Raw genomic sequence first — 121896 nt, forward strand, 5'->3', positions numbered from 1 at the left:
TTAAAACCAGGCTGGAAATGGGCAAAATCCCTCTAAAACCAGGCTGATCAACCTTAAGCTGGACTATTCAGCACTCTCCTGCCACGTCACTTGCATCCACATCTGCATTCTTGTTTGCAATCGTCCTGAGACCTGCAGAATGAAGATTAGTTCCCCAAGTCAATCAAGAATCATTGCTGTAAGTCTATAATGTGTATCTGTTAGTTGTAATCCTACAACTCCTTGAAATGTTTAAAATAAAACTACAATTAAAATTTGCTTTTAGTCTGGTATTTTTTCATAACTGTGGAAGAATACGTTGAGTGTGTATTTAGAGCTGATAGTTTATATAATTAATAAGCTTTGCTGGTATAAATGTTTAAAGTAGCCTGCTTTGATAAATTTACATTAAAGCATTATAACCATATGATCAATACACAAACCGATCTGTCACGGTATACAACTACTTAGAGTTATTTGACAATGTCGGTTTCTTTTGCTTTATTTGTGTCGATTGTAAGTGGCGTGACAGGTGCAGGTGTCTTTGTAAATGATGTCACTTGCATAGGAAGCGTGGGGGCCTGAGAGTGCAAGCCTGAAGATGCAAGTGCAACTCTGCAGCCAGTCCCGTCTTCAATATACACATATTAAAGTAAAAATAATCAGGCAAAAGAAACACAATCAGCACAGCAGACACTGGGATTATGCCAAGCTTTTAACATTCACATCAAACTAAATCAACTTATTCTCTGACACACAGTGATACTATGAATGATATAAAGAACAGTAAACAAAGCTAATATATATATATATATATATAAAGCATGCATAATATCTCTGTAAGCTGCAAATTATTCTCTTTCCACTTCAGCTGCAGAGTTCATTTCCATGAGTTCTGATGTCTAGGCTGAATATCTGCAATTGAAAATAGGAAGAGGTACTGTAATGTATTTATATGCTGCTGGGATGACACTCATATATATATATATATATATATATATATATATATATATATATATATATATATATATATATATATATATATATATGAGTGTGATATCCATCTCTGTCCATCATAGAGTATACTGAAGAGTATTGAATAATCCTCCATTTGACATGATCATACTCACAGTAGAGTCATGGTCCTCTTCTTCTTATATCTGAAAAACAGATTACCAACATGTATGAGCAAACATTCAAAGCACTCTGACCTGATCTGAACTGCACAGCTGAGTCACATGGAGAAATACTGCAGTCATTTATAATGTTCTGGACCATACCGTAGTAAAACACTTGATTTTTGATGATTCTGTTGTGGTGATTGTACAGTTGCTATGGTAACACAACAACTCCACTAAATTAAACAAATGACCCAATATTGTAGGGTATGCTCTACTACAAAACAGCACAGTTTACTGTAGTAAAAACTAAAGTACACTACAGTATTTAGTACAGTTATCAGTTTACTATAGTTTGATTTACAGTATGCTGGTACCTTTACTAGCAAAGAGATGTAGATACTCAAATACTAGAGTATGTATATAGTAGGCTGCAATACACTTCACTATAGCATATCCCTAGTAGCAAAGAATTCTGGCCCAGATTTGGCAAGAAGCTGGCACAGCAGGCATTCATCCGGCACTGGCATACAGCATATGGGCCAAACTTGGCCCGGGTTTGGCAGAGGTGGCACCGTCTTTAAGGCGGCACACAAGATCTGGGCCAGATGAAAAACGTAGTGTTTGGCCCAGATTTAAAAATTTGATAAGTGGGCCATGTGAGTTTGGCCAGTCTTGACCCACATTTAAAATACACTAAAATCATTTTTGAGTAAAGAAAAAAAATTCTACCAATCAGGTCACTTTGAGAAAAAGCGTGCCCATAGTGTGCCTAAAGCGCATCACTCCATGGGTTTATCAATTTCATTGCAATCGTGACACACCAACCTATCTGGCCCAGTTCAGGCCCAGTTATGAGTTATTAACTTGGCTGAGACTTGGCCCAGATATGGTCTGTGTTTGGCCCTTGTCTGGAAGCCAGATTTGGTCCAGTCATGTACCGTAATTCACTGCGGCATGTGGGCCAAGCAAAACCTGATTGTGTGGGCCAGAGCTGGGCCAGAGAAATTTTGCTATGTGGGATGGTTTATTAGAAATGTACAGTAAACACTAGATAGAAGCATAATTATTATATTGCAGCTCTAGAAAACAGATGTTTAGCTTTCAGAAATAAGTGAAGTGTCTGGAGAGCATTTCTGCTGAATATGAGGATCATCTCAAACTGTAGTCTTTAGTTTCAGGCCTTTGTTGACGTCACATTTCTCTGCTATAAGGAGAGTTTGTGTTGTGTAATATTAATAATGCTGAAACTCACCAGCTAATCTGTTGTGAATCAGCCAGACAATAAGAGCAGAAAACAGAAGAGCAAACACAGCGACGACAGCAACAATCACACTCACTGCTGAGAGAAAGAGGAGTTAAACACACACACACACACACACACACACACACACACACACACACACACACACACACACACACACACATTTACACTGTTACTGACATTTCAGCACACACACGAGTTCATATTCCCAGAGCAACATCAATACAATTACTGACAACAAAACAACTGTCAAGTATCTTGGGGTTTTGTTCACGAGTGAGGGAAGGATGGAGCGTGAGATTGGCAAGCGGATTGGTGCAGTGGCAGCAGTAATGTGGTAGATGTACCGGTCTGTTGTGGGGAAGAAGGAGCTGAGCTGAAAGCCAAAGCTCTTGAATTTCTGCTCAATCAACGTTCCTACTCTCACCTATAGTCAAGAGCTTTGGGTCATAACTGAAAGAATAAGATCAAGCGGCTGAAATGAGTTTCCTTCAAAGGGTAGCAGGGCGCACCCTTATAGACAGGGTGAGAAGCTCAGTCACCTGGGAGGAACTTGGAGTAGAAACGCTGCTTCTACCAAATCCAGAGGAGTCAGCTGACGTGGCTTGGGCATCTGTTTCAAGGTGTTTCAAGCATGTCATGCCGAGAAAAGGCCTCAGGGAAGACCCAGGACACACTGAAGGGACTATGCCTCTTGGCTGGCCTGGGAATGCTTCGGGATCCCCCCCTGAGGAGCTGGAGGAAGTGTCTGGGGAAAGGGAATGATGGAGTTCTCTCTTAAGACTGCTAACCCCGAGACCCGGTCCCGTAAAAGCAGATAAAAATGTCATGACAACTGTCAAACATGATCAGAGCTCTGAGGATTTATGTTCAGAAACCTTCCTAGCAGGGTGCCGCTCAGGGGGCGGATAGTGGGTGGATCAGTTTGGATGATTCTAAGGGCCCACACGATTTTGGGGACCCTAGAGATACTATAAGGGGCCCATCAGATCCCAGTATTTACCTTTGTCCATCCGCGATACACCCCCAACCACCACAACACTAACCCAACAACCCACCCACCCTTAATCAATGCCGGCAGCTAGCTCTCTGCAACTCTCACATGGTCACCCACTGAAGCGAAGCAGGGCTGCGCCCGATTAGTACCTGGATGGGTGACCACATGGGAAAGCTAGGTTGCTGCCGGAAGTGGTGTTAGAGAGACCAGCAGGGGATGCCCAACCTGTGGTCTGTGTGGGTCCGAATGCCCCAGTATAGTGAAGGGGACTCTATACTGCTCAGTGAGCGCCGCCTTTCAGATGAGATGTTAAACAGAGGTCCTGACTCTCTGTGGTTGTTAAAAATCCCAGGATGTCCTTCAAAAAAAGAGTAGGGGTTAATCCTGGCCACATTTGCCCACTGGCCTCCGCCCATTATGGCCTCCTAACCATCCCCATATCTTAATTGGCTTCATCACTCTGTCTCCTCTCCTGTGGCGCAATATAACTGCCATCGCATCATCCAGGTGGACGCTGCACACTGGTGGTGGATGAAAAGATTCTCTCCAATGTGTAAAGCGCTTTGAGTGTCCAGAAAAGAGCTATATAATTATTAGGAAATATAATTCTTAATATTTCATTCGAGATACACACCAAATCACCCCACAACACCCTCACAAATCCCGTCCCCTTTACTTTCATTCGATAGAACCCTGCCTGTGATAGGACTGTATTTAAAAAACACAGAAAACACTGATGATCAACCTGCTGAATAAGATACTGAAGTGTTTGTGTTGTAAACTGGAGTCACTGCTGTAAAAGATGGAGGTTCAGGTGAATAACACTGTTGAACAACCTGGCTGAACTAGTTACTGAACTCTGTAAATCAGTGATGTGAGATGAACACTGCTCCACCTTTAGTTGTGTCTGCTGCTGGTTCAGTCTGTGGTGTCGGCTCTGCTTTAGCTGTGAGATCTGGAGCTGTAAGAGATGATGGAGATGATCATTCAGCTCAACCACACTCCACAAAACTGTCATGACTTGACCATTTGGGAAAAAAAAAGAGGAATAAAGGATGATTCTCTGACCTGAATAGTGGACAGTAAACGTGTCTGAGGTCTTCAGTTCATTTCTCTGATAGATTCCACATCTCCACTGTTTATTATTATCTTCTCTAACAAGTGTTGTAGACAGCCTGGTGATACACTGTTCAGGGTAGGAGATCACGTCAAATCTGGAGTCTGTGTTCAGAATAACACCAGCCTGATCCAACCAGGACAGACGAAAATCCTTACATGTGGCCAAACTTTCACAGTGAAATTCAAAATATGAGAAGAGCTGACAGTAGAGCGTCAAAGAGAGACCCGGACTAATATCAGATGATGATTGAGAGACTGAAAGTGAACAGAAGACAAAATCACTAATCATGAGCTGAAACACAGAATTCAGCCTGATTAAACTGAACACATGAGGAGGAAATTACCAGCAACAACATGCAGATAAACATGTGCATCGGGTCCATATTGCTGGTCTTCACTCCACTGTTGGCAGGTGTAACGTCCAGCCATTTCTACTATGACTCTACTGAGGGTCAGAGAGCAGTCAGAGCCCAGATACATACTGACTTTGGTTGCCATTTCTTTTACCCCTAAAACAATAATCTTAGTTGTCTGTGAGTAAGTCTGTCTGAACGTGTACATCCATGTAGTTCCTGCTGGTCTGCATTGCTGAACAGTATTTCTACAGGGCAGATGAACAGTTTCTCCAGAACTGCTGAACACATGAGTGTCTCCTGCTCCAATCAGACCTAAAACACACAACATTTAGCTATAAATCAATAATGACAGGGTTCTCACACCTTTAACAAGGTCAAATGTAAGCATTTTTTAAGCTCATTCCAGATGCATTTTCGTCATTTCACAAGTGTGGCAAATTACATGCACAAATTCAACCCTTATCACATTATGGTAGATGCTGTTTATTATAATATAGTACAGTATTCCAAGGAAAGGTTTTGATGGCATGTTTGCCCTGAGCTCAACATGAATTGTTGTTATTTGCTTTCTTGAATATAATTCATTCACATCTTAAATGTGTCTTTAACCCTTGAGTATTGTTCATATTTACTTCTCTTTATGCTTGTGGCTGTAACTACACATTTTGGCTCTTCCCAACAGCGAAAACCAGCAACAATCAAGAATGCATGATTATGTGCTGTCATGGCTTTGCAAACCAAAAATGTGGTTATAATGGACGTCAATGTGGCAAAACGGCCACCAAGAGTGTGATGTTGAAAACTCTCAAAGCATTTTCCCAAACGTAATTCCATTTGCTGAAACAGAGAAAGTTGAGGCCAAATTTAGACTAATATTTGTTTTTGTTTTAAAAGGAGCAGGTAAAATTAAAAGACAGATCACGCTGCCGATACATGCTGAGACTCCAGTCTCCAATTTTTAGTAAGAATTTTTTTTTTGAAATGAAACGCCAAGTTAAAATTCAATAATTTTTCAGCTCCATATGACAATAAATTACAACACAAAACTTTCTAGAACAGAAAACATTAGAAGCGTCCAACCCAGGCTCATTCTGGAAACGTAGACCCGCGGACATTTCTGGAGACCCGAAATACGTCCCAGGAGGTATGTATTTGAGCAGTTTTTGTTTTTCGCGAATCCGCAAGCTGAAGAGGTTTGATAGAGTTAGCTGGGAGCCCAGATAGTAGAGAGTTGCGATAGTCCAGTCTGGAGAGAACAAGAGCTTGAACAAGGAGTTGAGATGCATGTTCAGATCACCTTCCACCTTCTTGGAAGTTTCTAGTATACCTACACATTTCAGTATAGAAGACCATAGGTCGAGGTGGACACCCATGACAAGGCTCGATTCTGGCACCTCTGCTGTTCAACCTTTATATGCTTCCCCTGAGCCAAACAATGAGAAAACTCCAAATCTCCTACCACAGCTCTGCTGATGACACTCTGATCTACCTAGCCTTACTGCCTAAAGACTACAGCCCCATTGACACCCTCTGCCAATGCATTGATGAAATGAACAGTTGGATGTGCCGAAACTGTCTTCAGTTAAACAAAGAGAAAACTGAAGTCCAACATTTTCTACATTTCACATGTGTTCATTTCCACAAAAATAACAACTATGATGACAACAATAGAACAAACATCAATAGATCCATACTTATTTGACTTTACCAAAGACTGTAGAATATACAAGACAGGTCACTCGTATAACCTGTGTTTAATTCGTCAGCCAGAGCGCATTGGCACATCTGAAGAAACACAATAAATGTCCAGCACCTATTAGTCAAACTTTATATTCTCTAATCTGAATGATACCCCGTGGGTTTGTTGGACCCTTAAACAGAGGTCTGTCAGAATTCTGAAAGAAATCATATGTGTGTGTGAGTGAGTGTGTATTGCAGCACATTTCACACAGCCACACAACATTCATATCATTTGTTAGACCTTCTCATACTGAAGAGCTTTGCTTCAAGATCCAGTGCTGTCGACCAAATAGTTTGCTAAATAAAAGTTTCATTTCACATATGAATTATTATTAAAGCTTCTTTTGCGAAATAGTCCTGTGTTTTCACCCAACCTCAGTAAACCCACTGCAGCATGACTCTCTATATTGATAATGATCACAATAAGCCTGATTTCTGGGAAGCTGCAGCAGAGTTATTATGAAATCTTTGCTGTGAGGATGTAACAGTTCTGAAGAAGCATGACACCTTTTAACAAGATCAAAGCAAAGATATAGGTCACACTATAAGTATGTGCCAAAACATTAGAATATCAAGGGGAAGTCCATTTATGTCAATACTGTTTCATTTTTATATTAGTTCACTACACATAAAGTGTTATATTTCCAGCCTTTACTGGTTTCAATTTGAATGATTATGGCTAAAAGATAAAACAAATCTAGTATTTCTTCAAAACTAGAATATCATGACAAAGTTCAGCATTGTCGACTCCCCGTGTCCGTGTCAGTATAGTCAGCTAATTAATGCAAAATACCTGCAAAAGTTTCCTCAGCCTCAACACTGTCTCAGTCTGGCTTGGTAGGTGTCATGATCACCAGCAGTCTAGTTGCTGCAGATCACTAAAAGACTACAAATCCACCATTTATGGACTAAAACACCCAGGCTGCGTCCGAAACTACTTACTTACATACTATATAGTACGCTGAAATCAGTATGCAAGCCGAGTAGTATGTCCGAAATCATAGAATACGAAAATAAGTACGCGAGAACTACCCAGATGACTTCTGGCAAGATTCTGTAGTGCGCATCCAATGCATGCTGCGCTATCCCATGATGCCCCGCGAACAAATTCATGAATGGGAGCAAAGCGACGCAACAGACGCAGGTATGTCACGTGACCATGACAAAATGGTGGATGTAGTACGTCTGAATTCTATTCATACTTTTCACATTCATACTGTATAGAACGTACTTCAGCTAGCTCTCTGCAACTCTCACATGGTTGCCCACTGAAGCTAAGCAGGGCTGCGCCTGGTCAGTACCTGGATGGGAGACCACATGGGAAAGCTAGGTTGCTGCCGGAAGTTGTGTTAAGGAGGCCAGCAGGGGGCGCTCAAACTGTGGTCTGTGTGGGTCCAAATGCCCCAGTATAGTGACGGGGACTCGATATTGCTCAGTGAGCGCCGTCTTTCGGATGAAACATTAAACCAAGGTCATTAAAAATCCCAGGATGTCCTTCGAAAAAGAGTAAGGGTTCCACCCCGGCATCCTGGCCAAATCTGCCCACTGGCCTCTGTCCATCATGGCCTCCTAACCCTCCCCATATCATGATTGTCTTCATCACTGTCTCCTCTCTGCCAGTCAGCTGGTGTGTGGTGTGCGGTCTGGTGCAAAATGGCTGCCATCATGTCATCCAGGTAGATGAGGAGATTCCCCCCCCATGTGTAAAGTGCTTTGAGTGCCCATAAAAGTGCTATATAAATGTTAGGAATTATTATTATTATTATTATTATTTTATAACAGCAGAGTAGTATGTTTAAATTCAAATGCAGTACCTACTGAGTAGTAGGCAGTTTTGGACGCAGCCCCAGTCATGCAACCGGTTCCTGATCTTGACTGATTGCAAACACACAGCTGCTGCAGCTCCAGTACTGATTACACACACCACACGGCTCACTTTGACACACTCATTGCTGATTCTTGTTATCTGTTTACTGACATTACGTTCATTTTCCTTGCCTCGTCTTCCATGTTTTGAACCTTTGCTTTGTTTTTTTGTTTGATCATTCCTGTGTGCTGCCTGCCCTCTGACCATTTGCCTGCTTCTTTGACTACGACTCTGGATTGCCCTCATGCATTTGTTTGCCCCTGTGTTGACCATTGCCTGCCTGCCCAGCTGAAAAATCCAGCTTAAACCAGCCTAGGCTGGCTGGCTGGTTTTAGCTGGTTGACCAGCCTGGTTTTAGAGGGGTTTTGGCCATTTCCAGGCTGGTTTCCAGCCATTTCCAGCCTAGTCTTAGCTGGTCAGGCTGGAAAATGACCAGCCAAATCCAGCTAAAACCAGCTTGACCAGCCTGTTTTATGCTGGATATAGCTGGTTTTGGCTAGGCTGGTCAAGCTGGTTTTACCTGGATTAAGCTGGTCATTTTCCAGCCTGACCAGCTAAGACCAGGCTGGAAATGGCTGGAAACCAGCCTGGAAATGGCCAAAACCCCTCTAAAACCAGCCTGGTTGACCAGCTAAAACCAGCCAACCAGCCTAGGCTGGTTTAAGCTGGATTTTTCAGCAGGGTGACCATTTTAATAAACCTGCATTTGGATCCACACCCTTGTTGTCAGCGTCACATTCCCTGGTTAGGAAGGCTTCAGAATCATGGGAAAGACCGCTGACTTAATGGTTGTGCAGAAGACCATCCTTGACCCCCTTCACAAGAAGGAACAGTTTCAATAGGCAATGGCAGAAGAAGCTGGATGCTCACAGAGCGCAGTATCTAAGTATATAGACGATACATTTACAAGTATATGAGTTTACTTTACAATTACAATGATGATGCAAGAGTAATGGTTGTACCAGTGGCATTCTATTTAATTCCTTTCATATGGAAATATGACTTTTTCAATAAAAAGATACCATATAAAAACTGCAGATTTTATATTACAAAAACAATTCACAGTAGGGCTAGTAATGTTGACTTCAACTGTATATAAAGGGATTTGATGTTTCTCTGACCTGAATGCTGGACAGTGGCTGAGGTCATCAGGTCATTTCCCTGATAGACTCCACATCTCCACTGTTTATCTTCATCTTCACTGATGAGTGTTGTAGACAGACTGATGATACAGCCTGTAGAAGAGATCTGATATCTGGAGTCTCTGTGCAGTTTAACACCAGCCTCATCCAACCAGGACAGATGAAGATCCTTATTTGTGACCAAATATTCACACCTAAACCCAGAATATGAGAAGAGCTGACAGGAGAGAGTCAGAGAGGGACCTGGACGAATATCAGATGAAGATGATGATGAAGACACTGAAACTGAACAGAAGACACAAATCACTGATCATGAGCTGAATAACAGAATTCAGCCCTGATTAAACTGAACACATGAGGAGGAAATTACCATCAAGAACATGCAGATACACATGTGGAACATCTACATATTTTGGGGCTTCATCCAGGCACATGTAATATCCAGCATCTTCTGTAGTGACTCTGCTGATGATCAGAGAGCAGTCAGAGCTCAGATTCAGTCTCTCATGTTTCTCTGTGCTTTCTACATTTACCCCTAATTTTGTCAGTGTGAATGTCGTTGTCCCTGTTTGGTATGTCCATGTAAGTCTTTTGCATTGCAGATCAACATTTATACAGCGCAGACGAGCAGTTTCTCCAGAACTGCTGAACACATGAATATCTTTTGCTCCAATTACACCTGAAACACACAACATTTAGCTATAAATCAATAATGACAGGGTTCTCACACCTTTAACAAAGTCAAATGTAAGCATTTTTCACAACCCAAGCTCATTCTGAAAATGTAGTCCCGCGGACGTTTCTGGAGACTGCGGAATACGTCCCGGGAGATACGTACTGCTGCATAAATTTTTTTTCAAGCGAACGCTGCGGGGCGGTGTGGCGCTGTTCCCCTTTCGCGCTCGCCGGCTGACCGCTTACCTCCTTGTGGAGGGCTTTCCTGCTGCAATCCGTTTGTCCACTCAGCTCACCGTGTAACGTCGGCAGGCTCGAGACGCGGAGAGGAGGAGTCAACCACGACGATCGGTTTCGAGTCAGGGGGAGAGCAGTTCCAGCAATCAGGTAAGACAAAAACAGAATCCCAAAAATTAAGTGAACGAGTTTCGTAACAGGGCGAGAACGGGGCGAAATCCGAAAACGCGGTAGAAAAAAAAAACAGGGCTTTTATTTTTTTGGACGGCTTTTGTAAACCGTTGCTCGGGTTCAGGGAAGCGAGCGGGTGGGCGGGTCAATCGGTAAAATTGGTTGGGTTGAGGGAAAGAGGAGGGCGGTCAGCAGATTGGCTGGTCGCGCAGTCAATCATCCGGTCAGTCGGACAGCGGCCTCTGGTGGGTTGACGCGAGAACAGCGCGGGCTAAAACCACGCTCGCGAGAGACGTTCGAGATAAGAAAAAGCGCACAACGGTGGCCTCTCGCGGATTCGCTAAAACAGAAACTGCAGCCGTACGTACCCGCCGGGACGTATTTCGCGGTCTCCAGAAATGTCCGCGGGACTAAGTTTCCACAATGAGCCCGGGTTGATTTTTCAAGCTCATTCCTGATGTATTTTCAAAGTTTTCTGGCATTTCACAAGTGTGGCAAATTACATATCCACATGTTCAACCTTTATCACATCATGGTAGATGCTGTTTATTATACTATAGTATAGTATTCTAAGAAAAGGTTTGATGAGTGCATGCTGGAGTGACGTCACTGTCGATGTTACACATGCCTCGCTGTGTGTGTTTGGAGAACTGTCGCGTTGATTCGCAATTTACATTTTAATCATAAAATACCTCCTCATTCGCTAAGTATTTGTCTCTCCTACTTAGGGTTAACATACCCTTATACATTTATACAAACAAATCTACTTTAAAACGTTTTGTCTCTCAAGCATCCGCCTGTTGTTTGTAGCTTTAGCCTGCTAGCATCGCTAGTCAGCTAAAGCTAACGACTTCTTTCATTCACAAAATTTCTCACTCATTAACTTTGCTCTTCACCCTGTACAATGTCGCTTGTGTGTCTGTCCTTGAGTGCAGGAGAAGCATCGATGGAAGCATTGGAGCTGGAATTGGAAGCAGAGATTTGCGATCTCGAGATGAAGTGAGCACGGCTCGCTCATCTGACGTCAGTGTGCGATACAATCATACCACTCTGTCAACCTCAAGCCCACATGCTTCCCTGTCCAAGCCCAACGCACTAAGGACATGGTTTGCATAGGCGTTGTTCACAATGGCACCGCCACAGTCCCTGGGTGCAGGTGCCTACCAGGTCCCGGGACAGAACGCCTCCTCCTCCCATGTTCAAGATCTCCACGGAGAACCGATTCGCCACTCTCTGCAAGAGGGGTTGCAATATGGCTATCATCGGTGAATCCGTCGTTCGTCACGTCCGCACTACTTCCACTACAGATAACAACGTATGCACCACTGCTTTCCTGGTGCTTGTGTTAAGAATATTTCTGCCCAGGTACCCAATACCCTGAGTGCTGGTGAGAGTATCGGAGCTGTCATCCTCCACTTGGGGATGAACGACACCGGGCTGCAGCAGATGGAGATCCTGAAGAAGGACTTCAGGAGCCTGATCAAGACGGTTTGACGCACCTCCCTCGCCATGCAGATTGTCGTTTCTGGACCGCTTCCTACCTACCACCGAGGAATTGAAGGTTCAGTAGACTTTTTGCTCTGAATGAATGTCTATTAACATGGAGTAAAGAGCAGAAATTGTTCTTTGTCAATAACTGGAATCTTTTCTGGGAGCGTCCTAGGCTTTTCTGTGCTGACGGCCTGCACCTCAGTCGAGCTTGAGCTGAACTCTTGTCAGACAACATCTCCAGGAAGCTTTGTTCTGTGTGACTATTAAGTGAAAATTCACTACATTCACATTTTAGCCATATAGACTCTTGTTTGTCCCACTTAAACATCAGTAATGCATATCTGGCTAACCCCATAGAGACTGTGTCTGTTCCTCGTATTATTAGATCAAGAAATAGACGTACTGTGTGCTCCAGAAATAATCTATTAAGAATCAAACCAGAAAAAACTGTAAAAAGTGAAAATATAAATTTGGTAAAGCTTGGTCTCCTAAACATCATGTCACTAGCACCTAAAGCACTTATCATAAATGAAATAATAACAGAAAACAATCTTAATGCACTCTATCTCACTGAAACCTGGCTCAAACAAAATCACTATATTAGCTTAAATGAAGCAACTCCTCCAGGATTCTTATATAAACATGAGACTTGTCAAACTGGTCGTGGTGGTGGAGTTGCATCAATCTTTAGTGATTTCCTTAATGTTAATCAGAGAAACAGACTTATGTTTAGCTCATTTGAAGTATTAGCGCTTAACGTTCAGCTTCCAGATACTATGCAAAAACCTATGTTATCTCTCACTTTAATCACCATTCATTACAGTTCTGACTTAATAACTCTCAATTCAGACTTTATAACTCGCAATTAGGACTTTATAACTTACAATTCTGACTTAATAACTCGCAATTAGGACTTTATAACTTACAATTCAGACTTAACTCGCAATTCTGACTTTATAACTCGCAATTCTGACTTAATAACTCGCAATTCAGACTTAATAACTCGCAATTCAGACTTAACTCGCAATTAAGACTTAATAACTCACAATTGCCACTTAGTAACTCGCAATTCAGACCTAATAACTCTCAATTCAGACTTTATAACTCGCAATTAAGACTTTATAACTCACAATTCAGACTTAACTCTCAATTCAGACTTTATAACTCGCAATTAAGACTTTATAACTCTCAATTCAGACTTTATAACTCGCAATTAAGACTTTATAACTCACAATTCAGACTTAACTCGCAATTCTGACTTTATAACTCGCAATTCTGACTTAATAACTTACAATTCAGACTTAACTCGCAATTCAGACTTAATAACTCACAATTCAGACTTAACTCTCAATTCAGACTTTATAACTCGCAATTAGGACTTTATAACTCACAATTCAGACTTTATAACTCGCAATTCAGACTTAATAACTCGCAATTCAGACTTAACTCGCAATTCTGACTTAACTCGCAATTCTGACTTAATAACTTACAATTCAGACTCAACTCGCAATTTAGACTTAATAACCCACAATTCTGACTCAATATCTCGCAATTCAGACTTAACTCGCAATTCTGACTTAATAACTCACAATTCAGACTTAATAACTCGCAATTCAGACTTAACTCGCAATTCAGACTTTATAACTCGCAATTCAGACTTAATAACTCGCAATTCAGACTTAATAACTCGCAATTCAGACTTAATAACTCGCAATTCAGACTTAACTCGCAATTCTGACTTAATAACTCACAATTCAGACTTAATAACTCGCAATTCAGACTTAATAACTCGCAATTCAGACTTAATAACCCACAATTCTGACTCAATATCTCGCAATTCTGACTTAATAACTCGCAATTCAGACTTAATAACTCGCAATTCAGACTCAATAACTTGCAATTCTGACTCAAAAACTCACAATTCTGACTTTATAATTTTGTTTTTACATTGTATTTATTTGTTTATTTTTTATTGATTATTGAGCGACCAGAATCATTAACTATTTCGTAAGAAAAAAAAATGTTTAAAATGAAAGCAACCATTATATTTTCAGGCAGTTTCAACCACTTTATCTTAATATGTGAGAACTTTTTAAACCTTGAAAACACTAAATTAAAAATCCAGCATTTCCATTAATTTCCAGCACATATGAAGCCTGTAATAATGAAATGATCAAGCATTGGAGAGCAGAAATCATCACACTGAATCTGAGGTTTCTCCTCTCCAAATGCAGCAGCAGAATGAAGCTTCTCCTGCATCAGAGAGCTGTTCACATCTCTCTCTCTCTCTCTCTCTCTCTCTCTCTCACACACACACACACACACACACACACACTTGACAGTAACCTGTTCTGCATTATATTGAGGCACACTGTTTAGTTTGAGTGCAGTCAGGAATAATAAAGGATGTGCTGTACACTATCAATAATAAAGGACTTGATCAATACAGATCAACACTTGCTCTTAATCAATAAAGCAGATTAAAGTCTGTACTAAAGAAAGGCAGTGTGCAGTGTCCAGACTAAGAGTGAATGTAAATGTCCATCAGAGTAAATGCAGCAGTGTTTACCTGTGCTGAGTGTCCAGAAGATGAGCAGCAGAAACAGAGGACTCCTATCAGCCATTCTGTGTGTCTGACACTCGTCTTCTGCTTTATATATATATATATATATATATATATATGTTGAGCTCTTGTTTAAACAGCAGCAGCTCTTCCTGTGCTTCTGCAGCTTCCTCTCAGATCAGCCTCACTCTTTGTCTTCCTGACACTACACCAGTTTATAGTGGACAACTCAACACACTTCAGCCAATCAGCAGCGAGGCATTTGTCTACAGAATCCAAAGGGGGTGTGGTCTGTTGGTTGTGGGCGTGTTTGTTTTGGTGCTTTCAAATGTCAAATAGTTCAAATGTTTCTTACTCTCAGTGTCTTTCAGGGTCAAATATTTGCTTTGATTGATTGATTGATTGATTGATTGATTGATTGACTGATTGGTTTTTCAGGAAGCTGTCTCTGATGTATAAAGGCCTGTCAATCAGCCCTTCTCTAAATGATTGTTGTGAATGTGTCGGTGAATGTGGGTTTGAGCTGATGCAGTGTGAGTGTTTATTATGTTCAGAAACTGTCTTAATGATGTCTAAAATGAGACCTGATCTGTCCACATGGAACACATCTAGACATATCTAGATCATTTAGATATACATTAGACGTACATATATTGGTGATAAACATTATTTCATACTTCATTTTTCATTGTATTTTCACTAAAGTATCATCTGAAACTATTTTTATTATTCTTTTTAAAGAGTCGTTTATATGAATTGTCTTGCATACAAATCTTTTGCCTGTATCAGCGTCGACACAAAACAGTACTAGTTATGAGGTGCCGGATCTGGTAAAATGTGAACAGCAGCTCTAATCTCTCCACAGCAGTGCATTATGGAGCTGCTGCATGTCACATTATCAACCTGATGCGTCACCATGGAAATCTAAAAAGTGTTGCAATAAATAACGGTTGCATTAAAACTCCCTCAGGCGATCATCTGAAGTGTTAAAACATGCAAGTGTTAGATTATGGATGAACATAAGTATGGTCAACTTTACTTTACAACCGAAAACAGACTTCTGTGGCGCTGTTCTCCTTCAGGTGCCATCTTGGGTGACTCTAATAGACTGCTCTAGCTCTCACCGCTATCAATGGTCATATAAGGAGTTCTGCTCTTCATGATGCCATGCTAGAGCCATGTTTGCAAAAAAAAACCAGAAACACAATCACAGAAACGATTTTTGATATACATTGTAATAAGTTTGCATGGTGATCTAACTCTTTAACACTGTCAATAACACTAAACACCCCCTTGAAAAATATGCATGTTCTCCCTGCGTTCGCGTAGGTTTCCTTCGAGTGCTCCAGTTTCCCCCACAGTCTAAACACATGTGCTATTGGTGAATTAGACAGGCCAAATTGTCCGTAGTGTATGAGTGTGGATGAATGCGTATGGATGTTTCCCAAGGATGGGTTGCAGCTGGAAGGGCATCCACTGTGTAAAAAACATGTGCTGGGTAAGTTGATGGTTCGTTTTGGTGTGGAGACCCCAGATTAATAATGGGACTAAGCCAAAAAGAAAATGAGTGAATGAACACTTGTGGCCTAACAGTTTCATGTGCTCAGAAACAAATGTTTGTAGAGAGAGTATATTAATAATAATAACAACATAATAATAATAATAATAATATAAACAATATTAATAATAATAATCCCTGTACACCAACGCCTGCACTGTAAAAGACCCCTCCACCAAGCTCTTGAAGTTTGCGGACGACACTACTGTTATCGGCCTCATCCAGAACGGTAATGAGTCTGCATACAGACAGGAGGTGGAGCGGCTGGCGTTATGGTGCAGATACAACAACCTGGAGCTGAACATGTTCAAAACAGTGGAGATGATAGTGGACTTCAGGAGAAACTCCCCTGCACTCCCCCCACTCACCATCATGAACAGCACTGCGGCTGCAGTAGAGTCATTCAGGTTCCTGGGCACCACCATCTCTCAGGATCTGAAGTGGGACATTCACATAGACTCTATTCTGAAGAAAGCCCACCAGAGACTGAACTTCCTTCGTCAGCTGAGGATGTTTAACCTGCCACAGAAGCTGCTCGTGCAGTTCTTCTCAGCTGTCATCCAATCCATCCTCTGCACTTCAATCACCGTCTGGTTCGGCTCAGCTGCCAAAACAGACCTCCGTAAACTACAACGAATAGTCTGCACTGCTGAACGCATCACTGGCACTACCCTTCCTACACTTCAATAACTGTACTCTTCCAGAGTGAGTAAAAGGGCTCGCAAAACCACTCTGGACACCTCACACCCAGCACACTACCTGTTCCAACTGTTGACGTCTGGTCGGCGCTTCAAAGCACAAAGCTCAAAAACAGCCAGACACAGGAAAAGTTTCTCTCCTCAGGCCATCTACATCATGAACAGTTGAATATCCCCCAACTGTGCAATAAACATGTGCAATACTTCCTCATATGCTCTTGTACACAGCACCTTATATAAATATACAATGCAATACTTTCTACATTCGCATGAGTACACAGCACTGTATAACCTGTATATCTATAACAAATCTGTACAGACAACTCAACGTCCAGGTTACATTACTAACTGCATCTCTGTTTAATGTTCATCATCTTTTTTTCATATTTATTTAGTGTTGTCACTTTATGTACACTGGAAGCTTCTGTAGCCAAAACAAATTCCTTGTGTGTGTGAAGCAATAAAACTGATAATAATGTAAACAATACAGCAGTCCAATGTTTCACAAAATGACTAATGCAGACGTTTAAATTGTGTTAACTTGTGTCAGAGTCTAAAAGTGCATGCCAGGAACTTGGTGCTGCTCAAGTGCTCAACAGACACACCGTTGATGGTCAGAGGAGCATGCAGAGTGTGCAACAGGTGGGGGCGACACCCTGGATTAGAGAGATGTTGAAAATGTCTGTGACGACATCAGTGATCTCCCAGAACGCGACCTGAAATGGTGTCAGGACCCAGAGCTTTTCATGCATTGATCCTTTTGAGGGATCTCCTCACACTATCTGAAGTCTTCACCTGGTTACCAGGAGGAGGTGGTATCTTCAGCGCAGTGGTGCTGTTCTGTCCCTCAAATCGACATTATTTATCATGAAATCTGTATCATGAAGGATATTCTTCAGAACTCAGTTAAGCTTCCATTATTGCCGTTGTTTAATAAATCCTTGTTTTGAATGACACCTTGTGTTTCTAGTCCTCAGTGTGTCATGACAGTAGGACCAACCGAAGACAAATATTGGGATGAATTGCAGACACACGACACCCCCACCACCGGATGCCCCCACAGAGTTAGTCAACACACTCAAAGCTTCACTTCAACCCTGCACTACAAACTCCAGCAACTGTCTCTGCCTCAGTATCAGTAAGTCCCATGGCATTACCACAATGTTACTCTGGTAAAGCAGCTGAGTGTAGCGGTTTTCTACTGCAAGCCAACCTGTATATTGAAAGGCATGCAGGCCAAATCCTCACTAACGCTCCAAGGTAGCCTTTCTCATTTCTGTGGTCTGGCAGAGCACGTCTGTGGGCCGCGATATGGAACGCCAGTAGTGCCATAATTATCACTTATTCACAAACCACTTCTCTTAAGTTTTCAATGTGGCCACTGAAGCTCTTTCAACATCCGACCAGCTCTTCAATTTTCGACAGGATAACTCCTCCATCTCCGATTACACCCTACAATTCTGGACTCTGGCGGCGGCTAGTGGTTGGAATGAAACAGTGCTTATTTGAGCATATCTGAAATCTTCACCTCAGATTAGCAATGGTATTATTATAGATTGCCATCGGTCTGGAAAATATCCTGCAGTGTACCACCCATATTAAACAACACCTAGCTGCCTGCCACACCTCTGAAACAGCTCACCAGCTAGATCCCAATGATGCCTGCCCTCCAGTACAAGAACCCATGCAAGTTGATTCCTCTCGCCTCTCCAAATCTGAACTGTACTGCAGAAACACTGGCCATTTCATCAGGGAATGCCCCGTAATTCTCCCTCGTCCAGTGGTGAGTACCATTCAAGTTCATGATGAAGTGTCTCAGCTAACACCTACGCCTGCCATATTGGTCACTCCAGACTTTTCTCGATCTGTCTCAGCTCTCCTAGACTCTGGATCATCTGGCAACTTCATCTCCCAGCCGTTACTCGAACAACTGCAACTGCCTTGCCTTCTCCAATACTCCATTGAAAACATCCAGGAAAGGCCATTTCCCTGCCGTCTTTCGGATGAGACGTTAAACCGAGGTCCTGACTCTCTGTGGTCATTAAAATCCCATGGCACTTCTCGTAAAGAGTAGGGGTGTAACCCCAGTGTCCTGGCCAAAGTCCCTCTATCGGCCCCTACGATCATGGCCTCCCAATCATCCCCATACACCGAATTGGCTCTATCACTGTCTCTCCACTCCACCAATAGCTGGTCTCTGGTGAAGCACTGGCGCCGTTGTCCTGTGGCTGCCGTCACATCATCCAAGTGGATGCTGCACACTGGTGGTGGAGTGGAGAACCCCCCCTTCATGATTGTGAAGCGCTTTGGTTGTATGGCCATACACAATAAATGCTCTATATAAATACACATTACATTACATTACTTGGATGAGGGAAAATCAGATATCCCTTCCCCGTGGTAACGCTTCAGATTTGTTACCACAAAGAGGAGATCAGCTTTCTGGTACTGGAGGAACCCATTGTTGATATCATCCTGGAATGTCCTGTGTTGGAGTAACAAGTGTATGGAGAACTGCATCATACCTGTAAAACCACCAGTTTCCTTGTCTCTGTCTCTCCCTGTGGCTGCCACCAGCATAGAGAGCCCAGTGGTCCACTCCCTCCAGAAAGTCCCACCTGAATACTTGATGTTCCAAGATGTATTCAGCAAGCAGGCAGCCACCAAACAACCACCTCATCGGCCATGGGACTGTGCTATGCTCATCCAATTTCATAGAAATTGAGGGTAAAATCTTAGAAGAGATCATGCAAGTTATGAAAGCATCAAGCTGCAGTCTTGACACGCTCCTGTCATATCCGTCAGTGACCCCCTGAGGGCGCTGTAGTGCACTAGAACTTTGTAGGCACTACAGCGTCCCCGCAAAAGAACTACATTTTCATACATGCCCCGCGCACACACCGGAACACCTACACTGACCTGTCATCACATCTATTTTGTGTTGCCGTTGATTATCTGGACTATTTATACAACCATTCCACCACAGTTTGTCATTGCGTCGATTGTCTACTTTGTCTTCCTTGTCATTCTTGTCCCCAGTTCTAGTAAGTCTTGCTACCGAGTTTCTTGATCTTGTTCTTGTATTTTTTGCTAAAGTCTAGTTTGTAGAGTTATTGTTTCTGAGCCTTGTCTCTGTTTTAGTTTCTAGTTTGGTTGTTTGTTTGTTACCTTGTATTTTGATCACCTTGTTTGTTGCACTGTAAATAAATATCTGCACTTGGATCCGCACCTTTTTGTTTTTGTTCTGTTTTGATCACGCTAAAATGTAACAGCTCCCTGCATCGTTCTTCAAAATGGTGTTTACCTGTTTAGAAATGGATCTTCTAAAAGTGGTAAATGCTTCACTTCTCTCCAGGACTTTCACAAACTCACTTAAAACTGCAGTTGTTAAACTCCTCTTGAATCAGGTTAACAAGTTCTTAAACTTAAAGGGGTGTTTAGACGATTGTCAATCTGGTTTCAGAGCACATCACAGTACTGAATGATACCCTGTGGGTTTGTTGGACACATAAACAGAGGTCTGTCAGAATTCTGGATGAAATCCTGTGTGTAAGTGTGTGTATTGCACCACATTTCACACAGACACACAACATTCATATCATTTGATAGACCTCCTCATACTGAAGAGCTTTGCTTAAGATCCAGTGCTGTCGACCAAATAGTTTGCTAAATAAAAGTTTCATTTCACATATGAATTATTATTAAAGCTTCTTTTGCGAAATAGTCCTGTGTTTTCACCCAACCTCAGTAAACCCCCTGCAGCATGACTCTCTATATTGATAATGATCACAATAAGCCTGATTTCTGGGAAGCTGCAGCAGAGTTATTATGAAATCTTTGGTGTGAGGATGTAACACAGTTCTGAAGAAGCATGACACCTTTTAACAAGATCAAAGCAAAGATATAGGTCACACTATAACTGTTATAAAGGATAAAAATCTGCACCTAAAATGTCTACATTTGTTAATATTTTTGTACTGTAATAAGTTTCAAACTTAGTTTCTCCATCTCGCAAACTCACTGCACTTGATTCGAACAGTGCCACTAATACACTCTGCTCCACACTAGCATCATGTCTAGACCGATTATGTCCTCTTGCATCCAGGCCAGCCCGTGCCAGTCCTCCTGCACCCTGGCTCTCGGATGCTCTCCGTGAGCATCGCTCAAAACTTCGGGCTGCAGAGAGAATTTGGCGGAAAACTAAAAATCCTGCACAGCTCTTAACATACCAAACTCTTCTGTCCTCTTTCTCAGCTGAGGTTACTTCTGCAAAGCAGACGTATTACCGTCTGAAAATCAACAATGCCACTAATCCTCGCCTACTTTTTAAAACATTTTCCTCCCTCCTCTATCCTCCTCCTCCACCCGCATCCTCCACACTTACTACTGATGACTTTGCTACATTCTTCTGCACCAAAACTGCAAAAATCAGTGCTCAATTTGCTGCACCTACAACAAACACGCAAGATACAACACCAACACCACACACACTCACCTCTTTTTCTCAGCTCTCTGAGTCTGAGGTGTCCAAACTTGTGCTATCTAGCCATGCAACCACCTGTCCACTCGATCCCATTCCCTCTCATCTCTTGCAAGCCATCTCTCCTGCAGTCATACCAACACTGACTCACATAATTAACACATCTCTTGACTCTGGTTTATTCCCCACTACATTTAAGCAGGCTAGGGTAACCCCACTGCTAAAGAAACCCAACCTGGACCATACGCTACTTGAAAACTACAGACCAGTATCCCTGCTTCCATTCATGGCCAAGATTCTGGAGAAAGTAGTGTTCAATCAAGTCCTGGACTTTCTTACTCAAAACAATCTCATGGACAACAAGCAATCCGGCTTTAAGAAAGGCCACTCAACTGAGACTGCCCTGCTCTCGGTCGTGGAGGATCTCAGACTGGCTAAAGCAGACTCTAAATCATCAGTCCTCATTTTGCTGGACTTGTCAGCTGCTTTTGACACTGTCAACCACCAGATCCTGCTATCTACGCTTGAGTCACTGGGCGTTGCGGGCACTGTTATACAATGGTTTAGATCTTACCTCTCTGACAGGTCATTCAGGGTGTCTTGGAGGGGAGAGGTGTCCAACCTACACCATCTAAACACTGGGGTACCTCAAGGCTCTGTTCTTGGGCCACTTCTCTTCTCCATCTACACATCATCTCTAGGACCAGTCATCCAGAGACATGGATTCTCCTACCACTGCTATGCTGATGACACCCAGCTATATCTCTCTTTTCATCCTGATGATCCCTCGGTTCCAGCTCGTATCTCAGCCTGCCTGTTGGATATTTCACACTGGATGAAAGATCATCATCTTCAGCTGAACCTCGCAAAAACGGAAATGCTTGTAGTTTCTGCCAACCCGACTCTACACCATAACTTTTCAATCCAGATGGATGGGGCAACCATTACTGCATCCAAAATGGTGAAAAGCCTTGGAGTAACGATTGATGACCAACTAAACTTCTCTGACCACATTTCTAGAACTGCTCGATCGTGCAGATTTGCACTCTATAACATCAGAAAGATCCGACCCTTCTTATCTGAACATGCAGCTCAACTCCTTGTTCAAGCTCTTGTTCTCTCCAAACTGGATTACTGCAACTCTCTACTAGCTGGGCTTCCAGCTAACTCTATCAAGCCTCTTCAACTGCTCCAGAATGCAGCAGCACGAGTTGTCTTCAATGAACCTAAACGAGCACATGTCACTCCGCTGCTAGTCCGTTTGCACTGGCTGCCAGTTGCTGCTCGCATCAAATTCAAAACTCTGATGTTTGCCTACAAAGTGACTTCTGGCCTAGCACCTTCTTATCTGCACTCACTTCTGCAGATCTATGTGCCCTCCAGAAACTTGCGTTCTGTGAATGAACGTCGCCTCGTGGTTCCATCCCAAAGAGGGAAAAAATCACTTTCGCGAACGCTCACGCTCAATCTGCCCAGTTGGTGGAATGAACTCCCTAACTGCATCAGAACAGCAGAGTCACTCGCTATTTTCAAGAAACGACTAAAAACTCAACTATTTAGTCTCCACTTCACTTCCTAAGCTGCAATTGCCTCTTTGAATATCACACTAATTGTACAAAAAAAAAAAAAAAAAAAAAAAAAAAACTACTAACACTTCCCTTCTTAGACTTTACAGACCTGAAACTTGCCTTTAGTACTTATTCATTGTTGCTCTTGGTTGTGTAAATTGCTTCCTTGTCCTCATTTGTAAGTCGCTTTGGATAAAAGCGTCTGCTAAATGACTAAATGTAAATGTAAATGTAGTTTAAGGTAAGGTGAAGGCAGAACCCAGCAAATGTTAAAAATAATTCATGAAATATTATTTCTTGATTTTTTCAGCACAAGAGAGTTACAGAAAAATAACGATAATGGCAGAAATAAGAGGATTATGCTGTGTTTGTTTTAATCAGGTTATTATTTTTATTAACCTTTTTAATTTAACCTAATTGTTATTATCAGGTTATTATTGATGTAAGTTTATTTCAACCCGGGCTCATTGTGGAAATGTAGCCCCGTGGATGTTTCTGCGGACCGGGAGGTACGTATTCGAGCGGTTTTTGTTTTCGCGGATCCGCAAGAGGCCGCTTTGCGCGCTTTTTCGCGTCTCGGGCGCCTCTCGGGAGCGCGCGCCGTTCGCGCCCGCGCCGTTCTTGCGTGAAAAGCCGCCGGATCGGCCGACTCGGCCGCCCTCCTCTTCCTCCTCCTCCTCCTCCTTCCCTAAACCCGAGCGACGGTTCGCAAAAGCCGTCCAGAAAAAAAAAAATAAGCAAAAGCCCTCGTCTTCGACTTCGATCAGGTTTTCGGATCCCGCCACGTTCTCGCCCTTATTTTTCGGATTCCGTTTTTCGTCTTACCTGATTTTCGGAACCGCTGTTCCCCGGACTCGATCCTGGTCGGCGTCCCCGCGGCCGGCTCCTCCTCCGGGGTCTCCGCTCCGCCGACGCAACGCTGTGAGCTAAGCGGACAAACTGGTTGCATCGGGAAAGCCCTCCACTCGGAGGCAAGCCGTCGGCCGCCGAGCGCGAAGAGGAGGGGCGGAGCGGCACCACACCGCCCCGCAGCGTTCGCTCGAAAAAAACGCGGCCTTACATACCTTCGGCCACGTAAATTGCGGTCTCCAGAAACGTCCGCGGGGCTACGTTTCCAGAATGAGCTTGGGTTGGTTTATTTCTGCCTTTAACCTTTTTTGCTAAGACTAGGGCAGTAATTATATAGTCAGTATTCAATAAGAAGTTTGGACGCCAGTTTTCTGTGAAAGGAGGGTCTCTATTGGACTTGGGTATTAGAGTTATTAGTCCCTGACATAAAGTCAGGAACTCTCGCATTCAATCTGCCCATGCAGTTGGTGGAATGAACTCCCTAACTGCATCAGAACGGCAGAGTCACTCGCTGTCTTCAAGAAACGATAAAAAACTCAACTATTTAGTCTCCACTTCCCTTCCTAATCTGAAATTGCCTCTCTGGCTATACCAACTGTATTACAAAAAAAAAATGTTTTGCTTGTTACACTTTACATATATGAAACTTGCCTACACTCTCAGAAAAAAAGGTACACGGTGGTACAAATAATGTTCCTTAAAGGCCAGTTTTGTACCTTTGTAAAAGTTGTACCTTATATGGTACAGAAAAGACCTCTAATGATACTGTTCTGTGCCTTTTATGGCACAATTCAAATAAAGGTACAGAATTGTTCTCATAAAAAGGTAGACTCTCAGAAATAAAGGTACAGGAGCTGTCTCTGGGGCGGTACTTTTTCAAACGGTACATATTTGCACCTGAAAGGTCCATAATGGTACTTCAGAGGTACTTTTTAGGTACATTTGGGTCCTAATATGTATCTTTTGAAAAGGTACTGCCCCAGTGACAGCTCCTGTACCTTTATTTCTAAGTGTTGGACAACTCCTTCTTTGTTACAATATCTATGGAAATAAATATTATTGGAAAGGGAAAGTGATTTATGAATAATTTGCATATTAAAACATGAATCATCATTTAAAAGCAGATGTTTAAAGAAACTCATAAACAATAATTATTAAGTTCTATAATGCAATAATACAAAACAACTAGTAAAACATTTGTATCTTTGATGAAGGTACATTTTGGTTCCCCTTCGGGGGGAACTTCAGCACTATAAGTGGATTTGATTGTAAAATCCACGCATTGGGAGGTTCGGTTCAGAAGCTACTCGTCTGAAAGAGTATTGAACGGGCCAATTAAGAATGAATTGGCAGCGCAAGCCTGCGCAGGTGAGCGGCATAAGCAATCAACTGAGTATATAAGCTCACCTGGCGCCAGCAGACGCCATCCTTTTCGCTTCAGAGACTTTCTGATCGAGTCGATGAGGGTTCCTCCTGCTGTGACCAGCGATTCTGAGCGAACGAGAGCATTCTCCCGGTCCAGAGTGTGTACACGCAGTGGCAGACGGTCGAGCTGGGTTTCTCCCTTGCCTGGCGTTCTTTGGGTCCGGTCCTCCAGAGCGGTGCGTATAAAGTTGCAAACTTCACAGAAAGAGCAACACAGTCGTGCAGCACGTCCTTATCAGGACGGCGCTCCGACTGTGCGTTTCTGGATGCGGTGGTTTCCTGTCCTCGGATGATGGGCGCGGGCACTGTGTTACATGTCTGGGGGTCCAGCATGTTAATGCGCTGCTCGCGGGCAGTTCATGTCGTCATTGCGATGCCATGACTGTTGCGCAAGATCGCGGTTAGCCTTTGCAAAAGGGCGAACCACCCCAGTTGTCCCCTGCTCTGCAGCGGGCACTCGGGCAGATCTGAGGGTTTCAGCGAGAGATAATCCGTCGCCCACGGGCCCGCGGACCTCCCGCTCCTCTAAGCGCTCCATCCAAGCTTCGGGCGGGGGAAGCGATCCGTCTAACAGATGGTAGCCCTTACGCCCGATGACACCGGAGACCAGATGTCCACCGCGGCATCGGAGGGTGGGCTTTCATTGTCCGATGATCCAGACCCGCTCGCCCCCTTCGGGCTGGTGAGCGCTGTCACTACGGATCCTGAAACGGACATGTTAGCCGTGCTTTCCCGGGCTGCTTCGGCCGTGGGTTGGAGATGGTTTATCCCCCAGCTCCGCGGCCGGACCGACTAGAGGGGCGTTCCCTTCTTCCCGGAGGTGCACAGTAGGCTCACGCGGTCTTGTAAAGCACTTTTTTCTGCTCGTGCTGCGTGTTCCTCCACCCTAACCACTTTTGACGGTGAAACAGCCAGGGGGTATGTGGCGATTCCTCAGGTTGAGTGCGCGATGGCGGTAAATCCGCGCGGCGCCTCTTCTTGGCGGGTTCGCCTCGTCTCCCATCCAAAGCCTGTAAGTTATCTACCTCCCTCGGAGCTAGAGCTTACATAGCTGCGGGCCAGGCTGCTTCCGCCTTGCATGCGATAGCCACCTACCAGCGCTACCAAGCGCAGGCGCTGGCCGAGCTGCACGAGGGTGGGTCCAACCCAGGCTTACGAGCTTCGCACCGCCGCCGACTTAGCTCTTCGGACTACTGAGTCCGCTGCGTGTGCGTTGGGGAGGACGATGTCCACATTAGTGGTCCAGGAGCGCCACCCCTGGCTGATATGCGCAAAGTCGACAAAGTCCGCTTTCTTGACTTCCCCATATCCCCAGCCAGGTTCGACGACACTGTCTGTGAATTCACCCAGGAATTCAAGGCGGTGAGAGAGCAGTTGGTGGGTGATGTCTTATCGGCGGTCCGTAGCCCGCTCCGCCCGCCGTGCCATTCATACCTGCTCCTCGCCGAAGGCGCCCGCCTACGAGAGCTGCTCCGCCCCCGCACACGCCTCAGGCGAAGCGAGCGCGTCGGGCACCTCGGAAGCAGGCAGCCCCCCTGCCCAGAACGCCGCTAAGTCCGGCAACGGACCGCGAAGCGCCCCTGGGACAGGCCATCTGGAGAAGAGGGAACTTGCTCTTTCCCCGCTGGAGGGCGGGGCCCCATTTCCAACGGCACTTTTTACTGCCATGAAAACATTATGAAAGGGCACTTTTCACTTCCCCAGATGTGACAGCCCGAAATCTGCCAGTCTGGGACGCTATGCTTTCTAGCTTGCAGATTCGGTGCGTTTCGCCAGTGGCTCACGAGCGCTGGGAGGACGGTCTCCTTTCTCCCACCCCTCGAGCCTCCCCTCCGGAGCTCGGGTTTGGAGTGAGAGCAAATATCTCACCTCCAGCTTTTCCGTGGGACCCGCGAGCTTCCCGGATCAGCACACCCACTCCGCGCTGCCCCACTGCTGGTACGTCAGCGATTGTAGCGATGAGTCCATTAGCGAGAGCTCTGCCTGCCTGGTTAGCGCGGGCCAGCTCTTCGCGGTGGCTCATACGCACAATCAGACTCGGCTATGCGATTCAGTTCGCGAAACGGCCCCCCAAGTCACGGGTGTGTATTCACCAGGGTCAGCCCCCTGTCCGCCCCTGTCTTGCGAGAGGAGATTGCTGTCCTCCTGGCGAAGGATGCAATCGAGCCGCTCCCTCCAGCCGAGATGGAGAGCGGGTTTTACAGCCCACACTTCATCGTGCCCAAAAAGAGCGGTGGGTCACGGCCAATCCTAGATCTGCGCGTTTTGAACCGCTGCCTGCACAAGCTGCCGTTCAGAATGCTCACGCAGAAGCGCATCCTCCGGTGCGTTCGTCCTCTGGGTTGGTCTGCAGCATTAGACCTGATGGACGCGTATTTCCATGTCTCCACTCTTCCTCGCCACCGACAGTTTCTGCGGTTTGCGTTTGAAGGTCGAGCTTGGCAATACAAAGCCCTCCCCTTCGGGCTCTCTCTGTCTCCGCGGGTCCTCACCAAGCCCGCGGAGGGTGCCTCAGCGCCCCTTCGGCTCGCGGGCATCTGCATACTCAATTTCTTTACGACTGGCTGAATTTGCCCTCTCTTTTGATTATGCACAGAGTTGATTATGCACAGAGACAAAGTGCTCTGGCACTTCCACCTGTGGGGGTTTCAGGTCAACCGAGAAAAGAGCAAACTCGCCACCGTGCAGAGGATCTCTTCTCTCGGGCTGGAGCTGGACTCGGTCACCATGGCAGCGCGCCTCTCCGGAGAGCGCGCTCAGCTGATGCTGTACTGTCTGAGAGAGCTCGACAGTAAAATAGTGGTCCCACTGAAACTATTTCAGAGGCTCCTGGGGCATATGGCATCCGCAGCCGCTTCATGCCGCTCGGATTATTCTATATGAGACCACTTCAGCACTGGCTTCACGATCGAGTCCCCAGACGCGCATGGCACGCGCGCGCACACCGAGTCTCTGTTACTGCGCTGTGACGCCGCGCCCTCAGCCCTTGGAGAGACCCCTCGTTCCTACAGGCCTGGGTGTCTCTAGAACAGGCGTCCAGTCTTGTTGTCGTTTCAGCAGACGCTTCCAACACGGGCTGGGGGGCTGTGCGTTGCGGGCATGCGGCTGCGGACCTGTGGAAAGGTAACCAGTTGCATTGGCATATCGCCTGGAGCTGTTGGCAGTGTTCCTCGCTCTCCACCGTTTTTTTCCGGTGTTGGAGCGGCAACACGTGCTGGTCAGGACGGACAGTACGGCGGCGGTGGCGTATATCAGCCGTATAGGGGGTATGCGCTCTCGCCGCATGTCTCAGCTCGCCCGCCGTCTGCTCCTCTGGAGTCATCCGCGGCTGAAATCGCTGCACGCCATTCATATTCAGGCAAGCTCAACCGTGCAGCCGATGCGCTCTCACGGCAGCCTTACGTCCTGGAGAATGGAGACTCCACCCCGAGTCTGTTCAGCTGATATGGGCGCGATTCGGGGAAGCCCAGATCGATCTGTTGCTTCCCCCGAGATCGCTCATTGCCAGTTGTTCTTTCCCTGACCGAGTGCTCTCGGCACGGATGCACTGGCTTACAGCTGGCCTCGGGGCACGCGCAATACGCGTTTCCCCCAGTGAGCCTGCTCGCGCAGTTACTGTGCATGGTCAGGGAGGACGAGGAACAGGTTGCTGGTTGCGCCCCTCTGGCTCAACCGGACCTGGATGTCAGAGCTCTCCCTCGCGATAGCCCTCCCCTGGCAGTCCCTTCGAGAGAGCACCTACTCTCTCAGGGACAGGGCACCACCTGGCACCCTCGCCGATCTTTGGAGATTTTTAGACGCGAGGAAGACTTAGGTAACCTCCGATTGCGGTGGCTAATACCGTCACTCGGGCTAGAGCCCCCTCCCCGAGCGCGCCTATGCCCTGACGTGAAGTCTATTCACTGAATGGTGTGTCTCTCGCTGAGAAGACCCCCGTAATTTGCCAGATCAGCGTTGTGCTTTCTTTACGCCGAGAGAAGTTGGAGAGCAGGCTGTCGCCCTCCACACTCAAGGTTACGTGGCTGCCATCTCCGCTCTCATAACGCGGTGGCTGGCAGCACCGTGGGAACGCATAACCTCATCATCCGGTTCCTCAGGGGCGTTAAGCGAATTAATCCACCCCGCCCCCTCTCATGCCCTCTTAGCAAGCCGCGTCAGATCCCTTCGATCCTCGACTCAGTATATTTCTGTCCCTGAAGACAGCTCTGCTGGTCGCGTTGATATCGATTAGAGGGTCGGGGACCCGGAGGCATTTTTCGGTCAGTGACTCGTGCCTGTAATTGGGCTGGCTTCTCTCACGTATGAGACCCCGCCCGCGATATGTGCCCAAGGTTCCTACCACTCCGTTTTAATACGAGGTAGTGAGCCTGCAAGCGCTGCCCTCGGAGGAGGCAGACCCAGCCCTTATTTATTGTCCAGTTCGCGTTTTGCGTATTATCCGGACCGCACTCAGAGTTTAGATCATCTGAGCAGCTCTTCGTCTGTTATAGCGGTCGGCAGCAGGGAAGTGCCGTACCGAAATAAGTTCCCACTAGATTGTGGATGCCTTTCTTTCACTATCAGAGCTGAGATGAGCCGCGTCCCCCGAGAGCGCGTGCGCACTCCACTCGGAGCTTCGCATCCTCTCGAGCGCGCGCACGCGGCGCCCCTCTAACAGACATCTGTAGAGCTGCGGGCTGGGTGACACCCAACACATTTGCAAGGTTTTACAATCTGCGAGTGGAGCCGGTTTCCTCAAGGGTATTAGGTAACCCTTGGTGATTGAGGAAACAATTCGGTAGGGTGTTGAAACACGCTTGCTGCGCCATTTTCCCTAACACGGAGATACGTGCGCCTTTTTATCTGTCAGTAAAGTTCCCCGTCAGGTGAGCCCTGCAGATTCCTCCGTGGCCCCCAGCTCTGACTCAGCGGAGGAGTCACTTGCTGGCCCACTACGTTGTAGGTCTGCCCGCTGGTCAGCCCGCGTTTTGGGTAAAGGTGCCTGCTATGCGTGGTCCCCACTAGGCGATCCCATATGCTTATTCAGCCACGGTTAAGTCCCCCCCCCCTGGGCGGACCCGTGTCTTCCCTCCCCGCTAACCACTCTTTTGCTATGCGTACTCCCCCTTTTAGGGCTAGTCCATATGTAAATTCTGCCATCTATCCCCCCTTGGGTAACGGATGGCCTCCGCAGCGTCCTCCCTATCGGGATTGCACGCTTCCCAACGTACTGTCGTATTTTCCTAGAATTATCTAGATGCTCACGACTTCCCAAAAATATATATAAATCCGTAAAACTTCTGTTGAAGTAGGATAAATTAGGGCCAGGGACACGTTGGAGGACCGCGCCCCCCATGATGTGGGTGCGTCACGCTTGCTTGATTATCTCCTCATCGGGGGTGTTGGTAAGGTGCAGTCATTATGGCGCTTTCAATGGGCTCCCAATGCGTGGATTTTACAATCAAATCCACTTATAGTGCTGAAGTTCCCCCCGAAGGGGAACGTTCGAGGTTACTAAAGTAACCCTTCGTTCCCCGAGGAGGGGAACGGAAGCACTATACTCCGTCGCCATAATGACTGTCCCTTAGCTGTTGAAAGTCTCTTCAGCTTAAAAAGGATAGCGTCTGCTGGCGCCAGGTGAGCTTATATACTCAGTTGATTGCTTATGCCGCTCACCTGCGCAGGCTTGCGCTGCCAATTCATTCTTAATTGGCCCGTTCAATACTCTTTCAGACGAGTAGCTTCTGAACCGAACCTCCCAATGCGTGGATTTTACAATCAAATCCACTTATAGTGCTTCCGTTCCCCTCCTCGGGGAACGAAGGGTTACTTTAGTAACCTCGAACGTTTCCCATGGTATAAATCATGTTCTTAAAGGTACAAACTGCAATGGCACAAATTTGTTTCTTTGTTTTAAGGTACAATTCTGTTCCATAAAAAAGGTGCTGCCCCAGTGACAAGGGTTTGTACCTTCTTTGGTACAACATTGTACCATTTTTTCTGAGAGTGTACAGCACTTCTTCATTTAGTTGTGTAAATTGCCTCCTTGTCCTCATTTGTAAGTCGCTTTGGATAAAAGTGTCTGCTAAAGGACTAAATGTAAATGTAAATGTAAGTAGGAGGGAGCAATAAATTCTCAATACTTTCTAAAAACATTCTGTGTAAAAAAGGAGCCAGTATTTTTAAAGTAATTAATAAATATCTGCAGACAACCCATCAGTTCCAGGGGATTTATCCTTAAACTGCGGAAGAATCTGTTGGCACACGTCAATACTCTCCTGACGGACACTTTCTATATCCTTCTCAGGAATTCTGTGGATCCTCAGATAGTGTAGGTTTCCAAATGCACCAGGCGTTGTTCTCATTCAGTGGAATTAACTTCTTCTTTGTGCGCTAGTCAGTAAAATCAACTCTTTCTTTCAGATCTTTAACCTCGCTGCAGATGAAGTCAATAGTTTCCAACTGTTACGATAACCAGCGATTGCTCTCCGGAGATCACTGGTTTCCACTATCATGGTGAACTTCACTTCCGCATTTCCCAGGACTACATATTCATACATGCACTTCTTTCAAACACGCACGCCTGCTCATTCATCTCGCTTGATTACACTCACCAGCTGAACCTTGTCAAAGACTGATAACACACCATACTTAAGCCATTTATGAACCCATCCAGTTTGCCGAGTCTTGTTTACTGTTAAGTGACATTACAACACGTTTTTCCCTGTCTTGTTTCGCCGTGTTTGAACCTAGCTTTGTATCCTTGTTATCCTGTTTAGCCGCCAGCCTTTCGACCTATTGCCTGTACCTTGATTACGACTCTGGATTTGCCCGCACATTCCTGTTCGTACCTGATTTGACCATTGCTTGCCTGACAAAGAATAAACCTGCATATTGGATCCCACCTTCTGTTGTGAGTGTCACTCCCCGGCGTTACACCAACACATCAGAGATTTTTTCAGTGTTCTTGCCGACCTCTTCCTTCATGTCTCTGATTATCAGGGAGTTTTCAACTATCAGTGTTTGTAATTCGTTTGATCTATTTGTCTCCAGCTGAAATAATTCAGAGTTGTGTGGAGACACTTGTCGCATCACTTTTGTCCGTTTTCCTTATTTTGACACGGGAGAATTGCACGGAGTGTCGGGTAGCGGCGGGATTACTTCCTCCAAGAGCAAAAGCTCAGAATCATCATTTTGCTCAACATAATCGTGCATGTTATGCTTCAATCCCCCGACTGCAGAAGCAGAGTCACATCCTTGCGATTCAAGCGAGTTACAGACCGTGTTCTAGAATTAGCAGCTGTGCTGGACACCGTTTTCCCAGACTTTTTTGCACTTTTTCTCTTTTTAGAACCACCCATTATTGTGATTGAGAAGCTTTAGGTAATAAAAAAAACATTGAACCATCAAAATAATGTTCTCACAATTCAGTAGAATCGCCAAATTAAGGTTTGGGATCGGGAGCCTCTCAAACAAGCGTGTGATCAGAGTGCCATCTAAAAATCTCTAACCATCATGCATCGTTTTATGACAGATTTCGATTGGTCTGCGCAGCACTGCATGCAGTTGAACACACCCTCTAATAAAGCAGTGAATAAGCCGAATTTGCCGAAAACAGTTTGTAAATGAGTGAGATTTAAAACGAGATAATGTCAGAAACATTTCACTAAAACTGTGAAAATGTGTATTTTCATTTAATGCATTTCCAGTGATTATATGACTTTAACTTTACTAAACTCTGCAAACATGTGCAGATGAATGAGATTTATTGGTACATTCAGAAAATACAAACATGTTAAAAATTGCAATTTTGCATTGACTATACTGTATAACAGTGGCTCTCAAACTTTTTTCATCAAGTACCCCCTCAGAAAAAAATTGTCTCTCCAAGTACCACTAAAATACAACCACAAAAAAAAGGTATGGTAAGTTGGTTAACTGACTATATCACTAATAGACCACAGTATGTTAGGATGCATAACTGTGTGTCACAAGTTATAATGAGCAGTACTGGTGTTCCTCAAGGAACGGTTTTAGCTCCATATTTATTTACATTTTATACATCTGATTTTCAATACAGCTCCAAAAATTATCATTTACAGAAGTTTTCTGATGACTCTGCAATTGTAGGTTATATAAGGAATCATGATGAGAGTGAGTATAGGTTGCTTTTAAAAAGTTTTGCTGACTGGTGTGATATGAATTGTCTTAATTTAAACACTAGTAAGACCAAAGAAATGATTGTTGATTTTAGTAGACATCCATCACAAGCGGTGCCTGTAATTATACAAGAGTCAGAAATTGAGATTGTTTCGTCATATAGGTACCTGGGTGTATATTTGAACAACAAGCTCGATTGGTCTGAAAACACAATCCAGGTGTATAAGAAGGGTCAGAGCCGCATTCATTTATTAAGATGACTGAGGTCCTTTGGTGTGTGTCGACACTGTTAAAAACTTTTTATGACTCTGTGGTGTCTTCTGTGATTCTGTATGCTGTAACCTGCTGGGGAGGGGGACTGTTGGAGAAGGAGAAAAACAAATTAAATAATTAAAAAGGGCAGGTTCTGTTGTGGGGGGTGCACTACCTACCATAGAAGAGATTGCACAGGATCGAATGCTGGACAAATTTGTCAGTATAATGAACCACGATAGTCATCCCCTTTATGATACCGTCCAAGCGTGTGCAAGCTCTTTTAGTACAAGATTAATTCAACCCCGGTGCTACAGAGAAAGATACAGGAAGTCTTTTTTACCAACAGTGATCAGATTGTATAACCAAAGTCATACCAGATGAATTGTGCTGAACTTGAATTAGATATTGGATATGTACAAGTGTTTACTCGTTGTTTTTGGAACCAAGGTGTGCAGTATGAAATGTAATCTTATTATTGTTTTTATATGTATGTAACTTATTTATCTATTTTTAGTATGGAGAGCTCTGCTGTGACATGTGAATTTCCCTCCGGGGATTAATAAAGTCAAACTAAACTAAACTAAACTAAAAATAAGCAGCATTGAAATACAGTAGCATAGTAGGCCCAGTAAAGCAGCTACAACTCTGCACAGTTAAAAAACGTGGTATATTACCTCAGAAATATAGGCTATGTGTCATACATGGCATATTATATACATAATTTTTGATCAATTTAGAAATGTGTGTAGCATGTACATGACATATTTCATTCCTCCGTGTACCACTAGAAGGAAGCCCGCGTACCACTAGTGGTACACGTACCACAGTTTGAGAACCACTGCTGTATAATATTATTTGTAATGATATTTTTCAAATGTATATCATATTCAGAATAGTTACATTGTCTCATTTTACATAAATATACTGCATCTATTTGTCACGATCACAAGCGATAGTAACCTTCAGAGAGTGCTGGATCTCACACTGCAACACTATGGACTACAATTCCGCCATTTCTGGACTACAACTTCACCCACACACACCTGCTTCCTCATTTAGACTGACTACACTCGCACCACCTGAGGATTACACACACTATATAAGCAGCACACTCACTCACTCAGATTGCAGAGTCTTGTTCATCTGTACAATGTGTTTCCTTGTCTTGTTTTCCTGTGTTTAGACCTGAGCCTTGTTAGCCGTTTGTCCTAGTCTGCCGCCTGTCTTACGACCTCCCGCCTGTTATTTGACTACGATTCTGGACTTCCTCTATACATCTGTTTACACCTGTGTTGACCATTGCTTGCCTGACCACTGAATAAACCTGCACATGGATCCTACTTCAGTTGTCTGTGTCACTCCCCGTGTTACACTATTAGTGATCATGAACTTTATTTCACTCTTAGTTTGACATTTTATTTTCACAAAAGCTTAATCTGAAACGTTTATACAGACACATAACATCCCTTTAGTACTTTTAATTTGATGTGAAAGCTAAAAAGGTTTTTTCTACAACACATAAACATGAATATGATGTTAGTAAGAAGACATTAATAATACATTTCTATAAAGCAAACCATTACAAAACTATTAATATAATGAGCTGAACAGAGAGATTAATATTGCAGATTTCCTCAGTGTGTTAGTAATTCTCTGTCAAATAGAAACATAGTTTAGTTTATTGTAAGCTTTTATAAAAGGTGTAAAGAGTTTCCAGTTTTAGAGCGAGTTAATTTCACTGAAGACTCAAGAGCTTTAGTTTCTTTAGTTTCTTTAGTTTCTTTAGTTTCTTTCTTTCTCTCTTTCTTTCTTTCTTTCTTTCTCTCTTTCTCTTTCTTTCTTTCTTTCTCTCTTTCTTTCTTTCTTTCTTTCTTTCTCTCTCTCTCTCTCTCTCTCTCCTTCTCTCTTTCTTTCTCTCTTTCTCTCTTTCTTTCTTTCTTTCTTTCTTTCTTTCTTTCTTTCTCTCCTTCAGAACAGCTGCTTTGTCCTCTTTCCAGTGCAGTAATATTCCAGCTGTGTTTGTTCTGCTCTAAATCTCTCCAATTCTCCACACTAAAGTCCTGAATCTGCGCATTTGAGGGAAACTTGTGCTCCTGAAATGCTGCAGTGATGCTGCTGTGATTTCTGCCTGTTTGTGTTGATCTTTATTCCTGAAGGCTCTTTTTCTTCTTCTGCACACATTAAGCTCTTCTGCTGACGGCGGCGTAAGTCACTGAGTCATTACCATCATCATCCTGAGAAACAGATTCAGCTCATCATCATCATCATCATCATCACACACACACACACACACACACACACACACTCTGATTGTGCTGAATCTACTCACACTGGCTGATTTCTCCGGCTTTTTCCCAGCACAAGTGACCTCAGAATAAGTGACTGAATCCTCCGTCTGCTCCTAAACACAATGCAGAAGAGCAGAATCAAGCTGAATCCACTCAATCCGCCTGAAGATGTGGAGAAATCACTGATTTGGGCCACTCACATGGGCTCTGGCAGCAGGATTAATGGACATGTAGATTGTTTGATAGTGGACTTGATTCTCATCTTTGACCTTTACACAACAAACACTGCATGAGGGACACTTTACTGAGCTTTAAACACACTAAATCAATCAGTCCATCTAAATGACTGGCGTTACTGAACTCACCGCTGATTCACCGCTCGCTCTTTGATGAGCTGCTGAGGATTGAGGAGAAAACACTGACTGTTAAAGCACCTTATAAGTGTTGTGTAAAGGAACGGCAACATTACAAAGTGCTCAATGCTGCACTGATACAACTTATAGGGGGTTGCAAGAATTAAAATTAAAGTAGATGCGTTTATTTTTTAATAAAATAATAAATAAAAAATTAAATAAATAAATAAAAACCACGAGGAACACATTAAATAATGTGCTGTTGTATTGTCTGCAGTCAAAGTAAATGTGGAAATCACTTCTTTATTAGTGTTTGTAATTGGAGTAAATGTGAGACTCACCAGCTCTTCTTCTGCGCTGGATCAAACACAGAACAGCAGCGATGAAAACAGCCAAAGCAGCAGCAGAAAGCAGAACTGAAAGCACTGAACAACAGAAGCACTCAGTCAGATAAAGAGCATTCAGGACTACAACACACTAACTTAACACTGAAGACTGAAGATGATGATGATGATGATGATGCTCTGACTCTAAACTTATTATTCACACTGGGAGGATGAATATGATGATGATGATGATGATGATGAACACTGCATTCAGTAGCAAAGTGGGTCTTATTGGTGGGTTTTTCTGCTTGTGGCCAGCAGATGTCCTCAGTGCAGCATTTATAGTCAACACACAATCTAGTCAACACACACACACACACACACACACACACACACACACACACACACACACACACACACACACACACACACACACACACACACACTCTCTCTCTCTCTCTCTCTCTCTCTCTCTCTCTCTCTCTCTCTCTCTCTCTCTCTCTCTCTGTTCATCTCATTCTGAATGTTAAGCAGTATCTTCATCTATATTGTTATATGCTTGCTGTGAACGACTCCTAATGCACATATTTTGGTTAAAAGCAGACAAAATTATTATTGTAGTGACATCATCAATTACATCAATGACATCATCTTCATCATCATCATCATCATCATCATCATCCTGTATCTGTTATATGATCTGGTTTTGTAGTTGTCAATAATGTTACAGAATCAGGTTGTGAGAGTCGTTCATAGTTTAATTAGTAAAAATATTTCTGATATCTCATGAATACTCAATAAATAATAAACTCATAATACAGCACTGGCGTCTGTGAGAGTGTTCAGACCTGCTGATGAAGATCCTGCTGCTTGTGTTGTTGTGTTTGTGTTGTGGTCTGGAGTCACTGCTGCTGCTGCTGTTTGAGCTTCAGCTGTAAAAGATGAGCGTTAATATGAATCATAGCAGAACATCAGTTTAATAACTCATCAACACACACTATAACCTTTAGGTGTCTCTGCTGATGTTTCTGTTTGTGGTTTCAGCTCTGCTTTAGTTTTAGAATCTGGAGCTGTAAGAGAAAACAAAACACACAGAGTAGAGAGGTCCTGCTAAATAATATTAAGTGGTGGAGGTTTATGAATAAAGGTCAATCATAGATTAATCAGTCAGAAACACTCCAGATAACTCAACAATACTCATAATAATGCGAAATAAGTCATAATAAAGCACTGATGTCTGTTCAGACCTGGTGAAGAAGCTCTGGGGTTTTTTGATTTCTTGTTTTTGTTGTGGTCTGGAGTCTTTGTTGTTGTTGTTGTTGTTGCTGCTGCTGCTGCTGCTGTTGTTGTTGTTGTTGTTGTTGTTGTTTTTGTTTTAGCTTCAGCTGTAGAAGATGAAGGTGAATATGAATCATACAGTATCAGAACATCAGTTTAATAACTCATCAACACTCCAATAGTATCTGGATGCAGCCTTTATGATGTAAGCTGAGATTGCATCCCTCAGAGATGCAGTGTCAGACACAATACACGCAATGGAGCGAGTGACGTCACTGTGAGGGGTGGGGTTAGGGGTGGGGTTCTGTGAGCCCATTCACAAGCATTGCATCTCCAACACACACTATAACTCTAGCATTGTGCAGTGAACTTTTACTTTTACTGAATATCAAGATCAATATGAAGGCTATTATAGAGTATAAAGATTCTGTATTTATATTAAACATGTAGAATATCAGCAGTTATGAACAGACTCAGCGCTGGACAGTAAGTATGTCTGGATGAGCCGGGTCAGTGTGAGAGATGCTCAGACAGCAGAAAGGATTGTCAGTGCTGGATCATCACTACAGGTTATAGTTTAACCTGAACATTTATCAGTATGTGTGTAAATGAGATCTTACAATCAAGAAGCAGCACGACTGACACAGATAACAGTGTTTGAGTGAGGAAAAGGAAGCAGCCGAAAACATACAGAGAGTGAGAATGAGAGGATGATCATGTGATGTGTGACGTCACTGTGAGGGTTAGAGTTAGTGTCAGGTGTTCACATTACACGTGTGCATATTTGAGTGTGCATGTGCCAGAGACAGACCCTTTTCTATTGACCCATTTCCACTGAGTGGTACGGTATGGTTTGGCTTGGTACGCTTTTATGGCCATTTCCACTGTCAATAAGCATCCCGAACTGAACCGTACCAATTTTTAGGCACCCTTTCAAAAGGGTACCAAACAATAGAAAGGGTACCAAAAGGCGGAGCTAGACGCACAGCTGAACACTATTGGTTTACAGAGATGCATCATTCACTCACGCAACAACCCAGAATGAAAACAAAAACATGCCATGCTTAAAATACACAGCGAGAGATTACAGTAGAATTATATATACAGTTGAAGCCAGAATTATTAGCCATCCTGAATTATTAGCGTCCCTGAATTGTTAGCGCCCGTTTATTTTTTCCCCAATTTCTGTTAAATGGAGGGCAGATTGTTTCAGCACATTTCTAATCATAATAGTGTTAATAACTCATCTCTAATAACTGATTTATTTTCTCTTTGTCATGATGACAGTAAATAATATTAGACTAGATATTCTTCAAGACACTTCTATACAGCTTAAAGTGATATTAAAAGGCTTCATTAGGGTAATTAGGGTAATTAGGCAGGTTCGGGTAATTAGGCAAGTTATTGTATAATGATGGTTTGTTCTGTAGACTATCGGGGAAAAAATAGCTTAAAGGGGCTACTAATTTTGTCCCAAAAATGTTTTTTAAAAACCTAAAAACTGCTTTTATTCTTGCCAAAATTAAACAAATAAGACTTTTTCCAGAAGAACAAATATTATCAGACACACTGTGAACATTTCCTTGCTCTGTTAAAAATCATTTGGGAAATATTTAAAAAAGAAAAAAAAATCAAAAGTGGTGAATAATTCTGACTTCAACTGTACATATAATGACAAGCCATGGTCGAGCCGGGCTCAAACACACCTTGTTGTCGTCTTGATGAACAGCCACAAAGCAATGGAATAAAGCAGAATTACCCTGAGCCCCGTAGTTCTTTTACGAGCCAGTCTGAAGCACGAGCGGTTTTGCTTCCTTATTTGCGCTCGCTGCGCGTCTATATCTGAAATAACAAACTTCTTGAGCTGATGATGATGATAACGTGCGCTTGATTATTGACGTGCTTTTGAAACTCGATCCTGTCAGACACTGACAAACACGAGAGTGAAGCGCGGGAAAACAAAGGAGAAGCTGGAGCACATTATTTCTTCAGCAAACATGAACAAACCGTCTTGTTTAACATTTATCATCACCTTTTGGACTGATATAATATGAACTCAGAATGAGGGAATGACTCTCTAACAGAGGCTACACGTGCTGCTGAAGAGTAAAGACGCAGATGAGAGGTCTGCTCTGACCGGCCTATATTACCTGTTGCTTTTGAACCTAGGCAAGGCAAGGCAAGTTTATTTATATAGCACATTTCATACACAATGGCAATTCAAAGTGCTTTACATAAAGAAGAATAAAAGAAACAAGTAAAATAAAAATAAAAACAAATAATAAAAATGCATAAAAACAAAACAAAACATAAAAACAGGTAAAATGTGATATAAAAGAATGAAGAAGAAGAGAAAAACATGATAGTGCAATCTGTCGGACGCAGCACAGTGCTCATTCAGTAAAGGCACAGCTAAACAGATGTGTTTTCAGTCTTGATTTGAATGTGCCTAATGTTGGAGCACATCTGATCATTTCTGGAAGCTGATTCCAGCAGCGAGGGGCATAGTGGCTAAAAGCTGATTCACCCTGCTTTGACTGAACTCTTGGAACTTCTAGTTTATATGATCCTAATGATCTGAGTGATCTGTTAGGTCTGTATTCAGTGAGCATATCTGTGATGTATTTAGGTCCTAGGCCATTTAGTGATTTATAGACCAGTAATAATACTTTAAAATCTATTCTGAATGTAACTGGCAGCCAGTGTAAAGACCTGAGGACAGGTGTGATGTGCTCTGATTTTCTGGTTCTGGTTAGAATTCTGGCTGCAGCGTTCTGGATGAGCTGTAACTGTCTGACTGTCTTTTTAGGAAGACCAGTGAGGAGTCCATTACAGTAATCCACCCTGCTGCTGATAAAAGCATGAACAAGTTTTTCTAAATCTTCACTAGAAACAAAGCATCTGATTCTTGCTATGTTTTTGAGATGATAGTATGCTGATTTACTGACTGCTTTGACATGACTGTTGAAACTCAGATCTGACTCCAGAGTCACACCAAGATTCTTGACCTTATTTTTTGTCATTTGACCTTTAGTGCCAAGGTACGCATTTACCTTGAGAACCTCATCTTTGTTTCCAAACACAATAATTTCAGTTTTCTCTTTGTTTAACTGAAGAAAGTTTTGGCACATCCAATTGCTCACTTTATCGATGCATTGGCAGAGGGTGTCAATGGGGCTGTAGTCATTAGGCTGTAAGGCTAGGTAGATCTGAGTGTCATCAGCATAGCTGTGGTAGGAGATTTGGTTCTTTCTCATTATTTGGCTCAGAGGGAGCATGTAAAGGTTGAACAGGAGAGGTGCCAGAATCGAGCCTTGTGGGACTCCACACGTCATGGGTGTCCACCTCGACCTATGGTCACCTATACTGACATGGTAACCTCTACCTTCTAGGTAAGATCTAAACCATTTGAGGACCGTGCCAGATAGCCCAACCCAGTTTTCCAGCCTATCCAGAAGTATGCTGTGATCGACAGTGTCAAATGCAGCACTGAGATCCAACAATACCAGCACTGTTATTTTACCTGAATCTGTATTTAGGCGTATATCATTGATTATCTTTATAAGAGCGCTCTCTGTACTGTGATGTGCTCTGAACCCCGATTGAAAATTGTCTAAACACCCCCTGAAGTTTAAGAACTTGTTGACCTGGTTAAAAACAACTTTTTCAATGATTTTGCCAATGAAAGGGAGATTTGAGATTGGCCTGTAATTGCTCAGTAGGGTGTTATCCAGGTTGCTCTTCTTCAAGAGGGGTTTAACAACTGCAGTTTTAAGTGAGGTTGGAAAAATCCCTGATAGAAGTGAAGCATTTACCACTTTTAGAAGATCCATTTCTAAACATGTAAACACCGTTTTGAAGAATGATGTCGGGAGCGTGTCAAGACTGCAGGTTGATGTTTTCATAACTTGCACAATCTCTTCTAAGATTTTGCTGTTAATTGCCATGAAATCAGACATAATGTCTGATTTCTTAAGTTGTGGTTGAGCTTGTTTGATATCGACACAACTTGACTGATTGGATGAGCTGATTGCCTTTCTGATATTATTGATCTTATCAGTGAAGAAATGAGCAAACTCATTACATTTGCTTTTAGAGAGGAGCTCACTTGGAATCTGACTGGGGGGGTTTGTGAGTCTCTCTATCGTTGCAAAGAGTGTACGAGCATTATTTAAGTTGCTGTTTATAAGGCTTGAAAAGAAAGTCTGTCTAGCAGTGTTTAGTTCCATATTAAAGGCATGAAGACTGTCTTTATAGATATTATAATGGACTACTAGTTTCGTCTTTCTCCACATACGCTCAGCTTTTCTGCACTGTCTTTTCATCATTTGTACTCTCGGTGATCTTGTCCAAGATCCCTTTTGCCTGCCAGTCATCTTCTTGACTTTAACAGGAGCGATGTCATTTATGACATTCTCAATTTTAGAATTGAACAAATCAAGGAGAGCATCAACAGAATCTGCAGATATACTTGGTGCTAGCGATATGGCCTTCATAAACTGCTCACTAGTGTTCTCATTTATGCATCTCTTTCTGACAGAGACAGATCTGTCTTTAATAGCTGGAGTGATCAATATATCAAAAAAGATACAGAAATGATCAGATAGTGCCACATCCTTAACAACAGTTGATGAAATGTGTAAACCCTTAGTTATAAGTAGATCAAGAGTGTGTCCACGATTGTGTGTGGGTCCTTGAACATGCTGAGTCAGATCAAAAGTGTTAAAAACAGTCATCAGTTCTTTTACAGCATTGATTTCTGGATTATCAATGTGAATATTAAAATCCCCAGCAATACTAAAATAATCAAATTCAGAGGTTACTATTGATAACAGCTCTGTAAAATCCTCAATAAAAGCTGGAGAATATTTTGGAGGTCTGTAGATAATGATCAGTAAGATGCGTGGAGCACCTTTTAGTGCTATACTCAGATATTCAAAAGACAGATAGTCACCAAATGACACTTGTTTACATTCATACACATCTTTAAACAGGGCAGCGATGCCTCCACCTCTCCTATTAGCTCTGCAAACACTCAAAAAGTCAAAGTTTAAAGGAGCTGCTTCATTCAGAACTGCTGCGCTACAACTGTCATCTAGCCAAGTTTCAGTTAAAAGCATAAAATCAAGGCAATTTGTGTTGATAAAATCATTGACTAAAAGTGACTTATTATTGAGTGATCTGATGTTTAAAAGCGCTAACTTAACAGTTTTAGCTGTTTTTTCTATAGAAGTTTCAGATCTACATTTAATAGACACCAGATTTGAATGATTTGCTAAACGGCCTGATGAAGTCTTTGGTTTTCTGTCACTTAACACAACACATATCTGCTTAGAGAAAGCTACAGAAACACTGGGTTCCTGCTTGTTCTGAAAACATTTGATAAAGACACTGTTATCTAAGCAGGTCCCCGACACACATCACAGAGAGCTCTTGTGTTCACCAGCTGAAGATGGGGCGTTGTTGTTTGGGCCCTGGCGGTGTGATCGGAGGGCTCTTCCAGGTGGGCTCATAGGTGGTTGTGGAGCAGGCCGCTTTTTGGTTGGTAACTGGGGGCTTGCGGCAATGGAGTGTGAAAGTTTAGTTCCAGCACACACCAGTTCCTCCATCTTTTTTGAAAAACCCAAGAGTGGTGAACATTGTGACAATGAGAACGTGTCTGGTGACAGAGGCTGTGCATCTGGAGATTCTGTCTGCAGAAATATGTATGTATATATATGAACCTAAATAATGTCTGCTGTGTGTAGTTTTACTGGAACTGGTTACATAAAAAAGGGTTCTTGGTAGTGGAAACACAAGCCTGATAAAGGAGACCCGTACCGACCCGAACCGTACCGTACTGTACCAGTCAGTGGAAATGAGCCACAATATTATCCCCCATAACTAATACATGATCATGATGAATTAAGACAATACTTGTGGTTCAGTGATGTTAATGTGAGTTAAAGTGACTGATGTTCTGACCTGAATAGTGGACAGTAAACGTGTCTGAGGTCTTCAGTTGATTTCTCTGATAGACTCCACATCTCCACTGTTTATCTTCATCTTCACTGATGAGTGTTGTAGACAGACTGATGATACAGCCTGTAGAAGAGATCTGATATCTGGAGTCTGTGTTCAGATCAACACCAGCCTCATTCACCCAGGACAGATGAAGATCCTCAGAACTGAACAAACCATCACAGGAGAATCCAGAATACAAGACCAGCCGACAGGAGAGAGTCAGAGAGAGACCCGGACCAATATCAGATGAAGATGATGATGAAGATGATGATGATGGAGAGACTGAAAGTGAACAGAAGACACAAATCACTAATCATGAGCTGAAACACAGAATTCAGCCCTGATTAAACTGAACACATGAGGAGGAAATTACCAGCAACAACAAGCAGAAACACACGTGAATCAGCTCCATACTGGTGTCCTCCTCGTCCACTCCACTGCTGGCAGATGTAAATTCCAGCATCTTCTGTTGTGACTCTACTGATGATCAGAGAGCAGTCAGAGCCCAGATTCAGTCTCTCTGAGTTTCTCTTCTTTTCCCCTAAAGTAAACATTGCAACTGTTGCTGTCTGTCTGTCTCTGCTGTAGGTCCATGTAGTTCCTGATGTTCTGCAGTGTTGATCAGTGTTTCTACAGGGCAGATAAACAGTTTCTCCAGAACTGCTGAACACATGAGTCTCTCCAAACACACCTGAAACACACATACTATTAAATGTCATAATTTACTGCACGCTAACAATCAAAAACAGCAAATAAAAATGTTATTTAATCTTAAATTACATTCAGTAAACATCTTAGTGCTTATCATATTTCTCCAAAGTGTATATACTGTACTGTTAGACATATATCATCATATAAGCAGATGTAAATATTGTAAATATAAACACTGTAAAAATGTAATTTTTAAAATTGGTTTGTTTAATTCACTTTCTAAATCTCTTAAAATGAGCAGAACATTGCATCTGAGTTTAAAAGACATTTGTGTCATAAGAGTCTAATTTAGTTTTTTAAAGCAATGTAATTATATATACAACCATGACGGATTTTACATCATCTGAAAGCTGAATAATTTTTTCATTCAACTTCCCATTAATCTACACTTTATTATAATACGACAACATTTGTCCAAGAAACAACTGATTAAAAATCTGCAGAATAATGAGCTGAAGTGCTGAGTTTATAATCTTGTAGATGATGAACAGCAGTGTTTACCTGTGCTGAGTGTCCAGAAGATGAGCAGCAGAAACAGAGGACTCCTATCAGCCATTCTGTGTGTCTGACACTCGTCTTCTGCTTTATATATATATATATATGTTGAGCTCTTGTTTAAACAGCAGCAGCTCTTCCTGTGCTTCTGCAGCTTCCTCTCAGATCAGCCTCACTCTTTGTCTTCCTGACACTACACCAGTTTATAGTGGACAACTCAACACACTTCAGCCAATCAGCTCAGCAGCAGTGTTTGAGTTCAAGTCCAGGATTAATCTTGACATGAAGAATGCAGAAATCAACTCTTGACTGTTTTGAACTCTTCTGATGGGACTCAACATGTACAGAGACACAAACACAATCATCAGATTCATTTAGAAGAGTTTCAACACTTCATCCACTGTTGGTAAAGATGTGCTTATTTCTGGAGAGATGTTCTCCTCAATATTAATCTCTCTGCCTACTGAAGATAGATCTGTGTGTGTCAGAAAGAGACGTCTAATGGAGAACAGTGTGTGTGATTGATCAAGATCTGCAAACTCGGATCATTTCCTCCTTCATTTCACTCTAAAGTTAATAATGTCATTGTGGAGCGCTGTTCAAATCAGGAGGAGAACTGCAGACAGGGACGCACACAGACATTATTGAGGAGCTCGAGTGGGAAAACAGTGGACAAAACATTCATATATTAATATAATAACACAACTCCAACTCCAATACCAGATTATCTTAATAGAGTTAACTTGTTAATAAAGGTTCAGCGGGGGAACCACGCCTCACTTTCTCTCCTTAACCAATCACCTACTCCCTTAAACTTATTTAAGGAAGACCATCGCTCTAACACTGTTCTTATAACCCTCCCTCCCTCCATTTCCCTGCTTCCCATTCTCAATCCTTTAACCCTCTTCATGTAGGTTAAATCAGGGGGTCACTAATAATATCTGAAGAATGAACCCATAAAGCTCATTAAAGCACAGTGTGCTCCTTCTCTATGCTAGTTTCAGCTCTGTGTTTAGAGTAAATGATGACGAGTGAGCTGACTGACACTGTTTATATGTGCTTTTACAGTCTTTTAAGACTCTTTTCAGACACTTAATCTGATTTTAATGTTTATTCTTTGCTGTTTTAATAGTTTAATACATATTTTGTGATTATTAAGCACATTTACCTGATATTGTGCATTAAATGTGCATTAGATTTTCAGAGCTGTGATCTCACTCTTGTGGTTTACTCCTGTTGTTTTTGCGTGTCTACACTCAGTTATTTTTACCACACTGGTTTCACACATATTTACTCACACGCTCCAGCAAACCAGACTACATATGTGTTAAAGTCTTCTCAATATAAACTCCTGGCGTGGGGTTTTCTGAGAACACAAAGCAGAAACACAGAAAGAGGAAGAACAAGCAGCATTAAACTAACACTGTGTCTCAGAGCTGATGCTAGACTTCTAGGGGCCCTAAGTAGAGAGTGTGGACCACTGTCAGTGCTTTAATAATCACCACAAAGCTCTTCATCTGCCATTTTACAGCAGATTCATCAAACTACACTGAGCTGAAGCGATCAGCAACACAAGTATTCTTCTTCTCTGGTGGACTTAAAAAGGGTCTAAAATCAGTGATGATCTTTAATGATCTTTAATGGATCAATGATTCTCCAACTCTACACAGCAGCTCTGAGTCTCTGTTCATCTTTCAGAAAGCTCTGCTTCATCAACACTTCAACAACAGCTCTCACTATTCTACTGTACATCTGTCTGTATATCTGCTTGTTCTTCATCTGTCTTTAGTTTGTTATTATGAAATAAATGCTGAACTGATCTAGACTGAAATGCAGAGAGGTCATTTTGAGCACAGGTATTGATGTCTGTAACTGTGGGACGCTGAATGACAGAGTTGAGGATCCACGTGCAGTTTATTACACAAGAGTAGTCAGGCAGGCAATGGTCAAACGGGTACAAACAGTGTCAAGGGTAATCCAGAAGTGTAGTCAAGAACAAGTGAACGGTCAGGACAGGCGGCGAAAACAACAGAAACAAAACAAGGAAAAGGGTCAAAAGGCACAGAAAGACTAGACGAGGATAACACTTTGTAATGTTACAGGTAATCAGTGAACAAGACTCTACCAGAAGTGTGTGCGTGTAATCCATCAATAAGCAGCTCCCTTTGTTGTAATCAACGAAAAACCAGAACAGGTGTGTGTGAGGTGCATGACAGCATTTGTAGTCCATATGGTGACAGGATTGCAGTTCTCCAGTGAGAACTCTATGGACTAGATCGCTGATGATTGGGACAGAGTCCCCCTATAAAGGTGGCTTCCAGATGCTTCAAACACAAGCCCAGGATGGAGATGGAGCAGAGGCAGAACAGGTGAAGGGACGGAGGGCTAGGATCATGCAGTGGAGGAGTGCCTGAAGCATGGAGCTGCGAAGGGCCTGGAGCACTGAAAGACTGGAGCACAAAGATTCAGATCAGCACACATTGACCATTCATATGACCCCAGTTAGTCAGGAGGCACTGGTAGTTCATATAACCCCAGTGGGTCAGGAGACACTGGTGGTTCACGCAGCTCTGGCGACATTGGATCGTCACACAGCTCTGGCAACACTGGATGGTCACACAGCTCCAGCGGCTCTGGGAAGTCACATGGATGTGACAGCCATTCGTGGGAATCAGGTGGAGGCTCTGGTCGTTCTGGGAATTCAGGAGGATCTGGTGCACATAATTCAGGGGATTTAGCAGGATTTGGCACCCGCCATTCTGAGAATTTAAGAGGATCTGGCACCCCCCCCCCACCCCCATACAGAAAACATTTGACCTCTGTCATTGCCAGCAAAAGGTATATAACAAAGTATTGAGGTGAAAATTTGTTGTGGACCAAATACTTAGTTTTCCCCATAATTAGCAAATAAATTCTTTAGATTTTATTTTTCTTATTTTATTATATTTTTAATTTTTTCATAGTTGAGGTTTACCTGTGGTGTAAATTACAGGCCTTTCTCATCTTTTAAAGTGGAAGAACTTGCACAATTAGTTGCTGACTAAATGCCATTTTGCCCCACTGTAAGTGTTATTACTGGTATATAAATTAGGGATGCACTGATATGGATTTTTTAGCCGATACCGATAACCGATAATACTTCAGACTTGGAGGCCGATAGCCGATATGTATAGGCCAATAATTATAAATATTTTAAATTGTTATGTTTTTATACAGCAAACTTCATAAACGATTGAACTGCTCTTATGAACTGAATAGTCTATACTCAAAGCAAAAGCAAAGCTATAACTTTAAAATTGCAAGGTGATTATAGACCTATATTATTCACGATTTCACATAAATCAGCATGCAAAAAATTATTTCCTTTTCTTCATCGCAAATTAAAATGCAAGTTGATTGTTGCATAAAAATAATAGTTTAAATAACAAAATGGTATTTAATTAACAAGCAAGATAAATATATTTAAATAAGATGAAAATGAAAGCTAAGGACTGAAACCAGCTCAAATGGTCATGAATAAAACATGTTACAGTGATGTACACATGTACAAATACGTCATGTCCGATAAAGCCTTTATCAGAGGTGTTTTGACCAAGTGTGCCGCAAGCCTGCGTTTGAGTGAAGGTCTCGGCCGTTAGATCGCCCCCTGGGGGCTGGCTGCAGTACAAGTCATAAAGCCCGCCTCCTCCGTGTTAATGAAGGAGACTTGAGCCCAAATAAAAAAAAATATTACACTTGCAATAAAATGTCCTGAAAGATGGTTCAGGTGGATTAAGGCACTGATTATTGTGCTGAAATAGGTGCAGATCTTCATTTGTGTAAACAGTTTGTTTTTAGCAGTAATTTAATGCTGGGCGTGTCATCGTGATTGACAGCTGTGATTGACAGTTTCTCAAAGCAGCGCGTCTGAGCTTCGGCAGGAGACTGAAGTGTTATTATTCGATTTCTGTGTTATTTTACCATGACAAAATGAGTTCAGCAGTAAACTACAGTTTCTGACATACATGATCTGGTGGAACACTGTTTATTCGCTAAGGTCAGGGCTTTTTTCGGGCTTTATTAGTTTGCTGATACACGTCTAACCACCCAGATGGCAAAATACACTCGGGCCAGTTCCGGCTAGATTCTCGCCTGCCGGATACTTACCCCTCAGAGCTCAGACTGACTACCTCGTCTGGACCTACTCCGGATGCCTGGACTCACTGCCCGATTCCAGCCCGAGTCAATCGAGCCAGATGCGGCGGCCGAGCGAGCCGGCACTGCCGCATGCGAGCCGGAAGTAGCCGGCGACGCCGTGAGTAGGTTATGCGCTGCGGCCCGGAGCTGCTGCGATTAAATATATATAACACTCATATTTGTTAACGTTATCACATCCATTTGTGTTGATATGACAGCAAACGCATGCTGAGAAGTTGGGGGGGCGTGGTTGATTTTACATAAAGCGTTTGGTTGGAAGCTCGACTCCGCTCATTTTCGCGGCTCCTCCTCTGGCTCCATCAGACAGTCCTTCTGCGCATGTCAAGGCTCCAATTTCAGCAGTCTTTTGCGACAGTTTGTGCCCGTCAAGCAGGCGTTTTGCCCTCAAGGCGTTCAATGGGAAAAGGGGCTGTCGCGTCGTCCATATTTTTTACAGTCATTGGTTTTGACAGTTCAGAGCCACCGTACAAGCCAACAGCTAAATACAGAGAGTACGTTTAGAAAATGCGGCACAGATTCATCCTATTTGGCGTTTTGACATGTCACATGTAGCTGCTGCTTGTCAATCAGACTGTCTGCGCTCGTTCTTGCCGTCAATCGCAGGAAAATGATCGATGAAAAGTTCATAATAAACCACTGACAGTTTTACTCAACTGTAGAGGCAGAGTCGCCATCAGAGTCTGATTTACATACAAAACCTGCATTGAGCTGACTTCATGACAAACACAGAGCAGAATATAAAGACAGAATCAGCGGCTAGTTAAGAGCCCCTTTGACTGGATTCACCTCTCGCCTCTCCCCCGTGCTACAATGTGTGTGTGTGTGTGTGTGTGTGTGTGTGTGTGCGCAGTGACAGCTCGCGCGCTCGTTGTAATCAAAATGAATATTCAGATCAAACTGAATACAATCTTACATCAACAACACATGACCAGCAACGCGTTGATAATAACAAATAATCATATTACAAACAACCGTTATGTTTATAGGTGTTGTAAAATGTGCGGATGTGCGCAATGAGACCAGTTTCTGTGATGTTCCCTCTTTGGTGACTTGGGGTTGTACCACACAGAAAGTAATAAATATTTTGGACCAAGTTACATGTGTCCTCTTTCATTCACCAGCTGCAATGAAAAGAGTTCACCCCGAAACTAATATTATTCGGCCCTGGAGTAATAAGTGAATCTCCCCTGATATATCTAACACAACAAAGAGACAGGGCAGGAAAGGTTTACTCATGTAATATTTTTCCTGAGGCGATTTAAAGCAAAATACACAATGACTCTCAATTAAACACATCTACAATGATGAGGAACGTGGTTACTTACTGAGTTATTAACTCACAGCAATGCCACGCGAAGAAAGAACTGACTGTGAAGGAATTAACAGTGTGAGGAGAGCTCCATAGAGCTCCAACAGGTCTGTACAATTACGTACTTTATCGGCCTAATTATGACATCGGATCGATAACGATAATCTTAAAAATAGCGTTTATCGGCCGATAACGATATGGGCGCCGATATATCATGCATCCCTAATATAAATCTCCAATAAGCTCAGTATTCTGCTCACAGATATACACAGATCAGTCAGATGATCAGGATAGTTTCCTCACAGCAGGTGAATCTGCTTCAGAGATGATCAGATGTGCTCCAACATGAGGAATCAAGACTGAAGACACTGTTTCTGTGTGTCTGTGCATTTACTGCATGAGTAACAGCTGACTGACACACTGTTCATATGTGCTTATATATTCCTTTTAAAACTATTTTCATACACTTATTTATAATCTGAATTTAATGTTTATTCTTTGCTATTTGAATTGTTTTATCCATACTTTGTGATTATTAAAAACATTTTCTTATGTGAAGCACATTAACCTGATATTGTGCATTAAATGTGCATTAGATTTTCAGAGCTGTGATCTCACTCTTGTGGTTTACTCCTGTTGTTTTTAGGTGTTGACACCAGTTATTTTTACCACACTGGTTTCACACACATTTACTCACACGCTCCAGCAAACCAGACTACATATGTGTTAAAGTCTTCTCAATATAAACTCCTGGCGTAGGGTTCTTCAGAAAGCTCTGCTTCATCAACACTTCAACAACAGCTCTCACTATTCTACTGTAAATCTGTCTGTATATCTGCTTGTTCTTCATCTGTCTTTAGTTTGTTATTTTAAAATAAATGATAAACTGAACAAAATGCAGAGAGGTTATTTTAAGGTGTGAATAACGTCAGTCCTATATCAGCAGTGTTCAGTCACCTATAGACCAGTTTAGCTGATGGAGTGAATCATTCTGGCTCAGTTCCTCTTCATATTGTTAATGGCTGCTGGACTTCATTTAGCACTTTATGATACACATCATGTCAGGGTCACTTTAAAGGAAATTGTCTGGCCATAAAATCTTAATGTCTATTCATTAGTGCTTTAAAATAATAAAGGTTGAGTGAATGGTAGTTATGATTAAGTTATATTTGAACAATGATATTTGATAACGATTGAACAGATATGACAACAACAGCCTTCATTGTTTTGTTTTGAAACAACTGCACGACTTCTGTCCTGTTTACATAGTTAAACTTGAACCACTCCCCTGATCATGTAAACATGAGAGAAACACATGCATCTGTATGTTCTGAGATCAGTTCCAGGCCTCATTCATGTACAGAAATAAATTGGATACAAATTCAACATGTGCCAAAATGACTGTAATGTAAAGCAGCAGATCAGGTTATCATCATTTTCTAGGATGTGTTTCCCCAACAACCACTTAACTCACAATACTACAATTATATGAGGCATCATTTGGAAAATGAAGTGACAAGTTATTTCAAAACTGTAGTTCCTCTTCATGGGAACATGTGTCTTCACCCTTTGTGAGTTTGCCAATGAGTGTTTTTGTTTGAAAGAAAACGGGCCAATAAATGCCAATGAGTTGTCAGAGCTTGGCTCCGCAGGTGCCGGTGATTAATCATTAGAGTATATAACCAGCGCATGCAGAGTGAGCAGTTTGAGTTTTCACTTCAGAGCCTCACAGCAGCTGAAGAGGTAACATCTGCTAAGCTGAATCCAGTGAGATCAAGCTTCATGTATCCAGTGTGGGGAATAATGCAAGCAGCGGCGATCGAGCTGAGTGATTCTCTTGTCCCTGGGTGTTTTGCTAGGCATTTCTAAAAGAGCAGTCAAGACGCTGTTCTTATTTCCAGATGATGGGCACAGGTACCGCATCACAGGTCTGTGGGTCCAGCATGTTGATCTGTGCTTGCAGACAGCTCATGCTCTCACTGTAAGGGAATGTCTGTTGCGCAGCTGAGATTGTGGCTTGCAAGCCGCCCCCGTTACTCCCCATGAAAGCGGTTAACATGCGGAGAGATCTGAGGAACACAGTAGAGATTTATCTATCATCTCTGGTGCCCCCCCACTTCTCCACTGCGAGCCCCATTCAAGCTTTGAGCAATTGTGTCGTTTCATCCCCTGGGATACCCGCATCCCTGACTGATCAATCCAGAGATCAGACACCAATCGTGACATTGTAGAGCAAGCTGTCATGTTCAGATGACAGACCGGGCTCGCTACCACCTCATTGGGTGCAATGCTTGCTTACAGTTCTTGAGTCGGACATGATGGCTGCACTTCCCAGGCTGCTTCGGTGGGGTTGGAGATGGCTAGAGGGATGCGACGTGCAGGCTGATATAAGACTAATCTTCCTAGCCCCTGTTTTCTTCACCTGGTCCTCGTGCACTTCTACCCTCACCTCCCTTGATGGCAGTGTAAGCAGTAGCCACTGTAAGCAGAGGATATAAAGCTATTTCTTATTCCTGGTGGGGGCTGAGACCCTCGTCCAAGGCAGGCGAGTTATCTGGAGGATGCTTACTCCATGTCTTGCTCTTTCCCTCCTCATACTGTTTTTCCAGTGTGCATTCGGGGCCAAGCATGACAGTACAGGATCCTCCCCTTCAGGCTCTCCCTGTTTCCATGCGTGGAGGTTGCGCGGTGCCACTTCAGGCATCTGCATTGTTGACTATTTACAGATTGCCTTACTTTTATGGTCTTTAAACTAATCAAAAATATGCACAGGGACAGACCGGGCTCGCTACCACCTCATTGGGTGCAATGCTTGCTTACAGTTCTTGAGTCGGACATGATGATGATTCCTACCGCACTTTATTTAAAAGGCAATGAACCTGCATGCACTGCCTGGGAAGGAGGCAGACCCTTTCATTGCTGTGTCTGCGCACATTGTGACCGTATGTAGAGCATGCGTCTCTGAGCACCTCCTTTTCTATTATGATCGGCAGGAGGGAAGTGCTGTATCAAAGCAGAGGTTGGCCCACTTGATATTAGATGCCGTCACCCTCGCTTCACTGTTCCAGGGCAAGCTGTGTCCCCCAGGAGTGAAAGCACAACTTAAAGAGCAGTGCCTCATTTTGATCATGAGTATGCAGCACCTCTCAAACAGATTCTGTAGAACCCTAACCCAGAAATATGTACGCCTATTCTTCTATGCTAAATAGAGTTTAGCGAACCCTAGAGACTTCCTCTGAGGCCCCCAGCACCCGACTCAGTGGAGAAGCCAGGTGCCTGGCCCTGTATGATATCTGGTATGCTTGGTCTACCATTATTCTAGGGTTTGGTGCCAGCTATGCACGGTTTCTGTTCCCATATGCGTATTCAGCCACAGAGTGTTCCCCCATCTCAGACAGACACGTGTCTTCCCTATCCGCTAACCAGCTTATCATATGTAGCACTGCCCCTGGTTAGGGCTAGCCCATATGTCTGTATTGCCATCAGGTCTCCCCATTTTGGGTAGCAGGTGACCTCAGCAGCTTTCTCCCCCTTCGGGAATTGGCACGCTTCTCAATGTTCTATCATAATTAAATATTCTTAGACTATAATTAGCTAGGTAAAAGCACTTTTATGACCCCAATCTAATCCTTTCTAAGTAATTTCCTTATAACAGTAATTAAAGAGCCTAGAGGACTTGGGGATGCTTTTGCACTGACATCGAAGACACACATTGAAATTCCCCTGAAAGGGAACGTCCTGGTTATTAATGTAACCCTTGCTCCCCAAAGTAGGAAATGGAAATGTGCGTCTCAGCTAGCACAGCAGCTGTGTCTCCAGCTAATAGCTGAGTGTTCAGCTCTTCAACAGCTAAAACTGTAACTGCTCACTCCGCATACGCTGGTTATATACTCTACTAATGATTAATCACCGGCACCTGCAGAACCGAGTTTTGATCAGTTTTGGACAATTTTCTTACTCTTTATAGTGATTGGTTGTCTGGCAACTCCCAAAGTGTGAAGACACACGTCTCCGATTCCTACTTCGGGGAACGTTGGTTACATTAGTAATCAGGGCATTTCTCTACATTGTTTGAACCACATTAGTTATAATGTAAAGCATCCATAACGCTGCTATAAACTGGCCATAATAACAACTTCTTTAGAGGAAATCTGCAGTAAATTGTGCTTTTGTTTTCTGTAAGTTATATTGTTTGATTTTAATCCAACATTAGTTTTGGCAAAACATGCATTAGTCTTCCATCTGAATGTAAACGACACATATAGGGCCTACATTTCATTTACAAACATTATGGAGAATATTCAATATCCGATTATAAAGCATTAAAGCACTTACAGTAGCTAACATTCAGGCTAGTCTCAAATAGCCTATAAATCAGATATGTGCTCAAATAACAATGTGAAAACTACTTTAATGTGTTTGTTGTCACAATAACATTTAGATTCAGAAATTGTTACTATTATTAATATTATTAAGTAGGCTATTTTTATTATTGTTGTTTTATTATGACAACTTCTGCCCTGCAGAATATATATATATATATATATATATATATATATATATATATATATATATATATATATATAGAGAGAGAGAGAGAGAGAGAGAGAGAGAGAGAGAGAGAGAGAGAGAGAGAGAGAGAGAGTACAGGTAAATAAGCAACTATAAATTAAGCTTTTTTTTTTTTTTTTGCAAGCTTTGGACATTTCTCTATAGGTCACCTATAGCTTTTGATATGAGCCACGGCTGTGGCATAAAAGAATTTGGAGTCCACTACGAAGGGAGTGCAATTCTCCCTGTGATGTTTGCTGTTAAGAAAAACTAATTTTGAAAGGAAATTATGCAAGTGTGTATGAACCCACAAAGGACCTAGAAAATCAGCTCTATATACATTAATTAGTGTTGTTTTACTTCATGTTTAATAAAACTAAAAATAATAAACAACAAAAAAAAAAACAGAGCATTGAATAAGACTTTAGTCTATTTAGGAACATTAAACACAAGATGGAACAATCACTGTTATATTCAACTTTAATTTACACACATTACCACACGCCATTTACACTGGTTCCACTCCACCATCACTGCTGTTGCCTATTTCTGTCAGTATTAAAGGATTTGATTAAATATTAGCACATTTAGTCAGAGTTACAGAAAAATAATGACAATCAAACAAAACACAGTCTTTAAAGTTAAAAAGTGTTATTTAATGATGTTAGTTTATTTCCACAACCAGTGCTACAGCAGTGAAGACATTAGAAACACACACACACACACACACACACACACACACACACACACACACACACACACACTCACAAACACACACACACACACACAAATGAGGGAGAAAGTTAAAAAATCTGTCATAATCTACAGGCGATATTCTCCATGTGTGTGATATCTCTGTACAGTGCAGGTGAGAAGAGCAGAGGAGTGTGTAGACTGAGCTGAAGCTGCTGCTGGTGTTGTGAAGAGCGCTGGAGTCACTGCTGTTTAATCACACAGAATGTCTCTGCTTCAGCTTTAGCTGTAAAACATCAACATTAGCTCTGATAAATCACACTGGACAACATGACAATCACAGTAGAACTAGTCAACACACAAGACAACTCCAGTATTGCCCACTATAAAGCACAGAAGTGATCAACACACAGATCAGACCTGCTGTAGAAGATCCTGCTGGGTTTGGACTTTGTGGATCTTCACAGTTTGTGTTGGGAACTGGACTCACTGCTGGAGCTCTGATACCTTTAGCTGTAAAGGAGGGTTTTTATGTGTTTAATGCAAACAAATACAGAAGACATTGCAATAAGAACATTCTCTCCTAAAAACATCACTGATAATCCTTCACCATTCAACACAATACATCAAGGAATAAGTGCTGCCAGTGAATATGATTCTGTCTGAATGATCAAACACTCATCAAATGGGTAAATATAGCAGTGTTTTGGAGAAGAATGAGGTTAAACGTTGGTCCTTGAGTGATTTTGAAGGGGTCACACACCAGAAGCGGCACTCGGCGACACATCTCACCACACAGCACCATGCATTTCAGAATTCTGAACATGAATATTATCAGGATACACACGACGGTACCTCAAATCAGCGGCTGCAGCGCCCAGCCACGATACAGAACACTGTTCATATTTCCACCACGCCACAGAGCGCCATCTGAATAGTTTCATATTAAATAACATGTGAGTGTGTGCGCCTGGTGTGTGATATTGAGCTGCACATACAGTGTGTGTGACCCGCTTTTACTGTAAATATGGCAGAAAAAGAGGATCATAAAGGATGACTCTGTTTAATTAAAGTGACTGATGATTCTCTGACCTGAATAGTGGACAGTAAACGTGTCTGAGGTCTTCAGTTGATTTCTCTGATAGACTCCACATCTCCACTGTTTATCTTCATCTTCACTGATGAGTGTTGTAGACAGACTGATGATACAGCCTGTAGAAGAGATCTGATATCTGGAGTCTGTGTTCAGATCAACACCAGCCTCATTCACCCAGGACAGATGAAGATCCAGTAATCTGAACAAACCATCACAGGAGAATCCAGAATCTGAATACAGCCGACAGGAGAGAGTCAGAGAGAGACCCGGACCAATATCAGATGATGATGATGATGATGATGATGATGATGATGATGGAGAGACTGAAAGTGAACAGAAATCACTAATCATGAGCTGAAACACAGAATTCAGCCCTGATTAAACTGAACACATGAGGAGGAAATTACCAGCAACAACATGCAGAAACACACGTGCATCACGTCCTTGTTGTTGTTCTCCTCTCCACTGTCGTCGGCAGATGTAATATCCAGCATCTTCTGTTGTGACTCTACTGATGATCAGAGAGCAGTCAGAGCCCAGATTCAGTCTCTCGTGTTTCTCTGGGTTTTCCTTCTTTCTCCCAAAACGAATCAGCTCTACTGTCTCAGTGTCTCTGCTGTAGGTCCATGTAGTTCCTGATGTGTTGCAGTGCTGATCAGTGTTTCTACAGGGCAGATGAACAGTTTCTCCAGAACTGCTGAACACATCAGTCTCTCCTGCTCCAAACACACCTGAAACACAACATCTGAGAGATCACTGTTCTATATATTATTAACAGATTAAATAATAAATAATTCAACAAATCTGTACACCTTTTACAAAGTCAAATTTAAGCCCTTTTCCAGCACTTTCCAGGTCCATTATCAAAGTTTTCCAGTACTTCACCAGTGTGGCAAATATCTAAACTTCACCACATTATATCAGATTCGTTTGTGAATTTCCCTTTGGGGATTAATAAAGGCAAGGCAAGGCAAGTTTATTTATATAGCACATTTCATACACAGTGGCAATTCAGCCCAACATAAACAGGAATAAAAGAAACAAGTAAAAATAATAATAATAAAAATAATAAAAGTGATTAAAAATCATAAAAACAGGTAAAATGTGATATAAAAGAATGAAGAAGAAGAAGAGAAAAAACATGATAGTGCAATCTGTCGGACGCAGCACAGTGCTCATTCAGTAAAGGCACAGCTAAACAGATGTGTGTTCAGTCGTTGGAGCACATCTGATCATTTCTGGAAGCTGATTCCAGCAGCGAGGGGCGTAGTGGCTGAAGGCAGATTCACCCTGCTTTGACTGAACTCTTGGAACTTCTAGTTTATATGATCCTAATGATCTGAGTGATCTGTTAGGTTTGTATTCAGTGAGCATATCTGTGATGTATTGAGCTCCTAGGCCATTTAGTGATTTATAGACCAGTAATAATACTTTAAACTCTATTCTGAATGTAACGGAGCCAGTGTAGAGACCTGAGGACAGGTGTGATGTGCTCTGATTTCCTGGTTCTGGTTAGAATTCTGGCTGCAGCGTTCTGGATGAGCTGCAAGTGTCTGACTGTCTTTTTAGGAAGACCAGTGAGGAGTCCATTACAGTAATCCACCCTGCTGCTGATAAAAGCATGAACAAGTTTCTCTAAATCTTCACTAGAAACAAAGCATCTGATTCTTGCTATGTTTTTGAGATGATAGTGTGCTGATTTACTGACAGATAAAGTCAAACCTAAAGATGCTCTTTCATATATGATTCTATTGTATAGTATATTATATGTGTTGATGGCATGTTTGCCGAGTCCAACATGAACTGCTGTTATTTACTTTCATATATATTTCACTCACATCCTAAATGTGTCTTTAACCCTTGTGCACTGTTCAACATTTGCTCTCCTTTTAGTGATGTTGGTGCTGTTTTCTCTTTATTGACTTCATTATGATCACATTTATTGACTGTAAAGTCATGACAGCAGATAATCCTGCATTACTGACTGCTGCTGGTGTTCCTGTAGATCATCAGTGTGCAGCATTAACTCTCTCTCTCTCTCACACACACACACACACACACACACACACACACACACACACACACACACACACACACACACACACACACACACACACACACGCACGCACGCACACACACGCACACACGCACACACACACACACAGAAATTCAGCCTTTTTTGCACTGTAACTGATGATCAACAGTAGAAATAACGCACTTTACCTCTTAATCTCAACAGGAACACCAGCAGCAGTCAGTAATGCAGGATTATCTGCTGTCATGACTTTACAATCAATACATGTGATTATAATGAGGCAAAACCAGACACTGACATTGCCAGCACAATCAAATTATTGAAGACTGCTGAAGATTTTCAAAGCATTTTCCCAAAATATATTTCAGCCAATGTGATGGTTTTTGATGACAAATCTGATTTTTACTCAGAGAATTATGTGGTCAAATGAAGTCAAATCAGCCCAGAGTGGATTAAAACAACCCAACAGCACACAAGAGTTAATGAATCTCTCATCTTAAATCTCTTTATTTTCATTTCAGAGGGAGCAGGTAAAGAAAAGACAGACAGATCACACTACAGACACATGTAGACTCCAGAGTTTACACTTTAAGCAAAACAGATTTTATTTATTCAGTTAACTAGTAGCTATATTAACTATTATTTATTTCACAAGAAATATTAAGTAATCAAAACAGTCACATTTTTAAACACTCAGTCTAGACATGAACCTGTTCTGCATTATATTGAGGCACACTGTTTAGTTTGAGTGCAGTCAGGAATAATAAAGGATGTGCTGTACACTATCAATAATAAAGGACTTGATCAATACAGATCAAACACTTGCTCTTAATCAATAAAGCAGATTAAAGTCTGTACTAAAGAAAGGCAGTGTGCAGTGTCCAGACTAAGAGTGAATGTAAATGTCCATCAGAGTAAATGCAGCAGTGTTTACCTGTGCTGAGTGTCCAGAAGATGAGCAGCAGAAACAGAGGACTCCTATCAGCCATTCTGTGTGTCTGACACTCGTCTTCTGCTTTATATATATATATATATATATATATATATATATATATATATATATATATATATATATATATATATATATATATATATATATGTTGAGCTCTTGTTTAAACAGCAGCAGCTCTTCCTGTGCTTCTGCAGCTTCCTCTCAGATCAGCCTCACTCTTTGTCTTCCTGACACTACACCAGTTTATAGTGGACAACTGTGTGTTTCTGTTGATCATTAAAGATGCTCTGAGCGACTTTCACCAAACACTTTTGACCACAGTGTCCCAAAACACACTTCAGCCAATCAGCAGAGAGGGGCGTGTCTAGTGACTCTAGCGTATCAAAGGGGGCGTGGTTCTATCTGCCAATTTCCTGCAAGATATGAGAGGCTGAAAACACTGATTCAAGAGCAGACATGACGATGAGACACTCGATAATAACAAAGGCTCCATTAAGACTCTTCAGCTCTTCTGAGTGTGTTTGAGACTCACTGATAACAACAATTCACCAGCTTTTATTAATAGTCCATTTCACTAACCAGGTTTTTCTGCCACATTGACTCATTTTATCAGCACAGTTTTACTACAAATACCATGGTAAAACTATGTTTGGTGTTGTAAAAGCACAGTTAATCAGGGGTTAGCACAGCTGAGCATGGTAAACACACATTAACTCTGGTTTAGTGAATATTTAGCCTTAGTTAACAGGTTCAGTGTCTGCATTTGACTCCAGTGACTGCCAGTTGATGAGCATCAAATCAATAATGGAGCTGAAAATACCCTCGACACAGCAGATTTGCTCAACAATAAAGCTATAAATGTCTTTTAAATGCAAACTGAAACTGACAAATAAACAATAAACTATTCTCCATGACTGAAATTCCCTGACTTTCACTGTCTCCAATAGGCCGATAGCTTTAAAAACTCTCTGATATTGCAGAAATTGAGCCGTGAAACCAGTATAAAAGTGCTGTAAATTCACCAGTCCAACAATAAAGCAAGAGTAAAGGCTGAAATGTGTTTATTTCTGCAGGATTGTCTAAATGAGGGAGGAAATGCTGAGTTTGCTGTTTAATCTCAGTCCTCATCGAGACTTCAGCGCGGCTTTACTGACATCTAGCGGTCAGACTGAGAAACACACTCACAACAACCTGATCTGCACACACACACACACACACACACACACACACACACACACACACACACATATATATATATATATATATATATATATATATATATATATATATATATATATATATATATATATATATCTCAAACACTCAATGATGATCAACACTTCATACATTTATTTATACAAGTTATCTGAAACATTTACAGTGTGAGTGGAGAACCTGGTCTGGGACCCAGATCCATGTGAAACCTCCATGTGTGGTCTATTTTTTATTTTTTTTATTTTTTTTTTCAAACAAACTTTTATTTAGAAAAGAAGAAATTTACAATATAACTCAGGAAGTAATTTGTACAAGACTGGAATACAAGAATATACAATTACAAAGTTATAAGAATAATAACTAAAAAGAAAGGAGTAATAGAAAGATAATAAAAAAAGAGAACGAAATGAGGAAGGGGCAGGTACAAAATTAAATAAAAAATAGATAAATAAAAAAAAAATAAAAAATAGAAATAATTACAGAATAGGCAGGTGCGGATGATGTAGGTGACGTACCACCTGTAATGGTTGACACTATAGGTGCGTTCGACATGAAGCTCAGCTGCAGCCGGTGATCAACGAGATTAGCCGAGCGCAGGCGGGGCGGAGTTGAAAACGGAGCCGTCAAGACGGACAGCTGGACACTTCGGGACTCAAAGTTGCTGCAGTCATGATGACCGATCACATGGCGTCATCATATTTTTTTGTTATTTTTATTTATAACAACAAAACATTTACAAATAAAACAGAATACAGTCTCTACAAACTGTAGTTCCTTTTTAAACAATAAGGGAGAATTATGAATAAATAACAAATGCATGAGAGAAATAAGAGGAAATGAGAGGTTAATATAAACATAAAAACGAACAGGTCTATTAAATACAAAGCAATAAGCATAAATTCTAGGAGTTAAACATCAATCTTTAGGCTAATACTTCTTGTTTGAATCTGCTAAAAAAGGGTTTACATATATGTACATTTATAGATATAAAAATTTCCCATGTAAAAAGCAAAACAAGGTGTTTTGATTAGGTCTTAATAAATGAGATTATTTTGGATAATGAATGAATTTTCAAAAAAGCATTTTAATTCAAAAAGATTGTGTTAAAAAGAACAAAAGGTAAAATAAGTGAGCGATGTAGAAGTTTCCCAGAAAAAGCAGGTAGCCTTTAAACTGCTAGACAGGAAATAAAATATATATTTATATTATAATAATAAAGCCATTTTATAATTATTTAATAAAATAGTTCTTTAATTTGTTAAGAGAGCTTTAGGGTGGCAGGATCAATGAGGATGATTTTCTTATTTCAAGTCTGTAAGACTTATTTAGGTTATTCACTAAAATATACACTAAAATATATCATTTAAATCGTTCTTGGAGATGAATGCAGTAAATAGTCTGTATAAAAATGTTAAAAATAAACCAAAGAAGCTAACCTTTATAACCAGATTATTTAACAAAAGATGATACTGCAGTAAAATATTTGTAGTCTTTTAATAAGCAAGATGTGTACAGGATAGAGAGGGTGTGAAAAGTGAATTGTTTGTTTTGAAACTTTTGAATCGGAATTTGTCCAATTATAAACCCGAAACACACGTGTTTGTTGTCATGTGGTGAACTCGGCCAATCGTGTAATATCGGTGTCGTCATCAAAGCTCCTGCAGTCGCTCTTCAGAAGCTGCATGGTCTGAGTTTGCCGTCTGATCTCGGAGCGCTGTCGCGGTACTTTGATGCCACATGTGACAGTCACGTGGCGTCGGCGCAGCATCAATCCGGACAAGATTTAACCAGAATGCACCGCTTTAAGACAGATTTCGATCGATCTGCGCAGCGCTGCATGAAGTCGAACGCACCTTATTATTCAGGCTAGAGCCCCCTATGCTAAACAGCCACGCCTCTGGCCTGTAGTGGAATCTGTTTGTTGAGGGATGCACTTCTCGCTGAGAAGACCCCAGGACCTGCTAACACTGCCTGCTGAGGAGGCAGATCCAGCCCTTTCCTTGCTTTGTCGGGTGCATGCTCTGCACCGTTATGTGGATTGCACTCTGAGCATAAGATCTGCTGAGCTGTTCTTTGTCTGTTATGGATTGGCAGAGGGGAAGTGCTCTATATGAGCAGAGGTCGGCTCACAGGTTAGTAGATTCCATGTAAGCTGTTTCACCTGAGAACGAGAGCACATATTACTGCTGGGCAACACCTAACACTGGGCTAGGCAACACCTAACACATTTACAAGATTTTACAATCCAAGTTGGTTTCCTCCCACTGCTGGGTAATGCCAACCAGTCAGGAGAAAACCAGGCTCTGTGTTAAAAATGATTGCTGTGCCATTGTCCTTAACATGAAGATGTGTGCGCTTAAGTTAAGTTAGGCATAGCCCATATTTGAGTATTGTCACAGTGTCTCCACGTTTGGGTGTATAGTGGCCTCCACAGCACCCTCTCACTTTGGGACTGGGATGCTTTCCCAACATACTGTCGTAACTCAAATTCCCTAGCCTACAGTAGCTAGGTTAAAAGCTTGTGCGACCCTATAACACTGCAAAAAAACAAAACACAGACCAAACTGGACAGAGATTGAAAAAAAAAATACAAAACAAAACTGATGAAGAGCACAGAGACAAGGCTTTCAGACACCACAGGAACTGTTGAGTTTAGACCAGTTGTTCATGTTAGTTTGACCACACTGGTTTAACACATTCAGCAGTGGGCGTCAACTATAGACCAGTTTACACTGATGGTGTGAATCTTTCTGGCTCAGTTCCTCTTTCTATGAGCTGCAGCACTTTGGTTAGTCCCTCACCACACACCTCACGTCAGAGTCACTTGAAGGAAAGTCATCTGGCCATATAGAGTCATGATCCTGCACTCGACAGCTCACACACACACACTGCATTTACACCTTCTGATCACGAGGACACTTACGTCATTCATCTCTATATGTACAGCACTTTTATAATGTAGACTGTGTCAAAGCAGCTCAACACAGATGAAGATCCAGTAAACTGAAGGCTTCAGTGTTTAGAGGAATAGTGCTCTCTCTCAGTACAATACAGGTTGTATAAGGTATATTATTATGTATTATTCTGAGTGGTTTGAGACACAGTAACACACGGGCAGATATTTTGCTGAACAGATTCACCACTATTGATGCTCATAAAAGTCATCAAGCTGCAGATATTATAAGGTTTGCTGAAAGTGTAGCGAGGGGTTTGCTTTTTTGATAACTATGACAGGTCATGTTCATTGACAAATAAATACATTTATATGAAACTGTCCCTTAAATGTGATTTAACTGTCCCTTAATGTGATTAAATGTGTCAAACATCCATTTTAATGGTGCCAGCAGTAAAAATTCTGAACTCTGGACAATGTGAAACATATATTGTTCTCTGATTAGTCCACTTTTATAGACTTTCCCACATCCAGGAGAGTTATGGTGTGGAGAAGCCCCAAAGAAGCGCACCACCCGACTGCTGCATGCCCCGAGAGAAGCATGGGGGGATCACTGATGGTTTGGGCTGCAATATTATGGCATTCCCTGGGCCCAATACTAGTGCTAGATGAATGTGTCACTGCTAAGGACTACCCAACCATTCTAGAGGACCAAGTGACCCAATGGGTCAAACATTGTATCCTGAAGGGTGTGCCGTGTGTCAGGATGATAATACAGCAAGACTGGTGACAGAATGGTTTGATAAACATGAAAGTGAAGTTGAACATCTCCCATGGCCTTCACAAACACCAGATCTAAATATTATTAAGACACTTTTACCCTTCATAGAATACTCTGAACAGCTCTCTACAGATCCGGGATGAGCTGCATGCAATGCTCTAACCTTCTCATACTTAGTACTAGAGGTCTGCATTTTTCTGAATAAATCCCTGGATCGGTCGGTAACGGGTTTAAATTGGGACAGGAGCGGGCTGTCTAGCAATATCGCGGATATTGCCATGGGAATGAGAGAGAGAGCTTTGCCTATGTATGTGCTTGGTGCTTGTGTATGTTAGTGCGCGCGCAAGAGAGAGAGAGAGAGAGAGAGAGAGAGAGAGAGAGAGAGAGAGAGAGAGAGAGAGAGAGAGAGAGAGAGAGAGAGAGAGAGAGAGAGAGAGAGAGCTTTCCCAGATAGCAAAATACACTTGGGCCAGTTCCGGCTAGATTCTCGCCTGCCGGAGATTTACCACTCGGCCCGGCTCCGGCTGCCGGACTCGGGCCGGATGCTTGTGGACTCACCTCACTTCCGATACGGGCCATATGCGGTGGCCGTAAGCGAGCCGACACTGCCACATCCGCGCCGGAATCGGCCCGAGAGTAATGTGCGCTGCGGCCCGGAGCTGGCGCGACTCAGTATTTTTGGTATTGGTACTTGATACATGGAATTACAAGCTTTGAGTTGATATAACAGCAAATGCCTGTGTGTCTGCTTGGTGCTTGTGTGTGTGTTAGTGCGCGCGTATGAGAGAGAGAGAGATTTGTCTGTGTGTGTGTGTGTGTGTGTGTGTGTGTGTGTGTGTGTGTTTATACAGACAGCTTGGCTGTCTGGACTGTATAGCTGAGTGATTTTCGGTTTTGTTCTCCCCCGCTCTTTAGCGGGATCGGGCGCGGCGGCCAGAAAACGGGGCGGGTCAGGCAGCGGGACATCAAATTTTTAATATAAGCGGGAGCGGTCGGGTTCGGGCTAAAACCTGGCGGGTGCGGGCGGGAGCGGGATTCAAAATTTAGTCCCGCACAGATCTCTAGTTAGTACTGTGCACCACAATCCTCAGGACAGAACAGAGACTGGACATTTCCTGCTGATAGTCAAATAGCCTCCGACTCGAATGACCATGTAAAGGAGGACAGTATTTAGATGACTTGGAGATGGTCAGGACATGAGTGTCAGGAGGCCAGTGGACAAAGTCATCCAAGAAAAAAGATAATTTTGGGGACACTGGCCCCCAGAAGCCCTCACTAACCTACAACAACCCCTAGGCTGGATAAAGTATACAGAGTACAGCATGGCCAACACAAGAGAACTACTAACAGCTTACAAACTTTAGGCTTGTGGAGTTGCCTTTGTCTGGATTTACCCTTGCAGAATCCTATTGCAAGCTTTTGTATCATCACTGTTTTGGATTGTATATACACTAGTGGACTATCACATTGGGACTTTTACAGCACACTTGATTTTTGGACTGCTTTTAGGGTATGGCAGAATAAACTGTATGCTTTCAACAGACTGAGTTTGAGGCTGGAATGGCATTATGAAATAATACAATCCAGATAATGACTAAACAAAAAAAAAATAAAGTATTTATAAAATGCGTTTGTTGTTTTGTGTTGTGTTTTTTCTCCCCTCTCTCTGTTCTCACCCATGTCTGCTTTCACTTCACTAGGTTTCAGTCACTGGTCAATACAACTGTCAATCATTCACACGCTGATGTCACACAAGGGGTCGTCACATCACCAATAGGTAAAGACCACCCCACTTAAGTGCAAGCCAGACTAACCAATAGACCACTAACTAGTCCCTCCTTACTTGTTGGTTCTTGTGTTGAAATCTGTCTAACTGTGTACTTTGTTGTTGTTACTTGTTTCCATTGTGTTCACAGAGTTATCTCCTCTGTATGGCACCTCTTGTATAGTACACTAGGTGGGGGCCTACATCATCCCTTGTACTTTTTTTAGATAGTGTCCACAGAAGATCTCTCCGTGTGTTCATTTTACTTTCATTAGTTATTTAGAAGCATTTTGAGAGTTAGACATTACGTGGGTAGCGCTGACTGGGCCCATTAAGGACCGGCAGAGTTTGTAGGGAAATGCTGTGACAAACTGAATGTTGGTTTAAGACAGTGGTCTCAAACTCAATTCCTGGAGGGCCGCTGCTCTTCATAGTTTAGCTCCAACCACCGCCACTCACACCTGCTTAATAGTCTCTAGTAGTCTCGAACACCTTGATGAGTTGGATCAGCTATGGCTCAGAGCTGTGGTCCTTCAGGAATTCAGTTTGAGACCCATGGTTAAAGGCCTGCAGGAACCGACAACCTAGAGGCACAGATATGTAGTTACATAATAATAAAAAAAACATATACAACTAATGAAAGTCTTTAAATGAAACCTTGTTCTACCACAGACAGACAGACAGACAGACAGACAGATAGATAGTTAGAGATAGATAGATAGATAGATAGATAGATAGATAGATAGATAGATAGATAGATAGATAGATAGATAGATAGATAGATAGATAGATAGATAGATAGATAGGATTTATTCTGGTAACAGCATTGGTTCTACTGTTTTCAGAGCTGTGATCTCACTCTTGAGGTTTAGATCTGTTCTGCTGACTGTAAAAACTCAGTTAGACCACACTAGTTTCAGCCAGACAGAGCAGTGGTCAGTCTATAGAGCAGTTTAGCTGATGGAGTGAATCATTCTGGCTCAGTTCCTCTTTATACTGCTGCAATTTTTTCAAAGGCATCATGTTTTTTTTTTGTTTTTTTTAAATGTGTAAAGGCAGTCAGAGAATGTCTTCAATCACACTATAACTGTTATTATTGTACTGCCTAATCACATTATGAAAACTGTAAACTATGTTGTGATGAACAGTGCTTTTGGATTTTGAGGGCAGGGCTTACATCATGATTTACTGGTGTAATGAAGTCACTGAGCAAGGCTCCTCCCTCTAATGGAGCTCATTAGCATAAACGCTTCACTGCTCAATCAGCAGTTACTGTGGTTGTTTACTAGCTAGCAGTGTCTTCATCATTTAAACAAATATTAGCTAATTGAGAATTTAAAAACAGCTCAGCCTTCTTATTTAAATAACTCTTGTATCTCTAATGTTAAGTTCACACTGCATGATTTTTGTAAAAAAAAAAAATAATAAAAATCGCAGATTTCGTTATCTCCAAAGAGATTCAAATTACTCTGTGATGTGCATGCATGGTCAATGTGCCCAAAGCTCAGGGGAAGATATGACTACGTGTCAACTTGACCCATTAAATTAAGTAGGTTCCATGAGAAAAACATACAGGACAGCACTGGACGACATTCTTGCTGTACTAGTTGGAGCGAAAGATTTCACAAAGCTTGACACAACATCTGGGTTCTGGCAGAGTTGAACTATGCCTGAACCAACAGGGGTGGAAGGCGTAAGGAGACTGTTGAACATGGCTAATTATCTGGGAAAATTTCTGCCTCACCTTGCATCACAGTCAAAGACCTGCTTAGAGAGAAAAACGAATGTTGGTGGATACCACAAAAACAGGCAGTTAAGAAACTGAAAGCAGAATCGAGTTCTTATGGTGTGTTTTCCCAGAACTCACTGACAGCAGAGACATGTGTTGCTACAGATGCCTCCTCTATGGGTTTGGGGGAGTCAAAAGCAGTCAGATGGTGCATAGAAACCAGTAGTGTTCATCTAAGGAGGCCTTTCTGAGGCAAAAAAAATGCACAAATAGAAAAAGAGGCCCTTACTGTCACATGGACAAGTGAAAGTCTTATCTCCTTGGTTTAAAGTAAAAACTAGACACAGATCACAAGCCACTGCTATCATTGCTGAGCACCAAAGCACTGGATAAGTTCCCTCCACGAATCCTGCGGTTTCGGCTAAGACTGATGAAGTTCACATTTGACATTGTGCATGTCGTGGGTTAACAGATCAAAACACAAGGGTACATCATCACAAGCCCTTGTGAAATGCACATTTATGCAGAAGGAGGAAGATAATGAGGAGGATGTGAAAGTGTTGATGGATGGAGTGATTCAGACCCTCCCAGCTACTGAGGAAAAGTTGACTATTATAATAAAGAATCAGAAAGCAGATCCTATTTGTGAAAAACTCAATCTAATACTGTGAAACTGAGTGGAAGGTAAAGCTTGCTCTTCCCCCTGAGTTGGGGCCATACTGCCCTAAAAGAGAACATCTTACTGTTGCTGGAGAGCTACTCCTCAGGGGAAAGGCAAGGCAAGAGGTCCTTCATAAGATACACAATAGTCCCAGGGTGTAGTCAAGTGCCGATCAAATCAAATCTTCATTTTTCACATACACTTTTGTATAGTAAAATTGACTTTTGTTTGGATAGCAGGGCATGGAAAGCCTCAGAGATAGAATAAGACAAAGACTAGAGGAGCTAGCAAGGAGAGATATGGGACGGATAGGGAAAAAGTGTGACCGCCTTCGACGAGAGCGAATAAGAAGATATAGGGCTCGCGAGGTTATCTAGTGGCCAGGACTGTCCATTCACATTACTCAATTTGTGGAGAACTGTACTTCATGTTCACAGCATAGGATAGAAAATAGTGAACCCTTGCTGACAACCCCAGTGCCTGAAAGACCCTGGCAACAGGTGGGCACACACTTATTTTTCTGGGAAAAGATTAAATATCTTCTGGTTGTGGAATATTTTTTTACATTACATTGTTATTGCAGCAGTAAAGTATGTGTTTAATCATCATGGGATTCCAGATACTGTTATGTCAGACAATGGACCGGTTTACAGGTTTATACACATTACCAGAAGCCTGAAATACCCACAGGTAAACTGAAAGGCAGAACGTGGCAACACTAAAATGACTATGGAAAGGGGCAAAGAAAAAACAAAGGTTTTTATATTGTGCTACACGGAGCAGGATTGTCTAGAGCAGGGGTTTCAAACTCGCGGCCAGCGGGCCATTTGCGGCCCTCAGTGCAATATTTTGTGGCCCGCGCTGACCGCTGTACACTGTCAGAATCAGCGGAGCGGGGAGACTCGCGGAGCGGGGAGACTGGCGGAAAGTGTTACTGGCCGGGTTCTGGCGCGCCGGGAACTCGCGCCGGCCAGAACCAAGGTAAGCTGTTCCCGCCCCTGCCTGCTACTTAGCTACCGTAGCCACCTACTTAGCTACAGCCTGCATCTTATATATATTATAGGTAGATACAGACTGGCATAGACTGATGTGACTGGAGTGGGGTGGGGGTGTTTTATTTAAACATATATACGCCCTTTTTTTAGGTGAGGGAATGGAAGTTTTGAGTGAGTCTAGACAGGTCTAGACTTAATGATGATCATCTATGAGCCATACTGAGGGTCTCAACTGCTTCCGCTCTAAAGCCAAATGTGGTTCAGGTTTGTGAGAAGAAGCGCTGTCAAGTCTCTGGCAGCAAGAAGTAGGCAAAAGATGCCATGTTCAGAAGAACTGTTCATAATCTTCACTCAATGTTCTATTAATGTTCAGGACACTTCATGTTCAGAAGAAATAATTAAAACTGTTAATAATGACATTTGAGGACTTTTTTTTTGTGTGAAATCCCTTATGCGGCCCAGCCTCACCCAGACTTTGCCTCCTGCGGCCCCCAGGTAAATTGAGTTTGAGACCCCTGGTCTAGAGAATGGTAACTCCACTCCCCAGCACAACATGGGGAAAACCCCTCGATGGGCAAAAATTAAAGGGTTTAGGAAGTTTGAGAGGCGAGTAAAGGAAAAACAGTTATGCTGGCATGACATGTGCCACAGAGTATATTCCTGGCCAACACTGCAACCTGGGAAAAGTGTGCGGATGCCAAAAGAAGAATCAGAAGGGACAGTCATGGGTCCAGTGGAAACAGCAAGGTCTTACAGTCTCTACTACAATGTTTGGATGAGGTTAAACCAAACCTGGGTGTCAAAGAATTTTCTCCAATTAAATGAGAACAAGTCAGAGATTATTGTATTCGGTCTATCTAAGACAAAAGAGACAATTGCAAATGCTCTTGCCCCCTTAGAAATCTCAATGAAAGACAATGTGAGAAATACTGGGGTCATGATTGATTCACCCCTTAATTCTTCATCCCTTAATTCAGGGGTCAAAGCAAGAAGGTCAATGGTTCGAGCCCCAGCTGGGTCAGCTGGCATTTCTGTGTGGAGTTTGCATGTTCTCCCCATGTTGGGGTGGATGTCCCCCGGGCGCTCCGGTTTCCCTTACAGTTCAAACACATGCGCTATAGGACAATTGATGAACTAAATCTCTTTGGACTGTAAGGGACACCAGAGCAACCGGAGGAAACCCCATGCAAACGCAGGGAGAAAATGCTAACTCCACACAGAAACACCAACTGACCCAGCCGTGACTCAAACCAGAGACCTTCTTGCTGTGAGGCAACAGCACTACCTACTGTGCCACCGCATCACCTATTGTTATTATTATTATTATTATTATTATTATTATTATTGCATTTGTAATAAATTAATTATTCCATTAGGCACTAGGCAGGATTGAATCTATGATTTCAGTTTTTTCCCTTTCATTACTTAGCATACTTCTTTTTTCCTTTTTTCCTTTTTTTTTGTGGGGTCAGTTTGGGTTAGCATAAGTGTTATGTTTTTAATTATTGTTAAATAACTGTATTCCATTATTATTCTGTATGTTGAAAACCAGCAGATTATACTACGCATTCCACATGTAGTGCGCTTATAGTTAGTCAAACATCTGCTTAATAAAAAAGGAAATTAAAAAAGCAATTGCAGTGTGAGCAGGGCTTAACAGATTTAGACAAATGCGTGATCAATATTTGAGAAAAGTTTTTTGTTTTGGCCTTTTATGTAGATAGAAATAGTTTTAGAGCTTTGTAGGGTGGATGGAGCAGTCAACAGTGACATAATGACGCATAAATGGCTCGGGTGATGCTAGGATTTTGGCAAACCTTTAATATGGAAATCAAATAAAATCTAGTGATTCGCTAAAAGCTCAGCTTCTGATTTATACACTGTGAAAAACTACAAATAAGATGCAAATAAGAAGTTTTGATGGATTTATTTGCTATGTATGAAGCACATTATGCTCAATATTTCAGAACCAACTTATTAATAAAGCAATAAATAAACAAGCAACATGTTAGCTGAAATAAAACATGATTAAAATCTCTCAAAGCTGCAAACATCTGCACTTCAACTGTTGTGATTATTTCCTTGAGTTTTCCATGAGCTCTGAATTCTAGACTGAATATCTGCAAAAGAAGATATAAAATGTTAAGTGTCACTTTAATATATCTTTGTTGTTGCTATATTCAGATCAAATTTAAATTCATCTGTGTCTATGAAAATGAGCTTTATTTAGACTGTTGGTCAAATGTGTGATTTAAGGATAAAGAAGTTTAAAGCTGACAGACTCATTCAGTCGTTAAACACTGATGAAGAGGTGCTGCTTGTCAACAGGGAAGATGCTACACATTGCAGTGACAGAGAGCACAAGCTCGGTAGTGGTAATAAGTGTGGGAGGGGCCGAGAGCCATAAGGGTGGAGCAAGCTTAGTAGCCTGAGTACGAGAAGCTCCAGATGGAGGCTTTTGTTTTAAAAGGGTTTACTCTATGATTTAAGTTGCTGCACATTCGCTGGCCCCTGTCTCTTTCTTTAAAGGTGCAGTTAGTTTGACACCCAGTGGTAGATTTTGCATTTCTGGATCAAAACACACAAGCGCAGACTGCCAGATTGAGGGTCAACAGAAGTGAAGCTGACTATAGAGAGTGAAGGCTGATTTAAATGTGTTATAAATAAAAGTATTGGCACGCTATAGGAGTATTTTCCATATTAAAAAGAGGTTTTGTCCTAACCAACACCTCAAACTGATATATTAGAAACCGTTTCTATTTTTTTTGCAGCTGAACAGAATACTTGACGACATGATCAGCTCAGCTACAGCTCATGTGCTTTACTCAGTGTTAAGTGCTAATAATGTGAGTTTCACAAGACATTTATTACCATACTACTGAGAGCAGCAGCAGATAGTTCAGCTCAGATCTGGAGAATAAAATAAAGCGTCTGAAACTGAACTCTAGAACTGTGAAATAATGCAAACCAACGCATATCAGTGATTCAGCATCTACATTTAATCATGTTCAGAGACAGCCGTTCTGGCACATAATGCACATGTTCAACGCAGAATATATCTGACTTCAGCATTGCGTTTCAGATAAACAAGAATTTTTTATTTTATTTTATTGTTTTCTTTTTAAATATCTGCAAACATTTTATGGTATTTTTATGATTCATACAGCACCTTTAACACTCCATGCATTTCGAGAGTAAACTCAATACCCACAAAGAAACTCAACACGGAGATGAAACATAAATATAGCAACATAAACTTCCAGCTACCTTTTCGAAAGTATTGTCAGAGCAACACAAACAGAATGTAGAAGTATAAATGCAAAACTATGAGCAAGTAATGCACAGTTAGTTACATTGATCACTCAACATAATATAATAGTATAAATAAGCAGATTGGCACTGACTCACTAAGTGGCTCCACCCCCCCTCTCACAGTGGGCACCATCTGACTTATCTAAACAAATAAGTGAGAGCAGGAATGTGAAATAAAGCAAAGGGACTGTTCACACATCACATCTAAAAGCGTGAGGCATGCCAGCTGGCGATTCTGTGAAGTCTAATGTCACCAAGCAAGCATCAGCCATACTTTTTGATAAATCACCACTCACAAGCCCTTGCTGCAGCTCTAATAAAAGATTCATTCAAGGAGGAAATTAAAGAGAACTGCAGTGTTTAGGTACTCTGCATTTGTCTGAGGAAAGTAGTCTTAAGCCTCCTTTCCACTGCACACGACAAGCGACAGACCGGAAGTCATTCATTTCCAATGGAGAGCAGTCCGGGAGCTGCATTGAGCTCTGATCATCTCCGTATGCGGAAAATTCGGATCAGAATTGAGCTGCGGATCCGTTGAAATATTTGAACTCCTGCGACTAGACCGTATGTGACCTGCCGACCGGATATGATGTATTCCAGTGTTGTCCAAGCAGGTCCGTGCGCACGAGATGAGAAATAGGAGTTTATTTGGTTATTTTTTGAATTATAAAAAGTTTATATTAGAAAAAAAAACCTTTTCTGTTCATAAATGTAAGTAAGAAAGTAATAAAAATATATATTTTTAATGTTGTCTCCACATTCCCTCCAATATTTTACTGTTCTATGAGTTTCTAGCATTCAATCATTCATTAAACCATGTAAACGCACAGAGAATAAAGGCTCTTGCTTTTGTCCTCCTTTATTTCGGACACCGTGAGAATCAGCTTCTCTTCCACCCCCCAACACCCCTGAAAATACTGTGCGGCTGCCACAAGGGGGCATATTCTGACAGTCGTGTCCAAATGTCATGTGCAGTGGAAAGGCGGCTTTAGGCCCAATCCCAATTCCACCCCATGGCCCTGCTCCTCACCCCTCGTTTTGCGCGTTTATGAAAAAGGGTAGGGGTGTCCCAATTCTCTTTAGCTTGAAGGCGTATGGCTAAGGGGAAGGGGAGAAGACCCATTCGAATGAAGATATTTCAAGACCAAAACCAAGGGGTAAGAAAATTTCCCAGAATACACCAGCTACAGTTGCACCCGGAAGTAAGGCGATCCACAAATAAATATTTTTGTTATTATTACGAATGTTTACAACAAACAAAAAAGTTGATGTTTTAATACATTCATAAAAAAATGCTAAAAAAAATAAAAAAAAAAACGCTAAATTTGGCGATCTATAATCCATAATCATAACTCCTGCACGGCAGTCCCACAACAATATGACACTAGAATTCTCTGTCAGTAAAGTCTAGTAGCTTGGAATGAGCTTTTAACAGTGTCCGCTATAGTGTAAATGCTGTTTTGTGTGTGTTTACATGAGGAATATGGCCACTGTGTAAATGTGCAGTATAGTTATGATCTTATTGCCACATTAGATCATCATGATAGCATAATATATGCCTTCAGTGATTTCCTGAACATAAAAAGGGGTAGGGGTACAACAATAGAATTGGGATTGGGCCTTAATGTTGATACTGAAATGTTTAAAATCTGGAAAAGGCGAGTGCGGTTTCTGTACAGTTTTATGATACAGAATCTTTGTATTATTAGATAATTGTAATTCTTAAGATTACATAATGCATTAAGATCCATCATCCTCTATTTTCAGTTTAATCCTCTAACTCATATTGCTCTTAGAAAAATTCTAAATAATGATAGTGTAAGCTTTATATGACATTAGCATTTTATTGTTTTAGTCATCATGTAGAAAATTACTTTGCCTTTCTTTTCTTTTTTTTAAGATAATTATTAATATTTCTTGCACCAGAATCAAAAGGTGGTCAGAACACACTGAGTGGAAGACCCCCTGTAAATGTTTGCCTCAGGCCCCAAAAAAAACTCTAGAATCTTCTCTGTACGCAGTCAGTGAAGGAGATCAGATCTACTCACTTCATTCTCTTCCACATGTGTTCTGCTGGAGTCTCTGAAAACACCACAGACGTCAGCAGCTAAACAGAGGAACAACACATGAGACACACACACCTAATAATCTCACACACACACACACACACACACACACACACACACACACACACACACACACACACACACACACACACAGCTTATAATCTCACACACTGACCTGATAAACAACTGTCCAAAACTTGAGAAATATGCTAAACTAGACAGAACCATTTGAAGAACATCTTTAATGTTGGCTTTGATTTAGTCTAGCATGAAGGTTTGAAGTCATTTTAAAAGCTTAAGAATTGAAGCAGTTTCGAATAGTTAAAATAGTGGTTGCTAGGATAAAATGAATGGTTGCTTGGTAGTTCCTAGGGTAATAATCCCCAACCCTGCTCCTGGAGGTCGACCTTCCAGCAGAATTTAGCTCTAAGCATTGACCAAACAGACATGAATCACTTAAAGGGCACCTATTTTACCACTTTTCCAGATCTAAGATCAGTCTTTTGTGTCTCTAGAATGTGTCTGTATAGTATCAGCTCAAACATCCATCAGGTTATTGATTAGAGCTTTAGAATATTGGAATTTTCTGCTCTAGACACACTGGAGCTGTCTTTGTGGCCTGTGCCTTTAATGCTGGTTCTCCCTGCCAACCATCCTCACATGCCTGTCAGAGTGTGCCTCAATCTCTGCTTCATCTGCGTCAGATAAACAGCACAGTGATAGACATGAAGCAGATCTCACGTAACAATCGTGAGAAATACTACAGTAAGAACTTTACCAATGATTATTGGATGTGTTTGTTGTGGAGTTGCAACAATGAGTCACACACAATGTCATTACAAAGTTCACCCACACACACACAAACTTGCGTTTCCGGTCTGTTGCTTTCCCATGCGTATGAATAAAAGTCTATGTGACCACAGCCTTTGTGCTGGCTGTCCAGCTGCCAGGGTTTTCTGAGAGGTTAATAGCATGTTTATAGCACGATAAGCAGGTCTCATCTTTAAGCTACTTCAGTACTTTTCATTCCAGCATCAGATTCATCCTGAAAATCTTTCTATTAACTCTGTTAATCTATTGTATTAATCTCCAGTTAGCTGTGCAGGTCGGTCTGGTTTCTCCTTATGCTAAAACAGATATTCATCACTGATATGATCATACTTACAGAAGAGTCACAGTCCTCATCTTTACCATCTGCAAAACAAATTCACAAATATCTGTAACGAAACACTGAAATCTCTGAACCGAGTCATCTGACAACAGTCTGTGATAATGCATTCTTAAACAGCGGCTATAAAACAGCAGCAAACATCTTAGAAACATCTTAGAAATAATCTAACCTCAGAAACTTTAGTCACAATCAAGATTTTAGTTTCAGGCCTTTGTTGACGTCACGTTTCTCTGCTATAAGGAGAGTTTGTGTTGTATAATATTAATAATGATGAAACTTACCAGCTAATCTGTTGTGAATCAGCCAGACAATAAGAGCAGAAAACAGAAGAGCAAACACAGCGACGACAGCAACAATCACACTCACTGCTGAGAGAAAGAGGAAAACAGCTTCAGAAAACAGCTTCAGACTCACCATCGCATTACAAACAGCACTGACAACTCGCGTTACTGTTAGTATTATTAATGCTATCACTGACATTTCCTTACAACGCTGATGATTTAGCATTCCCCAGAGCAAAATGAAAACACTTCTTGACCACACTGACAAGTCCAATCAGAGTCTGTGATTTACTATTAAAATATCTAGAGAATCATTTTAGAAGAAAACTGTATCTGAGAGACACAGAGAAACACTCTGATGAGGATCCTGCTAGATTTATAGTTGAGTTTGACCAGAAACACCCTCAATTTAATGTCCACTCGTTACTGTTTTGTAGTCTGTTTTTTTTGGCTCATATGGTCCTGTATCATCTCCCCGAAGGTAACATTTGAAGCAGAACTGCCGCTCTAGGCTGACGCTGCCCTCTCTATTCTGTCACCCATGTTCGAATATAACCGAGGACGCGGGTAGTGAGGGAGGTGTCGCTGACATAACTGAGGTGTGGAGGTGTCGCTGATGCTGCCCTCTCTATTCTGTCGCCCTATGCGTGAATATAATCGAGGATGCGCGGGTGACGCAGACCTCTTTTCTGTCGCCTATGTGCGGATATAACTGAGGACACAAGGGTAGTGAGGGAGGTGTCGCGGATATAACTGAGGACTTGCGGGTGATGATGGAGGTGTCGCTGACGCTGCCCTCTATATTCTGCCGCCTATGCGCAAATATAACCGAGGATGCGTGGGTGACGCGGACCTCTATTCTGTCGCGCTATGCGCGGATTTTACCAAGGATGCGCGGGTGATGCAGACTTCTATTCTGTTGCCCTATGCGCCGATATAACTGAGGACACGCGGGTGCTGATGGAGGTGTCGCTGTCGCTGCCCTCTCTATTCTGTCACCTATGTGCAAATATAACTGAGGACGCGGGTAGTGAGGGAGGTGTCGCGGACATAACTGAGGACATGCGGGTGCTGATGGAGGTGTCGCTGATGCTGCTCTCTCTATTCTGCCGCCCTATGCGCGAATATAACCGAGGATGCGAGGGTGACGCGGACCTCTATTCTGTCGCCCAATGCACGGATATAACTGAAGACGCGGGTGCTGATGGAGGTGTCGCTGACGCTGCCCTCTCTATTCTGTCGCCTATGCGCAAATATAACAGAGGACGCGGGTAGTGAGGCAGGTGTCTCGGATATAACTGAGGACACGCGGGTGCTGACGGAGGTGTCGCTGACGCTGCCCTCTCTATTTTGCCACCCTATGCACGAATATCCAAGGATGCGCAGGTGACGCGGACCTCTATTCTGTTGCCCTATGCGCGGATATAACTGAGGACACGCGGGTGCTGATGGAGGTGTCGCTGACGCTGCCCTCTCTATTCTGTCGCCTATGCGCAAATATAACCGAGGACGCGGGTGGTAAGGGAGGCGTCGCGGACGCCACCCTCTCTATACTGCCACCCTAGGCGGCTGCCTAGTTCGCCCCTATGGACGCGCCGGCCCTGGCTGGATGGGATGAGTCCTTCAAGATGCTGTTTTTTAGCACCCTCAGGAAAAGGAGTTGCTGCTGTGCCTTTATGACCAGTGATGTAGTGTTGGTTTGCCATGATATGTTTTGGTCCAGAAGCAAGCCAAGATACTTTAAAGAGCCCATATTATGGGTTTTTGAAAATTCCCCTCCATGTAGTGTGTAACACAGCTCTAAGTGAAGTGAAGTATCCAGCTAAGGCTTAAATCTGTAAGAATACAGTGTTTAAAACGGTTGATTCATCTATAAAAGAGTCGACTCATAGTGCTTCAAACGAGTCGCCTTGATACCGACTCATTAGGTGTTTCGCCATGACGTACGAACGAAACCAAGTTATTCACGTGCACGCGCAAACCCGGGAGATTTCAAACCTGAGGCCCCGCCCTCTGACGCAGAAACCCAGACACACACACACCCACACACACACACACACCCACAAACACACGCACACCCACAAACACACGCACACAAACATGCCGGTTGATTGAAGTCACACTGCAGATGGATATATTGAGTCTCTACCCAAAGATGAAACATCAGCATTATAGCCAAGCAGTTGGAAACTTCTGGAAGCTACATGCTACAAAGAATACTTCATCTGAGTTTGTTAAAGGAAGGATCAGTAAAGAGTAACTGATGGACGTCAGGATGGGTTTCTTCCATTTCTCAAGTGTAAGTACGTGCGGTTAAAGTTGTTGCCTCGTTTACTCTAGCTTGCAAATGTATTTAGTTGTGATTTGTTACTTGTAACCGCGTGTACTGTATCAGGTTAACTGGCGACGCGTGCTGTTTGTTTATGGAGCTCCGTGCTAGAGTTCTGCTCCCGCGATTTATTCGGAAATTTATTCCCGCGCCGCAGAAATCTGGCGCGGGGACAGCCGCGGGAATAAATTTCCGAATAAATCGCGGGAGCGGTCGGTAACGGGTTTAATTTGGGACGGGAGCGGACTGTCTAGCAATATCACGGATATTGCTATGCGAATTAGAAAGAGAGAGTCTGCGTGGTGCTTGTGTGTGTTAGTGCGCACGCGCGCGTATGAGAGAGAGAGAGAGAGAGAGAGAGAGAGAGAGAGAGAGAGAGAGAGAGAGAGAGAGAGAGAGAGAGAGAGAGAGCGCGAACGAACGAACGAACGAGCTTTGTGTGCTTTGTGCTGTGTGTATACAGACAGCTTGGCTGTCTGGACTGTATACTGGGTGATTTTTGGTTGTGTTCTCCGCTCTAGCGGGACCGGGCGCGGCGGGCAGAAAACGGAGCGGGTTCTCAGGCTAAAACCTGGTGGGTGCGGGCGGAAGCGGGAGCGTTGTCATCCGGAGGTGTGTGTGTGTGTGTTTTTGTGTGTGTGTTTTTGTGTGTGTGTGTGTGTGGTATGGCGAGTACACGACTGTCTCCTTCATTCGGTTATCCGTGGCACTATCCACTCGCCATAGTGTGGCAGCTAAAATCCACGTCTACACTATGGAGCGTGTATGAACTGTGATTACTTTTTAAATTGCTGATTAGCTATTGGCCATTTCCCTCTCTGACTGAAGGCAGTCGACCAATCGCGACAGACTGTCATCGGCCCAATCAGCGCAGATTAGCTCCGCGCTAAGGAGGGGTTTGGGAACAAATGAATCACTGGACGATTCATACAGGAGTCGCTGGGATAATTAGGTAAAAATAAATGCAGATTATAAGACCATGAAAGTGTTTTTTGACCTTGCATGCATATTAGACTGTTGTTGGAGACCCTTACAACTACGATATGACCCTATTTCATGTATAATATGGGCTCTTTAAGGGCCTACTCACACTATGCCATCCGTACCGTGCCCAGGCCCGTTTCCTGGATCGTTTGAGAAGTGTGAGTGCGCTGAATCGGGCTCAAGCACGGTTCACTTGGCCGGCCCTGGCCCGGTTGGAAGAGGTGTGCCTGAGCGCGGTTCACTTGGGCTTTGGCGCGGTACGCTTGTATGTGAGTGCAAAATGCGCCAAAGCCCGAAACTAAAAGCGAAACGTGACTTTTAAGGGGCTGTTTCATATGGATTTATTAATCATTCGTACTGTTCATTCAGTGAACGCAAACTGCCATAGTTTATTAAAGACGCAAACCCCTCTGCACGACAGCTGCACCTTCAGCAGGCTTTATGATTGTTTATGAGCGCCAAAAGTGGCGGATCTGTTTGGCGAAATATCTGACTGTGTGTCCCCGCATCCCTAAGGACTGTTTGGCGAAATATTTGACGGCATATCAAATGACTGAAAGATATAACTAGAGAAATCTCCACTGTGCCACTCCACTGAGTTCACAGAACAGTGCAGCAGCGATGGCGTAAGCGTGCCAAAGCCCGTTTGTGGTGTGAGCACGGGCCGTCGGGGGAGACAAGCGTGCTTTGGCCCGGTTCGAGGCAACTGTAGTGTGAGTACGGCCTAAGTCACTGACAATCTCCTCACAGTCCCCATGTATATGTATTAGCAGAGTATCTGGTCTGTTCCTCCTGAAATCCACTAGGATTTCCTTTGTTTTTAAGGTATTGAGGGCCAAGTTATTATCAGTGCACCATAAAGCCAGTTTATTTAGTTCATCTCTGTATGAACTAATCCATCTCCTTCTGTCACGAGCCCAACACTGCAATATCATCTGCAAGCTTCAGGATAGAATTACCTGAATGGAAGGGAGTGCAGTCATGTGTATAAAGAGTGTACAGTAAGTGACTCAGCACACATCCCTGTGGGGAGCCTGTGCTAAGGCTGAGTGCTGGAGGGACATGGTGCTTTACCTTGACTCTCTGTGAACGGTTCCTAAAGAAATCTTGAATCCAGAGGCAAATGGAGAGAGGGAAGCTGAGAAGATTTAGTTTAGAGCCCAGTCTTTTCTGAATTATTGTATTAAATGCAGAGTTAAATGCAATAAAGAGAAGCCTGGCGTAGCTGTCTTTATGTTCTAGATGGGTCAGGGTAGTGTGAAGGGTTATAGCTATGGCATCCTCTGTTGATCCTCTGCATCAAATGTGGGAGGAAGTCTTTGGAGGATGTGAATTCTCACCAGCTCTTAAAACACTTCATCACAACAGGGGTTAAAGGCTACTGGAAGGTAATCATTTAGACTACTGATGGTGGTCTTTTTGGGACCGGGATGATTGTTGAGGCCTTAAGACAGAGTGGGAAAATGGCCTGAGTAAGGGACAGATTGAATACTTTTGCTCTCAGGTAGACTGTGATTTATAAAGCTACTGTATGTTGATTTTTAGGAAAGTGTATACGCAAAAGTTATATAAATGAGGCCTCGGGTGATTTTATGTATGAGTTCGGGTTGTGGACTGGAGACGCTGGTTTTGTTTCAGCTTTAGCTGTAAAATATGAATGTTAGCTCAGATTTACACTGTAGCATATCATAGTTTAACTCAACACACAAGACAACTCCAGTATTGCCCACTATAAAGCACGGAAGTGATCAACACACAGATCAGACCTGCTGTAGAAGATCCTGCTGGGTTTGGACTTTGTGGATCTTCAGAGTTTGTGTTGTGATCGGGACTCACTGCTGTTACTCTATTACCTTTAGCTGTAAAGGGTAAAGGTTAGCTCAGAATCATACTGTAGAACATCATAGTTTAATTAGTCACCACACAATGTAACTCTATACACTATAAAGCACTGACAAAACAGTGATGATGAACCTGATTTAGAAGTTCTTGGAGTGTTTGTTGGTGTTGTGAAGAGTCCTTGAGTCACTGCTGGAGCTGTGTTAGCTGTAAATGATGAACACAAGCTCACATAAATCACACTGTACAATATTACAACAACAGAGTCATGAGGGGGCGTGGCCAAGAGCTGTGGGAACAGAATGAGGCTGGGGACACGAGCTCATCGCCTTTTTACGCCTCCTGCTCAAGTTGTTTTGCTTTCAGTTTGCCCATTTGCGGTTTTATTACAAGTTTTAAATGTTTTTAAAAAGACAGCTTCTAAATAGCTGAGAAACCAAAAGATTTTAAAAATGTAAAGCCATCAGCTGAAAGATGAAAATATTTAGACAGAATGGATTGAATGCTGCTAAGAGATTTTTAAAATGCAGGACAGGAGAGAGTCAGAGAGAGAGACCTGGATGAATATCAGATGATGATGATGATGAAGATTATTACTTAAAGGAAATTAGTTTACAGTTATATCCTCTGTCTAAGAACCAGAACTGGGAGGTTGTGTCCGCGATCAGATGTAACTGGTCAGTATACTGACTGTAAGCAAATTCGAGTAAATACAGTCAAACATCTGAATTCATTCTTTATTTATGTATGCGATCAGGTCCTTACTTGAAATGTAATGATAACTTGAAATTGGAGCTGGAAACCAATTAAAATTAATTCTAACAAATACAAATATACATTTTCAAATGTGCTAGAAAAGGCTTACACACATTTAACCTTCAATCACGCTGTTAGTTCTGTCATTGGACTATTTTGGACTCTTCTTTACAAAAGAAAGTCGAGTGATTGGTCTAGGCGAATCACAAAGTCGATCATTCGACAACACATAATGATTGACTGAAGGGGAAAACTGAATTTACTACTGCTTAAACTGACCATAATGTTAAAATTACCATTAAGAACATGCAGAAAAAGACGTGCATCATGTCCATGTTTCCAGTCTTCTGTCCACTGTCGGCAGATGTAAAATCCAGCATCTTCTGTTGTGACTCTACTGATGATTAGAGAGCAGTCAGAGCCCAGATTCAGTCTCTCGTGTTTCTCTGAGTTTCTCCCCACACCAATCAGCTGAACCATCCGTGAATTAAGTGCTCTCCTGTAGAGCCATGTAGTTCCTGCTGGTCTGCAGTCCTGAACAGTATTTTCACAGGGCAGATGAACAGTTTCTCCAAACATGCTCAACACAGGAGTCTCTCCTGCTCCAAACACACCTGAAACCGTTATCATTTGAGAAATCAACATGCTATAAAATATTAAACAAAAAATTAAACATTTGAGTACAGAAAGCATCAGATTTTAATCAAAATGTCCCCCCCCCCCTCACATAATCCAGCAGAAAAAAAAAAACAGCAAAGTTAACTTATTTTCCACTGCATCAGAGAGCTGTTCACATCTCACACACATGAAACCTGTTCTGCATTATATTGAGCCAGTTTTAGAGCAGTCAGGAATAATAAAGCCTGTGTTGTACACTATCAATAATAAAGGACTTGATCAATACAGATCAAACACTTGCTCTTAATCAATAAAGCAGATTAAAGTCTGTACTAAAGAAAGGCAGTGTGCAGTGTCCAGACTAAGAGTGAATGTAAATGTCCATCAGAGTAAATGCAGCAGTGTTTACCTGTGCTGAGTGTCCAGAAGATGAGCAGCAGAAACAGAGGACTCCTATCAGCCATTCTGTGTGTCTGACACTCGTCTTCTGCTTTATATATATATATATATATATATATGTTGAGCTCTTGTTTAAACAGCAGCAGCTCTTCCTGTGCTTCTGCAGCTTCCTCTCAGATCAGCCTCACTCTTTGTCTTCCTGACACTACACCAGTTTATAGTGGACAACTGTGTGTTTCTGTTGATCATTAAAGATGCTCTGAGCGACTTTCACCAAACACTTTTGACCACAGTGTCCCAAAACACACTTCAGCCAATCAGCAGAGAGGGGCGTGTCTAGTGACTCTAGCGTATCAAAGGGGGCGTGGTTCTATCTGCCAATTTCCTCCAAGATATGAGAGGCTGAAAACACTGATTCAAGAGCAGACATGACGATGAGACACTCGATAATAACAAAGGCTCCATTAAGACTCTTCAGCTCTTCTGAGTGTGTTTAAGACTCACTGATAACAACAATTCACCAGCTTTTATTAATAGTCCATTTCACTAACCAGGTTTTTCTGCCACATTGACTCATTTTATCATGACAGTTTTACTACAAATACCATGGTAAAACTATGTTTGGTGTTGTAAAAGCACAGTTAATCAGGGGTTAGCACAGCTGAGCATGGTAAACACACATTAACTCTGGTTTAGTGAATATTTAGCCTTAGTTAACAGGTTCAGTGTCTGCATTTGACTCCAGTGACTGCCAGTTGATGAGCATCAAATCAATAATGGAGCTGAAAATACCCTCGACACAGCAGATTTGCTCAACAATAAAGCTATAAATGTCTTTTAAATGCAAACTGAAACTGACAAATAAACAATAAACTATTCTCCATGACTGAAATTCCCTGACTTTCACTGTCTCCAATAGGCCGATAGCTTTAAAAACTCTCTGATATTGCAGAAATTGAGCCGTGAAACCAGTATAAAAGTGCTGTAAATTCACCAGTCCAACAATAAAGCAAGAGTAAAGGCTGAAATGTGTTTATTTCTGCAGGATTGTCTAAATGAGGGAGGAAATGCTGAGTTTGCTGTTTAATCTCAGTCCTCATCGAGACTTCAGCGCGGCTTCACTGACATCTAGCGGTCAGACTGAGAAACACACTCACAACAGCCAGATCTGCACACACACACACACACACACACACACACACACACACACACACACACACACACATCAATATATTACAGTCATCAACTAAAGCAACAGAACTGACCTGATTGTCCAGTTGAGTTGATCAATAATCCTTCATCAAGACGTCCAGTGAAGAGCCTGAGGAGATTAGTTTACTCAAACACCAATGAAGAATGTGTCCAAAAATCCTCCCAAACATGATCAAAAGCCCCAATATTCCCATTCAAATCCATGACAGAATCGTCCATCAATAGAGTCTAAGAGAAAGAGTCAAAGATGTCCAGAAACAGCTCACAAACACAGCTAGTGCTCCAGTCCAAACAGTGTTTCCCTCTAGAGATGCGCGGTTGGCGGTTATAGCCGCGGACTCCGCGGATAAACTGCGGATCAGGCGGATGACGTTACGGAAAAATAATATTTTAATTAAATTCGGGCGGGTGGCGGGCGGTTGTACTGTTTTTATAGGCATAGCTGGCGCACCAACGAAAAAGCCTAGGACTGACTTCACAGAATGGGAGGAGGAATCGGATACATTAATTCTGGATGAAGTGTACAGAAGTATTCCTCTACAAACTTCCGTATAGACGGATCAGCAGAGGAAAATCTACTTCCTTTTGGGAGAAATGAGGCCAGTCATTCCCACGACTACAGCACCTTTCCAAGAGAATTCTATGCATTTCAGCAACAAGTGCTGCGAGCGAGCGCTCCTTCAGTGCAGCAGGGCGCATTAGAGTGGCTATGCAGGCGCTCCCGTCTGAATCCTGACACAGATGCTATTTTATTCCTGCATTGTGCCAAGAAAAAATCAAACTAGACCTAAGGTCAGGCATATTAAACCAATTAGCCTATGTTATTTAGGCTACACATATGTTCAATAGAAACTTTTGAGTTCGGTCAGCTGATAATTTTACGTTCATATTGGTTAAGCCTATTCTATTCTAGACATGTTGGCCTCGCTTTTACGTTCCGAGGCTAAGGTTATTTTGCCAGAATTTCTTTGTCGCAACTGGCGTAGTATTTCGTTATGCTTCAAGTTTGAGGGGAATGGGGATAATCCTAAGTCCATGGGTTATTGGGGCACTTGTCATACATGCACTTAGCCTGGTCAGACTTTATGTTCACTCAAATAGGGATGGCATATCTGTTTTTCTAATTTAATTTCTAATTGTGGGGGTGACTGAGCCTAGATGGTTTAGGCAAAATATGACGTTTTTATTAAAAAAATGTTCAACTGTTTGCCAAAGCATGCGACTATAGCCTATGCCTACATTAAGATATTTATGTTAATATTTTTTTACTGCCTGTTGTTTCTTTTGGCATATAAAATAGGTATTGTCTGATAGAGATATAAATAAAGGTTCATCTTGTCGCAGAACTGGTGTTGTTTCTACAAGCTCAATAACATCCACAGCAAAAAATAAAAAATAAATAAATAAAAAAAATAGTCGAAAAACTGTGCCCATTAATTAGATGTGCAAGGCAAGCAGGTACGTTTTTGGGGTTGCTATGGACAACTACAAATGTAAACATTATTAGGCTATAATGTAAATGACTTATTATTCTATCTATTTACTAAAAAATAAAGTGAAATAGGCATTTAGTAGTAGGCTAAATAGCAGCATGTTGAAATGATGTGTCAATGCGTTTTCTATTAGGCTACAATAAAAAAAAGTTGTACAGTACAGTGCGTTTAATTTAGGCTATTTATTTACTTTTGTCCCTGTGCGCCGATTAGAGACGGAGTTCACTGCTGATATTCTGAGAGCTCGGGTGCTTCTCATTTCTTATTTGTGCATCCTCGTTTCCTTTCCTTGCTTTCTTTCCTCGTGTTTCCACCCCACCGGGATATGAGGGAAGGACGCAAGGAAAAGACTGAAGGACTGAGGAATCGAATCAAGTGAAAAGACACGTCCTCGTATCTTTAGCGTCACTTCAAAACGTCGTCAATTAATGACTTGCACGTTTGGATTAACTGCATGTCTACATTAAAGTCATTCTCTATTCTATAATGATCAATGAAGAAACATTCATTTAATAAAAGGAATAAGCCATTCAAATAAAGAGCCCAATCAGCAGATGGCGGGCGGGTGCGGTTTTAAAAATTGGTCAAAAATGTTACTGCGGATGGATGGCGGACGGATGATGAATTTTGTCATGCGGTTGCAGATGAAATAATAACCCATCCGCGCATCTCTATTTCCCTCCACAATCACACAGGCCTTCCTCTTGATATGGGGCCTACAGGAAGTGTCAAAATAAAAGTCCCTCAAATAGTCACAACATAATGATCAGAAAGAAAAACACAAAGCGCTGAAATGAAATGAAAGACAATCTAGAGATGTAATGTAGGGTCACTGAAGCACTTTATTGAGGATTTATTTGCTTCACATCAGTGTTTATATCAGAAGTCCAGCTTAATAACCAATACACAAACACAAATCACACAACATATTACTATAAACCAATAAACACAACTGAAATCAAGACACAAACCCAAGCTCAATCATTTAACTCATTTAAAGGAGACATTATAAAACACTTCATGTGTCTTAATGTCCCTAAACAAGCAGAGAAACCCACATTTCTGTCACACTTTACCTGTAATTAACAGTAAACACTGTAAAGAGCGAGCCTCAATCCACAGATGAAGTGAACAACACCACATTAAGCTTTAATTAAGCATTATTGGACTCTTAGTTTGACATTTGATTCCCCCAAACATGAAGTCAAATATTGCTCCAGAAGCATCAGATCACTTTAGTACTTTTAATGTGATGTAGAAAGCAAAGTAGGGCTTTATATCTCTGCCTGCACACAAATAAAGCAGATTCAACATGAAGGAATGGAGCTCAAATACAGTCTAGAAACATGGAGATGATGTTGGAGATCATGTGCCAAATGAAAAAGACATTTCTATAAAGCAAGACATGACAAAACTGGGCCTCAAATGAGTTGAAGAGACAAATGAAGATGATGATTGTAAGTTGTAACACAAACAGACAGTGCTGTAATTCTCCCACTGCAGTCTTCTCTTTCCTCCACAAACACAGCCTATTTTCCTGCTCTCTTTCTTTCTCTCTCTCTTTCTTTCTTTCTCTCTTTCTTTCTTTCTTTCTCTCTTTCTTTCTTTCTCTCCTTCAGAACAGCTGCTTTGTCCTCTTTCCAGTGCAGTAATATTCCAGCTGTGTTTGTTCTGCTCTAAATCTCTCCAATTCTCCACACTAAAGTCCTGAATCTGCGCATTTGAGGGAAACTTGTGCTCCTGAAATGCTGCAGTGATGCTGCTGTGATTTCTGCCTGTTTGTGTTGATCTTTATTCCTGAAGGCTCTTTTTCTTCTTCTGCACACATTAAGCTCTTCTGCTGACGGCGGCGTAAGTCACTGAGTCATTACCATCATCATCCTGAGAAACAGATTCAGCTCATCATCATCATCATCACACACACACACACACACACTGATTGTGCTGAATCTACTCACACTGGCTGATTTCTCCGGCTTTTTCCCAGCACAAGTGACCTCAGAATAAGTGACTGAATCCTCCGTCTGCTCCTAAACACAATGCAGAAGAGCAGAATCAAGCTGAATCCACTCAATCCGCCTGAAGATGTGGAGAAATCACTGATTTGGGCCACTCACATGGGCTCTGGCAGCAGGATTAATGGACATGTGGATTGTTTGATAGTGGACTTGATTCTCATCTTTGACCTTTACACAACAAACACTGCATGAGGGACACTTTACTGAGCTTTAAACACACTAAATCAATCAGTCCATCTAAATGACTGGCGTTACTGAACTCACCGCTGATTCACCGCTCGCTCTTTGATGAGCTGCTGAGGATTGAGGAGAAAACACAACAGAAAGTCTACTGGTTTCCATTACAGACAGCATTAAAAGATCCCAGAGCATCAGATTTGAGGCATTAAAAGCAGCACATTGTCCTGGTTTGTGCTGTGTTTGGCCACATTCTCCATTAGGATTGACTGCTTTTAACAGGCCACCAATAGAAGGCAGAAAATGAGGCACATGAGCAATAGAGTCTCCATTAAAAGCAATGGAATCTCCATTGTGCGCATTGTGAGCAGTAGTTTGCCATGAGCTCTTCTTCAGTGGTGTTTTGTTGTTTGCTCAGGGATCAGGAATGTTGCTCTTGTTTTCTGCTCATTAAAGTCAAGTGTTTGTAATTGGAGTAAATGTGAGACTCACCAGCTCTTCTTCTGCGCTGGATCAAACACAGAACAGCAGCGATGAAAACAGCCAAAGCAGCAGCAGAAAGCAGAACTGAAAGCACTGAACAACAGAAGCACTCAGTCAGATAAAGAGCATTCAGGACTACAACACACTAACTCAACACTGAACACTGAGTCTCCCGCATGGCCAGCAGATGTCCTCAGTCATGCATATATAGGCAACACACACGCTCTCTCTCTCTCTCTCTCTCTCTCTCTGTTAATCTCGTTCTGAATGTAAATATTATCTGTATCTTCATCTATATTGTTAATATCCTTGAGGTAAATGACTCCTAATGCACATTTTGTTTAATTATGGGAGTAACATCCTCAATTACATCATCATCATCATCATCATCATCATCATGTACCGTTCGAGGTTACTAAAGTAACCCTTCGTTCCCCGAGGAGGGGAACTCCAGCACTATAAGTGGATTTGATGTTATAAATCCACGTATGGGAGGTTCGGTTCAGAAGCTACTCATCTGAAAGAGTATTGAACAATTAAGAATGAATTGGCAGCGCAAGCCTGCGCAGGTGTGCGGCATATGCAATCAACTGAGTATATAAGCACGCCTGGCGCCAGCAGACGCTATACCTTTTAAGGTGAAGAGACTTTTAACAGCTAAGGGACAGTCATTATGGCGACGGAGTATAGTGCTTCCGTTCCCCTCCTCGGGGAACGAAGGGTTACTTTGGTAACCTCGAACGTTCCCCTTCGGGGGGAACTCCAGCACTATAAGTGGATTTGATGTTCTAAATCCACGTATGGGAGCCCATTAAAAAGCGCCATAATGACTGCACCTTACCAACACCCACCATGAGAGAGCGGTCAGGCAAGCGTGACACACCCAAATCATGAGAGGCAAGGTCCTCCAACATGCCCTTGGCCCTTACTTATCCCACTTCAAAAGAAGTTTTACGGAATAGGTATCTTTTTTGGGAGTCGCTAGCGTCTAGATAATTCTAGGAAATACGTCAGTACGTTGGGAATTGTGCCATCCCAGTAGGGAGGACGCTGCGGAGACCATCCGCACCCAATAGAGGGAACAAATGGAATTACATATGGACTAACCCTGAGAAGGGGGAGTGCGCATAAGAAGGTGGTTAGCGGATAGGGAAAGCACGGGTCCGCCCAGGGGGGGAACTTAACCGTGGCGGAAAAGCATATGGGGATCACCAGCGGGGATCGGCCATAGCAGGCACCTATACCCAAAACGCGGGCTGACCAGCGGGCAGACCTACTACGTAATGGGCCAGCAAGTGACTCCTCCGCTGAGTCAGTGCTGGGGGCCTCGGAGGAATCTGCAGGGCTCACCGTATGGGGAACTTACTGACAGACAGGAGGGTGCACATCTCTCCGTGTTAGGGAAAAAAGGCACCGCAAGCGTGTACAACACCTACCGAGTTGTTTCCTCAATCACCAAAGGTACCTAACACCCTTGAGGAAACCGGCTCCACTCGCAGATTATAAAATCTTGCAAATGAGTTGGGTGTCGCCCAGCCCGCAGCTCTACAAATGTCTGTTAAAGAAGCGCCACGCGCACACGCCCAAGAGGATGCAACGCTCCGAGTGGAGTGCGCATGCACTCCCGGGGGGCGCGGCTGACCTCTGCTCAAATATGCACATGAAATGGCCTCCACAATCCAGTGGGATAAACGTTGTTTAGACACGGCACTTCCCTGCTGCCGTCCCCCATAACAGACAAAGAGCTGCTCAGAAGATCTAAAGTTCTGAGTACGGTCCACATAAATGCGCAGAGCGCGAACTGGACAAAGTAAGGACAGGGCTGGGTCTGCCTCCTCCGGGGGCAGCGCTTGCAGAGTTACTACCTGATTTCTAAAGGGAGTGGTAGGAACTTTGGGCACATAACCCGGGCGGGGTCTCAGGATAACGTGAGAAAATCCCGGCCCGAATTCCAGGCACGAGTCACTGACCGAAAATGCCTCCAGGTCCCGGACCCTCTTAATGGAGGCCAACGCGACCAGCAGAGCTGTCTTCAGGGACAGAAATCTTAAAGATACTGTATCGAGTGGCTCGAAGGGATCAAATCGCAGGCTCGTGAGAACGAGGGCGAGATCCCAAGAGGGTGCGAGAGGGGGGCGAGTTGGATTAATTCGCCTAGCGCCTCTGAGGAACCGGATGATGAGGTTATGCTTTCTTACGGTGCCGCCAGCCACCGCGTCATGGTGAGCGGAGATAGCAGCAACGTAAACCTTGAGAGTGGAGGGTGACAGCCTACTGTCCAGCTTCTCTTGAAGGAAAGAGAGCACAACACTGATCTGGCAAGATCGGGGGTCTTCTCTGCGAGAGACACACCACTCAGTGAATAGACTCCACTTCAGGGCGTAGGCGCGGGCGGCAGGTTACCTAAGTCTTCCTCGCGTCTATGAACCACACGTGGAGGTTCCAGAGATCGGGACGAGGGTGCCAGACGGTGCCTTGTCCCTGAGAAAGTAGGTCCTCTCTCAAAGGGATCTGCCAAGGGAGGGCCGTCGCGAGGAGGGAGAGCTCTGATATCCAGGTCCGGTAGGGCCAGAGGGGCGCAACTAACAAAACCTGCTCCTCGTCCTCCCTGACCTTGCACATTAACTGCGCGATCAGGCTCACTGGGGGAAACGCATACTTGCGTATGCCCCGAGGCCAGCTGTGGGCCAGTGCATATGTGCCGAGAGAGCCCTCGGTCAGGGAATAAAACAACTGGCAATGAGCGTTCTCGGGGGAAGCAAACAGATCGATCTGGGCCTCCCCGAATCGCGCCCATATCAGCTGAACAGACTCTGGGTGGAGTCTCCATTCTCCAGAGTGAATCTGCTGCCGTGAGAGCACATCGGCTGCACGGTTGAGCATACCTGGGATGTGAATGGCGCGCAGCGACTTCAGCCGCGGGTGACTTCAGAGGAGCAGACGGCGGGCGAGCTGAGACATGCGGCGAGAGCGCATACCCCCCATGCGGTTGATATACGCCGCCGCCGCCATACTGTCCGTCCTGACCAGCACGTGTTGCTGCTCCAGCGCCGGAAAAAAACGCCGGAGAGCAAGGAACACTGCCAACAGCTCTAGGCGATTGATGTGCCAATGCAGCTGGGCACCTACCCACAGGCCCGCAGCTGCATGCCCGCGACACACGGCTCCCCAGCCTGTGCTGGAAGCATCTGTCGAAACAACAACATGACTGGACGCCTGTCCCAGAGGCACAGCGGCCTGCAGGAACGAGGGGTCGTTCCAGGGGCTGAGGGTGCGGCGACACAGCGCAGTAACAGAGACTCGGTGTGTGCCCGCATGCCATGCGCGTCTCGGAACTCGATCTTGAAGCCAGTGCTGAAGTGGTCTCATATGGAGCAATCCGAGCGGCGTGACAGCCGCAGCGGAAGCTATATGCCCCAGGAGCCTCTGAAAATATTTCAGTGGGACCACCAACTTGCTGTCGAGCTCCCTCAGACAGTTCAGCAGCAGGCGAGCGCGCTCTCCGGAGAGCCGCGCTACCATGGTGACCGAGTCCAGCTCCATCCCAAGAAAAGAGATCCTCTGCACTTTTCCCAGTTGACCTGCAACCCCAGTGGGCGGAGATGCTGGAGCACCTCATCTCTGTGCGCAGTCAATTGCTCCCGAGAGTGGGCTAAAATCAGCCAGTCGTCGAGATAATTGAGTACGCGGATGCCCGCAAGCCGCAGAGTTTGGTGAAGACCCGCGGAGACAGAGAGAGCCCGAAGGGGAGGACCTTGTACTGCCATGCTCGACCTTCGAACGCAAACCGCAGAAACTGACGGTGGCGTGGAAGAATGGAGACATGAAAATACGCGTCCTTCAGGTCTATGGCTGCAAACCAATGCTGAGGACGAACGCATCGGAGGATGCGCCTCTGCGTAAGCATTCTGAACGACAGCTTGTGAAGGCAGCGATTCAAAACGCGCAGATCTAGGATTGGCCGTGACCCACCGCTCTTTTTGGGTACGATGAAGTACGGGCTGTAAAACCCGCTCTCCATCTCAGCTGGAGGTACCGGCTCGATTGCACCCTTCACCAGGAGGGCAGCAATCTCCTCTCGCAAGACAGGGGCGGACAGGGGATTGACCCTGGTGAAATACACGCCCGTGAACCTGGGAGGCCGTTTGGAGAACTGTAGTTCGTAGCCGAGTCTGATCGTGCGTATGAGCCATCGCGAGGGGCTGGCCCACGCTAACCAGGCAGGCAGAGCCCTCGCTAATGACGTCATCGCAGCAATCGTTGACGTACCCGTGGAGGGGCAGCGAGGAGCGGGTGTGCTGATCCGGGGAGCGCGAGGGTCCCAAAGAAGAGCTGGAGGAGAGCGTTTCACTCTGGCTCCGCACCCTGACTCCTGAGAGGGGGCTTGGGGGCTGGGAGAAGGGAGACCATCCCCCCAGCGCCCGAGAGCTGCTGGCGGAGCATGCAAGCCCTGCGAGCTAAGAGGCAGCGCGTCCCAGACTGGCGGGGCTTGAGCTGTCACATCCGGGGAAGGGAGAAAATGCTCTTTGATCGAAACTTTGGTGGAACTGAAAAGTACCGTTGGAATTTGGGCCCCGTCCTCCAGCGGGGAAAGAGCAAGACTCCTCTTCTCCGCATGGCCTGTCTCAGGGACCCTTCGCGGTCCGTTTACCGGACTTAGCGGCGCCCTGGGCAGGAGGGGCTACCGGCTTCCGGCATGCTTGACGCGCCCGCTTCGCCGGAGGCGGAGGTGGGGGCGGGGCATCGGCCGTTGGCGGGCACCCTCGGCGAGGAGCAGCGGAGGTGGATGGCTCGGCCGGGGATGGAGCGGGCTTACGGCCCCGCCGATAGATGACTTTGTCCATCGCATCCGACTGCTTCTTCACCGCCTTGAACTCCTGGGTGAATTCACCGACGGTGTCGCTGAACAGGCCAGCCTGGAATATGGGCGCGTCAAGAAAGCGAACTTTGTCGACATCGCGCATGTCTGCCAGGTTTAGCCAGAGGTGGCGTTCCTGTACCACAAGTGTGGACATCGTCCTCCCCAGTGCGCAGGCGGCGGACTTAGTGGTCCGGAGAGCATAGTCGGTCGCCGTACGCAGCTCGTGTAACAAGCCTGGGTTAGACCCACCCTCGTGCAGCTCGGCCAGCGCCTGCGCTTGGTAGCGCTGGTAGGTGGCCATCGCATGCAAGGCGGAAGCTGCCTGGCCCGCAGCCTTGTAAGCTCTAGCTCCGAGGGAGGCAGAAAACTTACAGGCTTTGGACGGGAGACGGGGCGGACCACGCAAAGCGGGGGCACCACGCGGACAAAGATTGACCGCAATGGCGCGGTCCACCTGCGGGATCGCCTCATACCCCCTGGCAGCTCCACCATCCAGGGTGGTGAGGGCGGAGGCGGATGCAGCGCGGGCAGAGAAAGGTGCCCTCCAGGACTGCGTGAGCCTACTGTGCACTTCCGGGAAGAAGGGGACGAGAGGCTTCGAAGGCTTCGCCTTCTGATCCTCTACGTAACACCCATCTAGTCGGTCCGGCCGCGGGGCTGGGGGATGAACCATCTCCAACCCGACGGCCGAAGCAGCCCAAGAAAGCACAGCCAACATGTCCGCTTCAGGATCCATTTTGACGGCGCTCGCTTGCCCAGAGGGGGCGAGCGGGTCCGGATCATCGTCGGACAATGAAAGCCCACCCTCCGATGCCGCGAAGGACATCTGATCTCCGGTGTCAGCGAGCGTGAGAGCTACCATCTGATTAGACGGATCACTCCCAGTACCTGAAGCTTGGATGGAGCGCTTGGAGGAGCGAGAGGTCCGCGAGCCCTTGGGCGGCGGATTGTCTCTCGCTGAAGCCCTCAGATCTGCCCGAGCGCCCGCTGCAGAGCAGGAGGCAACTGGGGTGGCTCGCTCTCTTACGAAAGCTAACCGCGATCTCAACTGCGCAACGGTCATGGCATCGCAGTGACGACATGAACCGCCCCCGAGCACCACATTAACATGCTGGACCCCCAAACATGTAATGAAGTGATCGTGTCCATCATCCGGAGCCAGGAAACCCCCGCAACCAGAAACGCACAGTCGGAGCGCCATCCTGAAAAGGACGTGCTGCACGACTGTGTTGCTCTTTTAGGATTTGCAACAATACGCACCGCTCTTGGAGGACCGGACCCAAAGGGACGCCAGGCAAGGGAGATACCCAGCTCGACCGTCTGCCGCTGCGTGGACTCGCTCTGGACAGGGATGCAATTGTTCTCTCGAAATGGCTGTAGATCAGCAGGAGGAACCCTCATAAGCTCGATCAGAAAAGGCTCTGAAGCGAAAAGGATAGCGTCTGCTGGCGCCAGGCGTGCTTATATACTCAGTTGATTGCATATGCCGCACACCTGCGCAGGCTTGCGCTGCCAATTCATTCTTAATTGGCCCGTTCAATACTCTTTCAGACGAGTAGCTTCTGAACCGAATCTCCCATACGTGGATTTTAACATCAAATCCACTTATAGTGCTGGATTTCCCCCCGAAGGGGAACTGTTGTTATTGAGGCTCCTGCTGGTTGTATAGTTGTGTTTGTTGGAGTCAGGGCTGCTGTTTTAGCTGCAGCTGTAAAAGATGAACATTATTGATTCAGATTAGTCTTTCATACTTTAATTAATCAAAAACACTCCAGATAACTCATAAATACTTATAATAAACTCATAATAAAGCACTGATGTCTGTCAGACAGTGTTCAGACCTGGGGTCTGTTCTTCGTACGTGGATTACTCAGTTAGCTGGATTTGGATATTGACGATTTGACATGATCCAGGATCGTTTCGTTCTTCAAAGCTGATCCTAGAGTTGTTGTCATAGCAACAGTTCTTCTTGCTCATTCCTGGTCGGGAGCAGGCTCAATTCACATAAACAGGATTAGATCGGGTCAGTTCCAGCACAGATAACACAGAAAGTATGTGCTGAATTCTGATATTTTCTACATTACTAGTTATATACAGTTGGGAAAATGGTAAATATTTTTAACTATATATATAAAGTTATAGTTATTAATAAAATAAATAAAGTTATATATATATATATATATATATATATATATATATATATATATATATATATATTATTACTTATGCATTAACTTTTAACTTATATATTAATAAACTTATGCAATCTCCACCCTCGAAATGAAAGGACAAAGACTTAGAGAAAACTTATTGAAATGAACTTTTTAGATCGCTTTAGTACAATTTGTGTATAATAGAAATGCACAATATGTGACTTTAAAAGCAATAATATATTTATGCAGTCATAAACATGTTTTGACAGTTAATATGTCGGTGATTTAATGCTTCACAAAGGTTGCAGACGCCTTTACCAACATCAAAATGTATCCAGTATTTTGTATCCAGTTATTATTTACACCGATTAAAAAAACGGCTACTATAATACTATTATAATGAGGAAAATCCGCTCTAACTGTAAAACTAAATTGCTCTCGACACATGAAAGAGCCAAGCATGCAGCCCACAACAAGGTGTAAAGTTATTGCGTGTCATACTTAACAAACCGTCGACTGCTTATTTGATGTAATTTTGCTCACATGGATAATTGAATATTAATTAGATGATGTCATTACGCTGCTGTGCCGTCAGCCAATCGCTGCATTGCTGATCATGATTTCGAGGATGGATAGATCTGTCCTTCACAACACACACAGCGATCTCAGATCAGTTCATCCAGACATTCTAATCTGATTCACGAACTTGTTTGAAGAACCAAATTAGCGAGAGATCAGTTATCAAGATTAAAAGATCCAGGATCTGCCAAATCATCTTAGATCATTTAAGCGAGCTACGAAGAACGGAGCCCAGGTGAAGCAGCTCTGGGTTTGTTTGTTTTAGGGTTTGTGTTGTGAAGTGGAGTCACTGCTGCTGCTGCTGCTGCTGTTGTTCTTTTAGCTGTAAAAGATGAACGTTACCAAATAAGGCTAATGAATATAGGTCAGTCATAGTTTATTTAGTCAAAAACAATTTAGATAACTCATTAACATTCATAATAACTCATTATAATGCATAATAAACTCATAATACAGCTCTGATGTGAGACACTTTTCGTGGGTTTTTTTCATTGTTGTGTTTGTGTTGTGGTCTGGAGTCGCTGCTGCTGGTGTTGTTTTAGCTTCAGCTGTAGAAGATGAAGGTGAATATTAATCATACAGCAGCAGAACATCAGTTTAATAACTCATCAACACACACTATAACTCTAGTATTGTGCAGTGATGTGAGAGAAACACTGCTCCACCTTCAGTTGTGTCTGCTGCTGCTGTTTCTGCTTGTGGATTCTCGTGTTTTGGCTCTGCTGTATTTGGCAGATCTGCGGCTGTAAAAGAAAACAAACTGAGTAGATGTCTCGTTAAAAAAAGTGACCAGAGTAACCTATACTGTATATAATCTAGGCTAAACTATAATTAAACTCAACAAAAGAGACCAGCAGAGATGTGTTGTGGCCTTCAGTCATTTAACCAGGTTTTACAGTATGGATAATGAGAAACACATGCTGCCAGTGTTCTTTAGTTAGAGTAAATGTGTAAATGTAAGCTGATATAAACAGAGCGTATATATATTCACAACAACAGCAGCTTCAGTTCACAACTGTAATGTACAGAGTTTAATCTGAATAAATAAAAACACTTTTACTGAATATCAAGATCAATATGAAGGCTATTATAGAGTATACAGATTCTATCATTAAATTAAACATGTAGAATATCAGCTGTTATAAACAGACTCAGGGCTGGAAATATGTATCAATGACACGGGTCAGAGTGACAGATGCTCGGGACAGAATATATTAAACGTGTGCTCATCTGAGAGTGCATGTGCCAGAGACAGACCCTTCTCTATTATTACCCCCCCCCCCATAACTAATACATTTAAACTAAACTATTACTTTAGATTTTAACTAAAAAATTACTTAAATAAGGTATTTTCATTAATACTTACTCACATAGCAAAATTGCTCTGGCCCAGCTCTGGCCCACACAATCAGCTTTTGCTTGGCCCACATGCCGCAGTGAATTACGGTACATGACTGGACCAAATCTGGCTTCCAGACAAAGGCCAAACACGGACCATATCTGGGGCAAGTCTCAGCCAAGTTAATAACTCATAACTGGGTCTGAACTGGGCCAGATAGGTTGGTGTGTCACGATTGCAATGAAATTGATAAACCCATGGAGTGATGCGCTTTAGGCACACTATGGGCACGCTTTTTCTCAAAGTGACCTGATTGGTAGAATTTTTTTTCTTTACTCAAAAATGATTTTAGTGTATTTTAAATGTGGGTCAAGACTGGCCAAACTCACATGGCCCACTTTCAAATTTTTAAATCTGGGCCAAACACTATGTTTTTCATCTGGCCCAGATCTTGTGTGCCGCCTTAAAAACGGTGCCACCTCTGCCAAACCCGGGCCATGTTTGGCCCACATGCTGTATACCAGTGCCGGATGAATGCCTGCTGTGCCAGCTTTATGCCAAATCTGGGCCAGAATTCTTTGCTACTAGGGTAGAGTGACTCTTCTGTCAGGTTTACTGTGGTTCAGTGATGTTAATGTGAGTGTTAAAGTGTCTGATGTTCTGACCTGAATAGTGGACAGTAAACGTGTCTGAGGTCTTCAGTTGATTTCTCTGATAGACTCCACATCTCCACTGTTTATCTTCATCTTCACTGATGAGTGTTGTAGACAGACTGATGATACAGCCTGTAGAAGAGATCTGATATCTGGAGTCTGTGTTCAGATCAACACCAGCCTCATTCACCCAGGACAGACGAAGATGCTGAGATCTAAACAAATAATCACAGGAGAATCCAGAATATGAGAACAGCCGACAGGAGAGAGTCAGAGAGAGACCCGGACGAATATCAGATGATGATGATGATGATGATGGAGAGACTGAAAGTGAACAGAAGACACAAATCACTAATCATGAGCTGAAACACAGAATTCAGCCCTGATTAAACTGAACACATGAGGAGGAAATTACCAGCAACAACATGCAGATACACATGTGCATTAGGTCCTTGTTTCTGGTCTCCTCTCCACTGTTGGCAGATGTAAAGTCCAGCATCTTCTGTTGTGACTCTACTGATGATCAGAGAGCAGTCAGAGCCCAGATTCAGTCTCTCTGAGTTTCTCTGCTTTACCCCTAAAGTAAACATTGAAACTGCTGCTGTCAGTCTGTGACTGTTGTAGATCCATGTAGTTCCTGATGTTCTGCAGTACTGATCAGTGTTTCTACAGGGCAGATGAACAGTTTCTCCAGAACTGCTGAACACATGAGTGTCTCCTGCTCCAAACACACCTGAAACACATAATATTAAATGTCATAATTCACTGTATCATAACAAATAAAAACAGCAATTTATTTACCCTTTAATTCGATACAGTGGACATTTTAGTGCTTATAATTTTTCTCCAAAATGTAAATTCTGTTAGAAATACACCATCATATAAACTGCTGTAAACATTTGAAACAATATGAACACTGCAAATGTTAAATACAGTGTTTTGTTCACTTTCTAAATCTTTTAAAATATACAGAACACTGCAGCAGAGTTTAAAGACATTTGTGCTGCTGGACCACAACACCAGTCATATCAGTCTAATTGTTTAAAATGAGATTTATACGTCATCTGAAAACTGAATCATTTTTATTCAACTTTACATTGATGTATTCTTAGTTATAATAGGACATTTGCCCAAGAAACAACTGATTCTGGAAAATCTGGAGTCTGAGAGATCCAAACATCTAAATATTGAGGAAATCACCTTTACAGTGTCAAAATAAAATGTGTAGAAATGCAAATTACTCACAAAAATATAATATTAGAAATAGATTTTAAATATCTTCATGACATAAACTCAATCATTTTGACCCAATCAATGACTCTCTAAATGTCGCCTAAACTCTGCCGCTGCATCATAAGACACTGAAGTCCAGAGTCACACACTGACTCACAATCCATTACTGCAAACATCACAGCCTCCTAAAACAGCCAGAATAATGAGCTGAAGTGCTGAGTTTATAATCTTGTAGATGATGAACAGCAGTGTTTACCTGTGCTGAGTGTCCAGAAGATGAGCAGCAGAAACAGAGGACTCCTATCAGCCATTCTGTGTGTCTGACACTCGTCTTCTGCTTTATATATATATATATATATATGTTGAGCTCTTGTTTAAACAGCAGCAGCTCTTCCTGTGCTTCTGCAGCTTCCTCTCAGATCAGCCTCACTCTTTGTCTTCCTGACACTACACCAGTTTATAGTGGACAAGTTTGGTGAACTGAACAGTTTAGGTAGTCGACACAACCGGCAAGTTAAATAAACTTAAATATGCAAGTTTTGGGAGACTCCATTACTCAATTAAATTGAGCCAACGAGTGTACTCAGTTAATTTAGTTCAGTCAACTTATTAGGGTTTTCAGTGTGTGTGTGTGTGTGTGTGTGTGTGTGTGTCTATATATGGGTGAATGAAGAAGAGACTCAGTTGTGGTTGAGAGCTTGGTTTCTTGGAGCTACTTCACACTGTTTGTATTGTGAAGTCCTGGTTGGGAAATCTTGTGGTTTAAGCTCAGGCTGAGCACTTCCTTATTGTCCAGATAACTGAGTGTTTGAAAGTGTATTGGTGCTGTCTGAATAAGAGTGGATGTTTTGGACACCATCATTATGAAGATTCATTCCTCCATTATCTGCAAGTCCTTAAATCAGCACAAAAGCAGATCAACACATTTCAACACACTCAATGTTTATTTTACTCCAAATCACTGACAGTTTATTATTTTAGTTTTTATGCATATATACAGTTTATTTCTTTGATGGAAAATATGTTGAATTAGAGAATAATGTCCCAAAATAAAGTTAGGAAACCCCCAATTGTAATGACGGGGGGAGTGACAGAGACAACTGGAGGAAAGATTCAATATGCAGGTTTATTCAGCGTCAGGCAAGCAATGATCAAACAGGTACAAACGGGTATATGCAGACAGTCCAGAGTCGTAGTCAAAACACAAGCAATAGGTCATAAAGCAGGCGGCTAAACAGGAGAACACGGGTAAACAAGGCTAAGGTCTAAACACGGGAAACAAGACAGGGAAACCGCTTTGTAATGCTACTGATACAGCTAACAAGACTCGGCCCCCTGCGTGAGTGAATGAGGGGTTTATGTAGCGTGTCTAATCAGTCTCTGACAAGCTTCAGCTGGTGAGAATGTAATCAGGCTACATGTGTGAGCATGGGTGTCTGGGAGAAGTGCATGTATGAATATGTAGTCCAGGAAAAGGCGGAAGTGTAGTCCATGGTTTGTTGTGAGATCCAGCGATATCTGGGGAGCGATCGCTGTTTATGTGACACCAATATCTTTAAAACTACTCTCTAATCAAAACACAAAATGTCTGAGCTGTTGGATGACGGTCTTTTCCTTAAGATAAGCATCAAAAAAAAAAAAAAAGATCACTGATTAATCATGATTTTGAGTTCACTACAGTTGAAATCTTAAGTTTATACATTTTTATGGTACATAAATTAAAATAATTCACATTTTTTAAATGATAGGACCAAAATGCAAAATTGTAAGTAATGTTCAGTCAACTTTACCTAATTGTTTAAAACATGAGGGTTTTCAGTGCATGGTCTTCTGTAACCTTCACTAATATTATCTGAAGAATGAACCCATAAAGCTCATTAAAGCACAGTGTGCTCCTTCTCTATGGTAGTTTCAGCTCTGTGTTTAGAGTAAATGATGACGAGTGAGCTGACTGACACTGTTTATATGTGCTTTAACACTCTTTTAAAACTCTTTTCATGCACTTAATCTGATTTTAATGTTTATTCTTTGGTGTTTTAATTGTTTTATACATATCTTGTGATTATTAAGCACATTAACCTGATATTGTGCATTAAATGTGCATTAGATTTTCAGAGCTGTGATCTCACTCTTGTGGTTTACTCCTGTTGTTCTTGGGTGTTGAAATCAGTTATTACCACGCTGGTTTCACCCACACATTTACTCACACGCTCCAGCAAACCAGACTACATATGTGTCTCAATATAAACTCCTGGCGTGGGGTTTTCTGAGAACACAAAGCAGAAACACAGAAAGAGGAAGAACAAACAGCATTAAACTAACACTGTGTCTCAGAGCTGATGCTAGACTTCTAGGGGCCCTAAGTAGAGCACTGAGTGTGGACCACTGTCAGTGCTTTAATAATCACCACAAAGCTCTTCATCTGCCATTTTACAGCAGATTCATCAAACTACACTGAGCTGAAGCAATCAGCAACACAAGTATTCTTCTTCTCTGGTGGACTTAAAAAGGGTCTAAAATCAGTGATGATCTTTAATGATCTTTAATGGATCAATGATTCTCCAACTCTACAAATCAAATCACTTGTATTGTCACATCATCAGCAGCACGTGTATATGATGAGTGAAAGCGCAGGTGCTGACTCCACACAGGGCAAAATACAGACAGTGCAAATACAACAACAGTGTAAAATTGACAGGGATCTAAGCTAAAACAAAGAAAATATTTAAAACAACTAAAGGGCTACATTCTCCATGTGTGTGATATCTGTGTACAGTGCAGGTGAAGACAGCAGAGGAGTGTGTAGACTGAGCTGAAGCTGCTGCTGGTGTTGTGAAGAGCGCTGGAGTCACTGCTGTTTAATCACACAGAATGTCTCTGCTTCAGCTTTAGCTGTAAAACATCAACATTAGCTCTGATAAATCACACTGGACAACATGACAATCACAGTAGAACTAGTCAACACACAAGACAACTCCAGTATTGCCCACTATAAAGCACAGAAGTGATCAACACACAGATCAGACCTGCTGTAGAAGATCCTGCTGGGTTTGGACTTTGTGGATCTTCACAGTTTGTGTTTCTGATCTCAGATTTACTCATTTAGTGGATTTTTAATAAGACATTTGTATAATGAAAATAAATAATAGTGAATCATTTTAAGAGTCTCTTGTTGGCCGGTTTATCAGAGTCCACCATGAAACAAACAATATATTAGCCTTGAAGATGTAGAAAAGAAGATGTGTTGTGCAGACACTGAGGCTTCGACGCCAGCGCAGATGTTTGGAAACACTGATCTGAAGCGTTATGAAACACACAGGTCATGTGACTAAAGCAATTCAAAGGCTCAGAGTATTTCACAAGCGTTTTGAGACCTGCCGTATCTGCATGTGATTGCCAGTATATACAGCAGTGGATCCTTATTCCAGTCCTCAGGACCCCCACCTGCACATTTGTATGTGTCTCTTATTTGACATGAGGATCAGTTCATGGATCTCTCTGTTAATGAGCTGATGATCTGAATCAGGTGTGTTGAGGAGTCATATAAGATGTGCAGGGTGGGGGTCCTGACCACTGGAATTGGGAACCCCTGATATACAGTAACATACAGTCCAATGTGCTGCGGGTGTCCCGAGTGTGAATGCAGGCTTGTGCAGATATTCAGAAATGTTGACTTAATGTCTTTATGCTTTGATGATCAATATAACACATATTTAGTCACTAAGAGTTCATTCACATGTCAGATTACAGACATTATAGATCTTCAATATAGACTATAGTTGCTCCAGCGTGGATTTGACTCAGATGTGTCTGCATGTCAGTCAGGAGCATTAACCACTGCAATCAATCTCTTGATATCCTCAGTCAACATGGGTCATGATCGCTCACTTCACTGCTTCTTCAAGTGTTTTAGAGTAATCCCTGAAAATGAGCACTGAATGTCCCTGTAGAGACAGGTCTCCAAACACCTCGGGGTTTCACAACGCCTCGCTCTGCCCAACACTATCTAGACCAGGAGTGTCCAAACTCGGTCCTGGAGGGTCGGTGTCCTGCATATCTTAGTTTAAATCAAACCCAATTAAACACAGCTGAACGCTCAATTTTACACTTTATGAGCTGAACCAGCCAATCAAACTTTGTGGGACACTGACCTTCCAGGATTGAGTTTGGACACCCCTGATCTAGATAGTGTTGGGCAGAGCGAGGAGTTGTAAAATTCATCATCATGTACCTGTTATAGAAGTGGAGTTTGTGCTGTGGTCTGGAGTCTCTGCTGCTGCTGTTTGAGCTCCAGCTGTAAAAGATGAAGATCAGATTAAACACTGCAGAACATCACAGCTGAACTAGTTATCTCCAGTATTGAACTCTGTAAATCAGTGATGTGAGATGAACACTGCTCCACCTTCAGTTGTGTCTGCTGCTGTTTCAGTCTGTGGTGTCGGCTCTGCTTTAGCTGTGAGATCTGGAGCTGTAAGAGATGATGGAGATGATCATTTAGCTCAATCACACTCCACAAAACTGTCACACTTTGAAAAAAAATGAAGGAATAAATGCAAAAGTGAACAGAAGACACAAATCACTAATCATGAGCTGAAACACAGAATTCAGCCCTGATTAAACTGAACATGAGGAGGAAATTACCAGCAACAACATGCAGAAACACAGCTGAATCATTGCCTTGTTTCTGGTCTTCTCTCCACTGTTGGCAGATGTAATATCCAGCATCTTCTGCTGTGACTCTACTGATGATCAGAGAGCAGTCAGAGCCCAGATTCAGTCTCTCGTGTTTCTCTGGGTTTGTCTTCTTTACCCCTAAACCAATCAGCTCAGCTGCTGCTGTCTGTCTGTCTCTGGTGTAGAGCCATGTAGTTCCTGATGTTCTGCAGTGCTGATCAGTGTTTCTACAGGGCAGATGAACAATTTCTCCAGATCTGCTGAACACATCAGTGTCTTTTTCTGCTCCAAACACACCTGAAACACAACATCTGAGAGATCACTGTTCTATATATTAATAATAGATTACAAAAAAAATAAATCAACAAATCTGTACACCTTTTACAAAGTCAAATTTAAGCCCTTTTCCAGCACTTTCCAGGTCCATTATCAAAGTTTTGGCAAATTACATATTTATACTTCACCACATTATATCAGATGCTCTTTCATATATGACAGTACAGTATAGGATAATCCAAGTCTTGATGTCATGTTTTCCCTAAGTCCAACATGAACTGCCGTTATTTTCTTTCTTATATTAAATCAAATCAAATCAGGCCTTTATTTGTCACATACACTTTTGAATAGTGAAATTGAACCCCCCCGACCGTACACAAACATCACAATTTTGGGGGAGACAGGTCACAGGAGGAAGCATTCAGAAACAAAGTAAGATACAACTGGGGCCTGTTTCAGTAAGGAGGTTCAAACAACTCAGAGTTTAATCTTGAACTCTGAGTTGATTTACCGAGAGATTAAAACTCTGAGTTTTATGTTTCAGAACAGCTGATCTGAGTTGGGTCAATCAACTTCGAGTAGACCAACTCAGAGTTAAGCGCGCACACCGTGACTATAAAAAGGCATTATTAATGGAGCGCAGACATTACGAGTGACTATGGCAACATCTTAAATAAAGAGATCAGCATTTCTTTCTCCAGCTGAACTTGATCTGCTCATGCAAAGTTACAGCAAATATGAGCGTATATATTTGAAAAAAAGCAACCATCAGTGAAACAGAGACAGTTAAAGTGGGAAAAAAGCTGCTCAAGTTAATGCCTAATTTCACTTTTAAAGTATTTAAATATTTAAGTATAATAAAATAAGTAATGTAATGTGTGACGTTTGTAAAATGTTTCTAAACTTTTATACACGTTTATCTGTTTTAATAGATTTAACAGTGCACTTGTGTGTCTGCCTTTTTATTGATCAAGTGATAGAGGTTGATATAACATTAAGAAGGTAAGCAGTGCTAAAAACTATTTTTAGACAGAATAATAATCCCATTAATCTAGTTACAGTACATGTCGAAGGTTAAGCTAATTATTTATGAAAAAAGGACAAGCCTCGTACGTGACTTTGTTCTGTGAGTGACAAAAATGTAGGCAATATCCATGTTTCCATCAAAATATATTACATAAATTTGTGCAAAACTGGAATAACGTCTAAAAGATGTGAATAAAGCAGCGTTTCCATCCAACGAGTCAAAGAGAACACAATCATCACTCCCTGATTAACTTGCGCCAAATATCAACAGTAAAAACAGAATTTACTGAAGAAGCTGCGTCAATGATTTTTTATTTAATAAATGTACTTGCGCCTCAGAAGACAATGCTGACACACAATGAACACGTGGGGGCGTTTGAAGCCAGACGCGGAGACTCTTGACACGCTCCAGACGCTCGGAGGTAATTAATAATATACACTAATACTGAAACAGTTCAGGCATTTTAGAATGACTAAAACAACATTTAAGATGTTCTGCAGTGTGCTCAGCCTGCTGGTTTGTCCATTCACACACATTTTCATCATCATCTCTAACAAACCTTTTTTTAATGCACATACTGTAATTTGTTAAGTGCACTTCGTAGTTTATAGACATACTTTCTTGTTAAATAAAAGTTTAACCTACTCAGTTATGCACATGTTATATTATGCGTATTTTCAAAAGTTATGTGAATCACGATGTTTCCATCAATGGTTTTTATATCACAGAGTAACTGACCACAGTAACTGACTCTGAGTTAAAGTTACCTCTCTTTCAGAAACAGGCTTGACTTACCCTGATTTCTCCAGTTTAACAAACCTGCCATTCTGAAACGGAAAACCCAGAGTTTCTCTCATTTCAGGTTAAAATACTCTGAGTTTTCACTTAACCTCCTTTCTGAAACAGGCCCCTGGACAGTTAGGCAAAAAAAAAAAAAAAACACCCCCTCAGCTTGCCCTTGATTAGGACAAAGTGAGAAAGGGAGAAAAACAGCTTTATATTAGCATAAGCACATCAGCAGGACACAACATTGACAGGGGGAACAAGGGAAATGGAAAATCAATCTGACGAGTGTGGGTATCCAACTGGTCCAGCAGCCATAACAAAACGCAAGTCACAGCCCCGCCCACGCCCCTCATGGGTGAAAGCACACGAAGGCGTTTGTATTGGGATCGGTGGTGAGTGTTTGTGTGTAGATATGTTTGTGTGTGTGTGAGCCTGCAGAGTCCAGCAGGTGGCTTTGGCAGGGTTTCAGGAATTTCAGAGCGTCAGCTCTGTTGGTACAGTTCACTCACATCTTAAATGTGTCTTTACCCTTTGTGTACTGTTCAAAATGTGCTCCCCTTTAAGTGATGTTGGTGCTGTTTTCTCTATCGACTTCATTATGATCACATGTACTGAATGTAAACCCATGACAGCAGATAATCCTGCATTACTGACTGCTGCTGGTGTTCCTGTTGAGAATAAGAGGTGAATCTGTCATTTATACTGTTGATCATCAGTGTACAGCATTAACACACACACACACACACACACACACACACACACACACACACACACACACACACACACACACACACAGAGAGACACACAGAACCTTTTTTGTACTGTAACTGATGAACAACAGTAAAATGACTCACTTTACTTCCTAACAGGAACACCAGCAGCAGTCAGTAATGCAGGATTATCTGCCGTCATGACTTTACAATCAATACATGTGATTATAATGAGGCAAAACCAGACACTGACACTGCCAACACAAGTGTATTGTTGAAGACTGCTGAAGATTATCAAAGCAATTTCCCAAAACATGTTTCAGCAAATGTGATGGTTTTTGATGACAAATCTGATTTTTACTCAGAGAATTATGTGGTCAAATTAAGCCAAATCAGCCCAGAGTGGATTAAAACAAGCCAACAGCACACAAGAGTTAATGAATCTCTCATCTTAAATCTCTTTATTTTCATTTCAGAGGGAGCAGGTAAAGAAAAGACAGACAGATCACACTACAGACACATGTAGACTCCAGAGTTTACACTTTAAGCAAAACAGATTTTATTTATTCAGTTAACTATTAACTATATTAACTATTATTTACTTCACAAGAACTATAAAGAAAATCAAAACACTTAAATTTTTAAACACTCAGTCTTGACAGTAACCTGTTCTGCATTATATTGAGGCACACTGTTTAGTTTTAGTGCAGTCAGGAATAATAAAGGATGTGCTGTACACTATCAATAATAAAGGACTTGATCAATACAGATCAAACACTTGCTCTTAATCAATACAGCAGATTAAAGTCTGTACTAAAGAAAGGCAGTGTGCAGTGTCCAGACTAAGAGTGAATGTAAATGTCCATCAGAGTAAATGCAGCAGTGTTTACCTGTGCTGAGTGTCCAGAAGATGAGCAGCAGAAACAGAGGACTCCTATCAGCCATTCTGTGTGTCTGACACTCGTCTTCTGCTTTATATATATATATATATATATATATATGTTGAGCTCTTGTTTAAACAGCAGCAGCTCTTCCTGTGCTTCTGCAGCTTCCTCTCAGATCAGCCTCACTCTTTGTCTTCCTGACACTACACCAGTTTATAGTGGACAACTGTGTGTTTCTGTTGATCATTAAAGATGCTCTGAGCGACTTTCACCAAACACTTTTGACCACAGTGTCCCAAAACACACTTCAGCCAATCAGCAGAGAGGGGCGTGTCTAGTGACTCTAGCGTATCAAAGGGGGCGTGGTTCTATCTGCCAATTTCCTCCAAGATATGAGAGGCTGAAAACACTGATTCAAGAGGAGACATGACGATGAGACACTCGATAATAACACACACACACACACACACACACACACACACACACACACACACACACTGTAGCACGGGGGAGAGGCGAGAGGTGAATCCAGTCATAGGGGCTCTCGACTAGCCGCTGATTCTGTCTTTATATTCTGCTCTGTGTTTGTCATGAAGTCAGCTCAATGCAGGTTGCAGGTTTTGTATGTAAATCTGACTCTGATGGCGACTCTGCCTCTACAGTTGTGTAAAACTCTCAGTGGTTTATCATGAACTTTTCATCGATCATTTTCCCGAGATTGACGGCAAAAACGAGCGCAGACAAGCAGCAGCTACATGTGACATGTAAAAACGCCAAATAGGATGAATCTGTGCCGCATTTTCTAAACGTACTCTCTGTATTTAGCTGTTGGCTTGTACAGTGGCTCTAAACTGTCAAAACACCTCTGATAAAGGCTTTATCGGACATGACGTATTTGTACATGTGTACATCACTGTAACATGTTTTATTCATGACCATTTGAGCTGGTTTCAGTCCTTAGCTTTCATTTTCATCTTATTTAAATATATTTATCTTGCTTGTTAATTAAATACCATTTTGTTATTTAAACTATTATTTTTATGCAACAATCAACTTGCATGTTGATTTGCTATGAACAAAAGGAAATAATTTTTTGCATGCTGATTTATGTGAAATCGTGAATAATATAGGTCTATAATCACCTTGCAATTTCCAAGTTATAGCTTTGCTTTTACTTTGAGTATAGACTATTCAGTTCATAAGAGCAGTTCAATCTTTTATGAAGTTTGCTGTATAAAAATACAACAATTTAAAATATTTATAATTATTGGGCTATACATATCGGCTACCGGCCTCCAAGTCTTATTAAAGTATTATCGGTTATCGGTATCGGCAAAAAATCCATATCGGTGCTTCCCTAATTTATATACCAGTAATAACACTTACAGTGGGGCAAAATGGCATTTAGACAGCCACTAATTGTGCAAGTTCTTCCACTTTAAAAGATGAGAAAGGCCTGTAATTTACACCACAGGTAAACCTCAACTATAAAAAAATTAAAAATATAATAAAATAAGAAAAATAAAATCTGAAAATCACATTGTAGGATGTTTAAAGAATTTATTTGCTAATGATGGGGAAAACTAAGTATTTGGTCCACAACAAATTTTCACCTCAATACTTTGTTATATACCTTTTGCTGGCAATGACAGAGGTTAAACATTTTCAGTAAGTCTTGAAAGGGTTTCCACACACTCTTGCTGGTATTTGGGTCCATTCCTCCACGCAGATCTAAGACAATATTTAGGTGACGTCAGCACATTATTTGTATTTTGCATTTTGTGTTGTTCATGCAGTCTTGTGTCACTGCCAGAGCTGCCAGATCCTCTTCCTGAGTCTCCAGAGAGGGTGCCAGATCCTCCTGAAATCCCAGAATAGTGTGCACCAGATCCTCCTGAACACGCTAAATGGTGGGCGCCAGATCCTCTTAAATTCCTTAAATAGTGGGGCACCAGATCCACCTGAATTCCTTGAATGGGGGTGCCAGATCCTCCTAAATTCTCAGAATGGTGGGTGCCAAATCCTGCTAAATCCCCTGAATGATGGGCGCCAGATCCTCCTGAATTCCCAGTATGACCAGAGCCTCCATCTGATTCCCACGAATGGCTGTCATATCCATGTGTCTTCCCAGTGCCGCCGGAGCTGTGTGACCATCCAGTGCCGCCAGAGCTGTGTGAACCACCAGTGTCTCCTGACCCACTGGGGTTATATGAACTACCAGTGCCTCCTGACTAACTAAGGTCATATGAATGGTCAATGCATGCTGATCTGAATCTTTGTGCTCCAGTCTTTCCGTGCTCCAGGCCCTTCGCAGCTCCATGCTTCAGGCACTCCTCCACTGCATGATCCTGGCCCTCCGTCCCTTCACCTGTTCTGCCTCTGCTCCACCTCCATCTTGACCTGTGTTTGAAGCATCTGGAAGCCACCTTTATAGGGGGGCTCTGTCACAATCACCAGCGATCTAGTCCATACAGTCCACATAGTTCTCACTGGAGAACTGAAATCCTGTCACCATATGGACTACAAATCCTGTCATGCACCTCACACACACCAGTTCTGGTTTTTCGTTGACTAAAACAAAAGGAGCTGCTTATGGATTGATTACACGCACACACTTCTGGCAGAGTTTTGTTCACTGTTTACCTGTAACATTACAAAGTGTTATCCTATTCTAGTCTTTCCGTGCCTTTTGACCCTTTTCCTATCGTTGTTTTCGCCGCCTGTCCTGACCGTTCACTTGTTTTTGACTACACTTCTGGATTACCCTTGACACTGTTTGTACCTGTTTGACCATTGCCTGCCTGACTACTCTTGTGTAATAAACTGCATGTGGATCCTCAACTCTGTTGTTCAGCATCCCACAGTTACAGACATCAATACCTGTGCTCAAAATGACCTCTCTGCATTTCAGTCTTGATCAGTTCAGCATTTATTTTATAATAACAAACTAAAGACAGATGAAGAACAAGCAGATATACAGACAGATGTACAGTAGAATAGTGAGAGCTGTTGTTGAAGTGTTGATGAAGCAGAGCTTTCTGAAAGATGAACAGAGACTCAGAGCTGCTGTGTAGAGTTGGAGAATCATTGATCCATTAAAGATCATTAAAGATCATCACTGATTTTAGACCCTTTTTAAGTCCACCAGAGAAGAAGAATACTTGTGTTGCTGATCGCTTCAGCTCAGTGTAGTTTGATGAATCTGCTGTAAAATGGCAGATGAAGAGCTTTGTGGTGATTATTAAAGCACTGACAGTGGTCCACACTCAGTGCTCTACTTAGGGCCCCTAGAAGTCTAGCATCAGCTCTGAGACACAGTGTTAGTTTAATGCTGTTTGTTCTTCCTCTTTCTGTGTTTCTGCTTTGTGTTCTCAGAAAACCCCACGCCAGGAGTTTATATTGAGAAGACTTTAACACATATGTAGTCTGGTTTGCTGGAGCGTGTGGGTAAATATGTGTGAAACCAGTGTGGTAAAAATAACTAAGTGTAGACACGCAAAAACAACAGGAGTAAACCACAAGAGTGAGATCACAGCTCTGAAAATCTAATGCACATTTAATGCACAATATCAGGATAATGTGTTTAATAATCACTAAATATGTATAAAACTATTAAAACTGCTAATAATAAACATGTTCAAATCAGATTAAGTGTCTGAAAAGAGTTTTAAAAGACTGTAAAAGCACATATAAACAGTGTCAGTCAGCTCACTCGTCATCATTTACTCTAAACACAGAGCTGAAACTACCATAGAGAAGGAGCACACTGTGCTTTAATGAGCTTTATGGGTTCATTCTTCAGATAATATTAGTGAAGGTTACAGAAGACCATGCTCTGTGTGTGAACAGATTACTGTGTAGATTTGCTGAAAGATTTCCCTGTCTACAGTTGTCGACAATAATGTCGACAATGACATTATTAACTTTAGAGTGAAATGAAGGAGGAAATCTGAAGCTGAGCTGATTGGCTGAAGTGTGTTGAGTTGTCCACTATAAACTGGTGTAGTGTCAGGAAGACAAAGAGTGAGGCTGATCTGAGAGGAAGCTGCAGAAGCACAGGAAGAGCGGCTGCTGTTTAAACAAGAGCTCAACATATATATATATATATATATAAAGCAGAAGACGAGTGTCAGACACACAGAATGGCTGATAGGAGTCCTCTGTTTCTGCTGCTCATCTTCTGGACACTCAGCACAGGTAAACACTGCTGTTCATCATCTACAAGATTATAAACTCAGCACTTCAGCTCATTATTCTGGCTGTTTTAGGAGGCTGTGATGTTTGCAGTAATGGATTGTCAGTCAGTGTGTGACTCTGGACCCCAGTGTCTTATGATGCAGCGGCAGAGTTTAGACAACATTTAGAAAATCATTTATTGGGTCAAAATATCATGAAGATTGTTTAAATTAATTTACTACTGTAAAAATTTCTAATCTTATATTATTGTGAGTAATTTGCATTTCTAAGCACTTTATTTTGACAACTTTAAAGGTGATTTTCTCAATATTTAGATTTTTAGATCTCTCAGACTCCAGATGTTAATCAGTTGTTTCACAGGCAAATGTTGTCCTGTTATAACAAAACACAGATCAACGGCTAAAAATAAAAATAAAAATACACACATATATGTATATATCTTATCAATGGCTAAAAATAAACACACACACACATATATATATGTATATATATATTTGCTTTTAAAAACTAAATTAGACCCTTATGACCCAATGTCTTTTAAACTCTGATGTAAGTTTAATATTTACAATATTTACAACAGTTATAGGCGACGCGGTGGCGTATTAGGTAGGAAGGGGCATCCGCTGCTTAAAACATATGCTGGATAAGTTGGCGGTTCATTCCGCTGTGGCGACCCCAGAATAATAAAAGAAAATGAATTAATTAATTATTGAACAGCAGTTTATATGATGGTATATTTCTTAAAATATGTACATTTTGGAGAAACATTATATGCGCTGAGATGTCTGAGATGTACTGCTTTTATTAGTTATCATGCAGTAAAATATGACATTAAATGTGTTTCAGGTGTGTTTGGAGCAAAAGACACTGATGTGTTCAGCAGATATGGAGAAACTGTTCATCTGCCCTGTAGAAACACTGATCAGCACTGCAGAACAACAGAAACTGACTGGCTCTACAACAGAAACACACAGACATGGACAGACACACTGATTAAGTCAGGAGTAAATGAGAGAAACTCAGAGAGACTGAATCTGGGCTCTGACTGCTCTCTGATCATCAGTAGAGTCACAACAGGAGATGCTGTAAGTTACATCTGCAGACAGTGGAGAGGAGACCACACATATGGAGCTGATTCACGTGTGTTTCTGCATGTTGTTGCTGGTAATTTCCTCCTCATGTGTTCAGTTTAATCAGGGCTGAATTCTGTGTTTCAGCTCATGATTAGTGATTTGTGTCTTCTGTTCACTTTCAGTCTCTCCATCATCATCATCATCATCATCATCATCTTCATCTGATATTGGTCCGGGTCTCTCTCTGACTCTCTCCTGTCGGCTGTTCTCATATTTTGCACGTTCCTGTGGTGATCTGTTCAGTTCTGAGGATCTTCATCTGTCCTGGGTGGATGAGGCTGGTGTTGATCTGAACACAGACTCCAGATATCAGATCTCTTCTACAGGCTGTATCATCAGTCTGTCTACAACATTCATCAGTGAAGATGAAGATAAACAGTGGAGATGTGGAGTCTATCAGAGAAATCAACTGAAGACCTCAGACACGTTTACTGTCCACTATTCAGGTCAGAGAATCATCAGACACTTTAACACTCACATTATCATCACTGAACCACAGTATAGAGAATCATTTCTTAGACAAATGTCATTAACTGGGACATTATATAATTAACTCAAATATTTACAATCATTAAAACCTGTAAATTAAAATATAAATTTATCCATTATCATGTTATACAGTATAAAGTTCTAAACTAACCTTCATCCTTTACAGCTCAAACAGCTCCATCAGTGAGTCCAGATCACAACACAAACTGTGAAGATCCACAAAGTCCAAACCCAGCAGGATCTTCTACAGCAGGTCTGATCTCATGTGTACACTACTTAAAATATTTCTGTCATATTGTGTGGTTAAACAGCAGTGACTCCAGCGCTCCTCACAACACCAGCAGGAGCTGCTACAGCACGTTCATCATCACTGCTTCATCTGTGTTTTATAGTCTACAATACTGGAGTTATCTTGTGTGTTGACTAGTTAGATTATGATTCTCATGTTCTGCAGTGTGATGTACATTCACCTTCATCTTCTACAGCTGGAGCTCAAACAACATCAGCAGTGACTCCAGACCACAACACAAACACAACTATAAACCCAGCAGGAGCTTCAGCAACAGGTACATGATGATGATGAAGATGATGATGATGATGATGATGATGATGATGATGATGATGAAGATGATGATGAAGATGATGCTGATGAAGATGTTGATGATGATGAAGATGATGATGATGATGATGATGATGAAGATGTTGATGTTGATGATGATGATGATGATTATGAAGATGTTGATGATGATGATGATGATGATGATGATGATGATGATGATGAGCTGAATCTGTTTCTCAGGATGATGATGGTAATGACTCAGTGACTTACGCCGCCGTCAGCAGAAGAGCTTAATGTGTGCAGAAGAAGAAAAAGAGCCTTCAGGAATAAAGATCAACACAAACAGGCAGAAATCACAGCAGCATCACTGCAGCATTTCAGGAGCACAAGTTTCCCTCAAATGCGCAGATTCAGGACTTTAGTGTGGAGAATTGGAGAGATTTAGAGCAGAACAAACACAGCTGGAATATTACTGCACTGGAAAGAGGACAAAGCAGCTGTTCTGAAGGAGAGAAAGAAAGAAAGAAAGAAAGAAAGAAAGAAAGAAAGAAAGAAAGAAAGAAAGAAAGAAAGAAAGAGAGAAAGAAAGAAAGAAAGAAAGAAAGAAAGAAAGAAAGAAAGAGAGAAAGAAAGAAAGAAAGAAAGAAAGAAAGAAAGAAAGAAAGAAAGAAAGAGAGAGAGAGAGAAAGAAAGAAAGAAAGAAAGAAAGAAAGAAAGAAAGAAAGAGAGAAAGAAAGAAAGAAAGAAAGAAAGAAAGAAAGAAAGAGAGAAAGAAAGAAAGAAAGAAAGAAAGAAAGAAAGAAAGAAAGAAAGAAAGAAAGAAAGAAAAAAAGAGAGCAGGAAAATAGGCTGTGTTTGTGGAGGAAAGAGAAGACTGCAGTGGGAGAATTACAGCACTGTCTGTTTGTGTTACAACTTACAATCATCATCTTCATTTGTCTCTTCAACTCATTTGAGGCCCAGTTTTGTCATGTCTTGCTTTATAGAAATGTCTTTTTCATTTGGCACATGATCTCCAACATCATCTCCATGTATCTAGACTGTATTTGAGCTCCATTCCTTCATGTTGAATCTGCTTTATTTGTGTGCAGGCAGAGATATAAAGCCCTACTTTGCTTTCTACATCACATTAAAAGTACTAAAGTGATCTGATGCTTCTGGAGCAATATTTGACTTCATGTTTGGGAGAATCAAATGTCAAACTAAGAGTCCAATAATGCTTAATTAAAGCTTAATGTGGTGTTGTTCACTTCATCTGTGGATTGAGGCTCGCTCTTTACAGTGTTTACTGTTAATTACAGGTAAAGTGTGACAGAAATGTGGGTTTCTCTGCTTGTTTAGGGACATTAAGACACATGAAGTGTTTTATAATGTCTCCTTTAAATGAGTTAAATGATTGAGCTTGGGTTTGTGTCTTGATTTCAGTTGTGTTTATTGGTTTATAGTAATATGTTGTGTGATTTGTGTTTGTGTATTGGTTATTAAGCTGGACTTCTGATATAAACACTGATGTGAAGCAAATAAATCCTCAATAAAGTGCTTCAGTGACCCTACATTACATCTCTAGATTGTCTTTCATTTCATTTCAGCGCTTTGTGTTTTTCTTTCTGATCATTATGTTGTGACTATTTGAGGGACTTTTATTTTGACACTTCCTGTAGGCCCCATATAAAGAGGAAGGCCTGTGTGATTGTGGAGGGAAACACTGTTTGGACTGGAGCACTAGCTGTGTTTGTGAGCTGTTTCTGGACATCTTTGACTCTTTCTCTTAGACTCTATTGATGGACGATTCTGTCATGGATTTGAATGGGAATATTGGGGCTTTTGATCATGTTTGGGAGGATTTTTGGACACATTCTTCATTGGTGTTTGAGTAAACTAATCTCCTCAGGCTCTTCACTGGACGTCTTGATGAAGGATTATTGATCAACTCAACTGGACAATCAGGTCAGTTCTGTTGCTTTAGTTGATGACTGTAATATATTGATGTGTGTGTGTGTGTGTGTGTGTGTGTGTGTGTGTGTGTGTGTGTGTGTGTGTGTGTGTGTGTGTGTGTGTGTGTGTGTGTGTGTGTGTGTGTGTGTGTTTCTCAGTCTGACCGCTAGATGTCAGTGAAGCCGCGCTGAAGTCTCGATGAGGACTGAGATTAAACAGCAAACTCAGCATTTCCTCCCTCATTTAGACAATCCTGCAGAAATAAACACATTTCAGCCTTTACTCTTGCTTTATTGTTGGACTGGTGAATTTACAGCACTTTTATACTGGTTTCACGGCTCAATTTCTGCAATATCAGCGAGTTTTTAAAGCTATCGGCCTATTGGAGACAGTGAAAGTCAGGGAATTTCAGTCATGGAGAATAGTTTATTGTTTATTTGTCAGTTTCAGTTTGCATTTAAAAGACATTTATAGCTTTATTGTTGAGCAAATCTGCTGTGTCGAGGGTATTTTCAGCTCCATTATTGATTTGATGCTCATCAACTGGCAGTCACTGGAGTCAAATGCAGACACTGAACCTGTTAACTAAGGCTAAATATTCACTAAACCAGAGTTAATGTGTGTTTACCATGCTCAGCTGTGCTAACCCCTGATTAACTGTGCTTTTACAACACCAAACAGAGTTTTACCATGGTATTTGTAGTAAAACTGTGCTGATAAAATGAGTCAATGTGGCAGAAAAACCTGCTTAGTGAAATGGACTATTAATAAAAGCTGGTGAATTGTTGTTATCAGTGAGTCTCAAACACACTCAGAAGAGCTGAAGAGTCTTACCGTACGTTCACACCGAAAGCGGCGAGAGCGTCAAAGTAGCCGGAAGTCATTCATTTTCAATGAGAGCCGGCGGCGATAGGCGTCGATAAGCGGCGAGGAGCAGCGCGGCGCGTCTTCGCCGGCGTGAGCGTCGAGGAGAGTTGAAATGAAGTCAACTTTATGGTAATGAGCTATGACGCGGTTCGGCGGCAAGCAATCAGAATGAAGACGTCCACCGCTTGATAGCAGTTCAGAGAACACAGACCTGTGAACTTTGGTTCCGACCACAGTTGTTCCCAAGGGTTTGTTTATTGCGGTCGCCGGATTTCCCATTATTTACAATGTTTTCTTACAGGAACATGCATTAAATAAGTTACTGACGAGTTACTGATGTTCATTAATGTTATATAAATTTATCTTTAAAAAGCGGGAATCTCACGCGATGTGACAGTACAAAACAGTACTGCTGCTTCAGGATATTTCAGACATATGGACACATATTGGATAAATAGAGCAAAGGCACACCACATGCAACTTGATCTTCCATTGTTGTATGAATTTGATAAGAAGTGCGCAACATTTTCACGCTAAAAACATGTCTTTATGCAGGAATGTAACTGATATGCTGCAATGGCTCCTTTAAGTACGAGATCAATGTAGCGAGTTTTGACGCTCTCGCCGCAGGAGCTGAAGGCAGAGAGCGTTGTCGCCAGGGCGGCCAGAGCGACCTTGGACGCTCTCGCCGCTTTCGGTGTGAACGTACGGTTAATGGAGCCTTTGTTATTATCGAGTGTCTCATCGTCATGTCTGCTCTTGAATCAGTGTTTTCAGCCTCTCATATCTTGGAGGAAATTTGCAGATAGAACCACGCCCCCTTTGATACGCTAGAGTCACTAGACACGCCCCTCTCTGCTGATTGGCTGAAGTGTGTTTTGGGACACTGTGGTCAAAAGTGTTTGGTGAAAGTCGCTCAGAGCATCTTTAATGATCAACAGAAACACACAGTTGTCCACTATAAACTGGTGTAGTGTCAGGAAGACAAAGAGTGAGGCTGATCTGAGAGGAAGCTGCAGAAGCACAGGAAGAGCTGCTGCTGTTTAAACAAGAGCTCAACATATATATATATATATAAAGCAGAAGACGAGTGTCAGACACACAGAATGGCTGATAGGAGTCCTCTGTTTCTGCTGCTCATCTTCTGGACACTCAGCACAGGTAAACACTGCTGCATTTACTCTGATGGACATTTACATTCACTCTTAGTCTGGACACTGCACACTGCCTTTCTTTAGTACAGACTTTAATCACAACCTTTAGAAGTCCTCTATGGTTGGCGTCATGTCTTCACAGGACTTGGATCGCATCAATGGCGCTGCACATCTCTAGAGGCCTCAGGATGAGAATCTCCAGGTGGAAAAAAACACAAGGAAACTATAAGCGTAGCTGCTGTTCATAGTGTATTTAAACAAGAGATATTACATATATAAACAAACATGTACAGCGTATGAGAGTTTTTTTACACAATGTCTGGTGCATTAAGACAGGGGGAGTGTGTCCTACTGGTGGTTTGTCAAGCCCACTCACCTGCGTGGAGCACACTCGTTCATCATGCGGTTATGTGATGCTTGTGTGTGTACTTTACTAAAGAGATCAGTCTTTAATCTAGTGTTGAACTGAGAGAGTGTGTCTGAGCCTTGGACATTATCAGGAAGGCTATTCCAGAGTGTAGGAGTCATAAAGGAGAAGACCCTTCTCAAATACATCAGCTCTGAAATTATGTGATGGATGATGTTTATGGATTTTGCTGTTCTTGTGAAATGCTGGAAAAGTGCTTAAATGTACTTTGTAAACCCTGTAAATAATTTATAGCAAATTGATTTGCAGGTTTGTTTGGAGAAGAAGAGACTCACGTGTTCGGCAGTTCTGGAGAAACTGTTCATCTGCCCTGTAGAAACACTGATCAGCTCTGCAGAACATCAGGAACTGACTGGCTCTACATGAGTTACAGAGACTCAAAGACGGCTGAACTGATTAGTTTAGGGTTAAATGAGAGAAACTCAGAGAGACTGAATCTGGGCTCTGACCATCAGTAGAGTGACAACAGAAGATGCTGGACTTTACACCTGCAGACAGTGGAGTGGAGACTCTGATTCAGCTGTGTATCTGCATGTTGTTGCTGGTAATTTCCTCCTCATGTGTTCAGTTTAATCAGGGCTGAATTCTGTGTTTCAGCTCATGATTAGTGATTTGTGTCTTCTGTTCAGTTTCAGTCTCTCCATCATCATCATCATCATCATCATCATCATCATCATCATCTTCATCTGATATTGGTCCGGGTCTCTCTCTGACTCTCTCCTGTCGGCTGTATTCAGATTCTGGATTCTCCTGTGAAAGTTTGTTCAGTTCTGAGGATCTTCATCTGTCCTGGTTGGATGAGGCTGGTGTTGATCTGAACACAGACTCCAGATATCAGATCTCTTCTACAGGCTGTATCATCAGTCTGTCTACAACACTCATCAGTGAAGATGAAGATAAACAGTGGAGATGTGGAGTCTATCAGAGAAATCAACTGAAGACCTCAGACACGTTTACTGTCCACTATTCAGGTCAGAGACACATCAGATCTCCAAAGATTTTTTCAAGGGTGTAAGAAAGTAAATGATGGGTAGACAAGCTCTTTGTAGGGAGAAAGTCAACCGAAACTATCTCTGAGGTGTTTAGTTCATTGAGCCTATTCTTATTCATTCATTCATTTTCCTTCAGCTTAGTCCCTTTATTCATCAGGGGTCGCCACAGCAGAATGAACCGCCAACAATTCCAGCATATGTTTTACACAGCGGATGCCCTTTCAGCTGCAAAACAATAGTGGGAAACACCCATACACACATATACACACACACACACACACACACACACACACACACACACACTATGGCCAATTTAGTTAATCAATTTCCCTATGTGTTTGGACTGTGGGGAAAACCGGAGCATACAATTTAACTGAATGTAGAAATTGAATAGCTATGATGATGTCTTCAGTGGAGTGCGTCCACCACCGTTCAGTTATTCCACTTATAAAGTCCATCATGTGAATAACAAATGCGCCATGATAGACACAACTGACTTTTAAAGAGAGTGAGAGCCGAGACTCTGGTTGGTTTAATACACATTATGCTCAAAACACACCAATAACTTATAAAGAGAATAATCACAACCCTGATGGACCATGAGCCAGGCCTTTAATCTGTCATCAAAATAGCAGAAGTGGATTCAGACACAGCCTTAGTGCTTTTGCACCATCTGCTGCAGAGATCACACTTAGATTGTTGAAATAGAGCCCATACAGTATCTTTTTATATTTATATATATGAAAAATAAGATCATGCCATTGACAAAACCATTAATCCTGCATCATCAGTGTAATTGTAGAGTAAATGCATTCACACCACCTCTGAGCTGATGACTTCAATAATCTATAGTGGGTCATTAATGAGACAATTTTATTCAGTGAATAACTGAGACATTCTATAATGAACTAGATGAAATATTTAATGTCTTGAAAACTCTAATCTGAAATAAATTAAACTGTGATCAAATTATAGAGTATAATGATCCACAAAGTCCAAACCCAGCAGGATCTTCTACAGCAGGTCTGATCTGTGTGTTGATCACTTCTGTGCTTTATAGTGGGCAATACTGGAGTTGTCTTGTGTGTTGACTAGTTCTACTGTGATTGTCATGTTGTCCAGTGTGATTTATCAGAGCTAATGTTGATGTTTTACAGCTAAAGCTGAAGCAGAGACATTCTGTGTGATTAAACAGCAGTGACTCCAGCGCTCTTCACAACACCAGCAGCAGCTTCAGCTCAGTCGTCACACTCCTCTGCTGTTATGTTTGAGTTAGTTTCAGCAGCTTGTTTTTATGTCTAATTGTCGATAACCAAGTCCAGCTAACTGAGTATAGTACCCACATACAAAGAACGGAGCCCTGCTCTATATTGTGTTTATTGCTGATCAGGGCCTGCAGCAGTCAGGGGGCGGAGCTACAGAATCAGTGTGATAAAGTCTGTAATATTAACTGTGTGATATCATTAATTAACATTGTGCTTTAATCCATTTCCTCATCAGTCTGGCTTCATATGATAAATGAAAGATGAATTTGACTGTGATTGTTACAACTTGCTTTGTCTGTCAATAAATTTCCTTTAGTGGAAACTCTAGACTGTGTTCATCATTTAATTGGGTGCTGGAGAAAAATAAAACATGTGAGACCTGTGAAACAGACCTCATGGACTAAAGTCTTCCTTAGTGCTCTGTGTTTGCTGTCTGGGTTATTTTCTTTATTAAACTGTAAATAAATGCATGATATGATTCATATAGTGCTGATTAGCAGCCTCCACCAAACGCTTCTACATTACACTCTAACATATACTGGGTTGTT

At 42.4% G+C, this 121896-nt stretch overlaps 4 protein-coding genes, 1 pseudogene and 1 gene segment (V, D, J or C); 2 read left to right on the forward strand and 4 right to left on the reverse strand.

Annotated features, from left to right (window-relative positions):
- Positions 1-2352: 2352 nt before the first annotated feature.
- LOC137490262 (uncharacterized) lies at positions 2353-14909 on the reverse strand. Its single transcript, XM_087243649.1, has 8 exons — positions 14726-14909; positions 9953-10261; positions 9562-9867; positions 4822-5145; positions 4427-4732; positions 4246-4319; positions 4104-4151; positions 2353-2439 (listed from the first exon to the last, which is right to left on the reverse strand). The coding sequence occupies exons 1-7, from the start codon at positions 14778-14780 to the stop codon at positions 4146-4148; spliced, it is 1380 nt and encodes a 459-aa protein (XP_087099775.1). The 5' UTR covers positions 14781-14909; the 3' UTR covers positions 2353-2439; positions 4104-4145.
- Positions 14910-35085: 20176 nt separating this feature from the next.
- On the reverse strand, positions 35086-100405 carry dicp1.19 (diverse immunoglobulin domain-containing protein 1.19; the record flags this gene model as incomplete). Of its 6 annotated transcripts, NM_001442759.1 has the most annotated exon segments (14): positions 55665-55696; positions 75875-75895; positions 81305-81325; positions 81916-81937; positions 82808-82831; positions 87946-87975; positions 88176-88358; positions 88436-88507; positions 88595-88663; positions 88760-88791; positions 89165-89251; positions 96984-97068; positions 99157-99473; positions 100230-100405. In NM_001442759.1, coding segments are annotated over 8 exon segments (771 nt in total), but the record flags the coding sequence as incomplete, so codon positions are not given.
- Positions 62679-85287, reverse strand: dicp1.17 (diverse immunoglobulin domain-containing protein 1.17). Of its 5 annotated transcripts, none has more exons than XM_087242000.1 (8): positions 85038-85287; positions 83052-83369; positions 82135-82206; positions 81927-82019; positions 76848-76931; positions 76561-76589; positions 75378-75436; positions 62679-63354 (listed from the first exon to the last, which is right to left on the reverse strand). In XM_087242000.1, the coding sequence occupies exons 2-8, from the start codon at positions 83332-83334 to the stop codon at positions 63351-63353; spliced, it is 624 nt and encodes a 207-aa protein (XP_087098126.1). In that variant the 5' UTR covers positions 83335-83369; positions 85038-85287; the 3' UTR covers positions 62679-63350.
- A 674-nt stretch (positions 100406-101079) lies between the features above and the next one.
- On the reverse strand, positions 101080-108589 carry LOC147845347 (immunoglobulin kappa variable 3-20-like). The segment is given in 5 exon segments: positions 101080-102865; positions 104205-104267; positions 104376-104441; positions 104615-104944; positions 108337-108589. Coding segments are annotated over 5 exon segments (558 nt in total).
- A 3762-nt stretch (positions 108590-112351) lies between these two features.
- LOC147845348 (uncharacterized) lies at positions 112352-116266 on the forward strand. Of its 2 annotated transcripts, XM_087243819.1 has the most exons (6): positions 112352-112527; positions 113374-113691; positions 113783-114106; positions 114316-114402; positions 114635-114715; positions 114949-116266. In XM_087243819.1, exons 1-6 carry the CDS (start codon positions 112473-112475, stop codon positions 114951-114953), a joined length of 870 nt encoding a protein of 289 aa, XP_087099945.1. In that variant the 5' UTR covers positions 112352-112472; the 3' UTR covers positions 114954-116266. The 2 variants fall into 2 exon arrangements, with proteins under 2 accessions (XP_087099945.1, XP_087099944.1); XM_087243818.1 differs by lacking the exon at positions 114949-116266 and having other exon boundaries at positions 114316-114704.
- Positions 116267-116516: 250 nt separating this feature from the next.
- On the forward strand, positions 116517-121673 carry LOC147845349 (uncharacterized; annotated as a pseudogene). Its single transcript, XR_015480281.1, has 4 exons — positions 116517-116655; positions 119341-119635; positions 119721-120062; positions 121241-121673. The product of XR_015480281.1 is annotated as an uncharacterized LOC147845349 (transcript).
- The last annotated feature ends 223 nt before the right edge of the window (positions 121674-121896 follow it).

Source organism: Danio rerio, chromosome 3 (genome assembly GCF_052040795.2).
Source record: "Danio rerio strain M-AB ecotype USA chromosome 3, GRCz13ab, whole genome shotgun sequence".
In the NCBI taxonomy this organism is placed as follows: domain Eukaryota; kingdom Metazoa; phylum Chordata; class Actinopteri; order Cypriniformes; family Danionidae; genus Danio; species Danio rerio.

Excerpts from the sequence above, each read along its gene's own strand:
- LOC137490262 (XM_087243649.1), bottom strand. The coding sequence starts at position 14,780 with ATGGCTGATAGGAGTCCTCTGTTTCTGCTGCTCATCTTCTGGACACTC. Across the intron at positions 9,868-9,952 it reads GTATCTGCATGTTCTTGATG|TTTCAGTGTCTTCATCATCA; the intron begins GTAATTTCCTCC and ends TCTTCTGTTCAG. Across the intron at positions 5,146-9,561 it reads AGCCACTGTCCAGCATTCAG|GTCTGATTGGAGCAGGAGAC; the intron begins GTCAGAGAAACA and ends TGTGTGTTTTAG.
- dicp1.17 (XM_087241997.1), bottom strand. The coding sequence starts at position 83,837 with ATGGCTGATAGGAGTCCTCTGTTTCTGCTGCTCATCTTCTGGACACTC. Across the intron at positions 82,020-82,134 it reads TCCAAGAACTTCTAAATCAG|CTAAAGGTAATAGAGTAACA; the intron begins GTTCATCATCAC and ends TACCCTTTACAG. Across the intron at positions 76,935-81,926 it reads AGCAGGATCTTCTACAGCAG|CAGTGAGTGTGATTGTTGCT; the intron begins GTCTGATCTGTG and ends TCTTTCTCTCAG.
- LOC147845348 (XM_087243818.1), top strand. The coding sequence starts at position 112,473 with ATGGCTGATAGGAGTCCTCTGTTTCTGCTGCTCATCTTCTGGACACTC. Across the intron at positions 112,528-113,373 it reads CTTCTGGACACTCAGCACAG|GTGTGTTTGGAGCAAAAGAC; the intron begins GTAAACACTGCT and ends AATGTGTTTCAG. Across the intron at positions 113,692-113,782 it reads GTTTCTGCATGTTGTTGCTG|TCTCTCCATCATCATCATCA; the intron begins GTAATTTCCTCC and ends GTTCACTTTCAG.